We start from the raw sequence: 121896 nt of genomic DNA, 5'->3' as shown, positions 1-121896 counted from the left end.
TGCAGCTGGTGGCCACACCAAATACTGACTGTTACTTTTTATTTGGAACCCCCCCTTTGTTCAGGGGCACATTATTCAATTTCTGTTAGTGACATGTCTGTGGAACGTGTTCAGTTTATGTCTCAGTTGTTGAATCATATGTTCATACAAATATTTACACATGTTAAGTTTGCTGAAAATAAACACAGTTGACAGTGAGAGGATTTTCTTTTTTTGCTGAGTTTAACTTTCCAAACTTTTGTTTAATTGTTAATGATCCTACATAATATTTTCTATCAAAAATGAGCCTGTTCAATTGGGAAAAAAATTGACAAAGTTAGGAAGTATGGCTACAATAGCCTAGGCCAGGCCTATAGACTAGGCTACTTTTGACATGCTTATTTATATGAAATTACAGACAATAGCCTGTATCAGTAGCCTACAGTAGGGACCTATAACCTACTAAGATAATATATATTTTTTGCACACAATCATTCAATGCAGGGCTCTCTAACCCTATTCCTGGAGAGATACAATACTGTAGGTTTTCACTCCTGGTCAATTACAACTGGGTTTGGAGCAAAAACCTACATGAGGGTAGCTCTCCAGGAACCGGGTTGGAGAGTCCTGTTCTAAAGTACGCTAAATGCACAGGTTAGTCAACAGACTACTTCCACACTGTTTCCCAATCAGTCTATGATCCCTCCCATCTTTTTTTCGCTGGGCTGAGGCTGGGTCCCTATATGTCCTCAAATCAGCCAGGAGGGGTCACTGCGAACCGGCTGACGGTAACTATTGCTTTAAAAGACTGGACTTCTCGACTGCCCTGCATCGACACTGTACAGTAAACTGGTGAAAAGCTACTGACAATCTCGCTCAACCCTTCATCGGACAGTTCACCAACTCTAAACCTGCATATCACTGAGTGGTGAGTAACCTAGAAGTCCCCTGATAAAATACATAAATAGACCCGGGTCTGTACATCTTTCCTCTCTCGATGAAACTGTTTGTCATCTGAAGCCACCGGTATGATAATGAAGGCAAAGTAGCTGTGAGCGCATTATGACCAAACTGTTACTAGCCGCGACAGTAACCTATCCACAGTAGTGGATACACGAGTAGACAGCGACAATGTATCAATTATGTTAGGGATATGTTTCAGGTGTAACCAAACTGGTCACATTGATTTACGTTAATGTCATTATTTCTCACTGTGGATAGTTATAGGGTAAGTGGCTCGCATACGCTATCGTATTGCAGACATTATAGGCTACTGTGATATTGCCGGTTTGTATTTTAGTTTATATCCTTTAGTTTTTAGATTGTCTACTCAGTGTTTGCATGCATGTGCTTCTCAATGCAGTGCCATGCGGCACGAAACGCACGGGGAGGATCAGTAGCTTAGTTGATGTGTAACAGTGAGGCTGGAGTGAGGTGGTCAGGAAGGGAATGCCTTTTGAATCACCAACCTGATTGGAAGATGATTCATACACAGATTTATAAATTGTTTCGCTGTGACAGCTAGCCATATTCTTTGGTTCCTCAGGACGGTACTGGTGTAAAGGGGGTCTACTTCAGAAACACAGAACTCCTACTGGTCTCTTTTCTTCGAGCACATTCGTTTTTAATGAAGGGTCCACAGGGACACACTCTCTTTGCATTATTAAGTGCCATATCCTCCCCACCGACAACCTGCAAATAATAGTATTTGTCACATCAATTAAATGTTACACGACATCAGCATACCAACTTCTTTAGGACACCACATAATAATCTGTTTAGAGAAGTGTCCTCTTAATATCATGTCAGTGCAGTGGTTTTGAGAAGTTTCACAGAGAGAAGAAGCAGCATTGTTATTTAATGAAAGGCAGCCTCTAACACATGTGATACCCTCACTACAACAACCGTGTCGGGTTTCTTCTACCTAGTCCTTGGTGATTTTAAGTTAATTGACACATTGAAATGCATTGCTTTGTAAAGCTGACACATACCCTTATGTTCTGGATAAACATGCATGACACATTATATTTCACAGGTTTCTTGCATGTCATGAGGGTTTGTCTTTAGCCATGGGCATGACACATGATCTGTAATGATATCTCATTGCCATTGTATTGGATGATTTTTGGATTATTGCCTAAGACTTACTTTATAGTCTCCTCTCTCCTCAGGGCCCCTCTGTTGATGACATTCCTAACTGTCACCCAGATGCTTCCATGACCAGGGTTGAAAGCCTGAACTGAAACTTCACTTGTGTATGGAACCCCCCTGGTTTAAACCTACACAAACCAACCTTGAGGGGGTTGCTATTTGGAGCGAAATATGTTTCATCTGATCAAGAAAGACAAAGACAAGGATGAGAGGAAGAAGGACAAAAAGGACAAAAAGGAGAGGATGTCCCAGGCAGAACTGAATAGTCTGGAGGAAATGAGCCAGCGGCGAGGCTTCTTCAACCTCCACCGAGGAGGCTCTAAGCGGGACAACAAAGGCAAGCTGGAGATCTCCAGCCCCATCCCTATTAAGGTAGCCAGCAACACAGAGCTCAGCCTTACTGATCTAGATGCTGATCGCTTCAGCAACCGTGGCAGTATGGTCCTGGACTTGGGCCAGATGAGTGCCGCCAGCTCCAGTGATGACATCCAGGGGGAGTGGGGACAGGATCCCTGTCGCACCTCTGTTAAGGAGCGAGCGGCAAAATTCGGCAGCCTGGCAAAGCAGAACTCCCAGGTGGGCCAGGTCATGAAGCGCCATTCCTCCCAGAAAAACAAAGAGGAGAGTGTCTCTGAGGCCTCCACACCAAGCTCAACACAACCATCTCCCCAGATAGAGAACAAGGTGTTTGACCACCACAGACATGACTCCCATCTGCATCTCCAGGGCCACGGCTGGGCTGGGAAGAGGGTTCATATCCCAGAGGTGGTCGAGAAGACCTTCCCGGCAAACCTGCAGCTGCCTGGCGTCTTGGCGCTGCCCATGCCCGAGCCCAGGGAACTGGAGCTACAGCGTCGCAACACAGGAGACTTTGGCTTCTCCTTGCGCCGCACAACCATGTTGGACCAGCAGCCTGATGGTGGGACCTACCGCCGCGTGGTTCACTTCGCTGAGCCTGGAGCCGGGACCAAGGACCTGGCGCTGGGGCTGGTGCCTGGAGACAGGTTGGTTGAGATCAATGGGCACAACGTGGAGAGTAAGAGCCGGGACGAGATCGTTGAGAAGATCCGTCAGTCTGGGGACTCTGTGAGGCTGAAGGTGCAGCCCATTGTGGAGCTGAGTGAGCTGAGCCGCTGCTGGCTGAGGAACAGCAGAGAGGCCTACGATGTAAGTACCTAATTTAGCATGATTGTTCAACATGATCAACGATGTTATAGCAGTCCATTTGAAGAACCAGTCTGACTGAGCTGCTGTTTCTCTGTGCGATTCATGTTGCTGACATATTTCCAGTAGTAGATTCCACATATCAGTGGTGTCTTTGCTGATGATGATGTCATCGAGATAATTTGTGAAGGTTCTGTTGGGAAAGGATGGTTCCTTCCGAATGATTGTGGGTTTTTAATTATCTTACAGATTGACTACTGCACATGTTACATACTTTTATCGGATGCTTGCCTCTTATGTAACCACACATCTACATGGTTTCACAGTCACGTCACAGAGAGGGTGAATGCCGGGTGTGAGGAGATGCCTCCTTTGGAGAGGCTTGATGACCCTGTTCTGTGTGCACTGTACAGTGTATGTAATCCCCCCCCCCCCCCTTGACACCAAACAAAGGAGAGTTGGAGAGGAGTTTTGTAGGACAATAGCACAATGACTACAACGGCCCCAAGGCCATATGCTCTTGAAATGACAAGTTAAGGGCCAGTTTTTTGTAAAATCTCATGACATAAGTTTTTGGTTCCAAGTTGCACTGCAGTAGTTAAAATAAGCATATTGTTATGGTTTTCATCATGATTTTATGGACTTTTGGTCATTACTATATGTCTATTTTACAGTGTGTTAGTTTGTCAATTGGAAGTGTGGATACAAGCTCTGTTCTGAACCTCTCACTTCTAACCTTTCAACCCCACGCACACTCCCATGTTCCTGTGTAGCAGGTCTTTCTACTATTATCTCTCTGTCAAGACTCGTCTGTCACTTCTGCAGCAGAATATCAATATTCTCTTTTCATTTCTCCTCATTAGGGCCTATTCTCAAAGATCATTCTTAAATAAAGCAGTGGCTATTGCATGCCCATTTGTCCTGTAGAGATTTAGGGACATCACAAACTCAAGTAAGGACCTTGCAGATTCTTTGCTGATATGTTCCATAAACAAATGCAGCGGTGGCAGGGCTTCAGCAGGAGTTTGAGTGAAGGGTAAAGGCCTGTGAAAGCTGGTCATCACTCAAGTCTCCAGACAAGATGAATAGGAGGAGGGTCTCTAAGCCTTTGCCGCTCCCTAGACTGAGTCTGTATCCTGATTCACTGCTGCTAGGGTGATTCTGAGGTTCTACACATATGTGTACCCAGATCGCACACACCCCCTGCTGAGCCAGGTGAGTGGGTATGTCACTTATGAAGCTTAGTACCTACCACCCAGCAGGCCCATGGCCTATAGTTACAGATGTCCCACTGACTCAGGCTCCAGAGAGAGCACTGACTGGGGTTTTATTGGCAGGTTCAATACACCAAGCAGGTCTGGACTGGGCTTATGATTTACACCATGTGCTGTAGTTGAGCATATCCCGGTGGCATGTATTCATGGATGCCAAGGGAAGCCAGCCCCCCCCCCCCCACCAAATTTTATTTTTATTTGACCTAAAAATATAAAAAAACAGATTGAATCATTTTTCGTCTGTGTTTTCATAATTTTCCTTCAATTCCGAAGAGAATGAATGTATCTCATAGGAGACAGCATCTGAGTGAGTGAAACAGCGCCCCTCTGTCTCCATGTGTAGGTCATCTATCTGATGATGTCTGCTCCAAACCAGTATGACATTGTTGCCGCCCGTAGCATTGTAAGCAAGAGAAGCCAGTGAGGATCTGGCCTCCCATGACAAAAAAAAGCATTAAAAGAATTGCCATCAGCATTGAGCTGAGCTGTGAATGGTCCTGGCGCACCAAAGAAAAAAACTCATTTACTAAATTAGCCATGGATGGAGATAGGGAATTGGACTTGTGGTTTTACTTAATTCTAGGATAACAAAAAATAAAAGCGTGTACTGTATGACCAAGTGATATACCGTTTCATCAACATGAGAGAGAGGAGGATGGCATTGGTGAGTCAACATGATTTTCTACTTGCACGAACACACACACACAAATCAGAACAATGGACAGCCACATTTAGCTTACATTGATTGGACTAGATTGTTTTTGGTATCTTTTAGTTGTTAGTGTTTTAGACTAAGCAGAGGTGATTTGATGACGGTGAAATGGTGCTGGAATAGTGGAGGCAGCTCCTGTTTCCTTTGCGACTTGCAGTAACTCTCTGTGGTTCTAAAGCAATTGTTATTTAATTTTCCAACAATATCGGAAACATTAACTTGCTTATGTTACTGTACATGCAATATGTTTTGTGGTCTTCACTGGACAGAGGTTCCTATCCGGTTCTGTGATAAAACAAAGTTTGGTTGAATTTATTCTGCTACTGTCTTATTGTCCCAGCCTTTTGGCATATATATCACAGTTGCAAGGCATATGAATTAACAGGTTATATATATTTTCTTGAGGGGGGGGGGGGGGATTTTAGTTCCCCAGTGATTTTACCCACGCACCGTTACAGGCATATCCATTTTTTAAATATTTGTATTGTGGACATTCTCCACGGTTCCTCTTTGGCCAGCTTTGGGTTTGTATTGAGATGTCATGGGAATGTGACTTTTTACAGATGGTTAAAGCATCTGGAGGGGGAATTTAACTGTGTTTATCAGAGTTTAGAATGGATTGGGGAGATGGATATCTGAGTTCTAAAGAGAGGATCTTCTCTCTGGTTCCTGTTCTAGCTGGTGAACTTTAATCATCTGTAGCCACCAAGTTGAGTGATTTAATTTACCACATAATGTACAAGCCAACCAACTGAATATTACCTGTTGCAATAGATATATAATTTGAGGGTATTTATAGAATTAAAGTCCATTTCCTTATTTTTTGGCAAGGTGTGTGGAATGTTGGATTTCCGCCTGCATTGCCCAGGACTAGTCTATCTGAAGTCTAAATTAAAATAGAACTGCACAGAAAACGGCACTAAACATTTGACATCCCAATTCCTCAAAAGTAGTCAATAAGCTATTTAAAAAGAAATATACACTGCTCAAAAAAATAAAGGGAACACTAAAATAACACATCCTAGATCTGAATGAATGAAATATTCTTATTAAATACTTTTTTCTTTACATAGTTGAATGTGCTGACAACAAAATCACACAAAAATTATCAATGGAAATCAAATTTATCAACCCATGGAGGTCTGGATTTGGAGTCACACTCAAAATTAAAGTGGAAAACCACACTACAGGCTGATCCAACTTTGATGTAATGTCCTTAAAATAAGTCAAAATGAGGCTCAGTAGTGTGTGTGGCCTCCACGTGCCTGTATGACCTCCCTACAATGCCTGGGCATGCTCCTGATGAGGTGGCGGATGGTCTCCTGAGGGATCTCCTCCCAGACCTGGACTAAAGCATCTGCCAACTCCTAGACAGTCTGTAGTGCAACGTGGCATTGGTGGATGGAGCGAGACATGATGTTCCAGATGTGCTCAATTGGATTCAGGTCTGGGGAACGGGCGGGCCAGTCCATGGCATCAATGCCTTCCTCTTGCAGGAACTTCTGACACACTCCAGCCACATGAGGTCTAGCATTGTCTTGCATTAGGAGGAACCCAGGGCCAACCGCACCAGCATATGGTCTCACAAGGGGTCTGAGGATCTCATCTCGGTACCTAATGCCAGTCAGGCTACCTCTGGCGAGCACATGAAGGGCTGTGTGGCCCCCCAAAGAAATGCCACCCCACACCATGACTGACCCACCGCCAAACCGGTCATGCTGGAGGATGTTGCAGGCAGCAGAACGTTCTCCACGGCATCTCCAGACTGTCATGTCTGTCACATATGCTCAGTGTGAACCTGCTTTCATCTTTGAAGAGCACAGGGCTCCAGTGGCGAATTTGCCAATCTTGGTGTTCTCTGGCAAATGCCAAACGTCCTGCACGGTGTTGAGCTGTAAGCATAACCCCCACCTGTGGACGTCGGGCCCTCGTCACTACCTGAGCCACTTGTGTGGGTTATAGACTCCGTCTCATGCTACCACTAGAGTGAAAGCACCGCCAGCATTCAAAAGTGACCAAAACATCAGCCAGGAAGCATAGGAACTGATAAGTGGTCTGTGGTCCCCACCTGCAGAACCACTCCTTTATTGGGGGTGTCTTGCTAATTGCCTAGAATATCCACCTGTTGTCTATTCCATTTGCACAACAGCATGTGAAATTTATTGTCAATCAGTGTTGCTTCCTAAGTGGACAGTTTGATTCCACAGAAGTGTGATTGACTTGGAGTTACATTGTGTTGTTTAAGTGTTCCCTTTATTTTTCTGAGCAGTATATATATATATATATATATCCTTGGAGAAAGATTTGGTGTGGTCGATTTGAAAACTAGTGCCCTTCTCTTAAACATTTGTGTTTATTATGGATCCCCATTAGCTGCTGGCAGCAGCAACTCTTCCTGGACTCTGGCAAAATTAAGGCAGTTATACAATTTAAAATCATTACAATACATTCACAACATATTTCACAACACATGAAGTGTGTGCCCTCAGGCCCCTACTGTTCTCCACTTCCATATATCTACAACACAAAATCCGTGTGTGTGTGTGTGTGTGTGTCTGCTCCTATGTTTGTGTTGCTTCATAGTCCCTGCTGTGGAATAGAGTTCCATGTACTCATGGCTCTATGTAGTACTGTGAGCATCCCATAGTCTGTTCTGGAACTTGGGGTCTGTGAAGAGACTTCTGGTGGCATGTCTTGTGGGGTATGCATGGGTGTCTGAGCTGTGTGCTAGTCATTTAAACCGACAGCTTGGTGCTTTCAACATGTCACACCTGTCTGAGTTGACTGATCCATTGTGGAGGCTGTGGGTATTGCACAGTGCATCAGTCTAAGACATGTGCTACTGAAATGATATATGGTTATATTATGTGAGAACAATGGTTCAACACAATTAAAATTACATTATTTTATAACAATTGTGTGTTCTCCAGCTTTTGATAGTGGTCGCTGACCGCAGTCCTGAAAAACATTGCGCTGTTGAATTGGCGCCTTTTCCTAGACCTTGTTCCTTTTTGCATAATAGCAAAGTTAACCAGCATATTGGCGTTGAGAACAATGTGGTGGAGGCAGCGTCAGATTTAGGAGACGAGAAAACAGCCCTTAATTGTCTAAAAAAAGTGAGGGGGGAAACTCTAACTTAATTAGGTCTAGGATATTGATTATGAGTGTTAAATGTGCTCTGCTTTATAAGTCATCCTTATATCTACGGCCATAAGACTGATCCAGGTTATGTTGCCTGTTTTGAGTGTTTGTTTTTATAGCCCTCTGATTCTGTGAGCACCAAGCCTCACGCAACCACATGTCTGATAAACAATTTCACAAATTCGGCTGTTTTAATCTTTGCAATGCTGTAATAAATTATTTATCCTTTTTTTCCTTTAGACCAGCCGCTCTTGTATTATTTATAAATTATTTGCTGTTTACACTCTTCCAAATTGTCTGAAATTATATTTAAAATAACAAGCCTCTTTTTTCATTGATCTTCCTATTGTTATTATCATTATAATAATACGCAATGTCATTATCATTAGTAGGCTTAGTATAGCAGCCTTGTATACCATCATTGTTCTACAGTCATGGCCAAAAGTTGAGAATTGCACAAATATAAATTTTCAGTCTGCTGCCTCAGTTTGAATTATGGCAATTTGCAAATACTCCAGAATGTTATGAAGAGTGATCAGATGAATTGCAATTAATTGCAAAGTCCCTCTTTCCCATGCAAATGAACTGAATCCCCAAAAAACATTTCCACTGCATTTCAGCCCTGCCAGAAAAGGGCCAGCTGACATCATGTCAGTGATTCTCTCGTTAACACAGGTGTGAGTGTTGATGAGGACAAGGCTGGAGATCACTCTGTTATGCTGATTCACTTTGAATAACAGACTGGAAGCTTCAAAAGGAGGGTGGTGCTTGGAATCATTGTTCTTCCTCTGTCAACCATGGTTACCTGGAAGGAGACACGTGCCATCATAATTGCTTTGTAGAAAAAGGCAAGGATATTGCTGCCAGTAAGATTGCACCTAGATCAACCATTTATCGGATCATCAAGAACTTCAAGGAGAGCGGTTCAATTGTTGTGAAGAAGGCTTCAGGGCGCCCAGGAAAGTCCAGCAAGGGCCAGGACCATCTCCTAAAGTTGATTCAGCTGTGGGATTGGTGCCCCACCAGTAATGCACAGTGAGGCAAATACTTTTGGAGGATAGCCTGGTGTTAAGGGAAGCAAAGAAGCCACTTCCCTCCAGGAAAAACATCAGGGACAGACTGATATTCTGCAAAAGGTACAGGGATTGGACTGCTGAGGGCTGGGGTACAGTCATTTTATCAGGCCTTTATGTTAGAGTGGCCAGACAGAAGCCACTCCTCAGTAAAAGGTGGTAAACAGCCCGCTTTGAGTTTGCCAAAATGCACCTGAAGACTCAGACCATGAGAAACCAAGATTGAACTCTTTGGTCTAAATGCCAAGCGTCACGTCTAGAGGAAACATGGCACCATCCCTACGGTGAAGCATGGTGGAGGCAGCATCATGCTGTGGGGATGTTTTTCAGCTGCAGTGACTGGGAGGCTAGTCAGGATTGAGGCAAAGATGAACGGAGCCAAGTTCAGAGATCCTTGATGAAAACCTGCTCCAGAGCACTCAGGACCTCAGACTGGAGCGAAGGTTCACTTTCCAACAGGACGACCTTAATCACACAGCCAAGACAACACAGGAGTGGACAAATCTTTGAATGTCCTTGAGTGGCCCAGCCAGCGCCTGGACTTGAACCCGATCAAACATCTCTGGAGAGACATGAAAATAGCTGTGCAGCAACGCTCTCCATCCAACCTTACGTAGCTTGAGAGGATTGGCAGAGAAGAATGGGAGCAACATCCCAAATACAGGTGTGCCAAGTTTGTAGCGTCATACCCAAGAAGACCCAAAAAAGCTGCCGAAGGTGCTTCAACAAAGTACTGAGTAAAGGGTCTGAATTCTTAAGTAAATGTGGTATTTGTCTTTTTTATTTTTAATAAATTAGCAAAAATTATGGGGTTTTGTGTGTAGATTGTGGGAATAATGTAATCGATTTTAGAATAAGGCTGGAACCTAAAGAAAATGTGGAAAAGTCAAGGGGTCTGAATACTTTCCGATGGCACTGTATGGGTGTCTGAGCAGAATGTCTGCATAATAAAGTAGCAATCTGACATTTTCATCACAGTAATATCTCAATCAGCATGCATGTTGTTAGTTCTTTGCAAATAAGGGTAAGGCATGCTGGTCAGTTTTTATCCAGCTACAGCTTTACTAGATCTTTCTTTGCTGCACTTGAACATATTACGGGACAGTAATCAAAATCAGAGCCTGAGCAACTATTTATTTTTTATGTCAAACTCTTTTTAAAACAGACATACCCCTCTCCATCTTCACAACAACTTTGTCATTAAGACTTAACCATGATAACTGACCATCCAATGTTACTACTAGGAGTTCAGCTTCCTCAACTTGTGCATAAACGGTGTGACCATTGAACATCTCCAGTTGAGGTTTAGGTCTTAGCATTGTATTTGGTTTAAAACATTCTCTATCAGCTTACCAAGAACAGGCAACAAACTGATTAAGTGACTTAGAGCCAGCAATAGGTGATTTACTATTTTTAGCCAGTGGAATTACTTTAGCTTCCTTCCACGCCTGTTGACACACACACTCCTTTAGGCTTTGGTTAAATATATAGCAAATAGGGGTGGCAATACATTCTGCTACCATACTCAAGAGTCTCCCCATCAAGATTGGCTATACCTGGTGGCTTATCATTATTGATGGATAACAAAACCAAAATCCTTCTTATTAGATCTTTTATAAAATAAATACGATGGTTCAATGTTGTCATTTCACTTCTGAGTTCCACTTTACTAGTGAAGTAGTAATTGAAATGATTGCCAATATCGAAAGGTTTTGTTATAAATAACCCTCAACTTTCCCATTTGTGTTTTATGTCATTTCTTAATGTGGTAATTTATTCTTCTTTTTGTTAAGTTTAAAGTATGTCAACCAAATCAGCTGAGAAGCTTAACATGTTTGCCACCTCTTTTGCATAATTTCTTTAAACCAAACTATTTAAATTCATCCATCCAGGAGCCTTTAATAGTTCTCTAACAGCCATTTCCTAACAGGTGCATGCTTGTCAACAATTGGCATGAATCATTTTACAAATACTTCCAGTGCTGAATCTGGATTCACTTCCTGATACACATCAAACCAACATTTTGTGCCGAATACAACAGGTTTACTGTGAAATGCTTACTTACAAGCCCTTAAACAACAATGCAGTTTTATAGAGTACAGAAAATATTTACCAAATAAAAATATATAACTAAAAAATGAATAAAATAACAATAATAACTCTGTACCTGTACTGAGTCAATGGGGTGCAGGTTAGTCAAGGTCATTTGTACATGTATTTTGGGGGTAAAGTGACTATGCATAGATAATAAACAGCAAGTAGCAGCAGTGGAAAAACATTACATTTTTTTGGCACAACAACTGTATTTTATTTTTATGTAACTTCTATTTTACTAGGCAAGTCAGTTAAGAAGAAATTCTTATTTAGAATTACGGCCTACCAGGGAACAGTGGGTTAACTGCCTTGTTCAGGGTCAGAACAACAGATTTGTATTTTTTTTTACCTTGTCAGTTTAGGGATTCAATCCAGCAACCTTTCTGTTACTGGCCCAATGTTCTAACCACCATGCTACCTGCATATACAACCTTTCTGTTACTGGCCCAATGTTCTAACCACCATGCTACCTGCATATACAACCTTTCTGTTACTGGCCCAATGTTCTAACCACCATGCTACCTGCATATACAACCTTTCTGTTACTGGCCCAATGTTCTAACCACCATGCTACCTGCCGCCCCTAATTAGGAATAAATTAAAAAGGTGCAGTAAACTGTTGTTTTACAGGCTCAGCCATAGTAGTACGGTTCCCCTGGAGCAAATTAGGGTTATGTGCCTTGCTCAAGGGCACATTGACACATTTACATCTTCAACCGAAGAGTCCCGTGTTTGTGCCTCACCACCGTTGGATGGTTTGCATATCGGTTGCATACCAAACCCTCCCTCATAGGCTGGAAGCTGTTAGCAGATGGTACACATTTTCCTCCAACACAGTTGTCACTGACAAGGCTTCACCTTTGGGGTTTAAGATATTGAGATGTTAACACCCACTAATGTCCATTGCTCTCACAGCCTGTTGTGTCGCATAACCAGTTTCTGAATGGACTCCTCAATGAATGTTTGGATCACATTAGATTATGTAATAGATAATCTGGGCCCGGGACCAGCTGCTGGCCTTTCTGTTCTCCTCTCTTCCCCAGAGCTGCCAGTGTGTTTCCTGGCCTGTTTGGGAGGTGTGTCCCCAGCTGTGGCTGTTGGGCCAGCGCTGCCCTCAGGTCACCACAGTTCTGACTGGGACCTGCCTGCCACACAGGGACTGAACCAGTGTGTGGGTGCTGTGTCCAGATGGCAGGCCCCTCTCTACATGGTGAGCAGGAAGCTACTGTAGCCCTGGTTACAGGACTCCCATACTGCACTGTGCCCACTGGCAGTCCTCTTGTAAGCTCTCTGTGTGAAGACGATGGGTCAGGAGGTGCTCCCTCCATGGACTCTGGAAGCTTCTCAAATAGATAACATTGTACGTTGTTCACTTGGGAACAGTTGAAGGTTATTGATTACTGTCACTGATTTTAAATCCACTGTAGGTATCAGGATTCAATGAACATAGCAGTTATGCCCTTTGTGTTGATGTAAGAGTAAAAAGCAATGTGAATTTGCTTTGTCTTTTCTTCAGTGGCTGAATCCACTGTGTCCGTTGTTTACATCGCAGGCTACTGTAACGCTGCTCAGACAGTCAACCCAAGCATCAAATTACAGTTGAGTGCTAGCTCTTATTCTGTGCAGCCTTCTAGATTTTAAAGGAGATTGTGGTGGAGGAGCTGGAACAATGCTCTTGATCAAAGGTACTACTGTGTGTGAGCTGTGGAAGGATTACATAAAAAAGATGATAGCTATTTCTTTCCTTATGCCAGACAGACCTAGTTTGCGTTAGACAGATTTGTGTATATTATGGGTGTGGCTTTGCATGTGGTGTCAAGTGTACCTCCTTCAGTGTGCATCCTGCTGGTGTTCTGAAGTCACTGACTGACTGAAACATGAAACGTTCATTGAATAGTCAAAAAGGAGCATGTAAAAGTATCAACTGTATGGAAAAAAACCCCACATTTCATGCTACTAGTGTATGGTTGCTAAAGAACAGTGTCAGTTTTTCATGTGATTGACTGGGCCAAAGGGCATTGAACTGCAAAGGTAATGGGCTTTTTGAAAATCCAGAGAATAAAGGTGGATTTAGCATTTTATCTTTTGCCAGCTTGATGGTATCGAAGTGCATACATGCACTGACATGAATGTACTGTGACTCAAATACTAAATCCCTACCTTAGCAGGTTTATGTGTGGACAAAGACGACATCCAGAATAATTCTCACAAAGTGGAATATGGCTTCTGTTTGTGATCATCTTATTACATGTTTGTTAGCATACCAGTAGCTTAATTTGACCATCTTGGCAGATGTTTAAATGAATTAAGGCGTAGCTATCAGTTAGTCTGGCTACCTGGTCCTTACTCAGTAGTTCCAGTCTGTGCTCCCTATCAGTACTCTGTATCAGTGTGCTGTTCTCTTAGTTTGTTCATTGTTGCTACACTTTCTAAACTGTTCAAACACAATATAAATACTGAGTTGCTTGAATAACACATAAAAAATATAATGAATTTGACATGAATTTTCAGTATATTGTTTTACAAGAGCATGTTTGTGTTTTATGGGATTATGAGAAGGCTAAGTAATTTTGGAATGGAAGTGTCTGACAAGATGAGGCCTGCCCCCTGTCTATACCACTAAGACCCACATACTTCTCAGACTGACATTCCTCTCTCACTCTGTGGCACACCAGGACACCTGGTGATAACGTGTGTAAATGCGTTGGACTCCAGACAATAGGAAGCTGAGTGGAAATGCTTAATGTGAATCTGGAGAGTTTACAGTCTAGCCAGCCCCATAGGTATTTGTAGTTGTCCACATATTCTAAGCGAGAACCGTCCAGCGTAGTGATGCTAGACAGGTGGGCAGGTGAGTGTAGCGATCGGTTGAAATGCATGCATTTAGTTTTACTTGCATTTCAGAGCAGTTGGAGGCCACGGAAGGAGAGTTGTATGGCATTGAAGCTCATCTGGAGGTTTGTTAACAGTGTCCAAAGAAGGACCAGATGTATACAGAATGCGTAGACGTGGATCAGAGAATCACCAGCAGCAAGACATCATTGATATATACAGAGAAAAGAGTCGGCCCGAGAATTGAACACTGTGGTACATTGTGGTACAGAGACTGCCAGAGGTCCGGACAGCAGACCCTCCGATTTGACACACTGAACTCTGTCTGAGAAGTAGTTGGTGAACCAGGCGAGGCAGTCATTTGAGAAGCCAAGGCTACTGAGTCTGTCGATAAGAATGCGATGATTGACCGAGTCGAAAGCCTTGGCCAGGTTGATGAAGACTGCTGCACAGTACTGTCTTTTATTGATGGCGGTTATATCGTTTCGGACCTTGAGCGTGGCTGAGGTGCACCCATGATCAGCTCGGAAACCAGATAGCATAGTGGAGAAGGTACTGTGGGGATTCAAAATGGTCGGTGATCTGTTTTGTTAACTTGGCGTTTGAAGATTTTAGAAGGGCAGGATGGATAGTCTATAACAGTTTGGGTTTAGAGTGTCTCCCCCTTTTGAAGAGGGGGTCGTTTTAGAAAGTGGCATTTACACAATGCCACTGATGTCTCAAGTTTTGAGGGAGTCCCCCCCCCCCCCCCCCCCTCAATATACAGCAACTTCGTACAGCCATTGAAGAGGAGTGGGACAACATTCCACAGGCCACAATCAACAGCCTGATCAACTCTATGCGAAGGAGATGAGTTGTGCTGCATGAGGCAAGGGGTGGTCACACCAGATATTGACTGGTTTTCTGATCCACGGCCATATCATTTTTTTAAAGGTATCTGACCAAGAGATGCATATCTGTATTCCCTGTCATGTGAAATCCATAGATTAGGGCCTAATGAATTTATTTCAATTTACTGATTTCCTCATATGAACTGTAACTCATTGAAATCTTTGAAATTGTTCTGTTTTCATGTTTGTTCTCTGTGCTGTGAACACCTTCATAATATTGAGTTGATTCTGTATGTGTGCCTTTCAGAGGGTGAATGGGCAGGACAAAATATTTAAGTGCCTTTGAACGGGGTATGGTAGTAGGTGCTAGGTGCACCGGTTTGTGTCAGGAACTGCAACATTGCTGTTCTTGACAGAATCCATGTCTCAATTGTCTCCAGGCTTAAAAATCCTACTTTAACCTGTCTCCACCCCTTCAGCTACACTGATTCGAAGTGGATTTAACAAGCTATGATTCCTTATTGATGTCACTTGTTAAATCCACTTTGAATCAGTTCAATAACTTCTCCAGTCCCAGTGAGGCGACGCTAGGCTGTCACAGTAAACATTCAACATTAGCACAGACGCTGGGATTAGATGGGCGGGGCTCCACGGCTAATAATAGAGCTGTCAGGTTTACTGGAGGGGCTGGACTACAGTGACCACTTCCTCCTCCTCCAGGCTTTTCCTCATTGTAAAGAGGAGATTAACACAAGTTTTCTTATTATCATAGGACAGAGGCTGTAGCCAGAGGTCATGACCCCTACCACTGTAGCCAGTCAAGCTCCACATTGCCCTCTCACATATGCCAGTTTAAATCAGGAAGGGAATGATATATTTGCATTTACGTATCTCTCAGGAAACATTAATGAACAAAGCTGTGTGTGGTTGTCTGAACAGTGGGTCTGTTGGACTGCTGAGGAATTTCATTGACATAGTCTTCCTCTTTCTGCTGTGTTTAAACATCAGTACTTATACAGACACCCCCAGTTTTTCAGATTTTTGATGGCAGCTGCTATTGCTCTTAATCATCACTGTGTGTTTTGTTTCTGGAATGGTCTACAAAGCTGTTATTGCCCTGAGAAAGTGAAATGTGGTGTTGTAATGGCTTTTTATCACCCAGTCCCACCCCTAGTGTAGTGCACCTTGGGAGGAATCTGTTCTATTTCCCTGTGTGGGGGTCTCTCTGCCCCCCTTCTCCATGCTCTCCCTCACACTCATCTATTCAGACCAGTGAATGGATCCATACTTCCACGTGAGGGTTTTGAGAGTTGGTGTGTGTGTGGACTGAGAGAATGTTTTGTGCAGTGCCCTGAGTGGCAGGCTGAAAGGAACAAAATGGAGTCCTTAGTGGCAGTGAGGGGGGGGAGCGTGGTGTGCCTCTTGTTTTATATCTGTTTTACTGAACCTTTTCTTTAACCAGGCAAGTCAGTTAAGAACAAATTCTTATTTACAATGACGGCCTACCAGAAGGGAAAAGGCCTCCTGCGGGGATGGGGGCTGGAATTAAAAATGAAATAATAGGACATAACACACATCACGACAAGGGAGACACCACAACACTACATAAAGAGAGACCTAAGACGACAACATGCATGGCAGCAACAAATGATAATACAGCATGGTAGCAACATGGCAAAAACATGGTAGCAAAATGGCAGCAGCACAACATGGTAGCTGCACAAAGCATGGTACAAACATTATTGGGCACAGACAACAGCACAAATGTATCCTCGCATGTCTCTGAGACCATAGCCTGTTGGCAGTGACCTCTGTCTCTAACATGATTCCTTCTGTCTCTGTGACACTCCTCTTAGGCTCTGTCTGTCTGTCATCTTCCACAGACCTGTCTGTCTGCTTCCATTTCCCTTCTGCTTCCACTCAGACTTTGCTCTCCCAAATGATGAGGCAGTTTTAATGTGTGGAAGTGTCTTTTCACCTCCTTCGTAAATGACTATTCTCACCAGCTGAATACAATAATAACTCTTTGCCATGTTATATTCTAACATTCCTGTAATAAAGGCTCATTTACACCTCGTTAATTGAGCTTGAGAATCACTTCCTCTTTTGTCAGCCTTGCGTGTGTTCCCAGCTCTTTCTAACAGAGTTATCAGATTGTTTTTGCAGGCTACTGCCCATCTGCATGGTGTGTTTAATGTTAACTCTCGTCCTGATTTCTATGAGTGTTGTAATCAGGTCTGTATATACTGTGACTCTATAGTCTGGGTCATGACCGTATCACATTAACCCCATGGGTCCTGCTTCAGTTTCAACATGTGAAGACAGTCAGCCACATGCTCTCACTCACTCACTCACTCACTCACTCACTCACTCACTCACTCACTCACTCACTCACTCTCTCTCACTGTGGGGATGGATTAGCAGGCTAGGCTGTGTTACAGCAGACAGATTCCACCAGTTTGGTCTAGCCGGTATGCACTGCCTGCAGTTCCATGTTATCCTCCTGGAGCCACTCCCCTTGCCCACTACACCCAATCAGAAGCTGAACACTCTGCTCTCCCTCCAGGCCAGGCATAGACCATGTGTTATGTGTCACCGGCTTTCTCACAGGGCACAATTTTTTTAATTTTTTTAAGTACCTTTTATTTAGGGGCATTTTATTCTGCAGTAATTTCTTTTTCTCAGCAACAGGCTAAATATGTACAGTTATCAATGTAGTGTGATGTATTTTTCAACTCTAATTCAGGTAAAATGACTATTCATATGATGGTTGAATATAGGGCAGTAACTGAAGCCTTCCTAGATTTGAAGAAGCAGACCTAAATGTTTTGGGGCTATAGCTCCCTCGTGTGGTGTTAGAAGCAAAGTGAAACTCGGTGAATGAAGAGCAAAGTAAGATGTCCCTCTAGTGGTGGTCTGTGAACTGAGAATCTACTGATCAATGCTTTTCTGATTCCTTTTCTATGCTGAATACATAATTTACATAATACATAATTTGTCCAAACTTAATCTAGATGAGCTCTTCATACTACAGTATGTCCGTCCTAGTTCGCTCATAAATGTCTTAATCGAAATTACGGATTGCTCCTTATCCGCTCGTCGTCCCCACAGGCTGTAGTTTAATTGTCAGTAGAAACCACATTTTGTTTAAGCAAGTCAGCCATGTCACTTTTCTGTTTATTTTAAAGTCAGTAAATTAGGCTGAGTGAACTGTTTTGCTGCCTGACAAGGCTCCACTGATGGCCAGGTGTAGCAGTGGTAAGGTGGTGGGACTCTTTATGTAACAGCTTAATGTAGGCCCTAACAGTTTGTGGGCACAGTTTGTCACCGTTATAGTACAATTAATGTATTGTAGTGGCTTTGTTGGCAGTATGGCCCACCAAGATTTCCATGCTAAAATCACCACTGGACATGGTACTTTAGTCAAATAAGAGCAGAGTAGAATATTTGAACATATCATGATAACTATAGCTGTCAATGTATTTATTTAATTTTTAGATGAAAAAAAATAGGTTGATCTATTTCCGTAGTATGAATGTAAAGTGATGTCCTGTCTCCCTGAGGTATCCTTGTGTCTCCTGTCTCCCTGTACTAGAGACGACTCGTTCACGAATGACCCGTCACTAAGGGCCGGCGCATGTAGGTGAACGTTGGGAGCCGGCGCATGTAGGTGAACGTTGGGAGCCGGCGCATGTAGGTGAACGTTGGGAGCCGGCGCATGTAGGTGAACGTTGGGAGCCGGCGCATGTAGGTGAACGTTGGGAGCCGGCGCATGTAGGTGAACGTTGGGAGCCGGCGCATGTAGGTGAACGTTGGGAGCCGGCGCATGTAGGTGAACGTTGGGAGCCGGCGCATGTAGGTGAACGTTGGGAGCCGGCGCATGTAGGTGAACGTTGGGAGCCGGCGCATGTAGGTGAACGTTGGGAGCCGGCGCATGTAGGTGAACGTTGGGAGCCGGCGCATGTAGGTGAACGTTGGGAGCCGGCTCGCATATCAGAAGAGCCAAATCTATTTATAAAAACATTTAAGAATAATCAAAAGATGTAAATGAATAGAATTAATGAATTCAAATAATAAATGATATAGGCTTAATGCTGAAGCGCACACATTCGTTCTGACTGTCTGCTCAGACCAACAGCCTCACCTGTTATTCCTGTCAATCAGACACGCATTGTCAACCAATGAGCCAAAGATGCGTGAGGGAGTGCCGAGCCAACTCGCTCACAGTCGCACACTTAGTAGCCGAAGAGAGAGAGGAAGGACCTGTGAAAACAACAGCTGGAAAATGAGTCGGAAGCACAGTAGCAATTGGATGCATTTTAATAATGTACACAATGTTAGACCACAGTGTAGAATTTGCCAAAACAAAATCTCATAAAAAGCCGGTTCTATGCACAACCTACACCAGCACATGTGAACTGTGCACCCAACTGTGAAGCTGCACCCAGGTTTAAGAAGTTAGCCTTCAGTGATGCCAGAGCGATTGATGAGGCTCTTCAAAGAATAACCTCTGCAGAAGGGAGGGACAGCCCCAGCAGTCAGCTGGCTCAGGCACCAGGGCAGCAGGAAGAAGAGGGATCAGATGGAGCAGAAGCACCAGCAGTAGTGCCACAAACGTCTGCTGTTTGGTTGCTGTTTGAGGAGAGAGCAACTGGGGATGCAGCATGAAGGAATCCCTCAGCAGATGCCATAATGGAGGTCCGTCCCTATTTGGAGGAGCCCCTCCAGATCCTCTGCGCTGGTGGAAGAACAAGGCCTCTGTCTACCCATGGCTTACTAAAGTCATGACATGGAGACTCTGCATAGTGGCCACATCTGTTCCCTCTGAGAGGGTCTTCTCGAAAACGGGACAAATAACTACTGAGTTAAGCCCCTCAAGTGAGGCAGCTTGCATTTCTGAATGCAAATTTCTCATAAAAGCTAAATATGGTCAGCATTGCTGTGTGCTGAGAGAAAAGAGGGACCAGTTTAATGTTTTAAGTTGGATGCTGCAGTTTTGCAAATGATTTATTTTTGTTTGATATGGTGCAATATTCTATTATTCTGTTCTGATTGTATTCATTTTGAATCGTAAGATTTATAGGCACTTTGTTTATTTACATAAAAATGTTATATTTTAAATGCAAATGTTTAATAGCATTCTTTGTCATAACAAACCAATGCATTTTTAAACACATTGTGGTTAAGATAGTTTGACTATGATTGGTGTTAAAACAATTCATTAAATCATTATCTCTCGCAAACTGTTTGACATGAAAAAATACAAAAACATCCATTTTTTTAAAGAGCCGTTTGGGAGCCTAAAGAGCCGGAATGCCCATCACTACCCTGTACCATCCTGTTCCTTATGTCTTCTGTCCTCAGTGCTGCTTCAGCCTGCATATTCCTACTGCCCTGTTGGTAGTAGCTAGTGCAAAGACACCAGTCCTCGTCTCCCTACCTACCGTCCAACCCTAAGCATTCACTCATTGTCGTCAGTCCTTCCTCATATCATCTCCTACTTTCTGTCCATCTCTCCATCTACCTCCCTCTCTTTCTCCCTCCTATCCGTCACCAACTCTCTCCCTGCTCAGCCCATGACCTCTAGGCTGCTACCATACAGTTTGTGCTTTTCATTCTGGCGGCAAAAGGGAAGTCTTGTCTTACCTTTGTTTGCCTTCAGTAGATTCCTGCACATTGCTGACAGTCTTTCTAATAACTTGCTAATATTGCTGTCTGTTGAGCTTTAGGCTGAAGAGAGATTATTTTGTCTGTAGATAGAGGAAGCATGTTAGTGGTAGAGATCCGTGATGTTCTTGCATGTAGACGAAGCGTCAGTTCTGGGTTTGATCAGCCTCTCTGGCAGGTTGAAGTTGAAACCATGCCAGCCTCAGATGTAAGCGTAACGTCGCTGTGTGCTTTTCGATGGTAGCATCTTGTCAAAGCTTCAAGGGACCTACATCTAGGTTGTTAGAGGTCACCGATTGTTCTTCCCTCAACCAAGTGGCACTCTCCTCACCCGTGTAATTGACTCTCAGGGTTTTCAGGGTGTTTTTGAGAGATGAAGCATAGAAGACTGGCATCTCCTAAGCCTTTAGTTGGGTATACAATAGAACACCATATTGCCAGTGGACGTGTCACCTGCTGGCCTTGATGCAGTCAGAGTAAACACTGGAGGAAGATTAATACTGGGCGAACACTGACCATTCATTCACATATTCCATCTGAGAGGTCTTTGAAAGAGTGGACCTGTATAAGCCAACGTTAACCACACTTAATCTGATGTTGACAATCTGTGAGAGGATTTCTTCCAGTCATTATGATCCAAGGTATTATTAGAGCTAATCTCTGTGTAGCCATTTTCAAGATTTAAATGTAGGCAAGTGCGGTGTGAAATACTGGGTTAGACATAGTTCATGTCTGCTGTTGGATGTTTGTCACAGCTGTCTTTCCTGGAGAGTAGACAGCTGCTTGTGTAATATAACTACCGTATGGCCACCAGCCACTCTACAGATAACATGGGCTTTGGCCAGTGAACAATAGATGGTGCTTTTATGAACAGAAACGCTAAAGGTTTGGGTCTGATACACAGTATCTCTGCGATTGGCTCCTCTTTTTACAATATGTGTGTTCAGTCTAATGGTGAGGAAGCTGAAACCGAAGCAAGTGGTGACCCACAGTTGCTGACATGATCAACCAGCGAAACAACCAGGAGTGCAATGGGAGGCCCTGACCCACCAGCCACCACCACCTCCAGGCAGGAGAGCACAGAGGATCAGGGTCCCACCAGGAAGGTGGTTAGGGTTGTTAGGGGAGTGGTTAGCAGGGTCGTTCCTGGGGTGGATGAGCAGCCTCAAGCCTCCAGCACAGAGCCAGCTGAAGCTGCCCCTATAGCCACATCTATACCCAAGACTTCGCCCCTCAGACAAGAAGGATAACATCTCCATGGGCCTGGCCAGCCTGATGGGCTGAGGGAGGACCAAGGAGCACCGGCCTCTCACCCTCACCCAGGACCGTAAGGAGGACAAAGAGGAGAAGGAAGTAGAGAGCCAGGAGCCTCCAGAGGAAAAAGCAGAGGAGGCCCACCTCCATGTCCACTCCTGCTCCTCCTCCATCTGTTCCTCTCATCCCAGCTCCCCCCATATCAAACCCCCTCATCCCTCCAACAGGGTTCATAGTTCATACCCACAGCCAAAGTCAACCCCCTCGGCCCTCCTCAGGCTTCATTCCTGCCCCAAAACAAGATCCTCTTGCCCGGCCCCCAGGTTTCATCCCTGCCTCCCTATCCGAACCTTTTGCCCCCCTTCCAGGGTTCGTTCCTACCTCTCGCTCATTGGCTGTAGAGAAACCAGAGGTACAGAGTGCTTGCCTTCAAATGTCTGCCTCATAGAGTATTACAGTCAATGGAGCATGCGGTTCTGATGTGTGCACTGAACACTTATTAACCCGTTCTCACCTGTGTTGGTGATGTGACCTACTGTAGGTTCTGGAGCTGGTCCCTACAGAGGAGAACCACAGGCGTCTGAGGAAGAACCTCACCGGAGCTGGCTCTACTGTAACATCCTCTCTTTCAGCCTGTATGTCTGCCTGATCTGCTGTGCTATTACCCTGTCTTACCTTGCCATGGGTCCGTGCCACCCTGCTGTGCATCAGCATGGGGACAGGTGCACTGTCTGATGTGGCCCCAAACTGGTGTTGCCCACGATTAGCAGGGTTTGAATTATGGAGGTACCCTGTGGTGTTGTAATTGGAACCCTGACTAGCAGCATCGGTGTTATGACTTTTCAGTTTAGTGTATGTAGCCTACATTAGTCTGTCATATGGCCTCCTATCATGTCTTAGGAGCTCTCCTTAGTCCTATGGATAAGGTCTCGTATGAATAAGGCTCCTGTGTGGGTCCTCATTTACCTGAGCCACAGGAATATCTATGTTCTGATGTTGGATTGAGACTGTACCTGTTGAAGATACTTGTTACTTGGCTGTTGGCATGTGTTTGAACATGCAGTATGGTCTGAAGTTGACCTCTGGATTGACCCCCTCCCCTTCCTGCCCTCCTCCAGACATGGGTGGATCAGGACCATGTGGCCCTCCTGCAGGTGGCCCACACGGCTGCCTCTCAACCCAAGGTCTGCCCACTGCTATGCCTGACTGCAATACCCCATGCATCTCCCTCAGTTCTACCCTGGACGTGTGTGTGTGTGTGTGTGTGTGTGTGTGTGTGTGTGTGTGTGTGAGAATCGCAGCCTACATCCTCAGCAGGGATGTTGTATCTGTGATGAACTGGTAGAATATTGAGAAACTCATGAAATACATGTCTTGTTAATTTGACCATGTCTAGTAGGTTTACAGTGAGAGTGTATGCTTGTCTAGTGATGTGGCTTGCTTTTCAGTAAGATTTTCAGATCCTGTTAGAGGAAAACCTAGTAACTCAAATTGCACGAGTTAATCCACCGATTAATTGTCATGTGTGTTTAGTTTGTTCATATTATCTCTTTCACAGTCTTCATAAATATTTGTGGTGAAGTGCTGATATGCAGCCAGTCATGTGTTGTGCTGTGTAATGATGTTCGGTTATGTAGCAGGCTTTATTCGTGACTCCCTATCCTTTCTGTGAGAGTGGGCTCTCAGTACTTTGGTGGCAGGGGGTGATATCAAATTGTATTTGTCACATACACATGGTTAGCAGATATTAATGCGAGTGTAGTGAAATGCTTGTGCTTATAGTTCCGACAATGCAGTAATAACCAACAAGTAATCTAACCTAACAATTCCACAACTACTACCTTATACACACAAGTGTAAAGGGATAAGGAATATGTACATAAAGATATATGAATGAGTGATGGTACAGAATGGCATAGGCAAGATGCAGTAGATGGTATTTCTTCAGCCTCCTGAGGTTGAAGAGGCGCTGCTGCGCCTTCTTCACCACTCTGTCTGTGTGGGTGGACCAATTCAGTTTGTCCGTGATGTGTACGCAGAGGAACTTAAAACTTACTACCCTCTCCACTACTGTCCCGATGATGTGGATAGGGGGGGGGGGTGCTCCCTCTGCTGTTTCCTGAAGTCCACCATCATCTCCTTTTGTTTTTTCGACGTTGAGTGTGAGGTTATTTTCCTGACACCACACGCCGAGGTCCCTCACCTCCTCCCCTGAAGGCCGTCTCATCTGATGGTAAACACACAGTAGAGACTAGTGTGCCATGAGGGGCTTTCTGGAGGCCAGGTGGGGGTTTGGGAGGTAAGAGTGTGGGGGGGTGTTCCAGGTGTTCCATGGGGAAGAACAAAACTCCTCCCTCACGGAGAGGATGACACTGCAATGCAAAACCAGAGCCCATTTCCCACTTGTTCCTGTCCTCCAGTTCAAAGATGTCTGGTTGCTGAGGATGTCGACCTTTCTACTGGTGTTGCTAATACATCTATCTCAGTCATCTCTCTGGGTATACATACAGTGCATTCGGGAAGTATTCAGACCCCTTCACTTTGTATACATTTTGTTACTTTACAGCCTTATTATAAAATTAATTTAAAAAACATGTTTTACTCATCAATCTACACATGATACCCCATAAGGACAAAGCAAAACAGTTTGTTTAAAATAGTTTTTTTCCAAATGTGTAAAAAAACTGAAATCACATTTAAATAATTATTCCGACTGTTTTCTCAGCATTTTGTTGAAGCATCTTTGGCAGCGATTTCAGCCTTGAGTCTTCTTGGGTATGATGCTACAAGCTTGGCACACCTGTATTTGGGGGGTTTCTCCCATTCTTCTCTGCAGATCCTCTCAGGCCCTGTCAGGTTGGATGGGGAGTGTTGCTGCACAGCTATTTTCAGGTCTCCAGAGATGTTGGGATGATTGGTTTCAAGTCTGGGCTCTGGCTGGGCCACTCAAGGACATTGAGACTTGTCCCGAAGCCACTCCTGTGTTGTTTTGGCTAAGGTCATTGTCATGTTGGATGGTGAACCGTTGCCCTAGTCTGAGGTCCTGAGTGCTCTGGAGCAGGTTTTCATCAAGGACCTCTCTGTACTTTGCTCTGATTAATCTTTCGCTCGATCCTGACTTGTCTCCCTGTTGCTGAAAAACATCCCCACAGCATAATGCTGCCACCACCATGCTTCACCGTAGGGATGGTGCCAGGTTTCCTCCAGATGTGACGCTTAGCTTTCAGGCCAAAGAGTTCTATCTTGGTTTCATCAGACCAGAGAATTTTGTTTCTCATGGTCAAAGAGTCTTTAGGTGCATTTTTGCAAACTCCAAGCAGGCTGTCATGTGCCTTTTTTTACTGAGGAGTGGTTTCTGTCTGGCCACTCTACCATAAATGCCTGATTGGTGGATTGTTGCAGAGATGGTTGTCCTCCAGAGGGAATCTGTCTGTCAGAGGGATCCAGAGGGAAGAATCTTGGTGGTTCCAAACTTCTTCCATTTAAGTATGACGGAGGCCACTGTGTTCTTGCGGCCTTTAGATTCTGCAGAAATGTTTTGCTACCCTTCCCCAGATCTGTGCCTCGACACAATCCTGTCTCTGAGCTCTACGGACAATTCCTTTGACCTCATGGCTTGGTTTTTGCGCTGATATTCACTGTCAACAATGGGACCTTTTTTAATTTGACAGGTGTGTGCCTTTCCAAATCATGTCAAATCAATTTAATTTACCATAGGTGGACTCCAGTCATGTTGTAGAAACATCTCAAGGATGATCACTGGAAACAGGATGCACCTGAGCTCAATTTCGAGTCTCCCTAGCAAAGGGTCTGAATATTTATGTAAATTAGCTATTTTTAAATTTTTTATACATTTGTAAGAAAATGAAACCTGTTTTCACTTTGTCATTATGGGGTAGATTGATTAAAACATTTTTTAAAATCTATTTTTAGAAAAAGGCTGTAACATAACAAAGTGTGGAAAACGTCAAGGGTTCTGAGTACTTTCCAAATGCACTGTACACCTCTGCGCCTTTTCTTCTTTTAGAAATGTACTAACCCTGTCTGGGCCTGCTCTCTCACAGGTGAAGACTGAGGAGCAGATAGCTGCTGAGAAGGCCTGGTATGGGACTGAGAAAGTATGGCTGGTTCACAAGGATGGATTTTCCTTGGGTTAGTAGAGATTAATGCCACCATTCACCCCAATATGATCAACATTTATGCATGTTCAATTTGCTCTTGATATACTGACTGAAGTAGTAAGCCATATTGGTATTGAATTTGTAAATGTGTATAACACATGATGCAGCCTAGACAAACATTTTCTCTGTGGCTATAGATCATAATGATACTGAATCTGTTCTGACTGGTCACCACAGCGACCCTGTTGAAGACGGAGCCAGGCAGTCTGCCAGAGGGGACAGTCAAGATCAGACTGGAGAGCGACGGCTCGTTGCTGGATGTGGATGAGGATGATGTGGAGAAGGTAAACCTAAACTCAACAAAATGTACATGGTGATTGGCCCCTGTAATGCACCTAATTTGAATTGTTCTCATATTGGATCCGAGTACTTTTATTGGGTCATTATCTGAAGAGAAGAGTCTGTGGCGTATCACCTCTTTGAAAGCCGTCCTCTAACCCATATGTGTAGGCAAACCCTCCATCGTTTGACCGCGTGGAGGATCTGTCCTCACTGCAGTACCTCAATGAGTCCAGTGTGATGCACTCCCTGCGCCAGCGCTACGGGGGCAACCTCATCCACACCCAAGCTGGACCCAACATGGTGGTCATCAACCCCATCAGCGCTCCCTCCATGTACTCTGAGAAGGTACTGTTCTGGGTGGAGACTGCAGCTAGCAGGATAGAGGGGATATATTCTAGGAGAGTAGCAAGTACACCAGAGTTTACATTTTTAATTATTATACAACATTCTTGGGTACCTGCAGGAAGGGTACCACATGAAGGAAGGGTACCACCGTAGTCAATCGGTCAATACTATAATAATACTCTAAGTAAAAATCTTAATCTGTAATTTACACTGTTGAAACATTACAGCACAGTTGAAAAATATGTAAATTAGAAATCTGAATTGATGGTCTTCAGAAATACTGTAGATGGAAGCTGAAGGGTGGGACTCAAAAGGAATAAAAACAAATAAAATAAGATAACTAATGTAAAAATACTGTGTCTGTGAATTGTATGTATAAGCTGGAAGTATTAAGTATTGTTGTCCATTAGTTTACTCCAGTTAGGGGAGGGTGGCAGGGTTAGGGGAGGGTGGCAGGGTTAGGGGAGGGTGGCAGGGTTAGGGGAGGGTGGCAGGGTTAGGGGAGGGTGGCAGGGTTAGGGGAGGGTGGCAGGGTTAGGAGAGGGTGGCAGGGTTAGGGGAAATAATAAGGAAGGAAAAAACATGTAAACAAATATATATGGGGTGTTGGAAATGATGGAGGCAAATACATTGATAGAACCCACAATCTATCTGCAATATTAAAGCTGAACAACCCCCCCCCCCCCCCCCCACACAAAAAAAAGAATGACAAAATGATATACAGTGGGGAGAACAAGTATTTGATACACTGCCGATTTTGCAGTTTTTCCTACTTACAAAGCATGTAGAGGTCTGTAATTTTTTTTAATCATAGGTACACTTCAACTGTGAGAGACAGAATCTAAAACAAAAATCCAGAAAATCACATTGTATGATTTTTAAGTAATGAATTTGCATTTTATTGCATGACATAAGTATTTCATCACCTACCAAACAGTAAGAATTCTGTCTCTCACAGACCTGTTAGTTTCTTTAAGAAGCCCTCCTGTTCTCCACTCATTACCTGTATTAACTGCACCTGCTTGAACTCGTTACCTGTATAAAAGACACCTGTCCACACACTCAATCAAACAGACTCCAACCTCTCCACAATGGCCAAGACCAGAGAGCTGTGTAAGGACATCAGGGCTAAAATTGTAGACCTGCATAAGGCTGGGATGGGTGACAGGACAATAGACAAGCAGCTTGGTGCGAAGGCAACAACTGTTGGCGCAATTATTAGAAAATGGAAGAAGTTCAAGATGACGGTCAATCACCCTTGGTCTGGGTATCCATGCAAGAGCTCACCTCGTGGGGCATCAATGATCATGAGGAAGGTTAGAGATCAGCCCAGAACTACACGGCAGGACCTGGTCAATGACCTGAAGAGAGCTGGGACCACAGTCTCAAAGAAAACCATTAGTAAAACACTATGCCATCATGGATTAAAATCCTGCAGCGCACGCAAGGTCCCCCTGCTCAAGCCAGCGCATGTCTTCCAGGCCCGTCTGAAGTTTGCCAATGACCATCTGGATGATCCAGAGGAGGAATGGGAGAAAGTCATGTGGTCTGATGAGACAAAAATATAGCTTTTTGGTCTGAACTCCACTCGCCATGTTTGGAGGAAGAAGAAGGATGAGTACAACCCCAAGAACACCATCCCAACCGTGAAGCATGGAGGTGGAAACATCATTCTTTGGGGATGCTTTTCTGCAAAGGGGACAGGACGACTGCACCGTATTGAGGGGAGGATGGATGGGGCCATGTATCGCGAGATCTTGGCCAACAACCTCCTTCCCTCAGTAAGAGCATTGAAGATGGGTCGTGGCTGGGTCTTCCAGCTTGACACCGACCCGAAACACACAGCCAGGGCAACTAAGGAGTGGCTCCGTAAGAAGCATCTCAAGGTCCTGGAGTGGCCTAGCAGGTCTCCAGACCTGAACCCAATAGAAAATCAATACGGAGCTGAAAGTGCGTATTGCCCAGCGACAGCCCCGAAACCTTAAGGAGAAGGTCTGTATGGAGGAGTGGGCCAAAATCCCTGCTGCAGTGTGTGCAAACCTGGTCAAGAACTACAGGAAACATGATCTCTGTAATTGCAAACAAAGGTTTATGTAGCAAATATTAAGTTCTGCTTTTCTGATGTATCAAATACTTATGTCATGCAATACAATGCTAAATAATTACTTAAAAATCATACAATGTGATTTTTGTGATAAATTACAGACCTCTACATGCTTTGGAAAGTAGGAAACACTGCCGATTTTGCAGGTTATCAAATACTTGTTCTCCCCACTGTATGTATACCAGAAAGAGCACGTGGGACTGGATTTGTTGAATTGGAGAGGTTTTATATGGTGAGAATGACACTCCCCTCACCTCTCTCTCTCTAGGTGATGCACATGTTTAAGGGGTGCAGGAGGGAGGACACAGCACCTCACATCTATGGCGTGGCCCAGTCAGCCTATAGGAACCTGTTGACCACCCGTCAGGACCAGTCGATTGTGCTACTGGGAAAGAGTGGCAGCGGCAAGACCACCAACTGTCAACACCTGGTTCAGTACCTGGTCACCATCGCCGGCAGCACTGGCAAGACCTTCTCTGGTAGGTTTTGAGGGGAATGAACATGCAGTACGTTACAGAACAACTTATTTACATTTTTCATTTGAAAGTCCATTATTTGCCTGCTATTCCCTATTTGGCCTGTTTCTGTGTGTCTCCCAGCGGAGAAGTGGCAGGCAGTCTACACCATCCTGGAGGCCTTTGGGAACAGCTCCACCTCCATGAATGGAAACGCCAGTCGCTTCTCTCACATCGTGTGCCTGGATGTTGACCAGGCTGGACAGGTGGCCTCGGCCTCCATTCAGACCATGCTGCTAGAGAAGCTAAGAGTGACCAGGCGGCCAGAGGGAGAGTCCACTTTCAATGTCTTCTACTATATGATGGCTGGAGCTGACAGCGCTCTCAAGTAAGCTGCCGTCTTCCTCAGACCTCTGTGTGGAGCGGACCTTCACCCTTGCCGAACACACACACACACACACACACACACACACACACACTCTTTCTCTCTCTCTCTTTTATTTATATATATATATACATACATACAGTGCCTTGCGAAAGTATTCGGCCCCCTTGAACTTTGCGACCTTTTGCCACATTTCAGGCTTCAAACATAAAGATATAAAACTGTATTTTTTTGTGAAGAATCAACAACAAGTGGGACACAATCATGAAGTGGAACGACATTTATTGGATATTTCAAACTTTTTTAACAAATCAAAAACTGAAAAATTGGGCGTGCAAAATTATTCAGCCCCCTTAAGTTAATACTTTGTAGTGCCACCTTTTGCTGCGATTACAGCTGTAAGTCGCTTGGGGTATGTCTCTATCAGTTTTGCACATCGAGAGACTGAATTTTTTTTCCCATTCCTCCTTGCAAAACAGCTCGAGCTCAGTGAGGTTGGATGGAGAGCATTTGTGAACAGCAGTTTTCAGTTCTTTCCACAGATTCTCGATTGGATTCAGGTCTGGACTTTGACTTGGCCATTCTAACACCTGGATATGTTTATTTTTGAACCATTCCATTGTAGATTTTGCTTTATGTTTTGGATCATTGTCTTGTTGGAAGACAAATCTCTGTCCCAGTCTCAGGTCTTTTGCAGACTCCATCAGGTTTTCTTCCAGAATGGTCCTGTATATGGCTCCATCCATCTTCCCTGTCCCTGCTGAAGAAAAGCAGGCCCAAACCATGATGCTGCCAGCACCATGTTTGACAGTGGGGATGGTGTGTTCAGGGTGATGAGCTGTGTTGCTTTTACGCCAAACATAACGTTTTGCATTGTTGCCAAAAAGTTCAATTTTGGTTTCATCTGACCAGAGCACCTTCTTCCACATGTTTGGTGTGTCTCCCAGGTGGCTTGTGGCAAACTTTACACGACACTTTTTATGGATATCTTTAAGAAATGGCTTTCTTCTTGCCACTCTTCCATAAAGGCCAGATTTGTGCAATATACGACTGATTGTTGTCCTATGGACAGAGTCTCCCACCTCAGCTGTAGATCTCTGCAGTTCATCCAGAGTGATCATGGGCCTCTTGGCTGCATCTCTGATCAGTCTTCTTCTTGTATGAGCTGAAAGTTTAGAGGGACGGCCAGGTCTTGGTAGATTTGCAGTGGTCTGATACTCCTTCCATTTCAATATTATCGCTTGCACAGTGCTCCTTGGGATGTTTAAAGCTTGGGAAATCTTTTTGTATCCAAATCCGGCTTTAAACTTCTTCACAACAGTATCTCGGACCTGCCTGGTGTGTTCCTTGTTCTTCATGATGCTCTCTGCGCTTTTAACGGACCTCTGAGACTATCACAGTGCAGGTGCATTTATACGGAGACTTGATTACACACAGGTGGATTGTATTTATCATCATTAGTCATTTAGGTCAACATTGGATCATTCAGAGATCCTCACTGAACTTCTGGAGAGAGTTTGCTGCACTGAAAGTAAAGGGGCTGAATAATTTTGCACACCCAATTTTTCAGTTTTTGATTTGTTAAAAAAGTTTGAAATATCCAATAAATGTCGTTCCACTTCATGATTGTGTCCCACTTGTTGATTCTTCACAAAAAAATACAGTTTTATATCTTTATGTTTGAAGCCTGAAATGTGGCAAAAGGTCGCAAAGTTCAAGGGGGCCGAATACTTTCGCAAGGCACTGTGTATATATATATATATATATATATATATATATATATATATATATATATATATATATATATATATATATATATATTTACTTTAAAGAGTTTTGAAGGTCAGAAACTATCATAGTTCTGTCACGTATACTCTTGTCATTGTGACTGAATGACAGCTTGTCTCATATTGCCTACCCAGGACTAAGCTGCACTTCAACCACTTTGCCGAAAACAGTGCTTTCGGAATCGTGCCTCAACCCAAGGTAACTCTACCCAGGGCCCCAACGACCTTGTGGGAAAGACCTTGTGTCAGGAAAGTTGTATTTGGTTTTGTGTGAATAGACTCGTACTGCTTTTATACAAGTTTTTTTTATTTGATTTGATGCTGTATTTCCTATGTAATTGTAAGATGCAGAGCTCCCAATGGGACTGTTAAAATAAAGGTACAATTCTAGTAAATCCAGTCCATATTAACACCTGTCGTTTCTCCCCCCATGCTCGCCCAGTCTGAAGACAAGCAGCGGGCCTCCCAGCAGTTCACCAAGCTGCAGGCAGCCATGAAGGTCCTGGGCATCAGTGGGGAGGAGCAGAGGGCCTTCTGGCTAGTCCTGGGGGCCATCTACCACCTAGGAGCTGCAGGAGCCACCAAGGGTAAGGAGCCTACTCTGAGACCATGTCAGATGTTCAGTCCAGAGGCTAATAATGCAGCTGCATTCTGTATTTATATTCCATGAAAAACTTACATGGCAGATGCATGTTTTCTGTATTCAACAAAAATATAATACATTTTCATAGTGTAGTTGAAAGAGTAAAGCCAAGCAAAGAGACAGTGGGTGTATTCTGAAATAACAGAATTCATGGTGCTGCCATCTATCCAGGGCCTTTGTTTGTTTCAAGGAGCTTTTCAAGCTGAGAATATTGATAACATTTATGTGACAGTTGTGAAGTTTATGAGCACTTTCAATAATTGCATGTTTTACCATCTGCAGGGGAGATGTTCATTGCATTCCTTTACCGTTCAGCCATGCGCAACACAAGTATCAAAATGGTTGGTGTCAGTTTGAGACAGTCGGGCGACAACTAAAGAGTTTTAAGTGTTCCAACTCAAGAAGCAAAAAGTCCCAGCCCAACTTCAGCCTTAAGCTGACTAAATGCCTTGTCATTGGAAAGCTCTCAGTGTCTGTTAGCGGCTGTGCCTCCGCAGAGGACAAACCCATTGTGTTTGACTGCTAAACTCAGCAAAAAAAGTAACGGCCCTTTTTCAGGACCCTGTCTTTCAAGGTAATTCGTAAAAATCCAAATAACTTCAGATCTTCATTGTAAAGGGTTTAAACACTGTTTCCCATGTGTGTTCAATGAACCATAAACAATTAATGAACATGCACCTGTGGAACGGTCGTTAAGACACTTAAGAGCTTACAGACGGTAGGCAATTAAGGTCACAGTTATGAAAACTTAGGACACTAAATAGGCCTTTCTACTGACTCTGAAAAACACCAAAAGAAAGTTGCCCAGGGTCCCTGCTTGTCTGCATGAACGTGCCTTAGGCATGCTGCAAGGAGGCATGAGGACTGCAGATGTGGCCAGGGCAATAAATTGCAATGTCCATACTGTGAGACGCCTAAAACAGCGCTACAGGCAGACAGAATGGACAGCTGATCATCCTCACAGTGGCAGACTACGTGTAACAACACCTGCACAGGATCGGTACATCATAACATCAGGATGGCAACAACTGCCTGACTTACACTTGCACAATCCCTCCATCAGTGCTCAGACTGTCTGCAAGTGCTCTTCACTGACGAGTCGCTGTTTTGTCTCATCAGAGGTGATGGTCGGATTTGCGTTTATCGTCGAAGGAATGAGCGTTACACTGAGGCCTGTACTCTGGAGCAGGATCGATTTGGAGGTTGAGGGTCCATCATGGTCTGGGGCGCGGGTCACAGCATCATCGGACTGAGCTTGTTGTCATTGCAGGCAATCTCAACGCTGTGCGTTACAGGGAAGACATCCTCCTCCCTCATGTGGTACCCTACCTGCAGGCTCATCCTGACATGACCCTCCAGCATGACAATGCCAACAGCCATACTGCTCGTTCTGTGCGTGATTTTCTGCAAGACAGGATGTTCTGCCATGGCCAGCAAAGAGCCCGGATCTCAATCTCATTGAGCATGTCTGGGACTTGTTGGATCGGAGGGTGAGGGCTTGGGCCATTCCCCCAGAAATGTCTGGGAACTTGCAGGTGCCTTGGTGGAAGAGTGGGGTAACATCTCACAGCAAGAACTGGCCAACCTGGTTAAGTCCTTGAGGAGGAGATGCACTGCAGTACTTAATGCAGCTGGTGGCCACACCAGATACTGACTGTTACTTTTGATTTTGAACCCCCCCTTTGTTCAGGGACACCTTATTCCATTTCTGTGTAACTTGTTCAGTTTGTCTCAATTGTTGAATCTTATGTTCATACAAATATTTACACATGCTAAGTTTGCTGACAATAAACGCAGTTGACTTGTTGACGAGTTTATTTGCCTGACAGCCCAGAACGAGACGGATTGTTTACACTCTACTAATTAAAATGAATGTGTGAGCAGTTGGAATGCTTATTCACATGGTCTAACATTGCCATCTCTGCAGTGTCAGTCATAGAGGAAATTGGAAATGATCCCAAACAAACATCCTTCTGGGTGTTTTTGTGTCTTCTACTGTTTTGATCTCCTTCTCTTCCTCTCTGTCTCTGAAGTGTTATTTGGCTGTTAATTGGTTAATTGGATTCCAGGCTGTATCACAACCGGCCATTATTGGGAGTTCCATAGGGCAGCTCACAATTGGCCCAGTGTTGTCCGGGTTTGGCCGGGGTCATTTTAAATAAGAATTTGTTCTTAACTGACTTGCCTAGTTAAATAAATAAATACAATACAAAATAAATATACATATTGTTGGGTTACAATCTGCCAGATCAGATTGACCAAAATAATCTCTGTTGCCACTTGGTGGAAATATGTTAACACTTGCTGCCTTCCCCTATAATACTACAACATCTTTGTCGTCTTATAGAGAGTTTAGAAATGGGTGAGTTCAGCAGAGGTTTGATGAAGCACCCTAATGATAAGCAGTGCAGTTTGACTAGGTAACACCAGAGGGCAGCATAGACCTTTTACTTATCATGAGTTTCAGTTTCAATACACTAAAGAAGTGCATGACTTTATCCACCTGCTCTCAGTAGATCTGAATGAACGGGAGGTTGATTGGGTATTCTGACAAGTGTGGGCTGTTCTACTCCTCAACTCTCAGTACATTGTTTTCCAATGAAGCTCCTGAATGCAGTGTGTTGGTCAGACCCTGTTAAAGCATGCCCGTTGCTGCTGTTAGAGTGGTGTTTGTCTTCATGTACTGTATACATTGCTACTGTTGCTCCAACTGTTCTGTTCTAACGACCTGTTCTTACTTGCATGTTGCATGCTGCACCCCTTGCATTGCAGACGCAGACAAAGGTAAAAACACCCCTCTCCATATTGTTATGTTCTGACTGCTTTTATCACTGTGAGCTGACATGGTGTCATTAGCATTTTAATGAAGTTCTAAGTCCTTTTCTTTAATTGCCTTCTGGCTTGTCACAACATGGTGGCATGTGATGCTCTCATAGGCCCGATGAAACAGGGAGATACCAGCGTTCCCCAGTCAGTCGCCCTCTTAAGTGTCTGAGGGAGGGTTCCTCTCCAATACCACTGAAATTAAAACCCACTTCTATCCACTCTCATCACCCATCCACCAGACATGGTTTGCAGACCGAGGCTCGTGTTTCTGCAACTTCATACTTTGGAATGTCCTTGTAATTATTTCCTGTGTATGTCTGGATGAAGGACATAACTGTGAGAAAAATAACATTGAAAGAAATGTAAGAGCTTTCAGAACTACGTTAAATGGTATTGACAAAAGAGCTTTAAGCTAATGGAACTGTAGAAGAGAATTTATACTACTTAGATGCACAGTACCTTGAATAGGCTACATTTCACTATCCTGATGAGGTTATTATTAGCTCTCCTACTATCACAGTTGCGTTAGCCTGGGAAGGGTCGACTTGACCCAGACACACACCGCCTCTTGTCAATAACTGTATGCTCCTGTCGTGGATAGACATACTGTCCCCATGGTTGTTGGCAGAGGAGATAATGGTTGTATTTCTGTTTGTCTCAGCCGGTAGGAAACAGTTTGCACGTCATGAATGGGCGCAGAAGGCTGCCTACCTGCTGGGCTGCACTCTAGAAGAGCTCTCCTCCTCCATCTTCAAGCACCAGGCCAAGGGCACCCTGCCCAGAGCCAGCTCTATACGTCAGGGGACAGACGATGCAGCAGGAGACTTCTCAGGTACACCTGGGACTACACACACATGGCCCCTCAGCTCATCACCTAGGGGACACGACACGCTCCTCTGAAAGTTTAAGCTTATCCAAGTAATGACTACCGCAGTCCCATAGTGGTTATTGATGGGTAGGTATACAACAAATATCAGGAGGATTTTAGGAAGTCGTCTTTATGCATTGCCCTTGAAATAAGAATTTCATTCCATAGATAATTTTCACATCTACAGTAGCTCAGAGTTTTATCAGGGGTTGACACATATACTTTGAAGGACATATATGCAGTCAGAACCTTATCACAGGAGAACTGGACAGTTGGCCTTTATTTTACCTTTACCTGTCCTCTCTTCCAAAACGCAGAGATGTTTCCCTCCAGCCACCTTTAGCTCAGTAGCTATTCCTGGATATGGTAGATGGTATCATTCTGGCCCTGTACTCTGAGTCTGGCCACAAAGCAGTGTAATCTAGGAAGGTTCAGACTTGCCAGCAGTTCTCAGATCAAAACACACAACATCCATGCCTCATGGCACTGGGCACCTGGTAAACCTTACTGACATGGGATAGCGTTCTCATCTACGCAAAGGTTTACCAGATGCACACTGCAATGAGGTGTACATGTGGATGTGTGTGGTTTGATCTGAGCACTGCTAACAAGTCAGTCTAAACCTTCCTAGATTACTCTGCTTTGTGAGTAGAATACAGAGCCAGTAGGATACAATAATGTTGCCACCCATCAGACATGGTTGGGATTTCCCGGTCTTCCTCTGTTACCACCTCAGGTTCAGGGGCAATAGTACTAGGTGTAGCTGGTTTCCTGCAGTTATCCCATTTCAAATTTCACACTCACTGGAGTGAGCCGAGCATTCAATGCCTCTGCTATGAACAGTGCTTTGGGAAAGTATTCAGATCCCTTTACATTTTCCAAATTTTATTACTTTACAGCCTTATTCTAAAAAATAAAAACATTTCCCATCATAAAGACAAAGCAAAAACAGGTTTTTAGAATTTTTTTGCAAATTTATCAAATAAAAAAACAACTGAAATATTACGTTTACATAAGTATTCAGACACTTTACTCAGTACTTTGTTGAAGCACCTTTTGGTAGCGATTACAATCTTGGCACACATGTATTTGGGGAGTTTCTCCCATTCTTCTCTGCAGATCCTCTTAAGCTCTGTTAGGTTGGAAGGTGAGCGTCTCTGCACAGCTATTTCCAGAGATGTTCAAGTCCGGGCTCTGGCTGGGTCACTCAAGGACATTGAGACTTGTCCCGAAGCCACTCCTGTGCTGTCTTGGCTTGTGCTTAGCGTCATCGTCCTGTTGGAAAGTGAAACTTCACCCCAGTCTGAGGTCCAGAGCAGGTTTTAATTTCTCTGTACTTTGGTACATTCATCTTTCCCTGGATTCTGACTAGTCTCCCAGTAACTGCCTCTGAAAAACATCCCCAAAGCATGATGTTGCCACCACTATGCTTCACTGTAGGGATGGAGCCAGGTTTCCTCCAGGTGTGACGCTTGGTATTCCGGCCAAAGATTTCTATCTTGATTTCATCAGACCAGAGAATCTTGTTTCTCGTGGTTTGAGAGTCTTTATGGGACTTCTGGGCCTTCCGTCTGGCCACTTTACCATTAAGGCCTGTTTGGTGGAGTGCTGCAGAGATGGTTGTCCTTCTGGAAGGAACTCTGGAGCTTTGTCAGAGTGACCATCTGGTTGTTGGTCACCTCCCAGACCAAGGCCCTTCTCTCCTGATTGCTCAGTTTGGCCTGGCGGCCAGCTGTAGGAAGAGTCTTGGTGGTTCCCTTGCCCAGATCTGTGCCTCAACACAATCCTCTCTCGGAACTCTACGGACAATTCCTTCGACCACACAGCTTGTTTTTTGCTCTGACACACAGTCGACTGTGGGACCTTATATAGACAGATGTGTGCCTTTCCAAATCAAGTCCAGTCAATTGAATTTACCACACGTGTACTCCAAGTTGAAGAAGCATCTCAAGGATGATCAATGGGAACAGGATGCACGGGAGCTCAATTTTGAGTCTCATAGCAAATGGTCTGAATACTTATGTAAATAAGGTCATTGAGATGTATATTTGTAATAAATTTGCAAGAATTTCTAAAAACCTGTTTTCACTTTGTCATTATGGGGTATTGTGTGTGTGGATTACAGATTTGTAAAAATATTTTACAAATCCATTTTAGAATAAGGCTGTAACAAAATGTGGGGAAAAATCAAGGGGTCTGAATACTTTCCGAAGGCACTCTATGCTGTCTGATTTGATGATGGGGACGTTGTTATGAATTTGTCTCTTCACCTATTCTCCCACCAGGTTCCAAGGCCACAGCCATGGAGTGTTTAGAAGCCATGGCATCTGGGCTGTATTCAGAGCTCTTCACTCTCCTCGTCTCCCTCATCAACCGGTTAGTCACCACTTTACCAGAGATCGAGGGAGATGACGCAAGCATGCACCACTACAGCTCGTTCTCAGATTTTTTTTTGGTCTGTGTGTGTGTGTGCCAGTGCTCTGAAGTCCAGCCAGCACTCTCTGTGCTCCCTGCTCATCGTGGACACCCCGGGCTTCCAGAACCCTCGCCTGGCAAAGCGGGAGCGCGGAGCCACCTTTGAAGAGCTCTGCCATAACTACACCCAGGAGCGCCTGCAGACACTGTTCTATCAGCGCACCTTTGTACAGGAGCTAGAGAGATACAAAGAGGTAGCTTAATATGATCAGTACACACACACTAACTCATATGTAAACACACACACACTTTTAAGGATTCAAATACACATTCTCACATACTGGACATAAGATGACACGCTATTACTTCCTGTAAGCCATGGCAAATTAGAACTTCATAGATCACATGGTTTCCACCCTCTCATCAATACTGTCAGTCACACAGTGAACCCATGTAATGGCTCATATGATTGCCATTTCTCCTCCCCTGCCGGGCCCAAAGCGAGTTCACTCATCACTGGCTGTATGAGCTGGGTTGAGCTGCAAGGCAGTGGAGCTGCTTATGGGCCTCGCTGGCTGATGAAGAATAACACCTGTCTTTAACTGCCACTTCTCTTCAGACAGCAGATCTACTCTCTAATGCTAATCTATACACCTGCCATAATAGGGCTGAATTATGCCTGACAACTCTGTCCTAACTGATGTGTGGCTAATCACCCCATTGTACAAAACACAATGGTTTCACTTTCATAAACTGCTGATAAATGGCTACAGGCTATGAGCAGATCTACTCTCTAATGCTAGTCTATACACCTGTCATAATAGGGCTGAATTATGCCTGACAACTCTGTCCTAACTGATGTCTAATCACTCCCATTGTACAAAACACAATGGTTTTACTTTCATAGTCTGTTGCCATTTGTCAACAGTTTTGAGCAGTTTATAACAATTGTATTACTATTGTTATGTGTATATACTGTAGCTGATAATGAGTAACATAATGAACTAATTCCTAAAGTAAACAACTAAAAACTTCCTTCAGATCTATGTTACTGTCATTGGTTCCTAATCATCCCCTCTGTCCCCCCTTAGGAAAACATAGAGCTCGCGTTAGATGACATGGAGCCCAGCACATCTCTGTCTGTAGCTGCAGTAGACCAAGCGCCAAGTCAAGCCCTGGTAAGTACACTCCTTAGTGTACTTACTCCTTAGTGTACTTACTCCTTAGCGGTGTAAGGCACTGCATCTCAGTGCTAGAGCCGTCACTACAGACCCTGGTTCGATCCTGGGCTGTATCACAACCGGCCGTGATCGGGAGTCCCATAGGGTAGTGCACAACTGGCCCAGCGTCTCCCAGGTTACAGGAGGGTTTGGTCGGGGTAGGCCGTCATTGTAAAATAAGAATGTGTTCTTAACTGATTTGCCAAGTTAAATAAAGGTTAACAAAAAATAGCTATATTCACACAAGAGTTTACCTCAATGAGAATTTAAACGAAGTCATGCTTTCTATGACCATGGCAGATTCATGCTGTACAGCAGTCCTCTCACCTTTCTATGACCATGGCAGATTCATGCTGTACAGCAGTCCTCTCACCTTTCTATGGGATTTCTGTTTTGATATTGGCACAGGTCCAGTGACTCGTTATTTCACATGAACTCCCTTAAGAATGGTTTGGCACTTTCAACTGCCAGATCTCTGTAATCATGGCACCCTGCCTCTCTGACTGCCACACGGTTCACAGTGCACCTTTATGCATATTATAATTACATTCATGAGTTCTTTGAGATTCACAGTGAGTCAGTAGAGTTATTTGATACATGTTTGCAGGTTTTAGAATTTTCAGTTGAATATTTAGTTTATTTTTCACCTTAGAGTGAGCATGTTATATTAATGCCTGCGTAGAGGAACCAACAGGAAGAAACGTGAAGGAGAAGGAAGATATTTCATTCAGCAAACAAAACTAGGAAACTTACTCTGGTGGAAGAAAACATATTTTTTTGCTTCTCCTCCAGTGTGTGCCATGGAAACAGAAATGATACGGTGTTGACAGTGTCAGAGCTAGCTTTATAATAATTCCTGGTTGGTTGCGTTGAGTACTCTGCTTTTTAAGGGGTCCTGGCCCTGCTGGAGCAGTCTTCAAAAGCACTGAACCAGTGTACAGCAGATGGCTCCAAAAGGCCAAAGCCTTTTTAAAGGCTGACAAAAGCAAAAGAATGGCACCGCCCACAACATTAGAGAGCACTCTGTTGATGTCGAGACACAAGGATGAAAGCTGACAGTTGAATTTACACTGACACTCTTCAAATGTTGGCCCTTGACATTAAAAAGTCAGTACCCATGGGTTCACTGAAGGCTTTTAGTGGTCCAGGAAGAGGCTTTTTTATATATGTGTGGGAGTGTGTGGCTGCGTGCGTGCGAGCGTGTGCATGTCCAATCTGACCAAGGGACTATATTATTTTTTTTATATATAAAGGTTCAAAGAATTCAACAGTCGTAGTTATCATCCCCTGACTAAGATCAGGTATATAGAAAATATAATGGTGCTATGTATTTACAAGATCATCTTTGAGAACTAACCACCAAAATAAAAACTAGACAGTCAGGGAGAATCTAAAATTCACAAAATGGCATGGGGCCCCCTTTTTTTTGATTTTGTTATTTCTTTAGTAACTCAGCATAAGAATACAGAAAAAGACATGACAAATTTTGTAGAATTGCAGGAAATTAGCTTCAAAACCCACTTTTTCTCTCAGCCTAATGGTAAAATGTGTAGAATTGGCTTTAAAACAGCGCCATCGACCTCCCCAGATCTGTGCCTCGACACAATCTTGTCTCAGAGCTCTAGGGACAATTCCTTCGACCTCATGGCTTGGTTTTCCCCGCTGATATGCACTGTCAACTGTGGGACCTTATATAGTCTGGTTTGTGCATTTCCAAATCATGTCCGATCAATTGAATTTACCACAGGTGGACTTCAATCAAGTTTTATAAACATCACAAGGATGATCAATGGAAATACACCTGAGCTCAATTTCGAGTCTCATAGTAAAGGGTCTGAGTACTGTTATTGTTATTTATTTTTAATACATTTGCAAACTTTCTAAAAACCTATTTGTCATTATGGGGTATTGTGCGTAGACTGATGGGGAGGAAAATGTATTTAATCAGTTTTAGAATGAGGCTGTAACGTAAATTTTTTTGGGGGAAAAAGTCGGTCTGTATACTTACCGAATGCACTGTATATTCTTTAATTTAGAAAGAGCCATTTCAAGAGAAACGGTTTAGAGTTCTGTTACACCAAAAATCTCAGTTGTGGCCGGCATTCTAGTGATAATTGCTGAAGTGGCCTGTGTAGAGTGCAGGCTTCCTGAATGCTCCAATGCTCTCTGAGCTCTTTCTCTGATACTAGACATAATGAGAGCCATGTCTAATGGCCTGTCTCGCTCTGCCGTCTGGACCTCACAAAACACACTACTGCAATTGCTTTATGAAAAACGACTGTATTTTTCTGGTTGTTATTCAATAAAATCCTTAATCTGAAAGCAGTGGACGTTTCTGAATACCCATACGGCATTCTAAATGGTAGGCATTTTGGCTATGCCAAAATCAAACATTTTATAGTATGTGAAATTTGAGCTTTAAATGGCAGGATGTCATACTAATTTCGTATTTTCGTCTAGTAGAATTCGATGCAGGCGCTTGAGGAAGAGAATCGTCTTTCGAGACTCGTGTGTTTGACAACATGATAATTACATAAGGTGACGCGCTGTACCAAAATGAACAAATGGTTGGAATGAAATCCATTGCTCATTAGATGACACATTCTCAGCCTAGTATGTTGATATTTGTTGCTTATTGCATAACTAAAGTATGTAGCGTGATTAGTACACAGTATGTAGTGTTAGTAGTAGGCAAGACCGATTTTGGCCAGTGTTGTCAGTGAAATATTTTGGTGGTAAATATGATCAGTTGCCTCAATCACACCGTTTTTATTGTTTGTTGTGGAAATATAGTCTGGAGAGAGTTGAGAAAGGTGCTGTGCTATTACAGGTGAAAAGCCTTGTAACAAAAACATTTTGCAACATTGCCAAAGGCTTATAGAATGATTCCTACAAAGTAGAGGGTTATATTATGAGAGCTTGCTTCACCTCTGGCCTTGGAGTGTGAGTATGACTGAGCTGGCTTCACCTCAGGCCTTGGAGTGTGAGTATGACTGAGCTGGCTTCACCTCAGGCCTTGGAGTGTGAGTATGACTGAGCTGGCTTCACCTCAGGCCTTGGAGTGTGAGTATGACTGAGCTGGCTTCACCTCAGGCCTTGGAGTGTGAGTATGACTGAGCAGGCTGAGAGTCTTTGCTAAATTGAGAAAGTATGTATAGGTTGAAAAGCAAGCTATGGGCCCAGTAAGTCTTGTTTCTGTGTATTTTGGTGAGACTGGTGTTTCTACTGATATACAGTGCCTTCAGAAAGTATTCACACCCCTTGACTTTGGTCCCCTTGTTGTTACAGCCTAATGTCAAAGTGGAATTATGTTTTAAGAAATGCTGAAATGGCTTGAGTCAATAACTATTCAACCCCTTTGTTATGGCAAGCTTAAATAAATTCAGGAGTAAAAATAGGATATAAGTTGCATGGACTCACTCTGTGCAGTAACAGTGTTTAACATGATTTTTGAATAACTACATCATATGTAAGGTCCCTCAGTCGAGCAGTGAATGATTACATAATATGCAAGGGCCCTCAATCGAGCAGTGAATGATTATATAATATGCAAGGGCCCTCAATCGAGCAGTGAATGATTACATAATATGCAAGGGCCCTCAGTCGAGCAGTGAATTTCAAACACAGATTAAACCACAGACGGGAGGTTTTCCAATGCCTTTCCAATGCCTCACAAATAAGGGCACCAATTGGAAGATGGATAAAACAATTTAAAAAGCAGACAATGAAAATACCTTTTGAGCATGGTAAAGTTATTAATTACACTTTGGATGGTGTATCAATACACCCAGTCACTGCTAAGATACAGGTGTCCTTCCTAACTCAGTTGCTGGAGAGGAAGGAAAACACTCAGGGATTTCACCATGAGGCCAATGGTGACTTTAAAATAGTTAAAGATTTTTATGGCTGTAATAGGAGAACTGAGGATGGATCAACAACATTGTAATTACTCCACAATACTAACCTAAATGACCTAAAAGAGTGAAAAGGAAGCCTGTACAGAATACAAATATTCTAAATCATGCATCCTGTTTGCAATAAAGCACAAAAGTAAAACTGCAAAAAATGTGGCAAAGAAAGGTACTTAATGTTCTGAACACAAAGCAATATGTTTGGGGCAAATCCAACACATCACATCAGAGTAGCCCTCTTCATATTTTCAAGCATGGTGATGGCTGCATCATGTTATGGGTATGCTTGTCATCGACAAGGGATAAAATAGGGATACCTTTGAGGGATAAAAAATAAACGGAATAGAGCCAAGCACAGGCAAAGTCCTAGAGCAAAACCTGGTTCAGGCTGCTTTCCACCAGACACTGGGAGACAAATTCACCTTTTTAGCAGGACAATAACCTAAAATACAAGGCCAAATGTACACTGGAGTTGCTTACCACAACAACATTGAATGTTCCTGAGTGGTCTAGTTACAGTTTTGACTTAAATCTTCTTGAAAGTCTATGGCAAGACATGGAAATGGTGGCTAGCAATGATCAACAACCAACTTGACAGACGTTGAATAATTGTTTTGAAGAATAATGTGCAAATATTGTACAATCCATAGAGACTTACCCAGAAAGACTCACAGCTGTAATTGCTGCCAAAGGTGATTCTAACATGTATTGACTCAGGGGTGTGAATAACCTGTTTTTAGGATTTAAAAAAATCTCTCACTTTTTCATTATGGGGTATTGTGTATAGATGGGTTTGTACCACAGCAAAAAGTGGAATAAGTCAAGGGGTATGGATACTTTCTGAAAGCACTGTACAAACATCCCAAGGACTGGGTAGAGGTATGTCTGACCAGTGTATGTATGCATGTGTGTGTGCCAGGTGCGGACGCTGAGGACTGATGAGGCTCGGGGCCTGTTGTGGCTGATGGAAGAGGAGGCTCTGCAGCCTGGGGGTTCAGAGGATACTCTACTGGGACGCCTCTTCATTTACTATGGCCCTGCTGAGGGAGAGAGCAAAGGTGAACACATACACAGTCAAATCTGTTATTCATCACTCAGTCACACACAAGAAAGTTAGAGGCACAAAGATCATACCCCCAAGGGATGCACCTCCATTACCAATAACAGAGGTTAGTAAATATATTGTTTGGTGATTGATTTATTTGTAGGTTGTTTTCTTCATATACTTCATATACATTCGGAAACTATTCAGACCCATTGACTTTTTCCAAATGTTATGTTACAGCCTTATTCTAAAATTGATTAAATAGTCCCCCCCCCCTCATCAATCTAAAGACAATACACCATAATGACAAAGTTAAAACCGGTTTGGGTATGATGCTACAAGCTTTGCACACCTGTATTCGGGGAGTTTCTCCCATTCTACTCTGCAGGTCCTCTCAAGTTCTGTCAGGTTGGATGGGGATTATCGCTGCACAGATGTTTTCAGGTGTCTCCAGAGATGTTCAAGTCCGGTCTCTGGCTGGGCACTCAAGGACATTGAGACTTGTCCCGAAGACTTGTCTTGGCTGTGTGCTTAGGGTCGTTATCCTGTTGGAAGGTGAACCGTTGCCTCAGTCTGAGGTCCTTAGCGCTCTGGAGCAGGTTTTCATCAAGGATCTCTCTGTACTTTGCTCCAATTCATCTTTCCCTCGATCCTGACTAGTCTCCCAGTCCCTGCGTCTAAAAAACATCCCCACAGCCTGATGCTGCCACCACCATGCTTCACCGTAGGGATGGTGCCAGGTTTCCTCCAGACGTGACGCTTGGCATTCAGGCCAAAGAGTATTATCTTGGTTTCATCAGACCAGAGAATCTTGTTTCTCATGGTCTGACTCCTTTAGGTGCCTTTTGGCAAATCCCAAGCATTTTACTGAGGATTGGCTTCCGTCTGGCCCGTCTACCGTAAATGCCTGATTTGGTGGAGTGCTGCAAAGATGGTTGTCCTTCTGGAAGGTTCTCCCATCTCTACAGAGGCACACCTCCCTGACCAAAGCCCTTCTCCCCCGATTGCTCAGTTTGACCGACAGCTCTAGTAAGATTCTTGGTGGTTCCAAACTTCTTCCATTTAAGATTGATGGAGGCCACTGTGTTCTTGGACCTTCAATGCTGCAGAAATGTTTTCGTAGCCTTCCCCAGATCTGTGCCTCGATACAATCCTGTCTCAGAGCTCTACGGACAATTCTTTCGACCTCATGACTTTCATGCACTGTCAACTGTGGGGCCTTATATAGACAGGTGTTGTCCTTTCCATGTTCAATCATATGAATTCACCACAGGTGGACTCTAATCAAGTTGTAGAAACATTACAAGGATGATCAATGGAGACAGGATGCACCTGTGCTCAATTTTGAGTCTCATAGCCAAGGTTCTGAATACTTGTAAATGTAAATACGTTATTTCTGTTTATTGTTCGCAAACATTTCTAAAAACCATTTTTTTTCTCGCTTTGTCATGGAGTATTATTGAGGATAAAAATAAAAAAAACATTTTAGAATAGGGCTGTAATGTACGAAAATGTGGGAAAAGTCGAGGGGTCTGAATACTTTCCGAATGCACTTTATGTTCATTGCCACACAATGCACACATATAAACAGCCATCTACGTATCCAAACATTCATTGAAATGCATAACTGTTATCAATTCCTTTTCCCTCCTCTACCTGTCAGGTCACACCTTGTTGCTGAAGAGTGGGAAGCCGCATCACTTTCTGTTGGGTCACAGTCATGGTACAGACTGGGTGGAGTATGACGCCCGTGGTTGGCTGAGCCATGCCAAACAGAACCCTGCCTCTACCAACGCAGGGAGTCTCCTGCAGGACTCCCAGAAGTAAGACCCACATCATGTTTTAGCTTGATTGGCAATGCTTGCAACACACGTCTGACCTGATCTGATTATCTCTCTCCTTTCCAGGAAGAACATTAGTGGTCTGTTTATGAGCCGAGGAGGCGGGGCCACCTCCCTGTCAGGCTCCATCGCGGGCCTGGAGGGTGTTTCCCAGCTGGCCTTGCGGCGCGCCACCAGCATGAGGAAGACTTTCACCACTGGAGTGGCGGCCGTCAAGAAGAAGTCCCTCTGCATCCAGATCAAACTACAAGTGGTGAGAGGCTGCAAGCTGTCTGCAGAGGGCAGGTCTGTTGGAAAGCGAGAGGGCTTCCCAAAAAAAAATCATATTTACACTTCTGTTCCTGTAACAGTCTGGGCATATCTAGCTAAGTTGTGTTGGGCCACAGGGCCTCTCATTTAAATCCAACACATTGGCTGATTCAGTAATAGGAGTCATTTAATTAGCACTGCCTAATATATCCCCTACCCTGGGGAGAGGTGTCCGCATAGCGCTTGGGGATCATCCATCTTCCTGTGTTTTTACCATATTATTCCAGCTTGAAAGGGTAGGCACTAGGAGCCGCCCTCGTGTAGGGCCTAGGCATTAGATTTCCTGCTCCTGAGAGTACTTTCCTTAACTATACCATTTATTAAAACCCAGGTGGATTATTTCATAAGATTGCTTAATGCATGAAATGTGCTATTATATCTGTTAGTGAGAGCCAGTGTATAGAGCCTGTGCTTATGTTTTAAAAGTTTGGTCTCTGTTTAGGCTGGCTATTCTCTCGATGCATGTTGAGGCCTTGCCCTCTCTCATTGCACTCACTGTTACCATTTCAGTCCCAGCTAACTCCCCTATCTCCTGTAGGACGCTCTGCTGGACACTGTGCGGAGGTCCAGGGTTCACTTTATCCACTGCTTGCTGCCCAATGCTGATGCCCTGCGGGCAGGCAGAGGGGAGTTGGAGGCCCAGGGGGACAGTGGAGACTCTGGCCTGATGCAGCTGGATGTGGTCCTGCTCCGTTCTCAGCTCCGTGGCTCCAAGCTGCTGGACGCTCTCAGAATCTACAGACAAGGTAAGAGGCTGTGGATATTAGACTAGGAAGGTCTGGAAGGGTCTCTCAAACCAAATTATCTTCACAAACAGTGTTTAAAAGAAATATTCATGTACAATTTTTTTTTGTTGCTTTATAACCTTACCCCCGATGTCCTTGTCTATACAGGATACCCTGATCACATGGTCTTCTCTGAATTCTGCCGCCGCTTTGACGTGCTGGCACCACACCTGAACAAGAAACTTGGCCGCAACTACATAGTGAAGGATGAGAAGAAGGTGAGTATTTTTCTGTGTGTGTTTTGGAGAAAATAATATGATTCAGGCCAACAACGAAGGTCTGCATTGTTATATTAATGAGCTGTTATTATCTAGGCATAACTCACTTTAATAACTCTACCCACATGTATATAATACCTCGACTAACCGGTGCCCCCGCACATTGACTCTGTACCTTTACCACCTGTATATAGCCTCGCTATTGTTATTTTACTGCTGCTCTTTAATTATTTGGTACTTTATTTATAATTTTTTGTAGGTATTTTTCTAAAAACTGCACTGTTGGTTAAGGGCTTGTAAGTAAGCATTTCACTGTAAGGTCTACCTACACCTGTTGTGTTCGGCGCATGTGACAAGTAACATTTGATTAGAGCTGAATAGACCATCACCTCCTTGGCTGTCAGTAGCCCACTGACAGAGGAATAAACCTCTATTAATCAGGGCCATTGTGATGACCTCATCTTATCCCCAGCTGCATCCAATTAAAGTTTATTTGTCACGTGCGCCGAATACAACAGTGAAATGCTTACTTACAGGCTCTAACCAATAGTTCGGAGGGAAAAAGGTGTGTGTAGGTAAGTAAAGAAATAAAACCACAGTAAAATGACATTTGAAAATAAGAGTAGCATGGCTATATACAGACACTGGTTAGTCAGGCTTATTGAGGTAGTATGTACATGTAGGTATGGTTAAAGTGACTATGCATATATGATGAACAGAGAGTAGCAGTAGCGTTAAAGAGGGGGTGGCGGGACACAATGCAGATAGCCCAGTTAGCCAATGTGCGGGAGCACTAATTGGTCGAGCCAATTGCGGTAGTATGTACATGAATGTATAGTTAGGGATTATGCATATAAGATAAACCGAGAGTAGCAGCAGCGTAAAAGAGGGGTTTGGGGGGCACACAATGCAAATAGTCCGGGTAACCATTTGTTTTTTTTGTCCTAGACTTGGCACTCCGGTACCGCTTGCCATGCGGTAGTAGAGAGAACAGTCTATGACTGGTGTGGCTGAGGTCTTTGACAATTTTCAGGGCTTTCCTCTGACATCGCCTGGTGTAGAGGTCCTGGATGGCAGGCAGCTTTGCCCCACTTTGGCATCCCACTCCCTACCAAGTTTAATCAATGACGAGCAGAGACCGGAAGCAAAGGTCTTCTAAATGCACTGGAGTTAAGGGCTGAACAAAATACCCCAAACTTGGTATTGCACTTATCAACTTGGTGAAATATATTTTCTACCCTGGAGGCTGTCTATCGGGTGGTTATGCCCTAATGATATGCTTAGGAAGGGAGCTCCTCACTTTTTACATTTTATTTTATTTCACCTTTATTTAACCATGTCGGCCAGTTGAAGACAAGTTCTCATTTACAACTGCGACCTGGCCAAGATAAAGCAAAGCAGTGCGACAAAAACAACAATACAGAGTTACACATAAACAAACACACAGTCAATAACACAATAGAAACCTCTATGTACAGTGTGTGCAAATGTAGAAGAGTAGGGATGTAAGGCAATAAATAGGCCATAGAGGCGAAATAATTACAATTTAACATTAACACTGGAGTTATAGATGTGCAGATGATGATGTGCAAGTAGAGATACTGGGGTGCAAACGAGCAAGAGTAACAATATGGGGATGAGGTACTTTGGGTGTGGTATTTACAGATGGGCTGTGTACAGTTTCAGTGATCGGTATGCTACTCTGACAGCTGATGCTTAAAGAGAGGGGGAGATATAAGACTCCAGCTTCAGGGATTTTTGCAGTTTGTTCCAGTCATTGGCAACAGAGAACTGGAAGGAAAGGCAGCCAAAGGAAGTGTTGGCTTTGGGGATGATCAGTGAAATATACCTGCTGGAGCGCGTACGGCGGGTAGGTGTTTCTATAGAGACCAGTGAGCTGAGATAAGGCGGGGCTTCACCTAGCAAAGACTTACAGATGACCTGGATCTAGTGGGTTTGGCGACAAATATGTAGTGAGGGCCAGCCAACAAGAGAGTACAGGTCGCAGTGGTGTGTAGTATATGGGGCTTTGATGACAAAACGGATGGCACTGTGATAGACTACATCCAGTTTACTGAGTAGAGTGTTGGAGGCTATTTTGTAAATGACATCGCAGAAGTCAAGGATCGGTAGGATAGTCAGTTTTACGAGGGTATATTCGGCAGCATGAGTGAAGGAGGCTTTGTTGCGAAATAGGAAGCTGATTCTAGATTTAATTTTGGATTGGAGATGCATAATGTGTGTCTGGAAGCAGAGTTTACAGTCTAACCAGTCACCTAGTTGTTTGTAGTTGTCCACATTATTCTAAGTCAGAACCGTCCAGAGTAGTGATGCTAGTCGGGCGGGAGGTTGCGGGCAGCAATCGGTTGAAGAGCACGCACTGAGTTTTACTAGCATTTAAAAGCAGATGGAGGCCACGGAAGGAGTGTTGTATGGCATTGAAGCTCGTTTGGAGGTTTGTTAGTACAGTGTCCAAAGAAGGGCCAGATGTACACAGAATGGTGTCGTCAGCGTGGAGGTGGATCAGAGAATCACCAGCAGCAAGAGCGACATCATTGACGTATACAGAGAAAAGAGTTGGCCCGAGAATTAAATCCTGTGGTATCCCTATAGAGACAGCCAGAGGTCTGGACAACAGGCCCTCTGATTTGACACACTGAACTCTGTCTGAGAAGTAGTTGGTGAACCAGGTGAGGCAGTTATTTGAGAAACCAAGGCTACTGAGTCTGCTGATAAGAATGCGGTGATTGACAGAGTCGAAAGCTTTGGCCAGGTTGATGAAGACTGCTGCACAGTACTGTATTTTATTGATGGCGGTTATATCGTTTCGGACCTTGAGCGTGGCTGAGGTGCACCCATGATCAGCTCGGAAACCAGATAGCATAGTTGAGAAGGTACTGTGGGATTCAAAATGGTCGGTGATCTGTTTGTTAACTTGGCTTTTGAAGATTTTTAGAAAGGCAGGGAAGGATGGATATAGGTCTATAACAGTTTGGGTTTAGAGTGTCTCCCCCTTTTGAAGAGGTGGATGACTGCAGCAGCTTTCCAAACTTTGGGGATCTCAGACGATACGAAAGAGGTTAAACAGGCTAGTAATGGAGGTTTCAACAATTTCGGCTGATAAATTTAGAAAGAGAGGGTCCAGAATTTATAGCCCAGCTGATTTGTAGGGGGGGGGGGGGGGGGGGGCTGAGATGTTGGTAGGGGTAGCCAGGTGGAAAGCATGGAAAGCATGGCCAGCCATAGACAAATGCTTATTGAAATATTGTGTGTTTATCTGTGGTGGCAGTGTTTCCTAGCCTCAGTGCAGTGGGCAGCTGGGTGGTGGTGCTCTTTTTCTCCATGGACTTTAGTGTCCCAAAACCTTTTGGAATTAGTGCTACAGGATGCAAATTTCTGTTTGAAAAAGCTAGCCTTAGCTTTCCTAACTGACTGAGTATATTGGTTCTTGACTTCCCTGAAAAGTTGCTTATCGCAGAACGCCACAGGATGTTTTTGTGCTGGTCAAGCACAGTCAAATCTGGAGTGAATCAAGGGCTATATCTGTTCTTAGTTCTCAATTTTTTTGATTGGGGCATGCTTTTTTAAGATGGTGAGGAAAATACTTTTGAAAAAGCAACCAGGCATCCTCTACTGATGGGATGAGGTAAATATCCTTTCAGGATACCCGGGCCAGGTCGGTTAGAAAGGCCTGCCCGCTGAAGTGTTTTAGGGAGCGCTTGACAGTGATGAGGGGTGGTCGTTTAACCGCGGACCCATTACGCAAGCATGCAATGAGGCAGTGATTGCTGAGATCCTGGTTGACGACAGCAGAGGTGTATTTAGAGGGCAAATTGGTCAGGATGATATCTAAGACTGTGCCCATGGTTTTAGGGTTGTACCTGGTAGGTTCCTTGATAATTTGGTTGAGATTGAGGGCATCTAGCTTAGATTGTAGGATGGAAGGGGTGTTAAGCATGTCCCAGTGTAGGTCACCTAACAATATGAACTCTGAAAATAGATGGGTGGGTAAGCAATTCACATATGGTGTCCAGGGCACAGCTGGGGGCTGAAAGGGGTCTATAACAAGCGACAATGGTGAGAGACTTGTTTCTGGAAAGGTGGATTTTTAAAAGTAGAAGCTCGAATTGTTTGGGCACAGACCTGGATAGCCTGCAGAGTTCTGTCATACTATCTCTGCAGTAGATTGCAACTCCGCCCCCTTTGGCAGTTCAATATTGTCGGAAAATGCATTTGTTTATGTGAGATGTGACTGGCGAGAGGGTCTGATGGTTAAAGGTCCAATATAGCTATTTTTATCTCAATATCAAATCATTTCTGGGTAACAATTAAAATGGTAAAACATTTACAAAAATGTCTTCTTAGCAAAGAGCAATTTCTCAAAGAATTTTGCTAGGACTATCTGGGATTGATCTGATTGGAGAGGGGAAAACTAGCTGTTATTGGCAGAGAGGTTTGGAAACCTTTTTCTTATTGGTTTATTAACTAATTGGTGATGTCACCAGGCAGGCCAAAATTTCAGGCGGTTTGTTCAAACAGCTCTTACACTAAAAGGGCATTTTCATTTTCACAGTAGTATTACACACCTAGTGTGTAAATGTATATAAAACACAGGAACATCCCTGGTCCATTGACTGTACTGGGCCTTTTTAAAGTGCTTCAGTGTAATCCAACCTGTGAAGGGAGGATTGCTAATGAGTGTTTTTCTCTGAGGGCATCTATCAATGAGAGTCAATTGTGTATCGGCCCCCTGCAAGAGGAGCCCGGCTGAAGTGAAACGGTGGGGAACGGAACATATGGGAGAGCAAGAGCGAAGTGGGTAAAAAGAAAGAAAAGCAGATTTCCCCTGCGTCAGCTTCTCGGAACGGGGTTTCTTTGGAAATGGCATCAGACAAAAGACCCCCAGTGCTCTGGGCTGCAGCCCCTCTCACAGTGCAATCTAGTAGACTGCTATGGGGCCAAGACTACCACGGGGCCCAGAGGAATGAGCCTGGAGCAGGTAGATTCTGAAGAACAAGCCGTCTGGTCAGTTTTCATTTGCTGCTCTCCCTGCACAGCCTCTACTCTCTAGAAAGGAGAGGGTGCGGATTGGGGGCAGAGGTGTGAGGGGAGAATGTGAAAGGAATATAGTTCAGGATTCTGTCAATCTGTCTGATAAGAGAAGTGGTTGTTGGGCTCCTCTGTGTTAGCCGTCAACTCTGCGGGACTGCTGAAGAGGGATAATCCGGGGGTAGTAGGGCAGGGACTGATCTGTGTGTGTTTCCAGGCTGTGGAGGAGCTGCTAGAGTCCCTGGACCTGGAGAAGAACGGCTATCACATGGGACTGAGCAGGGTGAGTACCACTACTACCACAGTAAAACCTCACACCTTGAATAAGTCACTTGTAAAACTACCTCTGTTCATATTATTATATTGTGTGCTAGGGGTTATAGAAACTCAAAAACTGTTGTTGCATACAGTAGATTCCCTTAATTTGTAGCTATAGATTCCTCCTTCCAGGTGTTTCTCATTGAGGAATGTGTTTGTCACTGGGTGAACTGTCTGGAAAGTGTTGGCTGCCCTGGAATTCTCTTTACTGTGGAGGATGGATGTGAGAGCCATGCCTGCCTTCCAGCCTCACTGGGAGACGCACAATCATGTCTCCTTTGTATTCATTTCATTATGGAGTAGTTTCTGGCAGTTGATGGACTTGTTTAATCCCATCAGCTCGGAAGTGGCCCAAAGCCAACAAGAAAATCAGGAGAAACAGTGGGAGAAACAATGGCTCCTATGCTCCCAGATGCTGGTAATTTTAATGGGCCATATTACAACATTGGAGAGACGGTAATTGTTTTGTAGACCGCTGCAGTTGCCTTCAGGGTTTGAAGTTTATCTGGGCTCCGGAGTAGATTAACACCAAAATGGTGCTTCACAAAGTATTCCAACGGCGTCCTAGCAACAGCAGTGGTCCCAGCAGAATGCCAAATAACAGCAGCACCTTCTCATGACACTGGCCCACGCAACTCTCACTGTGGTAAACACTGTCACAACAGGAAGTCACATGGCTAACGAGATGGAGTCATATTTGATGTATCCATTTGGATCATAATATAACCCAGACGGCGGTTACAGGATGGACAAAGTACGGCTGACACTTCATTCTTTCCAGCACCCTCTGTGCAGAACGTTTCTAAGAGGGCAAAAGAGAAACATCAGTTTGATTTTAAAACCAATTTCAGTATGTTCCCCTCTTCTCCATATCGGGCTAGATACTATATCTAAAGCGGAAATTGATTGTTAAATATACACTGCTCAAAAAAATAAAGGGATCACTTAAACAACACAATGTAACTCCAAGTCAATCACACTTCTGTGAAATCAAACTGTCCACTTAGGAAGCAACACTGATTGACAATACATTTCACATGCTGTTGTGCAAATGGAATAGACAACAGGTGGAAATTATAGGCAATTAGCAAGACACTCCCAATAAAGGAGTGGTTCTGCAGGTGGTGACCAGACCACTTCTCAGTTCCTATGCTTCCTGGCTGATGTTTTGGTCACTTTTGAATGCTGGCGGTGCTTTCACTCTAGTGGTAGCATGAGACGGAGTCTATAACCCACACAAGTGGCTCAGGTAGTGCAGCTCATCCAGGATGGGACATCAATGCGAGCTGTGGCAAGAAGGTTTGCTGTGTCTGTCAGCGTAGTGTCCAGAGCATGGAGGCGCTACCAGGAGTCAGGCCAGTACATCAGGAGACGTGGAGGAGGGCAACAACCCAGCAGCAGGACCGCTACCTCCGCCTTTGTGCAAGGAGGAGCAGGAGGAGCACTGCCAGAGCCCTGCAAAATGACCTCCAGCAGGCCACAAATGTGCATGTGTCTCCTCAAACAGTCAGGAACAGACTCCATGAGGGTGGTATGAGGGCCCGACGTCCACAGGTGGCGGTTATGCTTACAGCCCAACACCGTGCAGGACGTTTGGCATTTTCCAGAGAACACCAAGATTGGCAAATTCGCCACTGGCGCCCTGTGCTCTTCAGATGAAAGCAGGTTCACACTGAGCACATGTGACAGTCTGGAGACGCTGTGGAGAATGTTCTGCTGCCTGCAACATCCTCCAGCATTACCAGTTCGGCGGTGGGTCAGTCATGGTGTGGGGTGGCATTTCTTTGGGGAGCCGCACAGCCCTAAATGTGCTCGACAGAGGTAGCCTGACTGCCATTAGGTACCGAGATGAGATCCTCAGACCCCTTGTGAGAGCATATGCTGGTGCGGTTGGCCCTGGGTTCCTCCTAATGCAAGACAATGCTAGACCTCATGTGGCTGGAGTGTGTCAGCAGTTTCTGCAAGAGGAAGGCATTGATGCTATGGACTGGCCCGCCCGTTCCCCAGACCTGAATCCAATTGAGCACATCTGGGACATCATGTCTCGCTCCATCCACCAACGCCACATTGCACCACAGACTGTCCAGGAGTTGGCGGATGCTTTAGTCCAGGTCTGGGAGCAGATCCCTCAGGAGACCATCCGACACCTCATCAGGAGCATGCCCAGGCATTGTAGGGAGGTCATACAGGCACGTGGAGGCCACACAAACTACTGAGTCTTATTTTGACTTGTTTTAAGGACATTCCATCAAAGTTGGATCAGCCTGTAGTGTGGTTTTCCACTTTCATTTTCAGTGTGACTCCAAATCCAGACCTCCATGGGTTGATAAATTTGATTTGCATTGATAATTTTTGTGTGATTTTGTTGTCAGCACATTCAACTATGGAAATAAAAAAGTATTTAATAAGAATATTTCATTCATTCAGATCTAGGATGTGTTATTTTAGTGGTCCCTTAATTTTTTTGAGCAGTGTAGTTCCATGTCCACAGCTAAAAACAAATGTCCCCTAATTTTCATTTCTAAAATCTGGTCACCTTACTTTATTATTTGTTTGGGTCAGTTCCAACTCCTGGTTCTTTCATGTATGTCAGGGAGGTCGGGTCATTAATGCTGGAGCCTGGCTATGGAGGCCTTGGATAGAGACGCCACTCCCATCAATATCTATCCTTCGCCTTAAGGAGCTGAATGACTGCCACCAGCCTTCACACTGCTTCACACAGCACTGGCATGATTATGTCTTTCTGTGTGTGTGTGAATGACAGGAGCATGTGATGTTCCTTTACATCTGTTTCACCTCTGACCTAGCCAATAGGGACACAATGCTAACACTGTCAGAGATAACGACTTCATCATCCAATAGATTGCCTTCTCTCCTTTTCTTTAGACTACAAGGGATGGATTATCACCTTTCCAGTTAATGTCATCTATTTGTACAGTAGGTGCTAAAAAGGCAGATACTTTCTTGAGGTCAATTATGTGCCAAAATGGTTGGAATCCGCTGTGAAATTGAACAAACATGACTATTTCCCTTCTGTTTGATGAACTAAAAAGTGTGTACTTTTGTCCCCAGTTGTTCTTCAGAGCAGGGACCTTGGCAAAACTGGAGGAGCAGAGGGATGAGCAGACCAGACACAACATCACCCTGTTCCAAGCAGCCTGCAGTGGATACCTGGCCAGACAGGCCTTCAAGAAGAGGGAGGTAGGCATGACTTCACCACGGCTTCACGGTCATCCAGTTAGCTGCTGCTTCTTGGAGTGTACCTGTCAGAGAAGAAAGTCAGGATTTAACGGTATAAACAGGGAAGGAGACAGAGCTGTACTTTGTATGTCAAGGCTATGACTGTGACTGTCCAATATCTATTTTATAGTTTGAAATCCAGGATTTATTTTCCATGATTTACATAAATAAATCATTTTGAGACAGAGAAAAAAAATTGGGAGATATGGTTGCCTATTTTTGTTATATTTCACTTTGTCCTGCGTTGTTGGAGGTCGGAGCTAAAAAATGTCACTGTACCCTGTAATTAAATTTGCAACCCTGAACATGTGATTATTACACTCTCTAACTAATCTAATATGGCTTTAAGCTTTCTGAGAAACGGACATGCACGGCAATATCTTCCATAGTAGGTCTAGGGGAATTTTGTTTATTGCTTTAGCTATTTTTGTTATCACTGCATCTATTTAAGAGTTGTGATAAAAACAAATGTCTACAACATAAGCAGCGTTTGAGTAATGGGAATGTGGTGGAAATAAGAACCTGGGAAAAACCCAATGCTTTTCTCTTATGAAGTTCAGCGGTTGAGGCATGCTGAGGGGGAGGAGCGCTATTTAATCGGTTGGAAAGGGCAGGAAATCTGCACTGCGGAACTGTGTGATGGCTAACTGTAGCATTACTAAATACATTAACACTGCTAGACTACTTTTTTTCTGAATGCCTTCTCTGTTTTCTCAATAGAAAGATAAGATTCAATTGATTTTTTTTCTTGTAAAATCTTTGTCTCTGAACTAAAGTTCAGGTTTTTGTGTGGTGAGATATAGTACTCAATTATGGATGATGGCTCAGGTTCTCTGATTTCATCTGGCTAAGAGTGGTTGTTTCATTTCAGTGTATCAACAGTTATTTCTATTCCAGTGGACAAATGGAAGTCTAAAGAGTTATTTGTTTGAGTAATTAGTGGTTCATTGTTCACCAGGTTTGGGCTCAATGCGAATTGAAGGCTGTCAATTCAGGAAGTTAACTAAAATGACCATTCAATAATCAAAAATAAAAGGGCATTTATTGTCAATAACTTCTCAAACTGAAAAGTAGAAGCTATTTATGTAAAACGTTTTTTACATTTTCAGTATTTTAAATTCAAATCACTTCCTGACTTGACTGCTTTCAATTCAAATTGAGCCAACCCTGCTGTTCACTGGAAATATCAGGTTTGTGACCCGATTTCAACATTCTATTACTTTTTTTAGATAATGTACAGTTTGTCTGTTACATAATAAAGTCATAGATCTAGATTACCTATAAAACAATAAGGTTTTCATTTTGAAACCTCTAGTCAGTGTGATAATGATGATAGGCCATGTGCATTTCTCTGTCTGCCCTGAAAATCACCTGAATGGCAAATATATGCAGTAGGTAAAAAAGTAGTTATTCCAAATGCACCAGCCCTAGACCAGTGTAATTGGAGGAATGCGGTGAAGTGCTATATTACTGTGTCGAGTTCTCCCTCCCTCTCCAGCAGGAAGATGAACTAAGTGTGTCTCTATCCAGAGGCCTGTCTTATAATAATGATTGTATAGTAAAACCCACTAGGGCTCTCACTCCGTCTTCCCCGTACATGAAATTTGATTAGGCATCCATGATTCCACTTTCACTGTATGACGTATCCGTTCTTAAAATATGTGCCGTGATTAGATGAAATACACTGAGGATGTTAGGAATGTGTTCTATAGCAGCGGCAACGGAGATGAGCACAACTTCTTAGGTCACAAACGTCTGAATCCATATGGTTGTAGTTCAGAAATGTCAGGCTGGCAAATATACTTAGACACATGGTGGTTGATGCCATAGAATGTCCTGTAACTGTTGATAGATTAATCATGGTTTTCAGAGCTTTTTGAAGTCGTCCCAGCCTGACTTCATTACAAATACAGTACATATCATCCGTTTGAGAAGCAACCATTTCTCTTTGAACGTGTTTGCCTCTGTCTTTCTCCCCTCTCCCTCGTAGTGGAGGGGGCATATGGAAAACAGGATGTTTTCTTTTGAAACACACACAGCTCCGTGCTCCCCTGTGTGTTTCCTTTCCTGACGTATACCTTTGGGAGCCGGGGGGAATTGAACAGAGCAGCCGATGGGCTTCTTAATTAATCTCTTGTTTTTAGTCCGGGAGCACGGTGCTGAGTGGAAGCAGGTGGCGTGGGCAGGTGCTTCTCCTACACAGTAAAGTAGCGCTCAGTCTTCACACGCACAGCGCACGCATGCATGCACACCACACACACACACACTCGCGCACAGGCATACCCACACCTCGGGCAAGGAGAAAGACACAACAAACCAAAGTTATTACCCTGCAAATAACATCTAGCCCTAGATGATTGTCTGAATCTTGGTCCAGGATTCACATCCTCTCTCCAGCCTGACGTACAGTAGAGACAGACAGGCCCTGTCAATATGAATAACCTTTAGTTTATTCTCGTCTTGCAAGTGGTCTAATCTTCTGTTTACTTTATTCATTATGGTCTAAACATCACAAATGAGTCCTGTTGAGTGTCTGTCTCAGATTTGCTGAATGTAGCATTGTGTTTCGGCTTTCATGGTATGACAAATCCTAATTGGCCATAGAAGCTGCCTTCGGTGGGGAATGCTGAGAATATTGTGTTTCTCTAATTGGGTTTTGCCATAATCTGCCACTACTAGAGATGCTCCGGCAGAAGCGACACGGAAATTGTGTAAACTTATCGGCTGCCAAGATGTATTGATTTAATTAATCAAAATAGCTTCCAGCCTTGGGACATGCTCTGTTGTAGCAACCCTCCAGAGAAGGCTGACTGACGAGGCCTGGTTGGTTAGTCGATGCTGCAAAACAATTGTTCAACAATAGTGAAGACATCAGAAACTATGAAATAAAACATTTGGAGTAATGTAGTAACCAAAAAATTGTTAAACAAAATATATTTTCTTTGTGATTCTTCAAAGTAGCCACCCTTTGCCTTGATGACAGCTTTGCACATTCTTGGCATTCTCTCAACCAGTTTCATGAGGTAGTCACCTGGAATGCATTTCAATTAACAGGTGTGCCTTGTTAATTTGCGGAATTTCTTTCCTTCTTAATGTGTTTGAGCTCAGTTGTGCTGTGAGAAGGTATGGGTGGTATACAGAAGATAGCCCTATTTGGTTAAAGACCAAGTCCATATTATTGCAAGAACAGCTCAAATGTACAAAAAATAAATGAAAGTCCATCAAAGTTTCAAGAACTTTGAAAGTGTCTACAAGTGCAGTCGCAAAAACCACCAGGCACTATGATGAAACTGGCTGAGGACCGCCACAGGAAAGGAAGACCCAGAGTTACCTCTGCTGCAAAGGGTACGTTTATTAGAGTTAACTGTACCTCAGATTGCAGCCCAAATAAATGCTTCACAGAGTTCAAGTAACACACATCAACATAAACTGTTCAGAGGAGACTGTGTCAATCATCAGGCCATCATGGTTGAATGCTGCAAAGGAGCCACTACTAAAGAACACCAATAATAAGAAGAGACTTGCTTGGGTCAAGAAACATGAGCAATGGACATAAGACCGGTGGAAATCTGTCCTTTGGTCTGATCTCCAAATTTGAGATTTTCTTTGTGAGACGCAGAGCAGGTCAACGGATGATCTCTGCATGTGTGATTCCCGCCGTGAAGCATGGAGGAGGAGGTGTTTTGGTGTGGGGGTGCTTTGCTGGTGACACTGTCTGATTTTTATTTAGTTAGCACCAGAGATCCACTCAACACACAACTATTTATGTACTCTGTAGGCCTAGTAGAGATAGCTCTGCACTGCACTATGCTTCCACTCTCAGCCCATACAGTACAGTCCAGTACAGTCCCACCCACTCTTTCTCTCTGTGTGCTGGGCAGACCCATGACCTGGCCATCCGCTGCATCCAGAAGAACATCAAGAAGAATAAAGGAGTGAAGGGCTGGCCCTGGTGGAAGCTGTTTACCACTGTACGGCCCCTCATTGAGGTGCAGCTCACAGAGGAACAGATCAGAGGAAAATGCGTGAGTATCCCTGTCTCTGTCTGTTCTGGACATGTTAGACTGTTTAGCCACCCAACCTCACACCCACTGCAAATCTGCTTCTCATGTCTAAAGTAAGGGTTTGCATGTTTGAAATGGGTGTTTGCTTACCCACAACCATGAGTCTATGCCGTATGTCAGCTGGGAGTGGTGAATACCTCTCGTGTTGCATAGGATTCCAACATGGCTACCTCAGCTGTTTCTACAGTCTCTTTCCCATTCTCATAGTTTTCCTTTTGCTATATGTTCTCTTCCAGGAGGAGATCCAGCATCTGAAGGGAAAGCTGGAGAAGACGGAGAAAGAGAGAAATGAAGTGAGATTGAACAGTGATCAACTGGAGAGCAGGGTGAGTCTCCTGGGGCCTTTCTTCTATGCCCTGCATTCTGGAAAACAGTGTTTGCTGCAGAAGTGGTAGACAGTAGCTCAGTCATACTGGCTTTATTCACCAGAAGCTGTGTCAGGTTATTAGCTCAAACAGTCCACCGTTGTTTATTGTTTGACTCCGTCTGTGATAAGAAAATCACTCTCAGGCGTCGTAAGAAGCCTTTTGATGGTGAGTTTGTCGAGGGCTTCTGTGACTGAAGATAGGCCGGGCCATGGGGCATACGCATTGACTGCTGTGTGTTCCTCCAGATCTCAGAGTTGTCAGCAGAGCTTGCAGACGAGAGGAACGCCGGAGAGTCGGCTTCCCAGCTGCTGGAGACCGAGACGTCTGAGAGACTGAACCTGGAGAAAGACATGAAGGACCTGCAGGTATAGACGGACACATGCACTCACTCACTCTTGAGTAGTTGTACTTACACTAGTCCATTTTGGTTGTCAGTAAGCCTAAATACTAGGACATGTAAGATGGAGCATGGAAATAATATTTCGTAGCGGGAATATTGAATATTCTGTCTACCTTAGGCTACGTTTGACTTAATGAAGAAGCAGATGGAGTGTATGGAGATGGAGGTGATGGAGGCTCGTCTCAGCAGAACAGCAGAGCTCAATGAGGACGTAGACGATGATGACGATTCAGGTGAGGTCTGATGCCTATAGACTATCCACACACAACCCACTGTATGCATGGCAAATATTCGGTTGTAATTATGGTTGGGGAAAGGTAATGCATTTGACTACTTGTAAAAGAGGATACCCACATATTACATAGTAAAGGTTAGGTTGTAAATTGCATTATGATCATTGTTGTTTTTTCAGAGGCAAACAGACACAGCTTAGAAAGTGGCCCATGGTATTTAATAGTTCCAAGCTGGTAATATGAAGGCTGTTGTGTGACTCATCACTAGTACATTATCCGAGACTACATACAGTAGGATAATTCGGTCAAAAGTTGCATAATGACATGTTGTCCATGAATTGGCCCGTCTTCTTGTGGATTTACGGGTGTGGGATTAAAATACCCACTGTCAGGCCTTAGTCCTCTCTCTCTCGTTGTCTCTGATCCCCTTCTGCAGTTAGCGAGGCGTCATGCTGTGAGTGTATTGTCCTTGAGTCTCTCTGTCCCCTAAATCAAGGCGCTCGAGTACCCAGCCCCCACATCCTCAAGAATAAAGCCAGAGTTTGAAGGTTTCAGATAAATTAGAAAATAATCTTGTGGATCAGAGCCGGTGGCTCCTGGAAGCTGTCATTATTCTTTAAATATGCAAATGTCTGTTACAGCCTCTCAAACATCTGATAAATGAACCTGGACACTTCTAGTCTCCACTGCTCTAGTGTAGATAAGCTCTGACAGCCACTGCTGTGGGCCCAGGTAGAATGCTCTATGCCATATTAGGTTCTGCGTCTCCACTAAACCCTTACAGATTCTATAGTCTGTTTTAATGGTGTCCGGTCAGTTTTGAAATGTATCTACTGGTAGTTGTTGAACTTTGAATGTCATCTTACCTAGAGACGATATCTTGAGGGATATTCTTGTTCCCTTGAAGCTTTTTCCACTTATATTGTCAAGTCATGATGAAAGGTTTGGTAGAAGAAAAGTTTGTCTGTCATTGGCAACATGTGTATGTGAGACACACAGCAGGTCTTTCTATATCCTAATGATCCTCCGCTGCATTAAGCCTCGTTCAGTCAGCCGGTCCAGCATCAGAAGATCGGTCACTCCAAATGTCACATGGTCTGTCTCGGTCACTCCCCGACCCTATGTACTGTCACTGGTCTGTCCCACAGGAGGAGAGTGGCGTCTGAAGTACGAACGAGGCATCCGGGAGACTGAGTTCACCAAGAAGAGACTTCAGCAGGAGTTTGACGACATGCTAGAGACTGAGCAGCAGAGTAAAAGACCTCTGGAGAGGAAGGTATGGCCTGGGTGTTACACTCATTCTGGCCTTATCATGTATTACTCTGGTGCACGTATTCACCGGAGTTATGTTCATATGCATCATAACATTCGTACTTATTGTGTGTGTGTAGCTGACTGACCTGCAGGCGGACAACGATGAAGTGCAGCGCTCTGTGCAGCAGCTGAAGAAGAAGTGTAGCAGACTGACGGCTGAGCTGCAGGACACCAAGCTGCACCTGGAGGGCCAGCAGAGCCGCAACCACGACCTGGAGAAGAAACAGAGGAAGTATGCACGCGCACCCACTCACATTTTCAGATACACACGCGCGCACACACACACTAATACACGAGCAAAGCCGTCATTCAACAGCACTGGTTTTAGAATAATGACTATAGAAATGTTTTTAGTGAAAAGTGAGGAACCTGCTGCTTTTGTCTCCTGAAACGTCCTCACGTACATTAGCAGACCTATCCAGGAGACTAATAAATATTTTTTCATTTGAACAGAGAATAGAGACAGGCTGTAATCTGTGTAATTACATTAGCTGAGAAAGTGAGTCAGACTTTTAGCACTTGAGAGGTTTGTGCTGTGGCAGAATGTGATCTCTCCCTTGGGGCTAATTGAAGATGCTCTGTGGGAGTAATCATTTTCAGCTGTGCAAATCCGAGGACCGCTTCTCTTAGAGAAGAAAAGAGAGAATTAAGGGACCTGACAGTTCAGAACACTTCACAATGCAGTTGAACACTCCTAAGTGTGGCTGCCCCAGACATTTGAATAGAACATTATGGTCATGATTAGAATGCTTTTGTAAATTAACAGCTAACTGTTAACATTTTAAAGCTGAGTGCTTATAATGAGTCTAGAATGGAGGCTGTACTGTTAGTAATAGTCCTCAGTGGGATGAGAGGAGGTGAAATGCTTCCTCTTATTGCAGTGCATTGAGTTCTAAATGATTTAACTCAACAAATGGGCCTGCTTAAATATTTTAACTTAGACTGAAAGTGTTGTTGCTTGCGTCATCAAATCTTCTACTTCATTCAGAGCATCCAACAATCTATTGGATGAAAATGATCTGTAATATTTCTTATTTTTCTGTAAGACCAAACTCGGTGGAGAGTGAAGGAGAGGTCTGTATGAAGGCCTGTCAGTAGTGTAACGTGTGTGTTGCAGGTTTGACTTTGAGCAGAGCCAGGCCCAGGACGAAGTGCTGAGAGAGAGGACACAGAGAGAGAAGCTGGGCCGGGAGAGAGACATGATGACAGGGGAGCTGTTCAGTCTGTGCCAGCAGCTGCAGGTACAGTACAACCTGGACACAGATGACAGGTCATAATGTAATTGTTCCCCCTGGGGAGTCCATGTCCTCTGAATGTCTGGCCTAGTCCAAGAGTCCTCTGAGTGCACATGTCTCTGTGCTGCCCCCTGCCTGCAGGACAAGGACATGGAGCTGTGTGCCATCCAGCTGAAGGTGGAGCATCTGGAGGCAGAGCTAAAGGACCTGTCGTCCCAGGAGTCCAAGGATGAGTCGTCGCTGTCCAAGACCAAGAAGACGTTCCGTGACCTGGAAGCCAAGGTCAAAGACCAGGAGGAGGAGCTGGATGAGCAGGCCGGGACCATCCAGATGCTGGAGCAGGTGAAGGAGGCGAAGAGGGGAAGAATACAGAGCCTATATAGGAGTTTCCAGTCTAGAACTGTCTATTTGTGTGTGTGTGTGTCAGGCCAAGCTACGTCTGGAGATGGGGATGGTGAGTCTGCGGCAGACTCACTCTAAAGACATCGATGGCAAGGATGAGGAGGTGGAGGAGATCAGGCAGTCCTGCAGTAAGAAGGTAAGAGGGATGTACATATGACTGAGGTATTTTCCACATCAGGCGTATTTGTGATTTTATCACCTATCCATAAATTCCCCACTTTAGAGTAACAACATGCCAACCCATGTCACGTATACAGCAAACAGCTCTGACCAGCACTTCAACAAACACACATTAAATGTGTCAAATTGCGCTACACTGAATTCAGTCATGGCATGACAACCAGATCTGGTAATGGCTGTCTACTTGACATGTTGTTTGGAACGTTTTGACTACATATGTCTATATTGACACATTTGCAGGGAACTTCTTCTACACAGTCATTTCACATTGACAGTCCAACATATAGTGCCACATGTAGTATGACATTGATGATCTGGCCCTCTGACTTTAGACCTATGAGGAAAACATGTGGTGTGGTAGATGTTGGTGGGTGCCACCGCAGTGATGGTCATCTGTCAGCCTGTCCCAATGAATGTGTAGTTCCTGTCTGGAGTCTACTGACCTTCCTCCTGTTTTATCTTGTCGGTCTGTCCATACAGCTGAAGCAGATGGAGGTCCAGCTGGAGGAGGAGTATGATGACAAGCAGAAAGTCCTGCGTGAGAGGAGAGAGCTGGAGGCCAAGCTGCTGTCTGCCCAGGACCAGGTACACTGTCACTGACCTGTGTGTGCGTGCGCGTCACACATGGGTTCAAATGTTGTCACATGGGATGGATATAATGTTTCCCCCCATCGTTTCCTATGACCGAAAAGAGCTTCTGGACATCAGAACAGCAATCACCTAACCTCGATTTTGGATGAGCCGCACTGGACATACTGCTCACTGGGACCAGGTCCTAATCCCCGATACTCGGAAGATGGAAAATACGGTGATATAGTGGCTGACTTGGGGGCATCCTGACAAAACTACAGAGGCGAGTAAATAAACCGCCTCTACTCTCTGTTCTATTGGTGAATGTACAATCACTGGAAAACAAACTGGACGAGGTCCGTTCCAGACTTTCCTATCAACGGTACCTGAAGAACTGTAATATCTATGCTTCACAGAGTCGTGGCTGAACAAGGACATGGATAATATAAATCTAGCTAGTTTTCTATGCATCGGCAGGACAGAACAGCAGTCTTGTAAACTTCGGGGCGCGTGTGTGTCTCTTTGTTAACCACAGTTGGTGCACGATCTCTAATATTAAGGAAGTCTCCAGGTTCTGCTCGCCTGAGAATAATTCATGATAAGCTGTAGACCATACTATTTACCAAGAGTTTTCATCTATATTTTTATTCGCTGTCTACTTACCACCACAAACAGATGCTTGCAGTAAGGACATCTATACAGCTTATAGTGGCTGGGGACTTTAATGCAGGGAAACTGACATCCATTTTACCTCATTTCTACCAGCTTGTCACCTGTGCAACTACAGGGGGAAAAAGACTCTAGATCACCTTTACTCCACACACAGAAATGCATACCAAGCTCTCAATCACCCTCCTTTTGGCAAATCTGACTATAACTCTATCCTCATGATTCCTGCTTACAAGCAAAAACTTAAACAGGAAGTACCAGTGATGTGTTCAATTTGGAAGTCATCCGATGACGCGCATACTAAGCTACAAGACTGTTTTGCTAGCACAGACTGGAATATGTTCCGGGATTCAGCCGATAGCATTGAGGAGTTTACTACATCAGTCACCGGCTTCATTAATAAGAGCGTTGACGACTTCGTCACCACAGTGACCGTATGTACATATCCCAACCAGGAGCCATCGATTACAGGCAACATCTGCACTGAGCTAAAAGATAGAGCTGTCGCTTTCAAGGTGCGGGACACTAACCTGGATGCCTATAAGAAATCACACTACGTACTCCGACGTAGCAAAGTGTCAATACAGGACTAAGATCAAAACCTACTACACGGGATCTGATGCTCGTAGCATGTGACAGGGCTTGCAAACTATCACGGATTACAAAGGGAAACCCAGCCATGAGTGCCCAGTGACACGCGTCTACCAGATGAGCTAAATGGCTTCTATGCTTGCTTCGAGGTAAGCTACACTGAACTATACGTGAGATGCTGTTCCGGACTACTGTGAACTTTTTGGTCCAAAATTTGTTTTACCAACCCAAAATATTTTTTCACCATAATTACACCCAAAACATACAAAATAAACAGATGAGCATGTTTTGTTTTTCTGAAACAAGAAATCTATTACTAGTAATAATTAAAGGGTTGTGTTGCTTCTACAACTGAACATCAAGGGTCAACAAAATGCCTACCCTGCCACAAAAGGCAGACCGTGCCCACCCCATTCCCATCGACGGGGCTGTAGTCGAGCAGGTTGAAAGCTTGGTGTCCACATCACCAACAAACCATCATGGTCCAAATACACCCCGACAGTCGTGAAGAGGGCCAAGCTTCCTGCCATCCAGGACCTCTATACTAGGCGGTGTCAGAGGAAGGCCCAGACTGCTCTCTGCTACTGCATGGCAAGCGGTACCAATGCACGGTACCAACCCCCAAGCCATAAGACTTCTAAACAAGATGGCTATTTAGCTAGTCAAATGGTTACCTAGACTACCTGCGTTGACCCTTTGTGGCACTAACTCTCTTGTACTGATTCTATGCACACACACTGGACTGTACACACACACACACACACACACACACACTTTCACATATGCTGTTGCTACTGTCTCTATCCTGTTGCCTAGTCACTTCACACCTACCTATTTGTACAGTACATAGCTATCTCAATTACCTCGTACCCCTGGACATCGTCTCGATACTGATACTGGTACTCCCTGTATATAGGGTGTATTAATTCTATGTCACTTTCAATTGATATGTATTTGTATCTTAACTTTAATTCTGCATTGTTGGAAATGGACCTGTAAGTAAGCATTTCACTGTTAGTCTACACCGGTTGTTTACGAAGCATGTGACAAATAACATTTGATTTGAAATGCATTTCAATTAGATTATTTAGTTAAATACTTGTTTTCTGTGTATTTGAGTTTTCAAATAATGTGGCCTGAATCAGCTACTTCTATTGAAAGTATTTTCAACTAATTTCCTATAAAAAGATGATTTAAAATACCAAAGAGACCTTGGTTCAAATGCATGGGAATATTAAAATATTTGTATTTGAAAATACAGTTATCTATTTAAAAAAAAAAAAAAAAATTATTATTATTATTTGAACCCAGGTCTGGTGTGCGTGTGCAGTGTGTTTTTTAGCGTGTGTGAATATGTGTGCCCTTTAATCTTGATGTAGTCTGGGAATAGTGATTATTATGTTCAACACAACAAGAGCTACCTCTGGATCTTGTATTGGGCTCTGATAGTTTGCTGTGAGGTGGGAGCTCATGGTGAACACTGTGAGCTGCACAGTAGTTACTGTTTAGGTGTTCTACTCTAGGTGGGCTGCAGGGACGTGGAGACCGAGAAGAGGCTGAGGAAGGACCTGAAACGCACCAAGGTGCTGCTGGCTGACGCCCAGATCATGCTGGACCACCTGAAGAACAACGCCCTCAGTAAGAGAGAGACCGCCCAGCTCAAAAACCAGGTACACCACCCTACATTACACTACATGGCCCAACTTATTATCATCATGTCAATGCCGTACTTTAGTGACATTCTGACAGCTTTACTACTACAAATAATCCTGTCAAAATGTATTGCGCTTGCTCGGCTGATCAAGGACACGGTGTTGAGTTTTCTGATTTCTGAAGATCTTGATTTAGCTTTTCACCTTGACCTTGTAATCCCCTCTTCCTCCTCCTGCTATATCTCCCTTCACAGCTGGAGGAGTCAGAGTTCACGTGTGCGGTGGCGGTGAAGTCTCGCAAGGGCATGGAGATGGAGATCGAGGACCTGCACATCCAGATGGAGGAAGTGGTCAAAGTCAAGATGTCGGTGAGTGAGAGATCCTTCCATTGCCACGCTCTCTTTGAGAGGACTCCCAACCATTATAGCTGCCTAATGCCTACTGTGAACTGCACACAGGGTATGGAGTAAGACCACATCAGTGTGCTGTATTTCCATTTCATTTTAAAGGAAAATACGCCTCAATCTATTTGTCTGTGTGTCTCAGCCAAGTATTTATTGTGTAGAGACAGAGTGGAGGTTCAAATATGTAATCTCTGCAACACTACAATACCAAATTACCATGTGTAATTACAGCATTTTCCCACGTTTTTGACAACACAACAAAACCAAACCACAGTGTTAGAAACAGCAGGAGAACCTGTTGCATTTTTTACTCCCTCTTTTACACACTGCAGACTATTGTAATATTGTGTAAAAACACTGCCATGAATATGTTCACATCTCCCCGCCATCATGGAACATTGAAATGCTAAGTCTTTTTTTCTGGAAATGTTGCATTTCTCGGTTATGTGCTAATGAATGAATTAACTTTGTTTATATTTTTTCGTCTTTAATGCGTTCCATAATCGTCTCCCCAGGAGAGTGCTCTCTGTGATTTAGAGGAAATTACGGTCCTCTGGGGAGGGCAGAGAGTCATGACGGCTGTGTAGTCTGAGCTGCTGATTGGTGTGTTTATGGCTTCTAAATGTGTCTAGTTTGGGAAGACATACTGAGAGGCTGGGTGTGTAGTGGGCAGTAATATTTATCATGTGTATGATATACAGTATATTTTATATATATATATATATATATATATATATATATATATCACATGTGACTTGTAATGAGACTTGTAATTAGCCTATTCAAATGTTTATCTGATGCCATAAAGATCATTTAAAATATACAAGCAAGGTTTAGGCAATGAGTTGAGGTTGACTAGCAAGAATTGGTCTAAGAATTGTCTATCAAAGACAGATATTTAATTAGCATTGTACAGTGAATGGAGTCACATACGAGGCATACAGTTACAAAGCATTAACAAGCACTACAAACGATACTTTTAGGCATATAGATCCTGAGGTTAACTTACAATACAAAGCATGAACAAAGAAATGCCTACAAAGCCAGAGGCCTAGAAGCCTAAGAAATGACAACCTTCCTCCATGGACTGGATACAGGATAAGAGAGAGAACAAAGGCATTTAATTCCATTTATAACATCTGAAGGTGTAACCTTTCAACCCAAAATCAACCACCACTGACCAATCAAACGATACCAAGTTTACAGTATCCTAAACACTCGCAGGCCTGATCTCCACAGGGTGTCACAGCATTTAAAGACTTGTGTGAGGGATGAGACCAGTGTATATAAGACAGAATTCCTGAGAAGGCAATACAAATGATTTGCATAATGGAGTAATTCAGAGTTCACCCTGTACAGATACAAAGATCATACAGGTTGATATCCATTAGATGGCCATTCCACACTGCTTGGGTCTAGGACTGACCAGCTGATGACCATTCAATACTGCTTGGGTCTAGGGCTGACCAGCTGATGATCGACTACTGTCACTGGCTCTGGTTGAAAAACAGCTTGCGATTAGGTGGTAAATTTTGCCTGTCTCTCTCTCTCTCACTCAGCTTGAGGAGCAGGTGTCACGTCTGCAGAGGGAGAAGAATGACCTGCAGTCTCGTATGGAGGAGGACCAGGAGGACATGAATGAGCTGATGAAGAAACACAAGGCTGCCGTCTCCCAGGTAACCCTGCTCCCAACACCCACAGAGCCTATTTTCTATAGACCTGCCCTGTAACTATGGTATATACATCCCTCTCAGCTACACTTCCTCAGGTCTATAGACCTGCCCTGTAACTATGGTATATACATCCCGCTCAGCTACACTTCCTCAGTTCTATAGACCTGTCCTCTTAACTATGGTACATACATCCCTCTCAGCTACACAGCCTCAGTTCTATAGACCTGTCCTCTAACTATGGTACATACAGTGCATTCGGAAAGTATTCAGACCCCTTCCCTTTTTCTACATTTTTTTTACGTTACAGCCTTATTCTAAAATGTATTAAAAATAAAAAACATATCTTATTTACATCAGTGTTGAGACCCTTTGCTATGCGACTCAAATGAGCTCAGGTGCTTCCTGTTTCCATTGGTCATACTTGAGATGTTTCTACAACTTGATTGGAGTCCAGCTGTGGAAATTCAATTGTTTGGATATGATTTGGACAGGCACACACCTGTCTATATAAGGTCCCACAGTTGACAGTTGTCGTGACTTTCATTAATGTGATAACGGTTATTTATCTTATCAACTAACTGTTTAATTATTACTCGATTTAAATTAATCATGTAACAATTAACTCACTAGGAATATTGTGCACCACGGAAGAAGTTGTTTAACAAGTTACCATCTCCCGAATTAAACTCTAAAGATATATAAATATGTTATCGATAAGTCACTTATTAATCATTACCTCATATCAGTATCATTCTGAACGTCGCAGACTTCTTGACTCCACAAGAACCCCAGCCTTTTCTGATTATTCAGTTCTACACAAATTGATATAATTATTTATTTACTAGGTAAATAATAACACAGAATACACATGCACACTTACATGAGATAAAGGTCCCTAGTGGACTGACAAGACTGCTTGTTACACAGAGGGAGGGGTAGATAAAGAGCGATATAAGGGGACATTTATCATACATTTGGGGACTACGCTCACAGTAACCATATACCTTGCACACAAACTACCGCCCGTTTGGTTAAGGAATGTAATGTATTTACGTGTAGATGTCTTTGTCGTCTCTCTGAAACTAATTGATCCTTCTATGGGAATTGTCTTGATGGGTGTAAGGCTCTGGTTGTCCACCAGAGGTCACAATGTCCTTAGTAGTTCTGGCTTGGTGTGGATGTTTCTTCAGATTCACCAATGATTGTCTGAGATGGGATCTTCTCCTTCCTTTCTCGGGTAGATAGTCAAGTTCTAAATCCCTTTACATTTAGGGGTCCTGAAGGAGCACAACGGTCTAAGGCACTGCATCTCAGTGCTAGAGGTGTCACTACAGACACCCTGGTTCGAATCCAGTCTGTATCACAACCGGCCGTGATTGGGAGTCCCATAGGGCGTCACACAATTGCCTCAGCGTTGTCCAAGTTTGGCCAGTGTAGGCCATCATTGTAAATAAGACTTTGGTCTTAACTGCCTTTTCTAGTTAAATAAAAATATATAAAAATAACATGCACAGCTGCAGACTGTCAAATGTTCTGGCCTAGTCTTTATCATCTTCACCTCGTTTTGAGTTTCCAACCATTTCAACGTGTAGCCACGGCTTCACGTCTGCTGGTCTAGTCTTTGGTTTATTATTCAGGGTTCAGCTCCCGACCACTTTACATGCCAGTAGCAATCAGGCAATGTACTGATTTGGTAGTTTCAACCATTCGTAACGTTCAGCTGACGCTGTCCGTCTGCTGGTCTGAGTATGTTCATCCTTAGCGAGTCCTTTTAAGCACTCTAGTAGGAAGGGCAGTTCATCACACTGACATGCTTTTCTGACCTCATTAGGGGCGTGTCTTAGTTAAGGGGCGGCAGGGTGGCCTAGTGGTTAGAGCGTTGGACTAGTAACCAGAAGGTTGTGAGTTCAAACCCCCGAGCTGACAAGGTATAAATCTGTCATTCTGCCCCTGAACAGGCAGTTAACCCACTGTTCCCAGGCCGTCATTGAAAATAAGAATTTGTTCTTAACTGACTTGCCTGGTTAAATAAAGGTAAAATAAAAAAAATTAAATAAAAAATGTGCAATGGACATGAAAAATCATTATCTCATTACAAAACCTAAATAACATTCCTATCTTAACAAAAATAGGTTCATCGTTCTTCATATTGTTATAACATCATATTGGATGGAAACTTGAAAGCTACAGTAGAATGTGTTTCCTTCCTAATTTGGTTCATACAGTTTTTAATAAAATCACAAAATAAACAATATGACATGATTATTCTTTAGGTCCCCACTGATCATTCCTATTGTAGAAATATTGTTCCAAGGGCCTCCTGAGTGGCGCAGTGATCTAAGGCACTGCATCGCAGTGCTAGCTGTGCCACTAGAGATTCTGGATTCGAGTCCAGGCTCTGCCGCAGCCGGCTGCGATTGGGAGACCCATGGGGCGGCGCACAATTTGGCCCAGCATCGTCCGGGTTAGGGGGTTTGGCCAGCAGGGATGTCCTTGTCCCGTCGCACACTAGCGACACCTGTGGCGGGCTGGGTGCAGTGCATGCTGACACGGTCGCCAGGTGTACGGCGTTTCCTCTGACACATTGGTGCGGCTGGCTTCCGGGATAAGTGGGCATTGTCAAGAAGCGGTGCGGCTTCATGGGTCTGGGCTAGTATTCCCCCCTTTGTGTCTCGGGACCCCTCCACCAGCGGTTGGTGTTGGTGTCTGAGTCACAAACGAAAAGGTTGGCTGTCGGCCATTTGCCACGCAGATCTGAGGCCTTGGATCCTCGACCAGGAGAGTCATGACACAGTGCATGGCAGATGGGAGAACCTTGCAGAAGGACAACTGTCTCTGCAGCCCTCCACCAATCATGCCTTTATGGCAGAGTGGCCAGACAGAAGCCACTCCTCAGTAAAAGGCACATGACAGCCCGCTTGGAGTTTGCCAGAAGGCACCTAATGGACAAGATTCTCTGGTCTGATGAAAACAATATTATACACTTTGGCCTGAATGCAAAGCGTCATGTCTGGTGGAAACATGGCACCATCCCTACGGTGAAGCATGGTGGCGGCAGCATCATGCTGTTGGGATGTTTTTCAGCGACTGGGACTGGGAGACTAGTCAGGATCGAGGGAAAGATGAACGGAGTAAAATACAGAGCGATCATTGATGCTCCAGAGTTGTCAGGACCTCAGACTGGGGCAACGGTTCACCTTCCAACAGGACAACAACCCTAAGCACACAGCCAAGACAATGCAGGAGTGGATTCGGGACAAGTCTCTGAATGTCCTTGAGTGGCCCAGCCAAAGCCCGAACGTGAACCCGATCGAATAGCTGTTTTTGCTTTGTCATTATGGTGTATTGTGTGTAAAGGAAGGGGGGGACACAACTATTTAATACATTTTAGAATAAGGCTGTAGCGTAACAAAATGTGGAAAAAGTCAAGGGGTCTGAATACTTTCCGAATGTACTGTACATCCCTCTCACATCTCTCTCATGAACACTGCACAGGATGACTAAGCCACCGACCTACTTTTATGAGTGGGCCATGAGTCACGTCTCATAGGAATCACAAGCGACAGCTGATGTGTCAATACCTCCATATTCAGCAGGAGTTTATAATCATTTCTCATCATTTACTTTCTCTCTATGCCTTTAGTGTGACACGACGCGGGTGTCAGGATCTGTGCACTTTAAAAAGCTGCTAATGTATTTTCCTATGTGTAGGCGGAACTGTTTTGAGACGTTAGAGATAAATGCCACTAAATAGCATTGAGAGATTCAATCTGTTCCACAGGAGATTATATTAATTAGAATAAGATTGTTACAATATATATTATTTTGAATACTTTACTATTGGTTATTAACCCACCTAAGAAAAAATACCTACGTTCAATGTTACCATTCCACATAAGAAACTACTGTAACTGTCTCTTGTGTGTTTTGTGATGTGTCAGTCTGCCAGAGACCTGGCCCAGATCAGTGACATCCAGGTCCAGCTAGAGGAAGCCATGAAGGAGAAGCAGGAGATCCAGGACAAGGTACACATTACAACACAAACTTCCATGGCTGCACGCCAGGGGAACCCAGGGGAACCCAGGGGAACAGTGCATAGAAATGCTTACTTTCAGGCTCCCTCAACCGTGCAGAAGTATGTCAATAATCAAAATCTCAAATAAGTAGGAGAAAGTAGTAAGATAAATAATAAAGGTTATAGGTACACAATAGGATTCAGTATAAATTATCAATGTGTGATAATGACTGTATTTGCAAATAAAGTGAATGTCTTGGTCAGCAGTGGAATGAATTCGCTAGTATATAAATGGAACAGCAGCATTGACTGTGAGTGTGTGTATGCTTGTGTGTAAGGTTTTGATGTGTGGCTAGTCAATGCAAATTGTCTCTAATGTGCAGGTAGACAACTAGGGTTAGCTGTACACCAGTCTAATGGCCTGGTAGTAGCAGCTGTCTTGGAGCCTGTTTGTCCGAGACCCGATGCGCCGATACCATTTGCCAGACGTTAACAGGGTCTACAGACTCTGGCTCGGGTGACTGGAGTCCTGCACATTCATCAGCCGCTCAGAGGACAACATGCCCTCGGCACAGTCATACATGATGTCCTACACCTACACTATTACCCTGACCTTTACCTGGAGAGGCTCAGAGCTCTGTCTGTGTGCTTAGTTCCTGATCTTCCAGCTAATACTGCTGGCTGTAAGGGGGTTTTAAGAGCTGCCACCAAAGGCTGCAATAGATAGCCATCTAAATCCTGTAGCCCTGTAGTGATTAACAGATCCACTATGATAGGAACATTGTGTTCTTTAATCACATGAAAGGCCAGCTCCAAATCCTACTATCAGATGCAAAGCTCCTCATTAGTAGCCGTGGTACATTTTGGATACACTAAAGGAGAGGAGATACACTAAATAAAAGTATCTCGTCTTAAGAGCGAACAAGTTTACAAAGCATTGATCTTCCCCCCCCCCCCCCCCCCCCCCCGTGGTGGGATCTGTGATCATTATTCAGGCCTGGTTCTCCACCTCTCTTTCTGGCCATTACAGGCTACTGGGGTTATGTTATCCTCGGCTTATTGGCTATTAACATTAGATATGCCTAGCATAAAGGGCAACAATAATGCTGGCTAGATTCCCAAAAATTCAGCTGGGGGGGGGTGATATTCACAATGCAGTTGAAGGTAAGAGGTGAAATGTTCTTATTTGTGCAATAATCAAGCATCTGTTGTAAAAGTATGGAGGCCTAGTATTGATTAGAGAAGAGAGAGGTTGGTTGTGTAGGGCAGAGTGGATGTGTTCAGTGCCGTGTCAATAGCACCCCTCTGTGTGTGTGTGTGGCCCCCTCCAGTTGCAGTCCCTGCAGAGCCAGCTGGAGTTCCAGGAGCAGTCCATGGTGGAGAAGTCTCTGGTCAGCAGGCAGGAGGCCAAGATCCGCGAGCTGGAGACCAAGTTGGAGTACGAGAGGACCCAGCTCAAACGCCTGGAGGTGAGATGAGGGGAGAGGGAGGTAGAGGGAGCGAGGTAGCAAGGTGGTGGGACAAGGAGGGAGGTAGAGTGGGAGAGGGAGTGGGGAGGGAGTGGAAGGTAAAGGGAGGGAGCGAGGTAGCAAGGTGGTGGGACAAGGAGGGAGGTAGAGTGGGAGAGGGAGTGGGGAGGGAGTGGAAGGTAAAGGGAGGGAGCGAGGTAGCAAGGTGGTGGGACAAGGAAGGAAGGAAGGAAGGAGGGAGGGAGAGTGTTGTGTGTGTGTGTGTGAGAGCGAAAGGGGCTTGTATGTGGGAGGTAGAGGGCAAGCTGTGAGGCCACATTTGGGTCATTGAACAAGTGCTGTGAGGGGAAATACATTTTACAACAGCCATACTATCTTTCTCTGGCCAGCTGTGATTTCTGCACACCGGAGCTCAATTGAAATTATCAGTGGCCTCAATTTGACCCTTCTCCAAGTACATTAACCACAAACTTCAAAGTGAAATGTGCTCCGGCACCTATTCTGGATGTCTCAGCTGTGTGTTCAATGAGGTTCTAGAAAGTTCTGACACGGTTCCGTCTCCTCGTCCCCAGAGCCTGACAGGCCGTCTTAAGGAGAACCTGGAGAAGATGACAGAGGAGAGAGACCACCGCGGGAATGGAGAGAACAGGGAGAAGGAGCAGAACAAACGTGTGCAGAGACAGATGAGGGACATCAAAGAGGAGATGGCTGAGCTGTCCAAGAAGGAGGCTGAGGCCAGCCGCAAGAAGCACGAGCTGGTAAGGAAGAGCGCACAATCCACATTTGTGGGGTGGAGCAAGCCTTTTGGGGTGACTCACTAGTGTCATCCTGACCCAATAGGACATGGACATAGAGAGTCTGGAGGCAGCCAATCAGAGCCTGCAGTTGGACCTCAAGCTGGCATTCAAGAGGATCGGAGACCTGCAGGCCGCGATTGAAGACGAGATGGTCGACAGTGACGGAGAAGATGACCTCATAAACAAGTAGGTCCCTCCCTCTCCCCGGGAAGTACAGTTTCTCTTTGTCATAAAATTGTCAGAAACACCTGTTCATTATTTTGACCAGATTTTGTAGTTTCTCTTTACCCCACATTCTTCTCCTCCTCCTTTCTTATCTTTTCTCTCTTTCTCCTCTAATCTGCTCCCCTGTGCACATTTTTTTCCTCTTGTTTAGCTCTCTTTATGGGCAGATTCAGGGTTACACTACCTCTGAGCCCCACTGAAGTAAACATGACAGTGATACATGGCCTCTGAGTGAAAGTTTAGACTCCTTCTTCCCTTTTCAAACAATGGGGTCAGAGTGAGAATGAGTGAGTTGGTATTCTGAACCACTGCCCAAAACCGTGCAGTATGGATGAGGTTCATCACATTTTTTTTGCAGCAGTTGTTTTGAGGCTTATTGTCATTCTTTAGCACACAATGTAGCTCTATCTACCCTGAGGCACACTACATCCCCGGGTGGTTCTTTTTCACAATCTGTTGGCTGTGTTTCTCATTTTCTGTTTCTGTCTCTCCCAGTCATTGCCCAGTTTAGAAGGCATGGTGACAAAGTATCAGAAACGAAAGAACAAAATATGAGAATGGACAATGCATCCTTTCTTTTTCTCAGTATTGTTTGATTTCCAGGTTTTTCTGTCACAGATAAGAGAATGGTGCTGTACTATGGAGACATTTCACTCCTGCTGTTTATGAAGACATTTTGAGCAGAAGGAACTTAGTTAAAATGACTAAGTTTAACATCTCTAATTAACTTACTGTTTGAGGGATACTCACTGCTGTGGGAAATTAAAAACAAATAGAATGAACCATTGTCCTGTTGACACAACAACCATGACCTTTGCCCTGCATCCTGTGTTATGTGACACGCCGTTCTACATGCATGCTTTCGATAACCAACCTATCAACTCATTTCATTGTGTTTAAGAGGGTTTTTACTTTTCTCTACAGTACAACCTATTGGTAACACAAGGGCAATTCCACACCAGTCGGGAGCGGAAAATATTTCTGCTATCTCAGATATAGCAGTGGTGTAAAGTACTGAAGTAAAAAATACTTTAAAGTACTACTTAAGTAGTTTTTTGGGGTATCTGTACTTTACTATTTATATTTAGTACAACATTTACTTAACTACATTCCTAAAGAAAATATTGTACTTTTTACTCCATACATTTTCCCTGACGCCCAAAAGTACATTTTGAATGCTTAGCTGAACAGGAAAATGGTCCAATTCGCACACTTATCAAGACTACATCCCTGGTCATCCCTACTGCCTCTGATCTGGCGGACTCATTAACCACACATGCTTTGTTTGTAAATTATGTCTAAATGTTGGTGTGCCCCTGGCTATTTGTAAATGTAAAAAACACAAAAATGGTGCTGTCTGGTTTGCTTAATAGAAGGAATTTGAAACGATTTATACTTTTACTTTTGATACTTAAGTACATTTTAGTGATTACATTTACTTTTGATACTAAAGTATGTTTAAAATCAAATACTTTTAGACTTTTACTCAAGTACTATTCTACTGGGTGACTTTCACTTTTACTTAAGACATTTTCTATTAAGGTATCTTTGCTTTTACTCAAGTATGACAATTGGGTACTTTTTCCACTACTGCCAGATTGTTCTGGCAATTCTCAGATCGGAACTTCATTGAGAAAAAGTTTGTTAAACATGCTTTTTAAATTTTTTGAAAATCATGATGATATTGGTCATTTCGGGCCCTTTTTACACCTATATATGCCTCCTAATGGTGTCATACTCTGTATTTGAGTAAACACTAAGGAGTATGTGTCAAATTTCCAGAATTGGCTCTCTGGTACGTTTAATGATTTAAAAAAAATTGCATATAAATTGATACTGATGGGACGATTGATAATGGAGCTCCAATGCTCTTTTCAAATAAACATTATCACGTGGTCAATGACGTCTTGAAGCTTCGTTTGATTGTGTGGTTTTTCAAACCGTGTATTGAAAAATGCAAAATCCCACTGATTTCGCCGCTGTTCCAGTGTCTTTGATTCCAAGTTGCATTCAAACACTGACTTCTACTGGACACTGTACTTCCAATGTAGTAAGGATTTGTAAATGTAGCATCACTTGAACGGTAGCCCTAACAGGTTGGGTTCCCGGGGACCAGAACCATTCACAGACAACAGGGAATGGGTCAGGTTCCCAGGGACCAGAACCATTCACAGACAACAGGGAATGGGGTCGAATCCCTGCGAAGGCAAATTATTTAGAAAATATTTTATTTGACGTCACACTTTCTGCACATTGTTCCAACAATTAGTTGTATTTAGTATAAGCTTTTGTCTTAAGCATCCTAAATAATACCATATATTCACAGTTTTTGACAGTAAATTAAATGGATTCACAGCAACAACAACAAAGGGAAGCGTGATGGAAGCTGTGAACCTACACTGGTAACTAATTGTGGGCTACTAAGACTCATGAGTAACATGCTGACTAGATCAGTCACGCTTGTGCATTCAACATCGCGTGCATGTTGATTTTGTACATCCATACCAGACGCAATCTGGACAGGTTGAAATATCAAAACTAACTCTGAACCAACTATATTAATTTGGGGCCATGTCGAAACAACACGAACACTCATGGACATTTAGCTAGCTAACTTGCTGTTGCTACTGAACTGAGGTCCACACTCCAGTCCAGTTGGTGGTGGTAATGCACCTTAAAGTTGGTTGCCAACCTCCATATAAAGTCCTCAGATGGAGGAGAGAACTAGATCTAACTGGGTTTCCCCTTTTTAATCTGTGTATTAATTGGCAGAGTAGATGACACACAATTGTGACTCAAAATTAGTTAAATTCTAAAAAGATCCAGAAAAAAGGACGAGCCCGCTAGAGTCGGCACGTAACTGCTGAACCAAGGAGAAAACATCTGACCATCAAACACTGCTTTTATTGATGACCAGAAGATGTCACAAATGTGCATTGTGTTAAAAGCTCAGCGTAATGAACTGAATGCTAGAACACACTATGGAGCATAATGACATCAAGATGTCTGGATCATGTTCATAGATCCATAGTCTTATGGGAGGCATGTATAGGTCTAAAAAGGGCTTAAAATGGCCACTTTCATCATGATTTTCTCCAATGGTTTGTGGTAAATCTTTTCAAACATCCTTCCTCCAAATGAAGTTTCTTTGTGAGAATTGCCCGAACAATCTGAGTTAACAAAAATATTGTCAGCTGGTGTGGAATCGCCCTATAGTCTTTGTAGGTTCGCTCTCTGTAGAATCTGGTTGAGCTGCTTGTTTAATATGTTCTAGCTTAATCACTTTAGACGTGGACATAAGACTTTCTGGGTAAGTATTCATTCTAAAGACCCATAATTTGAGTTAACATTCCGATTCCAGTTGTAGCTAGTCACAATTTTGAATGAAAGTGTGTGTGATTTGTAGTTGGTGTCACCAGTTAATTTTCTCAGCATGCATTATTTGTATCAGTATTAACCTTTAATTGCTTGTTCCAATAGAGAACACTTCCTGTCATTCATTTCCTCTTATTGTTATTCATTAATTTGCCAGCAGACAGACAGACAGGCAGCTCATGTGAATCAGCACACTGCACTGTCTTTGTATGTTAGCATCAAGACTATGGGTTCCTCACTTAGATGCTTTTGAGAAAAGAAAGTGAATCCCCATGGTTACTTAGCAAAATTGTCCCCACATTTGATCTGTATGTAAAAGCAGTGTGATAAACAATAATGGAAGAATTGATTTGTCAGTGAATTGTGAAGGGAATGTTCAGACAGATTAGTGCTCCCATTTTATATTTTCTGACAAACATTAAAAGAGGAAAGGATGTCATCTTTCCAGTGCACTATTCTATTTCAGGCAGTTTTTTGTCAAATGTATCGTGTCATGGTCATCGGAAGATCACACAAAACCAATCCTTGAGTGTACAGTACCGTATGTGAGTCTGAATGTGCACACAGTACTCAAGTGACATGGATTTAGCGGAGCTGTCTCTGCTATGAGCAGTAAACACTGTGTGTGACCATGATGTCGTGGACTTCAGGGAACAGCGGAGGGAGCACGCCCCTATCCACATCGACTGGACCGCAGTGGAGAAGGTGTAAAGTTTCAAGTTCCTCGGCGTACTCATCACTGACGATCTGAAATGGTCCACCCACACAGACAGTGTGGCGAAGAAGGCGCAACGGCGCCTCTTCAACCTCAGCAGGCTGAAGAAATTTGTCTTGGCCCCTAAAACCCTCACAAGCTTTTACAGATGCACAATTGAGAGCATCCTGTCGGGCTGTATCACCGCCTGGTATGGCCACTGCACCACCTGCAACCGCAGGGCTCTCCAGAGGGTGGTGCGGTCTGCCCAACGCATCACCGGGGGCAAACTAACTGCCCTCCAGGACACCTACACAACCCAATGTCACAGGATGGCTAATAAGATCATCAAGGACATCAACCACCCGAGCCAAGGCCTGTTCACCCCGCTATCATCCAGAAGTCGGTCAGTACAGGTGCATCAAATCTTGGACCGAGAGACTGGAAAACAGCTTTTATCTTAAGGCCATCAGACTGTTAAACAGCATTCACTAGCCGGCTTCCACCCGGTTACGCAACCCTGCACCTTAGAGGCTGCTGCACTATACACAGACTTGGAATCACTGGCCACTTTAATAATGGAACGCTAGTTACTTTAATAATGTTTAATGCCACTCTGACATTGCTCAATCTAATATTTAGATATTTCTTAATTCCATTCTTTAACTTTTAGATTTGTGTGAATCGTTTTTAGATACTACTGCACTGTTAGATACTACTGCACTGTTGGAGCTAGGAACACAAGCATTTTGCTACACCTGCTAAATATGTGGATGTGACCAATAACATTTGATTTGATATGAGATGCTGGGACCAATACGTCTATGTGCAGAATACTGTAGACAGGAATAATCCATAGGAGCTGTATGATGGTATATAAGTACAGTACCAGTCAAAAGTTTGGACATATGTACTCGATCAAGGGTTTTTCTTTATTTTTACTATTTATACATTGTAGAATAATAGTGAAGACATCAATACTATGAAATGACACATTTGGAATCATGTAGTAACCAAAAAAGTGTGTTTTATATATTTGAGATTCTTTAAAGTAGCCACCCTTTGCCTTGATGACAGCTTTACACACTCTTGGCATTCTCTCAACTAGCTTCACGAGGAATGCTTTTCCAACAGTCTTGAAGGATTTCCCCCATATGCTGAGCACTTGTTGGCTGCTTTTCCATCACTCTGCAGTCCAACTCATCCCAAACCACCTCAATTGGGTTGAGGTCGGGTGATTGTGGAGGTCAGGTCATCTGATGCAGCACTCCGTCACTCTCCTTCTTGGTCAAATAGCCCTTACACAGGCTGGAGGTGTGTTTTGGATCATTGTCCTGTTGAAAAACAAGTGATAGTCCCAGTAAGCACAAACCAGGTGGGATGGCGTATCACTACAGAATGATGTGGTAGCCATGCTGGTTAAGTGTGCCTTGAATTCTAAATTAATCACCAACAGTGTCACCAGCAAAGCACCATCACACCTCCTCCTCCATGCTTCACGGTGGGAACCACACATGCTGAGATCATCCTGCTCTGCGTCTCACAAAGACACAGTGGTTAGAACCAAAATCTAAAATTTGGACTCATCAAACCAAAGGATAGATTTCCACCGGTCTAATGTCCATTGCTTGTGTTTCATGGCCCAAACAAGTTTCTTCTTATTGGTGTCATTTAGTAGTGTTTTCTTTGCAGCATTTTGACAATGAAGGCCTGATTCACGCAGTCTCCTCTGAACAGTTGATGTTGAGATGTCTGTTTCTTGAATTCTGAGGCAATCTGAAGTGCTGTTAACTCTAATGAACTTATCCTCTGCAGCAGAGGTAACTCTGGGTCTTCCTTTCCTGTGGCAGTCCTCATGATCGCCAGTTTCATCATAGTGCTTGGTAGTTTTTGCGATTGCACTTGAAGAAACTTTCAACGTTCTTGACATTTTCCAGATTGACTGACCTTTGTCTTAAAGTAATGATGGAGTGTTTCTTTTTGCACATTAGAGCTGTTCTTGCAACAATATGGACTAAATAGGGCTATCTTTTGTATATCACCACTACCTTGCCAAGATAAAGCTAATTGTCTCAAACGCATTAAGAAGGAAAGAAATTCCGCAAATTAACTTTTAACAAGGCCCACCTGTTAATTGAAATGCATTCCAGGAGACTAACTCATGAAGCTTGAAGGTTGAGAGAATTTTTGAGAGAAGAGTGTGCAGAGCTGTCATCAAGGCAAAGGGTGGCTACTTTGAAGAATCTGAAATATATCTTGATTTGTTTAACACTTTATTGATTACTACATGATTCCATATGTGTTATTTCATAGTTTTGATGTCTTCACTATTATTTTACAATGTAGAAAATAGTAAAAATAAACAAAACCCTTGAATGAGTAGGTCTGTCCAAACTTTTGACTGGTACTGTATATGTGATAAATAAAGGTAAAATATGTAACTGAGATATACAACCAGTGGAGGCCGATTGTCAGAAGCAATTAATGTCGAGCTCTAAATCCGGTGCTCCCTGGAGCCTCAGCGCTGTTTCGCCAGTGGTGTGAGGCCAAGGACATAAATTGTGTGACACCATTTGCAAAGCCCCAGATTACAAGCCGCCTCTGTGTGTGCCAAAGCTGCTCCAGTGCAGGTGTTGGTGTGTATGTGGGAAAGATGTGCGTAGTTTTGCCTTGTAGACTTTGTGGGAGTCATTCCTTTCCCATCAAGCTTTGTTTGATACATGGAAAAGGAGAGACCCTGAGTGACTGCATCTAATGTAGCTAATGTTGATGTCCATAGACTGCCGCAATGGCCAGAATTGTCTCTCTTTCTCTCCCCCAAAGTGGTCTCTACAACCAGTTTGTGTGTGCCTCCATGCAGGTAGAGAGGAGGCAACTCAAATATTTTGTTCTCCATGGAGACTTGGTTGAACGTGTGGTTTATTGTGTTGTCCTGAGCAACATATTGCTAATGGATATGTGAGCAGGGGGATGCTACCCAGTGGTCTATACCATTTAACTATTACCATTTAAGAAGGCCATCATCGGAGACCTCTTTGAATATGATGCACTATGTTGGCTCGTGAAAAGCACTTTGCATTCTGTCCCAGCCTCACCAGATAAGCTGGGACATGGGAGATCTGTGCCTTGCTTTGGTATTTGTATTGCTGTCATGCCACGTCAGACGCTGAACATTGTTGATTGGATTGACGTCAGACGCTGAACATTGTTGATTGGATTGACGTCAGACGCTGAACATTGTTGATTGGATTGACGTCAGACGCTGAACATTGTTGATTGGATTGACGTCAGACGCTGAACATTGTTGATTGGATTGACGTCAGACGCTGAACATTGTTGATTGGATTGACGTCAGACGCTGAACATTGTTGATTGGATTGACGTCAGACGCTGAACATTGTTGATTGGATTGACGTCAGACGCTGAACATTGTTGATTGGATTGACGTCAGACGCTGAACATTGTTGATTGGATTGACGTCAGACGCTGAACATTGTTGATTGGATTGACGTCAGACGCTGAACATTTTTTGGTTATGAACCAAATGATTACTCCTCCTTGATTGCAGTGTGTGTTCTTTGAGGATGTTCATTTTATAGCTCATTCTGTTACTATAAACTAAAGAACACTGCTAGGCTTAATGGTTCCCAGACATATTTGTTCATAATCTAAGTCTTTAGACCCTGTGGGTGCCCTCCCTCTTCCCTCCTCCCTCCTCCCCTCTCCCTTCCTCTCCCGGAGACAAACAGATGCATAATGCAGAGGCAGAGATGCTTCACCTCTGGGAGTGAGGAACAGATGAATCCGGATTGAAATGTGCCTGCCGACCTTTCAGAGGCATGATCTAATATACTTTCTCCTTGGGTTCCTTCCAGTCTCTGTTTACTGCTTGTTATTGTCAAGGCCAGGGCTAGAGGGCTGTCATCGGCTCAGCCCCAATAACAATCTACATCAACAGGCCACGCTCAGCCACACACCACAGAGGCCTTAACAGCCGGACTATGGCCACCAAGTTAATTACGCCTTCATGAGCTCCATTCATTTGCATTCTGCTCTGCTCGGAGGCACCACGAGTCGTTTCGCTCGACCGCCCCCGTCGTAAGCGATTATACACTTAACACGGGAAGTGAAAGCACTCAGGTACTGTACCCATATTTATGGATGTACCAATTGTCTAATAGCTGTTTATTCTTGCTTTCAAATTAGCTTTGCTTTAGTTTTTTCACCGAACTTAGTTACTTTGGCATAACTTTAGCTTTGTGACAGATAATTTGATTAATATTCAGAAAGTAGGAGTACAACACTTGACTAGTAAACTAGTTTGCGAATGGGTGCATATGGGTCTTTCATTGCTCGAAGTCAATAGGCTGTTGTGGTCTCCCTAAAGCTTGCCTGCCTTTACATAGCACTAACCACAGTTTATTGCCTTTACATAGCACTAACCACAGTTTATTGCCTTTACATAGCACTAACCACAGTTTATTGCCACCATGACTGGAACACAGCTGCTGTTTGACTAACTGCATCAGAAAGTGGTTATGTTATGACATTCATGACTTTTGATTGGTCTGTGTGTGTGTGGGTCATCTCTGTGTTGTACTTCCTGTCCAAACCAACAGTTGTCCTCTGTGGCGGATCTGTAATAGCCCTCCCTGGGTTTAAACTTCTCTGCTTCCTGCAAACAGCAACATAACAACACTGTTCGCTTTCCTTCGGTCTCTTTCCCACAGTGGTGACGACTTGGACACGGACTCAGAGGTGGACAGTGTGGACGATGTTAAGTCCTGGCTGTCCAAGAATAAGGGATCCACCAAGACCCTGTCAGCTGAGGGCAGTCTAAAGAGCTCCAGGTCAGTGTTGTCCTGTTGGTTTGTTTATTAGCCTCCTCAGTCCTCAGGCACTTCATTATGATATCACCCCCCTTCTTTCTGGCTGGTCCCTGATAGAGCAGTGCAGGCTTCCTCATTCCCATCCTAAATGCCTTTACCCTGCTGAGAGCTAAAGAGCCCAGGATTACCTGAGGCAGGGTGGAATGGAAGGGTAAGTATTTCATGAGATTAGGTGTCATCTCTCTCTGCCTCCCTATCATCCCTCTAATGACAGCAGGCAGAGGGAAGCAGGCGCTGTGCTGCCTGTCAGATTTATTGAAGTGGCCCATGGCCAGCTGGCATGTCTGCTAAATGGCCCCTCTCTCTGCTCTGCCTGAGATGAATACATCTCCTCCCCCCTGGCAGACAGAACAGGTTAGCCCCGTATATACCTGCTTTCTTTGATGAGCTTTAGCAGATCGACTCACAACCTAACTTTCCTTATTAGACTCTAAATTCCCATCTGTTCTCTATCTGTTTCTTTCATGAATCTCTGTTGATTGTTTCCATGGTGTCCATGTTTCCTACACCCTCCTCATGGCCTCTCAGAAATGCAGTGGATGTAGATGCAAAGGAAGGGAAAGACGGTAAGGAGATAAAAGGAGGGCGCAAGGAAGTAGACAGCAGGTCGGTGTCTGAGTTTCCTAGCTACAGGAAGTGCTCCTCCATCGGATGCCAAGGGGGTGAGAGCTCCCTCTTCAGTATACCCCGGACCGCACCTTCCTGCGCAAGGCCAAGTTTAAGTCAACTCTAACACAAAGCCAAGTCTAAGTCCACAGACTTGGACGACAGCATGTTGGTCAGCTCTTAAAATAAAAGAAGTCCCAAGATGATGACCATTGCTCGGTCATCTCCCAGGCCTACTCTGAGGCCACCAGCAGGACCAGGAAGGGTCTGGAGTGCTGCTGGGCCCCACACACAGCCCTGACCTTGACAAGGACTCCAAGGTGTCCTTCCTGGCCCCTAGCATGCCGAACATGGATGATTATATTATGACCAGCAGCATCACCAGTGTGAGCCGTGAAGGATGAGGGTCTGGGCGGTATTTTCCAGTGTGCGTCGCTCAGTGTCTGTCTCGGTGGTGGACTAAAACACCAGGTCTTCCAGCAGCTCCAGCAGAGGCAAGGCCAAGAAGAAGAGCTCCTCAGACTCAAGACGACTGTCGTAACAGGAGGATCTCCAAGACAAATGGCAAGAAGTCCAGGAAAGACTCCAGAAAGGAGGAGTCCTCTTCCTCCAGCTCGGCCTCAACTGACTCCTACCGCAGCGCCAACAGTGTGAAGAGAGGTCCAGCCCGCCCTGCCTCAGATGAGAAAGAGGGCGCTGAACAGAGACCCCAAGAAGAAGAAAAGGATGGACAGCACAGTGATGAAGTATTTCTAGAAGTCTGATAGTTGCTAAAGCCCCTGGCCTACAGTAGGTTATGCCTGGGAATGGAGTGAAAGCATGGTGTGACTCTAACCAAATCTGACTTTATAGCAACATTATTAACATGTTAACCTTGTTTGATTACGTATTTATTCATTTGACAAGTAGAAGTTCATGCCAGGTATGAACTTGAAGGTAGCCTAGCAGTTTAAATGTTTTATTTAACCAGGCAAGTCTGTTAAGAACAAATTCTTATTTTACAATGACGGCCTATCAGTTTCATTTATTTATTTATTTTTTATTTCGCCTTTTATTTAACCAGGCAGGCTAGTTGAGAACAAGTTCTCATTTGCAACTGCGACCTGGCCAAGATAAAGTAAAGCAGTGTGACACAGACAATAACACAGTTACACATGGAGTAAACAATAAACAAGCCAATAACACATTAAACAAGTCAATGACACAGTAGAAAAAAGAAAGTCTATATACAGTGTGTGCTAAAGGCATGAGGAGGTAGGCAATAAATAGGCCATAGGAGCGAATAATTACAATTTAGCAGATTAACACTGGAGGGATAAATGAGCAGATGATGATGTGCAAGTAGAGATACTGGTGTGCAAAAGAGCAGAAAAGTAAATAAAATAAAAACAGTATTGGGATGAGGTAGATTGGGTGGGCTATTTACAGATGGACTATGTACAGCTGCAGCGATCGATTAGCTGCTCAGATAGTGGTGAGGGAAATAAAAGTCTCCAACTTCAGCGATTTTTGCAATTCGTTCCAGTCACTGGCAGCAGAGAACTGGATGGAAAGGTGACCAAATGAGGTGTTTGCTTTACACCTGCTGGAACGTGTGCTACGGGTGGGTGTTATCGTGACCAGTGAACTGGGATAAGGCAGAGCTTTACCTAGCATAGACGACCTGGAGCCAGTGGGTCTGGCGACGAATATGTAGCGAGGGCCAGCCGACTATAGCATACAGGTCGCAGTGGTGGGTGGTATAAGGTGATTTGGTAACAAAACGGATGGCACTGTGATAAACTGCATCAAGTTTGCTGAGTAGAGTATTGGAAGCTATTTTGTAGATGACATCGCCGAAGTCGAGGATCGGTAGGATAGTCAGTTTTACTAGGGTAAGTTTGGCGGCGTAAGTGAAGGAGGCTTTGTTGCGAAATAGAAAGCCGATTCTAGACTTGATTTTGGATTGGAGATGTTTAATATGAGTCTGGAAGGAGAGTTTACAGTCTAGCCAGACACCTAGGTATTTATAGTTGTCCACATATTCTCGGTCGGAACCGTCCAGGGTGGTGATGCTCGTCGGGCAGTCGGGTGCGGGCAGCGAACGGTTGAAAAGCATGCATTTGGTTTTACTAGCGTTTAAGAGCAGTTGGAGGCCACGGAAGGAGTGTTGTATGGCATTGAAGCTCGTTTGGAGGTTAGTTAGCACAGTGTCCAAGGAAGGACCAGAAGTATACAGAATGGTGTCGTCTGCGTGGAGGTGGATCAGGGAATCGCCGCAGCAAGAGCAACATCATTGATAAACACAGAGAAAAGAGTCGGCCTGAGAATTGAACCCTGTGGTACCCCATAGACTGCCAGAGGTCTGGACAACATGCCCTCCGATTTGACACACTGAACTCTGTCTGCAAAGTAGTTGGTGAACCAGGCGAGGCAGTCATTAGAAAAACCAAGGCTATTGAGTCTGCCAATAAGAATACGGTGATTGACAGAGTCGAAAGACTTGGCCAGGTCGATAAAGACTGCTGCACAGTACTGTCTTTTATTGATGGCGGTTATGATATCGTTTAGTACCTTGAGCGTGGCTGATGTGCACACATGACCGGCTCGGATGCCGGATTGCACAGCGGAGAAGGTACGGTGGGATTCAAAATTGTCAGTGATCTGTTTATTAACTTTGCTTTCGAAGACTTTATTTAGGCAGGGCAGGATGGATATAGGTCTGTAACAGTTTGGGTCTAGGGTGGCACCCCCTATGAAGAGGGGGATGACCGCGGCAGCTTTCCAATCTTTAGGGATCTCAGACGATATGAAAGAGGTTGAACAGGCTGGTAATAGGGGTTGCAACCATGGCGGCGTATAGTTTTAGAAAGAGAGGGTCCAGATTGTCTAGCCCAGCTGATTTGTACTGGTCCAGGTTTTTCAGCTCTTTCAGAATGTCTACTGTCTGGATTTGGGTGAAGGAGAAGCTGGGGAGGCTTGGGCGAGTAGCTGCAAGGGAGGCGGAGCTGTTTGCCTGGGTTGGAGCAGCCAGGAGGAAGGCATCGCCAGCCGTTGAGAAATGCTTATTGAAATGTTCGATTATCATGGATTTATCAGTGGTGACCGTGTTACCTAGCCTCAGTGCAGTGGGCAGCTGAGAGGAGGTGCTCTTATTCTCCATGGACGTTATAGTGTCCCAAATATTTGGGGAGTTGGAGCTACAGGATGCGAATTTCTGCTTGAAAAAGCTAGCCTTTGCTTTCCTGACTTCCCTCAACAGGTGCACATCGTGGGGACTAGTCGATGTTATTGCAGTCCGCCACAGGATGTTTTTGTGCTGGTCAAGGGCAGTCAGGTCTGGAGTGAACCAAGGGCTATATCTGTTCTTGGTTCTGCATTTTGTTAACAGGGCAAGCTTATCTAAGATGGTGAGGAAATTACTTTTAAAGAATGACCAGGCATCCTCGACTGACGGGATGAGGTCAATATCCTTCCAGGATACCCGGGCCAGGTCGATTAGGAAGGCCTGCTCGCAGAAGTGTTTTAGGGAGTGTTTAACCGTGAGGTGTTAAGCATATCCCAGTTTAGGTCACCTAGCAGAACAAACTCTGAAGCTAGATGAGGGGCGATCAATTCACAAATGATGTCCAGGGCACAGCTGGGAGCGGTGGGGGGTCGATAGCAGGCGGCAACAGTGAGAGACTTATTTCTAGAGAGGTTCATTTTTTAAATTAGAAGTTCGAACTGTTTGGGTATGGACCTGGAAAGTATGACATTACTTTGCAGGCTATATCTGCAGTCGATTGCAACTCCTCCTCCTTTGGCAGTTCTATCTTGACGGAAAATGTTGTAGCTGGGTATGGAAATCTCAGAATTGTTGGTGGCCTTACTAAGCCAGGATTCAGACACGGCAAGGACATCAGGGTTGGCAGAGTGTGCTAAAGCAGTGAGTAAAACAAACTTAGGGAGGAGGCTTCTGATGTTGACATGCATGAAACCAATGTTTTTTTCGATCACAGCAGACAACAAATGAGGGTGCCTGGGGACACGCAGGGCCTGGGTTTACTTCCACATCACCTGAGGAACAGAGGATGAGTAGGATGAGGGTACGGCTAAAGGCTATCAAAACTGGTCGCCTAGAGCGTTGGGGACAAAGAATAAAAGGAGCAGATTTCTGGGCGTAATAGAATAGATTCAGGGCATAATTTGCAGACTGGTATGGTGGGGTGCGGGTACAGTGGAGGTACGCCCAGGCACTGAGTGAGGATAAGAGATGTTGTATCTCTGGATAAGCTGGTTATAATGAGTGAGGTCCCCACGTGTGGGAGGTGGGACAAAGGAGGTATCAGAAGTATAATGAGTGGAACTCGGGGCTCCATTGTAAACTAAAACAATGATAACTAACCTAAACAACAGTATGCAAGGCATATTGACATATGACAGAGACATACAGCGAGGCATAACGTAATCACAGGTGTTGATTTGTAGAGCTAACTAAGACAAGGCGTGAGACAACAACAGCTAATCAGCTAAAACAACAACAGGTAAAATGGCGATGACTGGGCAGAGAGGGTGGTTAACTACACACAGAGCCTGAGTTCGTGGCTGGGGCTGACAGATAAACAAAAGAATAAACAGAATGTTAAGAGCATTGGGCCAGTAAACGAAAGGTCGCTGGTTCGAGTCTCCGAGCTGACTAGGTAAAAAATATGTCTGTGCTCTTCAGCAATTGCTCCTGTAAGTCGCTATGGGTAAGAGCGTGTGCTAAAATGTAACTAAGTGTTTATCCACTCAGTGTGGGTCCAGGTAGATATGAAATACCACAGAATAATGCATTTCATTTTGAGGAGTAATGATGACTCATGACAATTGCTTAGATGAAACATACTTTGGCATAAGGTTCCCTATCTCTAAGCATATAAAATGGCACACATAATTGTCTGTGCATGTAAATAGAGATTTCTCCCTGAACGTGGTGCATAGTGATGTTTTGAATGTACAAACTAGTAGACAGCTAGGTGCCCATGTGATTAATGACTGCAGTACAGCACAATCCCTGGTACACAACCATCCATCAAGCACGACCACTTTAAATGTGCTCCCTCCAGGCCTCAACAAGACAACTATACACCTAAATGAACATGAACACTGATTACTGCATATAGCCACCATGTATTTAATATGCTAGATTAACCATACAGTAGGTCAGTTTCTTTAACAGCAGGAGGATAATAATAATAATAATAATAGAAATGTGGGCAGAGTCACTGACTATAGAGGTGATGTTACCCAGCTTAGTATATTTACTGTGCCACTGCTTTGTTCTTATTTCATTATGTTGTTCAAAGTAAAAATGGATGCTCTACTTTAGCCCTGAAGCAGGGTTATGGAAGACTGATCTTTAACCATGCTAACCTTAAACCTTTTCTATTTTCACTCTATCCTTCCACCTCACCATATGGCTGTTACGAAGCTTCCAGAGAAAGGCATATGTTCTGACCTTGAAATCCAGTGTTTTGGTTTGTTTGGCCCTTGGCATCCCTGCATGATCTTTGCTGCACTATTGATTGACACAGTGGAAAGGGTCATTGTGCTGCGCTGCTATTGGAGCAGCTTATACTGCTGTCCCTGGCCTTGACCTCTGGAGGAAGCTTGATATGTGTCCTGTGACCTCTACAGATCTCAAGTACCCGTAGTTTTCAGCCAGGGTTCAGTTCAGCAGTGTTTCTCCTATATAAAGCCCTCTCTTTCTCCTCTCTCCTCCCACAGCCCTCCTCTGTACCGGAGACACCTCAGTGTAGAGAAGGAGAGGGGTTCCAGCAGACACTCCGGGAAGGAAAGTGACGATGATGCAATGCTGGCCACAGCGTAACAGAGACTAATGCTACATCTCGCTCTTTAACCACCAACCTACACGTACATACCAGAGACGGATGTACCATCCTTTACATGCTCATAATACCCCTCCCCCATACCATCCTCATATGAACATCAGTGAGCAATGCTAGCTAGCACCGGAGGCAAGGGCAGGGGAAAGTCAGAGTGCACATACAGCTTCTATTGAAATAAAACATGTTATAGCCATTTTCACTTGCTACTAAGAGCTTTGAAAAGAACAATCTCTCACAACATCTCTCACAACATATTTTCCACCTTAACTCTACAGCTTTGAAGTGATATAAATAGAGTTTATCACCACTGGCTTATTTAAGATAGCCTATGAAAAGCAGATGCATTCTCATACTTTTGTACAATTTCAGCCAGTATTTTTGAAAGTGGTGCTCATGAGCCGAAAGTATTCCCTGTTTTTTGGGTAGTACGTCATATGTTATGAATCCAATTTGTGCAATATGTTATGAATTTGGATCCCGGAGTGCATCTTTAAGCTCCTGTTGTCATCTCTGTTTGAGGGCTGGAGAGCTTGTGATTTATTCAAATGACTGTATCAGGCTGTCTCCCTACAACCTGACTTCTCACTGCAAGTCCATATGCCTGACACTCCAGCATATCCTCCTTACCACTTAGAAATGCACTTGTCTCCTCGACATGTGTTTGGACTGTCTGCTCTTGCGCTTCAAGGAATATTTAGCCAATATCAGTGTATAGAAGAAAGAAAGACAAGTATTTAACTTGCTTCAATACTGTTTTGATTTTTAATGGTTCTTAGAGAATGGGAGAGAGCTGCTGTGAAGGGATAGGGCTTTATGTCATATGCGTTGGGCCCATTTGCATACAGTAGTTCATGCTGGAATGGTTTTGGTCTGGCTCGTTTGAAGCTCCTCCATGAGTTTGTTTCTTCCTGTCATTCTGTTGGTTTTCAAAGGGATTGCATTTACTATCTGCTATGACGGGGGCTTTCTAGGGATCTTGTTCTCTTTCTTTAGCTATCAAGATATACATGCACAGGATATCAGGGGGGAAAAAGGGGTTTTATGAGGCAAATTGTCATAGTGCTATAAGTCCCCTGTCCCTCATGGGGGGGGGGGGGGAGCAGCATGTTTGCAACAGAAGGTCTGATATAATCCCTGGATGAATTGTCTCATGTAGGATATAGATGTGTCCTTCCACTAATTGGGTGCCTTTTGAGTAGTGTAACACCACATTTTAAAATTCTGTCATAAAGAGCACATGCGCCTTCATAAAAAACATGTTTTCCTGTCTCAAGACGGGAAACAGGGAGGCGCAATTGAAAGTAAGCTTCACAAAAAAGTAGCATTGTTAAATGTCTAGTCTGTCTACCTTACGGTAACGGAGTTGACATGTTATGTTCAACCCGTTCACTTTTCCACCACAAAACACCAGTACATGGCTGGAAATAGAACCAGCTCACCTGCTTTTCCACTAGGATTTAAACTATTAGATGTTCAATGTTTCTTTTAGAAGAAAATATACAAAAATGAATATTTTCACCACATTAAAATTTGAGTTCAGTTCACATAGCAGGGTTGACCATAAAGGAGACCCATTTTTATTTTTTTAAAACAAATCCAGACACCTTTTTGTGATTTCACATGTTTTTGAGAAACTTACTCCAAACAGCAAATCACTCTCATCCTCGTTGTGTAGTATGTGGGCCAACAAAACACATAAACAAAGGCTCCAAAAACACCGAAATATGTCATTTTCGAAACATCAAAGCTCTCAGTATAGTGATACAGGTATTTAGATGTTGTACACATGTAATTGTGTCATTCCGAACTTTTTCAGCAATGTTCTATTCCAATTTGTTGCGACTCGATCGATACCGCTTTGTAAATGGGTGATACAAAGTGTGTAGTCTATTGAAAGCATGGGTTGCTTCTCCACAGGAAGTCCCAGCCCCTCGTAGAAGAGCTTTTCAGGCAGCTTGTGGTGGCCCAACACCCTATTAAGACACAATGTTGGTGTTTTTCTTTATTTTGAAATAAAGAGATTTGGTTGTATAAAAAAAACCAACCTCTCCTTTAAAATGAGGGACAGATGTAAACAAATCACTAATCACATGAAATAAATAATGTTCTTCAGAAATGGCTTTTTGTCAAAGCAACAAAATAACTAGGGCTTAACCACAATGGTGAACACGGAGAAATGTTGGGATTAAGAGGGTTAAAGGGACATGTCGAAATGATGAAAACAAATTTTTCATATAAACATCTGATTTATTGAATTCTCCATGTGATCTATATTAAAGGGCACTTAAATGAATACAAGTCTTTTTAAAATGTAATATTGGTGCACAGTTTCTACTTAAAATATTAAAGGGATGCAAAAGGCTCTAATTTCATGGAACGAATTTGGCCTTACTGAGTGACAATGATATCCTTTAGTTTAACCTTGTGCATTTTCAGTCGTAAATATGGAAATTATGTATCTCTATGTCCACAAGTGTGTTTTCATGTGTCCATATCTCCATTGCTCCTGTCTGTTCATGTGCATTGGAAGGAAATGTTTAAAGTGTGTGGGACAGACTATTTTGCATATCTTCTCAGTGGGAGCTTAACTCTGCATATCTTTCCCCATTTCCTGTTTTTTCTATGCATTAGATACAAATATTAATACGGAACATAGGATAATTTGATGTCAATGCTTCTGAGTAGTGATTTGTTAAATAAAATGTATGTTTGCATCTTGAGGCATTTTTGGTTTTACACACATAATATATACCATGTTTGAAATGATTCTATGATTCATAGCTTTTCAAACTGGTTTGTTTTCATTATTGAACAATTTATCACTTGTGATAGGAATTATTTTTGCTTTAGTTTTAATGTAAATAAATGCAGGTGTTTGTTTACAGTAACATTGTGTCTTGTTATTGCGTGGTGGAATGGTAATACAGTTATAGTTTGGAAGTGAATTCATCATCATTAAGGTTTGGATGGAAATAAGGATGAGCTATTTATTGGCAACAGCCGGACGATTTTACTGATGCACTTAAGATGAGAAAAAAAACATTTCTGTCAAGCACATCACTTGATCATACCATCCATCTTTCCCCTGGAGAGAAGAGGGAAAACAAACACTTTATTGAAATGAATAAATACAACCAGATACAACTGCAGCAAATCTTTGAACACTGCTCACACTCACTGCCGTGTTGTTACCGAAGTGTACAACTAGCTTATACCGGGCAACAAAATGTAAGACTAAGGGAGTGACCGTTTATTTATAATAAGGGTTACATGGAGAAAATCAGACCACTCTGAAATTAAAATGGATGGCCCTCCTTTCAGAAAAATATATTTGACCTAAACCCTCCCTGAACACTTAAAATAAGTGACCCTCCCCTATACCCAAAATAATAATGAAAACAAAGTGGATAGCAGAAAATATTTATACCGTTTACCCTCAATTCTTGGACACACCAGAGTATGTACAGTTTTAGAAACTGTTTTTTTCGTCCTTTAAGCATTACATGGCAATGCAGGAATTTTGCACAGGGCTGCTGGCCACACGGTCGTGAGTTCGCAGACCACCATGGGCAAGAGCAGTGATAGAAAGATCTCCTTTTATAGTAAAAGAACTACATTAATCTATCATCGTATTTGCAGGTCAGAGGGGGAAAAACACTTTCATTAACATTCCATGCAATTGTGTCATTTTATATGTTAGCAGAATCCTTTTTAATACAACACAAATGACTGAAATTACAGGCTAAGAATGGACCGAGACATGGGCCAATGTGTTCATCTTACCATATTTCTCCAACGCCAAGTCAGTGTGTGTTTCCAATGAAACTGGCCCCAGTTGGCAAATAATTAAATCTGTGACATCATTAGGAATCTGAGCATGGTACTTTCAAAAGTTAGGCCTACCTTTCCACCCCAGACAGAGTAGGCCTACATTTCCACCATAGACAGAGTAGGCCTACCAGAAAAATGTCATCTTTAACTGCTGGCTACTCTTCTTCTGTGGCTTAACCCAACCAGAGAAGGCACATGTGTTTCCCTGAAAGCGATCTTGGTTTAAACATCTACTGTACAGAAAGTGAATAGCTTAATCAATTGATAGTGACAGAATTAGATTACTTCTCTAGCAAAATAAAAAAATGATCTCCTCGGCTATAGAAGGTTGTAGCTCAGCCTCTGAATGGCAAATAAACAAGCTCTAATATATCCATATGTATCAGTCACATCTTTCCTGGGTATTATACAGCTTGTTTCTAGCATAAAGCATCACGGACCAAAGTGCTGTTATAAATGACTTTATATAATCAGATCCGTTTGATTTTCTTATCTTAAGTTAACAAGGGGTAGTTCTGTGTTTTTCTCATTCCATTTTCTTTAATAAAAGTTAGGCCTATGGCATATCCTCTCAGTCTTGGTTTTAACTTTGCCTACATCCCTGTCAGTGAAGGGCTGTTATTTAACGAGTACATGGTGGGTGGAGGAATTGAACGACAAATGTATGTATATAGCAGCATATAGCCTGGGTAGGTAGGCCTACTTCATTTCTTAAATAGGAAGGAATAGGCATCAATGCAAAGCCCTCTTGTTAGAAATGAATGCCTGTTCAAATATGCCTACTTTCATCACCATGAGCTGTCCATTTCCGATTGATTGTGCTGCAGCTGCTGCTTCAAGTTTCAGCATCACAATGTACAGAGTATTCACACCCCTTTTTCCACATGTTGTGTTACAGCCTGGATTTGACATTTGTGTCACTGATCTACCCAGTCACGACAAAGATACAGGTGTCCTTCTTAACTCAGTTGACAGGAAACTGCTCAAGGATTTCACCATGAGGCCAACGGTGACTTTGAAACAGAGTTTAATGGCTATGATAGGAGAAAACTGAGGATGGATCAACATCATTGTAGTTACTCCAAAATACTAACCTAAATGACAGAAGGAAAGCCTGTACAGAATACAAATATTCCAAAACATGTATCCTGTTTGCAACAAGGCATTAAAGTAACACTGCTAAAAAATGTTGAAAAGCAATTAACTTATTTTCCTGAATACAACACATTACTGAGTACCACTCCATATTGTCAAGCATAGTAGTGGCTGCATTATGTTATGGGTATGCCTGTAATCGTTAAGGACTGGGGGGGGGGGTTCAGGATGAAAAATAAATGGAATTGAGCTAAGCACAGGCAAAATCCTAGAGGAAAACCTGGTTCAGTCTGCTTTCCACCAAACACTGGGAGATAAATTCACCTTTCAGCAGGACAATAACCTAAAATACAAGGCCAAATCTACACTGGAGTTGCTTATCAAGAAGACAGTGAATGTTCCTGAGTGGCCTAGTTACAGTTTTGATATAAACCTACTTGAAAATGTATGGCAAGACCTGAAAATGGTTGTCTAGCAATGATCAATAACCAATTTGACAGAGGTATGAATACTTTCTGAAGGCACTGCAAGTTTACTTGAATCTGGTTTATTGTGAGGTCAATAACTCTGATAAATAGGCCTACATCATGGGCAAGAAACATAGCTTGCAGCTACGATAATTTATTTTATTAAAAACTATCAACTCTGACCTCCGGTCTTCCTCCTCATCTTCGCACTCTCTTTCTCAAACTGAACAGAACATAGGCTTTAGGCGTTTTGGGGATTAGGCCTAATCAGAAGAAGCCTTTGACTCACCTCCTGAACTGCCACCATAGAACTACACAGCACAGCCATTGGTTAGGCAGCATACCAAAAAGGTTTTGATCCCAGAGCAGGCCTGGGCTCAGGGTTGGAATATCCATTGCAGTGTATAATGCAGCCTCATTTTATTTATACCATCCCAGCAGCTATCCTAGAAATATAACTTTGGTCTGCGCTTCTCCGAGCTTACGGCTATGTATCATTTGATTGTGACCACACTAAATAGCCTATAGGCACACTTGATATTGCACGCTCTGCAGAGAATCAGAGAAGAGGGGCGGCATCAGAGACACATCGATATACACTGAGTATACAAAACACTAACAGCACATGCTCTTTCCATGACATAAACTGACCAGGTGAAAGCTTTGATCCCTTATTGATGTCACCTGTTAAATCCACTTCAATCAGTGTAGATGAAGGGGAGGAGACTGGTTAAAAAAATATTTTAATCCTTGAGACAATTGAGACATGGATTGTGCATGTGTGCCATTCAGAGGGTGAATGGGCAAGACAAAATATTTAAGTGCATTTGAACGGGATATCGTAGTAGGTGCCAGGCAAACCGGTTTGTGTCAGGAACTGCGACACTGCTGGGTTTTTCACAGTCATGTGTGTATCAAGAATGGTCCACCACCCAAAGGACAGCAAGCCAACTTGACACAACTGTGGGAAGCATTGGAGTCAAGAATGGGTCACTTTCGACACCTTTGAGGCTATTCGGAGGGCAAAATTCGGAGGGGGTGCAACTCAATATTAGGAAGGTGTTCCTAATGTTTGGTATACTCAGTGTATAGCCTAATAAGCAACTAATTCTAAAACACTGAGAAATATAGACATTTCATAAATTACAAGCTTAGTTCAAATGTCATACCCCATCAGAATCCAAAATATACACTTGTTTTACTACAATGTTTGTAAACACTGTATAGCCTCAACTTGGTTAAAACTATCATTTTGATATCATGTATGGTCAGTCCCTTGCATCCAAAGCTCTGTCAATACATTTGAGTGGTTACATTTCTCCAGGCCCGTCCCTGAGCAATATACCAAACCAGAGGCAGGGTGACCACTGTTTTTGTTTAAATGAAGGATTATAGCTTTAAAGCCTTTCCACTGAGTGGCAAATTAAGTTCTCCTCCTGATTTGACTTCTTTGGCGTTAACGTTGTTACACAACTCAGTGGAGCAGGGAGGCATCAGCCTAACAAAGGCAGGCAGTGCTGTTTTTACTGAGCTCTTTAGCTGTTTACCATCACTGTTGTTAGTTTCACTCGCTGTCATTTTTATTTTTAATTCACCTTTATTTAACCAGGTAAGCTAGTTGACAACAAGTTCTCATTTGCAACTGCGACCTGGCCAAGATAAAGCAAAGCAGTTCGACACATTCAACAACACACAGTTACACATGGAATAAACAAACATACAATCAATAATACAGTAGAAAATCCTATAAACAGCATGTGCAAATGAGGTAGGATAAGAGAGTTAAGGCAATAAATAGGCCATGGTGGCGAAGTAATTACAATATAGCAATTAAACACTGGAATGGTAGAAAGTGCAGAAGATGAATGCACAAGTAGAGATACTGGGGTGCAAAGGAGCAAAATAAATAAATAAATACAGTATGGGGATGAGGTAGATTGGATGGGCTATTTACAGATGAGCTATGTACAGGTGCAGTGATCTGTGAGCTGTACTGACAGCTGGTGCTCAAAGCTAGTGAGGGAGGTAAGAGTCTCCAGCTTTAGTGATTTTTGTAGTTTGTTCCAGTCATTGGCAGCAGAGAAATGGAAGGAGAGGCGGCCAAAAGAAGAATTGGCTTTGGGGGTGACTAGTGAGATATACCTGCTGGATCGCATGCTACAGGTGGGTGCTGCAATGGTGACCAGTGAGCTGAGATAAGGCGGGGCTTTACCTACCAGAGACTTGTAGATGACGAGACTTGTAGGTGATGTCATGGCCCTCCATAGCTCTCTGTTACAATGAGTTGATATGCGGCCACACTTGTCCTATTCAGACATTCAGCATTGGTCTAGAATGCTGTCCATGTTCACCCAGGAGATTGGGTTAATTTATCCTAAAGTTTGATATCACTTAATGATAGTGGATTAGTATCTTACCCAGCAGGTGTTGACGTGTGGCATTCCATTTGATCAGGGGACATATCCACATTTTGGCCTTGGACAGTGTGGCCTGCCAGTGTACCGGCAGGCAGAGGGGATGTTTCTTAACTTAGGCCTCATCCTCTGTACTTAGTACTCAAAGTTTCCCGCAGCCAACCTTCTGTCAATAACAGGATGATTGGAGGCGCTGGGATACGGCCTTCAGGAGCCAGGTGAGGAAGCTGCATTCATTTGCAATTCTGGGATGAAAAGACTCAGCGGAGTGTGTTGCTTTGGGCGCTTGCCTTTGTTTGCACATCGTTTCCACTCCAATGAACACTGCACAGCAGTGGGCCTTTGTCAGAGGGCTCAGAGGTAAGCTCAAACAATGTTTATATTTTGCATAGGTCTTTACAGGGCCTGGTGAACAATACAACAATTTCCCCTCTATGTGAGATTCAATGATATCGCCTATATAAAAAAGAAACATCCATTTTTCAGGACCCTGTCTTTCAAAGATCATTTGTAAAAATCCAAATAACTTCACAGATCTTCATTGTAAAGGGTTTAAACATGTTTCCCATGCTTGTTCAATGAACCATAAACAATTAATGAACATGCACCTGTGGAATGGTCGCTTAGACACTAACAGATTACAGACAATTAAGGTCACAGTTATGAAAACTTAGGACACTAAAGAGGCCTTTCTACTGACTGAAAAACACCAAAAGAAAGATGCCCAGGGTCCCTGCTCATCTGCGTGAATGTGCCTTAGGCATGCTGCAAGGAGGCATGAGGACTGCAGATATAGCCAGGGCAATAAATTGCAATGTCTGTACTGTGAGACGCCTAAGACAGCGCTACAGGGAGACAGGACAGACAGCTGATTGTCCTCGCAGTGGTAGACCATGTGTAACAACACCTGCACAGGATTGGTACATCCGAACATCACACCTGTGGGACGGGTACAGGATGGCAACAACAACTGCCCAAGTTACACCAGGAATGCACAATCCCTCCATCAGTGCTCAAAGTGTCCGCAATAGGCTGAGAGAGGCTGGACTGAGGGCTTGTAGGCCTGTTGTAATGCAGGTCCTCACCAGACATCACCGGCAACAACGTTGCCTATGGGCACAAACCCACGGTCGCTGGACCAGACAGGACTGACGAATCACGGTTTTGTCTCACCAAGGGCGATGGTCGGATTAGCGTTTATCGTCGAAGAAATGAGCGTTACACCGAGGCCTGTACTCTGGAGCGGGATCTATTTGGAGGTGGGGGATCCGTCAAGGTCTTGGGTGGTGTGTCACAGCATCAACGGACTGAGCTTGTTGTCATTGCAGGCAATCTCAACGCTGTGCGTTACAGGGAAGACATCCTCCTCCCTCATATGGTACCCTTCCTGCAGGCTCATCCTGACATGACAATGCCACCAGCTATACTGCTTGTTCTGTGCATGATTTCCTGCAAGACAGGAATGTCAGTGTTCTGCCATGGCCAGCGAAGAGCCCGGATCTCAATCCCATTGAGCACGTCTGGGACCTGTTGAATCGGAGGGTGAGGGCTAGGGCCATTCCCCACAGAAATGTCCGGGAACTTGCAGGGGCCTTGGTGGATGAGTGGGTTAACATCTCACAGCAAGAACGGGCAAATCTGGTGCAGTCCATGAGGAGGAGATGCACTGCAGTATTTAATGCAGCTGGTGGCCACACCAGATACCGACTGTTACTTTTGATTTTGACCCCCCCTTTGTTCAGGGACACATTCTTTTAATTTCTGTTTGTCACATGTCTGTGGAACTTGTTCAGTTTATGTCTCATTTGTTGAATCTTATGTTCATACAAATATTTACACATGTTAAGTTTGCTGAAAATAAACGCAGTTGACAGTTCTTTTTTTGCTGAGTTTAGGAGAAACTATTTGATTAAATGTTTTCTGTGAGCCAGAAACAGAATCATTCAAATGTTTTGGGTGGAAAACAGTTAACGCTGTTATGTCTCCCACCAATTTCCGCACTGCAGCTCTCTATCTTGAACTACAAGCATGCAGGTGGCCAAAACGCTCCTGCCATGCTCTGTGTCCCTGCCAAAGTGGAAGTGCTTTGCCTATGTGATGAGGTTTCAGTATGTTTCCCAGAGCAGCTTGCTCTGTTTTAGGGATTAGATAGAGTGAGCGAGAAACCCTCCCTCATGGGCCTCTGACAGTGAGAAGCCGTAGAAAAACCATCTGACACTTTCAGTCTCCCGAAAGCACCAAGCTCATTACACTTCTACGTAAATATGTCCGTTGGTTTCACCGATGTGCTGTGATTCTATTCCTGTTGTCTAATCTCACCTGCCCTCTCTGTCTCCCTATTGGCAACATTCATGAGTATACAAGTTTTGCTTTTTTAACTTGGCTTTGATATAACTTTGCTTAGACTTTCCTTAAAAGGTATGATGCACAAACTTCCATATGCAGTAATGCAAACAGTGATTTTTTTTTCATTGCATTTTCATGTAACCCATGCTGCAGGGAAGTATTGTTTGTCTTTTGACATTAAAGTATAGCTCATGCATTTTCCCTCACTAGCCAGGTCTGTGATCTTGAACTCCACATGAAATATTTCAAATCAGATGGGAAAGAAGTGAATGTCAATCTATAATTTTGGCACCAATGTGAGCCCCCACCCACTCCCCTCTAAGTGATTTCACACCCACTGTTCTTTCCCTCTCAATTCTAAGGGCACCAGCCCTCTCCACTTAAAAACAAGGTGTTGTCAAGGTTACCGGTTAACACCTTGCATTTACTATGCGTGTGTTTTCATTTCAAACTACCTTGTTGTCTCGCTCATACAGCCCACGACAATACCAACAAATTTTCATCAAGATTAATTTTTCGTTTTCGTCATTACCCACATTGGAACGGAGCCGTTCAGGAGCGTTGTCAAGCTAACTAAATATCAACAGACAAAAGCTCCTCTGCGACATCAAACGAAAGTTTGGAAGGAGAGAGAGTCGTTTGGTTACGTGCTGTAGATGTCCACATTTGTGTACTTTTTGATGCATTCTTGTAGTGCGTATTGAAGACCCAGAGGGTGGTAATGACAGTCGTTGAGCCTGTTTTGAGTATCTTTAAAATGCACCCTTTCTTCTCCTTCATCACTGATCTGTAAGTGACTGGATAAGTGGAAGAATGGAAAACATTTAATTGCTTTCACCAATCCAGCCTTGTCAGATCAGTGATTACCTCAAGGGAAGAAATTAGGTATTTAATATTCAAAGTATTCGAACAGACACTTTGGTTTTAGTAGTAGGAGGATATGTGAAATGGATCTGAGAGTATGAGTGTATTGAGGATTATTTTTTGTAGTTCGCTGCAGCTAGCGACTGGAACGAGCTGCAACAAACACTCAAACTGGACAGTTTTATTTCCATCTCTTCGTTCAAAGACTCAATCATGGAGACTCATACTGACAGTTGTGGTTGCTTTGCGTGATATTGTTGTCTCTACCTTCTTGCCCTTTCCGCCCAATAATGGTTGTACCATGTTTTGTGTTGCTGCCATATTGTGCTGCTGTCATGCTGTGTTTCTACCATGTTGTTGTCATGTTGTGCTGCTACCATGCTATGTTGTTATTTTAGGTCTCTTTTTATGAAGTGTTGTGTTGTCTTTTGTCGTGATGTGTGTTTTGTACTATATTTTTTATTTTATTTTAAATTTTTAATCCCACCCCCTGTACCAGCAGGAGGACTTTTGGTAGTCCATCATTGTAAATAAGAATTTGTTCTTAACTGACTGTCCTAGATAAATAAAAAATGTTTTTGTATAAATCATAAGTAATCTATGCCACCACGGAATATGGCATTGAAAAGCTGGAAAGAAACCCTTAAACGTTGCATTTTTGTTGTTTCCCTAAAAGCAGCCATGAATCTCACTTTGTCAAATTCTGTTTGGATGGAGATGCAGCAAGATAAGCAGTGAGGGAATTAGCTAAATTGGCAAAATGAGCTCCTAGGAGTTTATGCTCATTGACCCATCTTCCTGCTCTTGTGTTTGGGAATAATTTATGCTAAGAGCATTAGAAGTCACAGATCTGATGAGTCATTAGTCATTACGTGCTGAACACAGTCAGAAAAGCAGGACCATACCGGAGTTTGAAGTGTGTTGCAGGTGCTCTTGTGAATGTGGGTGTTTTGTCATTAGTATTATCTTATGTGTTGCCAGTTTCAAATGACCCCATCTACTCAAGCTCGATTTCAGCTGGCTATTTCAATATAAGGCTAACTCACTGCAGAGATCCAACGGCCCCAAAAGGAAACCTCAAACTGTAACAGCTGAAGGCAGCAGAATGCATGAGGTGTAAAAATGGCCCAAGTGATGAAATCATCCCTGACAAATGAATTTGTCCGGAGAATGACTCATGCAAATGGTGTAATGTAATGCTTGTCTCCTTCTCTCCTTCTGCTCCTGCAGTCTTTGCTCCTGCTTAGGGAGAGGCATGTATTTAGCCCTGTGCTGTTGGTGTAATGGCCTTTTTATGTGGCTGACTCAATCAATACAAATTCATTTCCAGCTCTGTGAATAAATATTCCAGTGATGTACTCACTGTGTAATTTCCCCATTGAAGCTGATGAACTGTGGTCATTGTGTGTCTGGCTGATTAGCGATAAAATGTTTACAGAGAGAACAGGTACTGGCCTAGCAGTTAGCTGCCACGTCAGAAAGTAATGTCTTCACAGCTGATGACATATAACAATGTGTTTGCTCCATGAGGGGATTGTCCCTGCAAGGAGAAACACTGAGGGAGAAAATCAAAGGGAGTGCCAAGGCATGAGGCAGGGAAAACCTATGATTTCTTGGTTGAAATGACATGGAAACAATGTTGTTTCAACCATTTTTTGCCTAGTGGGACAGTAGTTCTTAAGCTATTGTTTATCATTCACAAAGAGGTGGTATTCTACTCATATACACTTGGATACTACGCATTCATAACAATGTTCACATTGGAAATTGTCTGTGGTCAGATGAAACAGTGGACCAATACTTCCTACGGATTCTAGTTGTTAACTTTGAGGGGAATTCCGGGAACGTAATTCCGGGAACGTAATTCCCTTTTTATGCACTTTTCTCTCTACATGTATTCAGACTTTGAACTTAAGCATGAGAATAGCATGCTATTCACCCGCTATTAGTTTGGGGTGGAGATCAAAGAAATGAAGGTGTGGTGGAGGTGTGTCTACAGATACACAGTATTCTGACCTTAAGTCCCTAAAGATTCCACCACTGTTACACGCAATGAAACAATGAATAAAGTCAAGCAACCTGTCGGTTCCATAGAAATAACACCATTCTCCATGTACTGTTATTTACAAATTGATAAGAGCTAGGTAAATGAGTAAGCCGTTATCCGGGGATTGCAAATCTATTTTACCTTTATGATTGCTGGAGACATATGTGAAACCAGTCATATGACAGCAAACTAAAGCATATTAACCTATTGTATCACTTTGTCACGTCCTGACCATAGAAAGCCTTTATTTTCTATGGTGGAGTAGGTCAGGTCGTGACTGGGGGTTGTTCTAGTTTATTATTTCTATGTGTATTCTATGTTTTCTATTTCTTTGTTGGCCGGGTATGGTTCCCAATCAGAGGCAGCTGTCTATCGTTGTCTCTGATTGGGAATCATACTTAGGCAGCCTTTTTCCACTTGTTGTTTGTGGGATCTTGTTTTTGTGTAGTGCCTGTGAGCACTCCAGTCGTTACGTCTCGTTTGCTGTTTATTGTTTTTGTTGGTGAGTTTCATTTAAATAAACATGCGGAACTCTATGCACGCTGCGCTTTGGTCTGATCATTATGACGAACGTGACACACTTTTCATTGTATTTTTAAAAAACAATTTTATCGTGTTAAATATTAGCCACTATCAGTAACCAGCATCAGTTATACCCACATACATTTATAACTGTCACTTTAGTGTTAGTTTCCTTACATTTAGCATAATTCCATTACATAGTTTACCTTTCTTTCTTCTGTCACGTTCGTGCGGTTTCATAAATACTTTCCTAATGCTAAATAATATTCAAAACCAGAGTTTCTTTTTACTAATTGGTGCTGAGAAAGAGTTGAATATGTGTATTTAAGTCAAATGCTTACTTACAAGCCCTTAAACAACAATGCAGTTTTAAAAAAGTGTTTTATGGAGAAAATAGATAAGTAAAAAATAAAACAAAAATAACAAATAATGAAAGAGCAGCAGTAAAATAACAGTAGTGAGGCTATATACAGGGGTACCGATACAGAGTCAATGTGGAGGCTATATACAGGGGTACCGATACAGAGTCAATGTGGAGGCTATATACAGGGGTACCGATACAGAGTCAATGTGGAGGCTATATACAGGGGTACCGATACAGAGTCAATGTGGAGGCTATATACAGGGGTACCGATACAGAGTCAATGTGGAGGCTATATACAGGGGTACCGATACAGAGTCAATGTGGAGGCTATATACAGGGGTACCGATACAGAGTCAATGTGGAGGCTATATACAGGGGTACCGATACAGAGTCAATGTGGAGGCTATATACAGGGGTACCGATACAGAGTCAATGTGGAGGCTATATACAGGGGTACCGATACAGAGTCAATGTGGAGGCTATATACAGGGGTACCGATACAGAGTCAATGTGGAGGCTATATACAGGGGTACCGATACAGAGTCAATGTGGAGGCTATATACAGGGGTACCGATACAGAGTCAATGTGGAGGCTATATACAGGGGTACCGATACAGAGTCAATGTGGAGGCTATATACAGGGGTACCGATACAGAGTCAATGTGGAGGCTATATACAGGGGTACCGATACAGAGTCAATGTGGAGGCTATATACAGGGGTACCGATACAGAGTCAATATGGAGGCTATATACAGGGGTACCGATACAGAGTCAATGTGGAGGCTATATACAGGGGTACCGATACAGAGTCAATGTGCAGGGGCACAGGTTAGTCAAGGTAATTTAGGTAATATAACAGTAGTGAGTTGAAGTTGGAAGTTTACATACACTTAGGTTGAAGTCATTAAAACTAGTTTTTCGACCACTCCACAAATTTCTTGTTAACAAACTACAGTTTTGGCAAACTGGTTAGGACATCTACTTTGTGCATGACACAAGTAATTTTTCCAACAATTCTTTACAGACAGATTATTTCACTTATAATTCACTGTATCACAATTCCAGTGGGTCAGATGTTTACATGCACAAAGTTGACTGTGCCTTTAAACAGCTTGGAAAATTCCAGTAAATGATGTCATGGCTTTAGAAACTCCCGATAGTTCTAATTGACATAATTTGAGTTAATTGGAGGTGTGGATATATTTCAATGCCAACCTTCAAACTCAGTGCCTCTTTGCTTGACATCATGGGAAAATCAAAAGAAATGAGCCAAGACCTAAACATTTTTTTGTAGACCTCCACAAGTCTGGCTCATCCTTGGGAGCAATTTACAAACACCTGAAGGTACCACGTTCATCTGTACAAACAATAGTATGCAAGTATAAACACCATGGGACCACGCAGCCATCATACCGCTCAGGAAGGAGATGCGTTATATCTCCTAGAGATGAACGTACTTTGGTGCGAAAAGTGCAAATCAATCCCAGAACAACAGCAAAGGACCTTGTGAAAATGCTGGAGGAAACAGGTACAATAGTATCTATAACCACAGTAAAACAAGTCCTATATCGACATAACCTGAAAGACCGCTCAGCAAGGAAGAAGCCACTGCTCCAAAACCGCCATAAAAATGCCAGACTACGGTTTGCAACTGCACATGGGGACAAAGATTGTACTTTTTGGAGAAATGTCCTCTGGTCTGATGAAACAAAAATAGGACTCTTAGGCCATAATGACCATCGTTATATTTAGAGGAAAAAGGGGAGGCTTGCGAAGCACGGAGTTGGCAGCATCATGTTGTGGGGGTGCTTTGCTGCAGGAGGGACTGGTGGATATATTGAAGCAACATCTCAAGACATCAGCCAGGAAGTTAAAGCTTGGTCGCAAATGGGTGTTCCAAATGGACAATGGCAAAATGGCTTAAGAACAACAAAATCAAGGTATTGGAGTGGCCATTACAAAGCCCTGACCTCAATCCTCTAGAAAATTTGTGGGCAGAACTGAAAAAACGTGTGTGAGCGAGGAAGCCTACAAAACTGACTCAGTTACACCAGCTCTGTCAGGAGGAATAGGGCAAACTTCACCCAACTTATTGTGGAAAGCTTGTGGAAGGCTACTCAAAATGTTTTACCCAAGTTAAATAATTTAAAGGCAATGCTACCAAATACTAATTAAGTGTGTGTAAACTTCGGACCCACTGGGAATGTGATGAAAGCAATAAAAGCTGAAATAAATCATTCTCTCTACTATTATTCTGACATTTCACATTCTTAAAATAAAGTGGTGATCCTAACTGACCTAAGACATGGAATTTTTACTTGGATTAAATGTCAGAAATTGTGAAAAACTGAGTTTAAATGTATTTGGCTGAAGTGTATGTAAACTTCTGACTCCAACTGTACATGTAGGTAGAGTTAAAGTGACTATGCATAGATAGTAAACATAGAATAGCAACAGCGTAATGGGGGGGGGGGGGGCAATGCAAATACTCTGGGTAGCCATTTGATTAGCTGTTCAGGAATCTCATGGCTTGGGGTACTTGTTAAGAAGCCTTTTGGAGAGAACAGTCTATGACTAGGGTGGCTGGGGTCTTTGACAATTTTTAGGGCCTTCCTCTGACACCACCTGGTATAGCGGTCCTGGATGGCAGGAAGTTTGACCCCAGTGATGTACTGGGCCGTATGCACTACCCTCTGTATTGCCTTGTGGTCGGAGGCCGAGCAGTTGCCATACCAGGCAGCGATGCAACCAGTCAGGATGATCTCGATGGTGCAGCTGTAGAACTTTTTGAGGATCCATGCCAAATCTTTTCAGTCTCCTGAGGTGGAATAAGCTTTGTCATGCCCTCTTCACAACTGTCTTGGTGTGTTTGGACCATGATAGTTTGTTGGTGATGTGGACACCAAGGAACTTGAAGCTCTCAACCTGCTCCACTACAGCACCGTTGATGACAATGGGGGCATGCTCGATCCTGTAGTCCACAATCATCTACTTTGTCTGGATCACGTTGACAGAGAGGTTGTTTTTCTGTCACCACACGGCCAGGTCTCTGACCTCCTCCCTATAGGCGGTCTTATCGTTGTTGGTGATCAGACCTACCACTGTTGTGTCGTCGGCAAACTTAATAATGGTGTTGGAGTCGTGCCTGGCCATACAGTCAAGAGAGAACAGGGAGTACAGGAGGGGACTGAGCACTCACCCCTGATGGGCCCCCGTGTTGAGGAGAAGTGTGGCAGACGTGTTGTTAACTACCCTTACCACCTGAAGGAACTCCAGGATCCAGTTGCAGAGGGAGGTGTTTAGTCCCAGGGTCCTTAGCTTAGTGATGAGCTTTGAGGGCACTTTGTGTTGAATGCTGAGCTGCAGCCAATGAATAGCATTCTCACATAGGTGTTCCTTTTGTCCAGATGGGAAAGGGCAGTGTGTGGGATGCAATAGAGATTGCATCATCTGTGGATCTGTTGGGGCAGTATGCAAATTGGAGTGGGTCTAGGGTTTCTTGGATAAGGGTTTTGATGTGAGCCATGACCAGCCTTTCAAAGCACTTCATGGCTACAGACGTGAGTGCTACGGGTTGGTAGTCATTTATGCAGGTTATCTTAGTATTTTTGGGCTCAGGGACTATGGTGGTCTGCTTGAAACATGTTGGTATTACAGACTCAGTCAGGGACAAGTTTTAAATGTCAGTGAAGACACTTTACCAGTTGGTCAGCGCATGCTCGGAGTACACGTCCTGGTAATCCGTCTGGCCCTGCGGCCTTGTGAATGCTGACCTGTTTAAAGGTCTTACTCACATCGTCTATGGAGAGCGTGATCACACAGTCACCCGGAACAGCTGCTGAACTCATGCATGCTCCAGTGTTGCTTGCCTCGAAGCGAGCATAGAAGTAATTTAGCTCGTCTGGCAGGCTTGTGTCACTGGGCACCTCACGGCTGTGCTTCCCTTTGTAGTCTGTAATAGTTTGCAGGCCCTGCCACATTCGACGAGCGTTGGAGCCAGGGTGTAGAACAATTCAACCTTAGTCCTGTATTGATGCTTTGCCTGTTTGATGGTTCGTCGGAGGGCATAAGAGGATTTCTTATAAGCGTCCGGGTTAGTGTCCCGCACCTTGAAAGTGGCAGCTCTACCCTTTAGCTAAGTGCGGATGTTGTCTGTAATCCATGGCTTCTGGTTGGGGTATGTAAGTACAGTCACTGTGGGGACGACGTCATCGATGCTAATTGATGAAGCCAGTGACTGATGTGGTGTACTCCTCAATGCCATCAGAAGATTCCCGGAACATATTCCAGTCTGTGCTAGCAAAACAGTCCTGTAGCTTAGCATCTGCGTCATCTGACCACTTCTTTATTGACCGAGTCACTGGTGCATCCTGCTTTGGTTTTTGCTTAAAAGCAGGAATCAGGAGGATATAATTAAGGTCAGATTTGACAAATGGAGGGCGAGGGAGAGCTTTGCACACGTCTTTGTGTGTGGAGTAAAGGTGGTCTAGAGTTTTTTTTTCTTCATCTGGTTGCATATTTAACATTTAGGTAAAACGGAGTTAAGTTTCCCTGCATTAAAGTCCCCGGCCACTAAGAGCGCCATCTCAGGATGAGCAGTTTCCTGTTTTCTTATGGCATTAAACCGCACTCAATGAGCTGTATTAGTGCCAGCATCGGTCTGTGGTGGTAAATAGACAGCCACGAAAAATATAGATAAACTCTCTTGGTAAATAGTGTGGTCTACAGCTTATCATGACATACTCTACTTCAGGCGAGCAAAACCTCGAGACTTCCTAAATATTAGATTTCGTGCACCAGCTGTTGTTTACACATATACATAGACCGCCACCCCCAAGTCTTATCGGAGGCGATCTGTTCTATCTTGCCGATGCAGCGTAAACCCCACCAGCTGCATGTTATTCACATCATCGTTCAGCCACGACTCGGTGAAACATATGATATTACAGTTTTTAATGTCCTGTTGGTAGAATATTCATGATCGTAGCTCATCTATTTTGTTATCCTATGTTTGTACGTTGGCTAATAGGACTGATTGTAGAGGCAGATTTCCCACCCGCCGTTGAATCCTTACAAGGCACCCCAACCTCCATCCCCGATATCTCCGTCTCTTTCTCCTGCCAATTTTATTTTATTTTACCTTTATTTAACCAGGCAAGTCAGTTAAGAACACATTCTTATTTTCAATGACAGCCTGGGAACAGTGGGTTAACTGCCTGTTCAGGGGCAGAACAACAGATTTGTACCTTGTCAGCTCGGGGGTTTGAACTCGGAACCTTCCGGTTACTAGTCCAATGCTCTAACCACTAGGCTACGCTGCCGCCCCAGCGTAGATAAATGCTGCCACCCCAACTTTAGATAAATGTACTGAAAATCCTATTGAATGAAAACTCCACTAAAAAACACCTTTCCTACGCACGCCTTTCATACATGCCTTTCCTACACACTTCTCAGTAGTTTGTATTCAGACTTACCTTATGTATGTGTGTAAAGGGCTTTGCAGGCGTGATTCCCTTTCTTGAGCTGAATAAATTAAATGAAACTGCTAGTCAACAGACTTTCTGGTAGTGTGCAGTCATCCCTTTAAATACGGTGTACCTTAAATTAGAATTGTTACAGGTTCTGAATGTAGGGATCAATGAAAGAAAGCCATCTAAATATATGCATATTTGTCTCTGTTTTAGCACCAACTGGTAGATTTTAAAAGCTCTGATCTTGTAGATTATTTAAACATATTTTAGGGGTTAGGAAAGTATGCATGAATCATAAAAAATAGGGTTGGAGAGCCTTTATGCACAAAATATATGAATGATTAACAAATACAGTGGTTTGATTCATCCTGAAAGTTGCCATATTAATTTCAATGTATGAAATATTGTTAGGTGGGAAAAGTGTTCAATAGGGGTTGAACAATAGTTCTATAAATCTACCCTAATCATTGAACTGTATGACAGCGGTCTAGTCATCGTGAACCATGCGACTGCTATGTGTGGTTTTCCTTACAAAGCATGTAGAGGTCTGTCATTTTTATCATAGGTACACTTCAACTGTGAGAGACGGAATCTAAAACAAAAATCCAGAAAATCACATTGTATGATTTTTAAGTAATTAATTAGCATTTTATTGCATGACATAAATATTTGATACATCAGAAAAGCATAACTTAATATTTGGTACAGAAACCTTTGTTTGCAATTACAGAGATCATATGTTTCCTGTTATTCTTGACTAGGTTTGCACACACTGCAGCAGGGATTTTGGCCCACTCCTCCATACAGACCTTCTCCAGATCCTTCAGGTTTCGGGGCTGTCGCTGGGCAATACGGACTTTCAGCTTCCTCCAAAGATTTTCTATTGGGTTCAGGTCTGGAGACCTGCTAGGCCACTCCAGGACCTTGAGATGCTTCTTACGGAGCCACTCCTTAGTTGCCCTGGCTGTGTGTTTCGGGTCGGTGTCAAGCTGGAAGACCCAGCCACGACCCATCTTCAATGCTCTTACTGAGGGAAGGAGGTTGTTGGCCAAGATCTCGCGATACATGGCCCCATCCATCCTCCCCTCAATACGGTGCAGTCGTCCTGTCCCCTTTGCAGAAAAGCATCCCCAAAGAATGATGTTTCCACCTCCATGCTTCACGGTTGGGATGGCGTTCTTGGGGTTGTACTCATCCTTCTTCATCCTCCAAACACGGCGAGTGGAGTTTAGTCCAAAAAGCTCTATTTTTGTCTCATCAGACCACATGACCTTCTCCCATTCCTCCTCTGGATCATCCAGATGGTCATTGGCAAACTTCAGACGGGCCTGGACATGCGCTGGCTTGAGCAGGGGGACCTTGCGTGCACTGCAGGATTTTAATCCATGATGGCGTAGTGTGTTACTAATGGTTTTCTTTGAGACTGTGGTCCCAGCTCTCTTCAGGTCATTGACCAGGTCCTGCCGTGTAGTTCTGGGCTGATCCTTCACCTTCCTCATGATCATTGATGCCCCACGAGGTGAGATCTTGCATGGAGCCCCAGACCGAGGGTGATTGACCGTTATCTTGAACTTCTTCCATTTTCTAATAATTGCGCCAACAGTTGTTGCCTTCTCACCAAGCTGCTTGTCTATTGTCCTGTAGCCCATCCCAGCCTTGTGCAGGTCTACAATTTTATCCCTGATGTCCTTACACAGCTCTCTGGTCTTGGCCATTGTGGAGAGGTTGGAGTCTGTTTGATTGAGTGTGTGGACAGGTGTCTTTTATACAGGTAACGAGTTCAAGCAGGTGCAGTTAATACATGTGATGCGTGGAGAACAGGAGGGCTTCTTAAAGAAAAACTAACAGGTCTGTGAGAGCCGGAATTGTTACTGGTTGGTAGGTGATCAAATACTTATGTCATGCAATAAAATGCAAATGAATTACTTAAAAATGTAATTTTCTGGATTTTTGTTTAAGATTCCGTCTCTCACAGTTGAAGTGTACCTATGATAAAAATTACAGACCTCTACATGCTTTGTAAGTCGGAAAACCTGCAAAATCGGCAGTGTATCAAATACTTGTTCTGCCCACTGTATGTGTGTGTTCTTGTAGGTGTTTATTTGAATGAGTGTGTGTGTATGCATGTGTACAAACACCTGTACGGCATCAGCCTCAGGCAGACCGGCATTAGTTGTAAAAACACTGCCACTTAGTGTCATTCAAATGTCATTTTATTATGTTTTATTTGTACTTTTTTTCTCTTTATCTTTTGACCATTATTCTCTCACTCACACAGCAACTCCACTCCCACTTGTCTCCAATTCCACATACCAACCCTCAGCATCCCTCAGCCCATCCTATTTATCTGTAATATTTGTTCTATCTTTTCAGGGGGATGAAATTGAAATTGTAGCCAGCTCTGCAGTGCTTGTTTGAAAAAGAGAGATACTTTGAAAAAAGTATCATTTTCAATTAATCGAAAATGAGACATGGCAATCTGCACAAAGGCAAAAAGGCCATTTTTATACAATGTATCAGCTTTTCTTATTAATCTACTTGAGAACCATTTAGGGTTCAAGTAAAACATTTGAATGAGTGAAGCTTTTAGAGAGAGGTTTAGTGCTTTTATATTGAATCATCTCAACCCACCCAATTCATATTCATTATATAGATAGGCTCACTTTATTTTGTCTGGTTTAGCGTCCCAGATAAAGCAAAATATTTTTTGCTCATATGATTTGAAAAATGAATCATCACAATGGCTAATATTTAACATGACACAAATAGTTAAATAAAACGGAGAAAAACCCGGGTCTCCAAATTTCATCCCTGCAAATAACGAGGGCATACAATACCCTTCTGAATAAAGGAACAGCTATTTATTTATAGCTTTCTTCACTATGGAAAAGGAACACACCTCTGCCATATCTTCATTTCTTTGATCTCCACCTCAAAGGAATAGCGGGTGAATAGCATGCTATTCTCATGCTTAAGTTCAAGGTCAGAATACGCAGAGACAAATGTGAAAAAAAGGGAAATACGTTCCATTTATGCAAGCTTAACTTGGGTCGGAATTCCCCCCTTTCTGATTAGTTCTATAAAGAGGATTTGTGGTTGGACTGGAACCACTGGATTTTGAAAGGTGAGAGGTCATCTCTCCATGGCTCAGCTTACACTGTACCTTCCCAACAACTAGGCCAAACTTGAAACCATGACCTGGGGAATTAAAGAGTTCGGAGGCCTTACAGTATGTCAGTCCAAAATGTGCATATAATAGTGACTAAAGAAAAATCTGTCTAAAATTAAGAGTATGTAATTTACATACAAAAGGGTCTACAGAATGAGCACATTATGGAGGATGTGGGAGACCTTGAATGGCTTAATAACTATAATCAGGTAATAGTCTTTTTCACACTTCACCTCAATCAATTTTTCACTTTTTTCTGTCTCGTACTTTTCTCTTAAGTATAGATGTTCAAGCAGATGAGAGGACAGAGGCGTTTGGAAGGTGAGGGGATGAGAGGACCACTCAAAAGGTCATTGTGCCGTCTGCCCAAACTAAATTAATATTATTGAGGTGAGAGGAGGTCAACTACAGACCTAAGGGAACAGTTCCCGGCAGTCTCAAGCACAAAGCGATAGGGAGGGAGGGATAGAGGGTACAACAAGAGAATGAGAGAGCACACAAAATTGTGCTAGGAGTATCTCTTTTGTCTGATCCTGATGGATTCATTACTATTCAGCCCTGCTATCAGTGATGTTAGATTTACAGTGTATTCGGGAAAAGTATTCAGATCCCTTCACTTTTTCCACATTTTGTTACATTACAGCCATATTCTAAAATGTATTACATTTAAAAAATGTTCCTCATCAATCTACACACAATACTTCAAAATGACAAAGTGAAAACAGGCTTTAATATTTTTGTGCCAATTTATAAAAATAAAAAACAGAAATATCTTATTTACAGTGCCTTGCGAAAGTATTCGGCCCCCTTGAACTTTACGACCTTTTGCCATATTTCAGGCTTCAAACATAAAGATATAAAACTGTATTTTTTTGTGAAGAATCAACAACAAGTGGGACACAATCATGAAGTGGAACGACATTTATTGGATATTTCAAACTTTTTTAACAAATCAAAAACTGCAAAATTGGGCGTGCAAAATTATTCAGCCCCCTTAAGTTAATACTTTGTAGCGCCACCTTTTGCTGCGATTACAGCTGTAAGTCGCTTGGGGTATGTCTCTATCAGTTTTGCACATCGAGAGACTGAAATGTTTTCCCATTCCTCCTTGCAAAACAGCTCGAGCTCAGTGAGGTTGGATGGAGAGCATTTGTGAACAGCAGTTTTCAGTTCTTTACACAGATTCTCGATTGGATTCAGGTCTGGACTTCGACTTGGCCATTCTAACACCTGGATATGTTTATTTTTGAACCATTCCATTGTAGATTTTGCTTTATGTTTTGGATCATTGTCTTGTTGGAAGACAAATCTCCGTCCCAGTCTCAGGTCTTTTGCAGACTCCATCAGGTTTTCTTCCAGAATGGTCCTGTATTTGGCTCCATCCATCTTCCCATCAATTTGAACCATCTTCCCTGTCCCTGCTGAAGAAAAGCAGGCCCAAACCATGATGCTGCCACCACCATGTTTGACAGTGGGGATGGTGTGTGTTCAGGGTGATGAGCTGTGTTGCTTTTACGCCAAACATAACGTTTTGCATTGTTGCCAAAAAGTTCAATTTTGGTTTCATCTGACCAGAGCACCTTCTTCCACATGTTTGGTGTGTCTCCCAGGTGGCTTGTGGCAAACTTTAAACGACACTTTTTATGGATATCTTTAAGAAATGGCTTTCTTCTTGCCACTCTTCCATAAAGGCCAGATTTGTGCAATATACGACTGATTGTTGTCCTATGGACAGAGTCTCCCACCTCAGCTGTAGATCTCTGCAGTTCATCCAGAGTGATCATGGGCCCCTTGGCTGCATCTCTGATCAGTCTTCTCCTTGTATGAGCTGAAAGTTTAGAGGGACGGCCAGGTCTTGGTAGATTTGCAGTGGTCTGATACTCCTTCCATTTCAATATTATCGCTTGCACAGTGCTCCTTGGGATGTTTAAAGCTTGGGAAATCCTTTTGTATCCAAATCCGGCTTTAAACTTCTTCACAACAGCATCTCGGACCTGCCTGGTGTGTTCCTTGTTCTTCATGATGCTCTCTGCGCTTTTAACGGACCTCTGAGACTATCACAGTGCAGGTGCATTTATACGGAGACTTGATTACACACAGGTGGATTGTATTTATCATCATTAGTCATTTAGGTCAACATTGGATCATTCAGAGATCCTCACTGAACTTCTGGAGAGAGTTTGCTGCACTGAAAGTAAAGGGGCTGAATCATTTTGCACGCCCAATTTTTCAGTTTTTGATTTGTTAAAAAAGTTTGAAATATCCAATAAATGTCGTTCCACTTCATGATTGTGTCCCACTTGTTGTTGATTCTTCACAAAAAAATACAGTTTTATATCTTTATGTTTGAAGCCTGAAATGTGGCAAAAGGTCGCAAAGTTCAAGGGGGCCGAATACTTTTGCAAGGCACTGTACATAAGTATTCAGACCCTTTGCTATGAGACTCGAAATTGAGTTCAGGTGCATCCTGTTTCCATTGATCTTCCTTGAGATGTATTTACCTGTGGTAAATTCAATTGATTGGACATGATTTGGAAAGACGCACACCTGTCTATATAAGGTCAAAGTTAACAGTTAACAGTGCATATAAGGTCAAATTTGACAGTGTATCTCAGCTCAAAAACCAAGCCATGAGGTTGAAGGAATTGTCCGTAGAGCTCCGAGACAGGATTGTGTCGAGGCATAGATCTTGGGAAGTGCACCAAAAATGTTTTGCAGCATTGAAGGTCCCCAAGAACAAATGGAAGAAGTTTGGAACCCCCAAGACTCTTGATAGAGTTACCCAACCGGCCAACTGAGCAATTGGGGGGGAAGGACTTGGTCAGGGATGTGACCAAGGACTCAATGGTCACTCTGACAGAGCTCCAGAGTTCCTCTGTGGTGATGGGAGAACCTTCCAGAAAGACAACACTCCACCAATCAAGTTTTTATGGCAGAGTGACCAGACGGAAGCCTCTCCTCAGTAAAAGGCACATGACAGCCCACTTGGAGTTTGCAGAAGGTACCTAAAGGACTCTCAAACCATGAGAAATAATATTCTCTCGTCTGATGAAATCAAGATAGAACTCTTTGGCCTGAATTCCAAGCTTCGCGTCTGCAAGAAACCATGCTACGGTGAAGCATGGTGGTGGCAGCATCATGCTGTTGGGATATTTTTATACTGGGAGACTAGTCAGGATCGAGGGAAAGAAGAATGGAGCAAAGTACAGAGAAATCCTTAATGAAAACCTGCTCCAGAGAGCTTAGGACCTTAGACTGGGGCAAAGGTTCACCTTCCAACAGGAAACAGCCAAGACAACGCAAGAGTGGCTTCGTGACAAGTCTCTGAATGTCATTGAGTGGCCCACCCAGAGCCCGGACTTGATCCCGATTGAACATCTATGGAGAGACCTGAATATAGCTCTGCAGCAACAATCCCCATCAAACCTGACAGAGCTTGAGAGGATATGCAGAGAACAATGGGAGAAACCCCCAAATACAGGTGTGCCAAGCTTGTAGCGTCCTACCCAAGAAGACTGAAGGTCATAATCGCTGCCAAAGGTGCTTCAACAAAGTACTGATTAAAGGGTATGAATACTTATGTAAATGTAATATTTCATTTTTTTTTTACATATGCAAAACATTACGTTGCTTTGTCATTATGGGTTATTGTGTGTATATTGACGAGGGGGAAAAAATGATTGAATCAATTTTAGAATAAAGCTGTAAAGTAACAAAATGTGGAAACAGTTAAGGGGTCTGAATACTTTCTGAATGCCCTGTAAGGTAGCACACAACCCAATTATTAAGATATTATATCTTTATAATGTCCCATTGCAAACCAGTATAATATTTGTCAGATTTTGAAAGAACCGTGTGGTAGAAAGTTTCAAATGAGATTAATTGGAACCTAGCATGTATATCTTTTAGATGAATACAGGTTTGTTCCACCTCAAAAAGCACAAGAAAGGGATTCAAAACCAACTAACATTGTGCTAACACTAGTTAGCATTGGCTCGCGAAACTACCTCTAACTTCCTTCATACTAGACACAGAGACATTAAAATGCTATCCATTAATGAATCTGTCTCTGGGGAAGTAGATAAATGGCCTCGTTGCCAAAATCCCAAAGTATCCCTTTAATTTCTCCAAGATAAAATTACATTTCAACAAAATAATGTTTCAGGAAAGCCATTATTACCTGTTTATAACTACAGAAACTATTTCAGAACAATCTGAGATGGTGGGTGTCATGGCTTGCTGAAATGATAACTGGTTAAGTGCAGTAGGAGAGTATTATCCTGTCAACATGGTAAACAACATGTGGGTGGTATAAGAACATCTAACTAATTAACAGTTATAAATGGTGACCCTGTCCGTTGCTCTGAATGCCTTACTACTAGAATGCTTGTAATAAATCACGAACCACCATAATATGAGGGGTCTGAAAGAACAATAGAGCATGCTCAGTCTAGCAGACAGCAAGGTCTTTCTCCAGTTGTGTTATTACATGTAAGACAATGCATCGCAAGATGAATAGCTTTGGCACCACGCCAGGACTGTGTCAGAGCTTGGTGGAGTTCCTAACCCCCCAAGTTGCACGGGTCAGAGCTATAAATTGATTAAAGGCCCAGTGCAGTCAAAAGCGTGATTTACCTGTGTTTTATATATATTGCCACACTATGATGTTGGAATAACACTGTGAAATTGTGAAAATGATGATAATGCCCTTCCAGTGTAAGAGCTGTTTGAAAAGACCACCTTAAATTTCAGCCTGTTTTGGTGAGATGGAGTTTTGGCCTGCCTGGTGATATCAACAGGGTATACATTAGATAACAGACCAATAAGAAAGATAGTTCCATACCTCTCAGCCAATAGATAGTTTTCAGTTTTCCCCTACCCACTCAGACCACTCCCAGTCATTCCTAGCAAAATTCTTGCTTGAGAAATTGCACTTTGCTAAGAAGCAATTTTTGTTTATTCTTGACCATTTTCATTTAAAACAATCACAGTAAGGTACTTAATTGTTACCCAGAAATGATTTGATATTGAGATAAAAACGGTTGAATTGGACCTTTAAGAGCAGAAATTAATTACATGTTTAATCCAGAATTCATTAGTAGAAGCCGCTGAACAGATGGAAGAAATTCTGGGAAGTCCCTCCTGGTCTGAATCAATGGGCTTTAAGTTTGGATTATTACAATTTGCCGTTATCCAAAGGGACTCACGCAGCCAGGCTACAAAACTGTCTTTCAGCAGGTGGCCATTTGGCTGTATGTTTTGATATGGTTTTTCAGTGCTGGAATGTGCAAATAGATATTGTAGAGGGATGCAAGAACACAGTACCATGACCACGAGAGTTGAATAGGGACTCCTGTAAACATACATAAGAATCCTGCTCCGATTATGATGTTGCCGTGGTGAGGGTGGCAATCTAGAACAAAGTGATGGTCTGGTGTAACCTGCAGGCAATCAGAGAGCATGCATACTCCTGTTAAAGTCTCCTTGGTACCTTACAGTACCTTGTGTACAGTGCATTTATCTTCATTTTATCTACAAGTGTAAATCAAGAAAATTATGAGTCAATAGCTCGGTTTCCATCCAATTGGCGACAGCTTTTCACATGAATATGATAAAATCTGCATAAAAACAATATCCCACCAGATTAAAATGCTGTGCGTGATGACATAATGCACATGAAAATAACTTCTGAGTTTAAATTCCCATGTACTGAACCCCCTCCCAAGTTAAATGGGTTTCCATCGCATTCTCAAATGTTTGGTTATATAGTGAATGTACCCACTCTCGTCTTGGCACATGTGCTCTCATCCACAGCTTGCTCAATATTTATTGTAAAGAAACATTAAGGTCATACCCATGCACTTTCACTGACTACACTGTGAAGTTCATCATCATTTATTTAATCTGTTGCTTAATAAACTGCATGCTTTCCTGAGTCGTAGTGGGAGGACCACACACACCACATCGTTACATGACTGGTGATGGTTATTATATCGATGGTTATTATATTGATGGGTAATATATTGATGGTTATTATATTGATGGTTATTATAGCGATGGTTATTATATTGATGGTTATTATATTGATGATTATTATAGTGATGGTTATTATATTGATGGTTAATATATTAATGATTATTATAGCGATGATTATTATATTGATGGTTAATATATTGATGGTTATTATAGCAATGGTTATTATAGCAATGGTTATTATATTGATGATTATTATCGTGATGGTTATTATATTGATGGTTAATATATTAATGATTATTATAGTGACGGTTATTATATTGATGGTTATTATAGCAATGGTTATTATATTGATGGTTAATATATTGATGGTTATTATAGTGATGGTTATTAAATTGATGGTTAATATATTGATGGTTATTATAGCGATATTTGCGCATAAAGCCTTTTCCATTGTGTTACGGTTTTCCTCCGTCGAAAGAGAGTCGGACCAAAATGCAGCGTGGTTAATATGATACATGTTTAATGACGAATAAACACGACAATACAAAAACAACAAACGGAACGTGAAAACCTATACAGCCTATCTGGTGACAACTAACACAAAGACAGGAACAATCTGAGCCCCCCCCCCCCAATACATTTTTGGGGCTGACTCTCTGGCTTCCATCCGCGTCGCCGTGCTGCCTCTTCATACCAGCGCCTTACCGCTTTCGTCGCCTCCAGTTCTTCTTTGGGGCAGCGATATTCTCCAGGCTGTGCCCAGGGTCCTTTTCCGTCCAATATCTCCTCCCAAGTCCAGATGTCCTGTGATCGCTGCTCCTCACGATAAACAGGGGAGTTGGCTCAGGTTTGAACCCTGACTCTGCCACACTCTCCCTGAGCCCCCCCCCCAATACATTTTTGGGGCTGACACTCGGGCTTCCTTCTGCGCCGCCGTGTTTTTCTCTTCAACTCCATTCTCCTATAGCCCTCTTCGCACTGCTCCAGCGAATCCCAGGCGGGCTCCGGCACTCTCTCTGGGTCGACCGCCCACCTGTCTATTTCCTCCCAAGTCGTATATTCCAACCTTGGTTGCTCCTGCTGCCGCTGCCTGTCACCACGCTGCTTGGTCCTGGTGTGGTGGGTGATTCTGTTACGGTTTTCCTCCGTCGAAAGAGAGTCGGACCAAAATGCAGCGTGTTTAAACACGACAATACAAAAACAACAAACGGAACGTGAAAACCTATACAGCCTATCTGGTGACAACTAACACAAA

General features: G+C 43.4%; 1 protein-coding gene across 2 annotated transcripts; it reads left to right on the top strand.

Annotated features, from left to right (window-relative positions):
- The first annotated feature begins 766 nt into the window (after positions 1-766).
- LOC109891760 (unconventional myosin-XVIIIa-like) lies at positions 767-94963 on the top strand. 2 transcript variants are annotated; one of them, XM_031826471.1, is made up of 41 exons: positions 767-907; positions 2151-3297; positions 26236-26323; positions 26530-26636; positions 26803-26979; positions 29352-29562; positions 29683-29926; positions 31846-31909; positions 32153-32297; positions 35126-35137; positions 35841-36011; positions 38333-38423; positions 38524-38716; positions 39554-39640; positions 44513-44651; positions 46302-46461; positions 46546-46732; positions 47327-47534; positions 47682-47791; positions 53058-53123; positions 56045-56095; positions 56231-56359; positions 60280-60423; positions 60699-60788; positions 61076-61195; positions 61349-61463; positions 62612-62739; positions 62855-63009; positions 63895-64018; positions 64154-64354; positions 64440-64550; positions 65075-65179; positions 67948-68094; positions 68331-68444; positions 70040-70156; positions 74095-74178; positions 75500-75637; positions 76210-76395; positions 76478-76620; positions 85459-85578; positions 91954-94963. In XM_031826471.1, exons 2-41 carry the CDS (start codon positions 2302-2304, stop codon positions 92054-92056), a joined length of 6081 nt encoding a protein of 2026 aa, XP_031682331.1. In that variant the 5' UTR covers positions 767-907; positions 2151-2301; the 3' UTR covers positions 92057-94963. The 2 variants fall into 2 exon arrangements, with proteins under 2 accessions (XP_031682331.1, XP_031682332.1); XM_031826472.1 differs by lacking the exon at positions 56045-56095.
- The last annotated feature ends 26933 nt before the right edge of the window (positions 94964-121896 follow it).

Source organism: Oncorhynchus kisutch, linkage group LG6 (genome assembly GCF_002021735.2).
Source record: "Oncorhynchus kisutch isolate 150728-3 linkage group LG6, Okis_V2, whole genome shotgun sequence".
NCBI classification, from domain to species: Eukaryota; Metazoa; Chordata; class Actinopteri; order Salmoniformes; family Salmonidae; genus Oncorhynchus; species Oncorhynchus kisutch.
Note: the sequence above shows the minus strand (reverse complement) of the source record. Positions and strands in the feature narration are given on the sequence as shown.

Bases quoted from the DNA above. Each gene is read 5' to 3' on its own strand.
- LOC109891760 (XM_031826471.1), top strand. From the start codon at position 2,302: ATGTTTCATCTGATCAAGAAAGACAAAGACAAGGATGAGAGGAAGAAG. The intron at 39,641-44,512 runs GTAAGTACACTC...TGTGTGTGCCAG, and splicing joins AAGCGCCAAGTCAAGCCCTG to GTGCGGACGCTGAGGACTGA. The intron at 65,180-67,947 runs GTACACTGTCAC...GTTCTACTCTAG, and splicing joins TGCTGTCTGCCCAGGACCAG to GTGGGCTGCAGGGACGTGGA.